Source organism: Sus scrofa, chromosome 12 (genome assembly GCF_054392235.1).
Source record: "Sus scrofa isolate SSC_HxYL_T2T_F1_AM1 chromosome 12, Sscrofa_HxYL_maternal_Yorkshire_Landrace_v2.0, whole genome shotgun sequence".
In the NCBI taxonomy this organism is placed as follows: Eukaryota; Metazoa; Chordata; class Mammalia; order Artiodactyla; family Suidae; genus Sus; species Sus scrofa.
Genome location: NC_139394.1, coordinates 1,603,013 through 1,736,062, shown reverse-complemented (window position 1 = coordinate 1,736,062; position 133,050 = coordinate 1,603,013). Strand labels below are relative to the sequence as shown.

Genomic DNA, 133,050 nt, shown 5'->3' with positions numbered 1-133,050 from the left:
TGCCATCCTGGAGGAGCTGGACGCGATCACTCAGGTAACAGGACCCCCACGACTGCGTGGTTCTCGGATAAAGGGACCCCCGGGAGGCCTCTGCTCCCTGGCCTCGGGCGGGCACTGGATCGGTGTCACTGGAGCACGCAGCTCTGGTTTTGCGGCTGGTTGTCTTTCCCGAAACGATCGGTGTTGGTCCGAGTTGAGGCCCCTTCTCCACGTCCGCCTGGCTGACGGCCGGGAGCGGCTGGCCTGGCGAGACCGTTTTTGCGGGTTGTCTACTGGCGCTGCGGGTGTCAGAGTGAACCAGGCTCCAGGACGGCAGGATGCCCACCCTCCAAGCCCCTAGGCCCCTCCTCCCCAGGGGGCCAGGCCCACGGCGTGCTGCCAGCACAGGGTAACCTCAGTGGAGGCGCCACTGCCGCCCCAACCCGTGTGGCTGCCTCTGTCAAGGTGTGCAGCCCAGGCTCTCAGTGGAACTGGGGGCGGGGAGCCCCTCAGCGTCCGGGTTGCTGGGAGCGGTCCCCTTCTGTGGCCACTGCGCCCCTGTGACGTGCGGCGCAGAGCCCCCAGGAGCTGAGGAGACGCACCCTGGGCTTCTGTGCTGGCGGAATCGCATCCCAGTTAAACCTGGCGGAGAGCAGCGCAGCGAGCGGGATGCTCACCTCCAGGAGAAGGCCCTGGGCTTCACCCCGCGTGTCTTGCAGGAACAGGTGGCGCTCCCGGAGGTTCCTTCAGAGCCCCTTCCTGAGACGATCCCAGGTACTCCTTATTCTGTCCTGGGGAGAGCAGTGGGTTCTAGAGCAAAGCCCGGGTCTGGCCACTGGGTCCGGCCGCTGGATCCTGCCCAGGCTGCCTGGCGAGGGCCGGGCCCTGCCTCCCCTGCCCGGTGGGCACTGGCTGGTGCCCAGGCGGAGTGTGGGGCCTCGCCCTGGGGTGGGGCCTGGGTTCCTGATGGGCTCAGGTCACCTTGTAAGAGCCGAGCCCTGAAGTCAGAGCAGGGACAGGGCCAGGCAGTTGTGCAGGTCCTGGGGACCAGCCGCCTCCACGTGTCCCTGGGACGCCTTGCTCAGCTGGCCGTCAGGGCTCCCCAACCCCGACTCTTCTTCATGATTCCTCCTGGTTCTGGTTCTTTTCTGCCCCCTCGCTGCCCTTGGCCTCCACCCCGGGGTGGGGGGTCGCAGCCTGAGTGCAGCTGCCTCCCGGAGCTGCGGCGGCCCCCTGGTCCTCATGGGCGGTGTCCGCCCGGGCGCCCTGCTCCGCGCCACAGCCACCTCTGTTTCCTCCACAGAGAAAGTCCCTGGCAAGGCCAGGCCCAGGCGGGCAGAGCCGGTGGCAGCCTCGTAATGCGGCCTCCTCCTGTGGGACGCGGGGACTCCCGAGAACGGCTCCGAGCGGGCTGGCAGGAGGCCGACGCCGGGCCAGGCCGGCCGGGCACCGACGGAGGCGCACGGCGCACACGGGCTCCCGGCAGGACGCTTCCGCGCAGCGATTCCCGGCGCTGCTGTCTTGCTTTGTTTCTGGATTAAATGGCAACGTTCAAACCCTCCAGGCCAGCGCAGCTTCCGAGGCTGTGGTTCCCCTGGGCTGCTGCGGCGGCCCGACGCCCCGGGGCTGGCCACTCCTCCCGTCCCGGGTCCGAGGGCCTGCATCCGGGCGGCGCTGTCTTCAGTGGGAGGCGCGTCAGACTTGGCCCCCGCCTTTCGCTGCTTCCTGCTGCTCCCGTTTGCTGGCGGGGCCGCGGGCTAAGGGCTGCCTGCCTGGGCCGGCGCCTCGACGCACCCGGCCTCCATGTGGATTTGGGGCAGGTGGGCCGGGAGGGGCGCGGTCCCGCCAGACGGACGACTCCAGGACCCCTGCCCACCTCGTCACCCCTGGGGCCGCGCACAGGGCCTCGGTGCTGCTGAGCACGGACCTTCCCGGAAGCCGGCGGTCCGGCAGCGGCTCCCCCGCCGAGTGGAAGCTGCGGAGGATGGAAGTGGCTCCCCGAGATCACGGTTCACTCTGACGTTAGACAATCTCACGGGGGTGTCATGCCCGCCAAGAAGACAAAGGGCACCCTCCTGGCCCCAGGCAGGCCAGCCCCGTATTAAAGTTGACGCCCGCACAGCTGCCGCCTCCTGGACTGGGACCTGTGGGAGGGCCTGGGCAGGTTAGTGTGGCTCCTCCCTCTGTCCCTGGAGCACAGCTCCTGAGCCCCAGGGGACCTCGGAGGCACCTCTCTGGCCGTCCCCCTTGGGGGCTGGGGCTTCGGGAGCCAGGAGGTCCTCGCCCTGCCTGGCCGGGGTGAGGGCAGGCCGGGGCTCCAGCCCCACTCGCTCCAGGCTCTGGCGGTCACGTCTGGCAGCTGCCCGCAGCGAGGGGCAGGGCGGTGCCCTGGCCCCACCTCCCTCGGAAGAGTGGCTGGCAGCCGGGAGGGCAGGCAGTTTGGGGCCTCCAGGGGGGCCTGGTATGGAGGTCTGGGCGGGAAGCCAGATGCCCCAGGGAATGAGTCGGCACCAACAAGGGGGAGAAGCGGGGGCCTCCGTGCCCTCTGCCCAGAGGACAGGGTGGCGCGGGTTCCTGGGCTTCTTCAGGCGGGGCTGGAAACCTGGGACTTGGTGAGGAGCGCCCCTACCAGGTGCAGTGCCCGCCTGAGCCAGGAGGGGGCTCCCTGCCACCCAATTTCGGGGATTCTGCAGGAGGAAACGGGCATTGCCAGGCCCCACCCACTTGAGTTTGGTGACACCCCGCTGCACCCACTTGAGTTTGGTGACACCCCGCTGTTGGTCCCCAGGACCTGGTGGGGCCCTGAGGGCAGTTCTGTTGAGGAGGGGAACAGGCCCGCCTCTCCTGCCCGTGAGTGACCTGTCCCTCTGCAGCCGTGGGTCTCAGGCCGGGAGAGGGTGCAGGGAGGGTACAGCCTCCAGACCCCCAGCAGGCTGGCACCCCCTTCCCTCTGCCTCCCCAGGACCCGGAGCGATGCACTGACTTGTCTTCCTGCCGGTTCCACCACGGGGGTTGCACGGTGGGCCGCTGGGCGCTGACCCCTCCCGGTGAGCGCAGGGAGAACCTGCCGTGGCCCTGCGGGACGGGAGCGTGATGGCAGCCAGGGCGAGGGCGCCTCATTGGGACAGGAGGTGGGGAGGGGCCTCGTCCTCCCGCCAGGGCCTCACATACCAGTCAGGCTGCCGCGTTCTTTGTGAAGATTCCTGCCGTGGACCCGGGAGGACCTGCACTGCCTCCTGGGCTTCCCCTGTGTGTGTGTGGGGGGGGGGGGAGCGCCCCTGCCAGGATGAGACTCTCCTCTGTCTGCTGAGCCCTGGTCTTAGATCCCCAACTGTGTGAGCCTGGCCAACTCCGACCTGGGGCCACAGGGCTCCGGACCACCACAAACCGGCTGCGCGCAAAGCTTGGGGGCCCAGAGGCCTGGAAGCGAGGGAGGCCTCAGTGAGCCACCTGTGCCTGTGGTGGGAGCAGCCTAAGAGGAGCCCCGGGGGCCATCTCACCGCAGAGCGGCATGCTTGGCACCCAGAAGGGACAGGCCAGGCAGTGGGGAGAAAGCCAGGCACCAGGACGGTTTGGCTGGAGGCGTTTGTCAGTGGTACAGGCAGCGGGGAAAGTTGGAAACCAGGGGTCGGGGACTGGGTGGGGACACAATGGGAGGCCTCTGGGACCTGTCCTGGCTGTACTGCGTGCCCTGCCTGGGCAGGTGCTTGCCCTCTCCCTCCCCTGCTGCTGCCCCCTGGGGTCTCCTGGTGACCCCTGCCTGCGTGCAGGGAGAACTTGGTGAGGTGTGGGGCGTTGTCATGACCACATGGGGGCTTCACCTTCCCAGGAGGGATCCAGATCCAGGTCGCTGGCCAGAGCCCCGGACTGAGGAGGAGACCCCTCCACCCCTTCCACCCCGGCAGGAGCTCAGCCACCGGGCCCGGGAGGAGCCGGCCTCCCCAGTGGGCCCCCGGGCCCCCCTCAGCCGGGACGGTGGCCACCTTGGCCAGGGCCTCACTTTTCAGCCACCTGCAGCCTCCTCGTGGACTGTGTCTGGGAGCTCAGGACGTGGGAGTGGTCCAGCCCCTGCTCCGTCAACTGTCCCTGGCCCCTCCCTGTCCCGCCGCCCAGCCCTCGCCGAGGCTGGGGCCGTGGCGTCCAGGGCTTCTCTCTCTCGCCCCCGGTGATCTTGCCGTGGGGAGTCTGAGGACTGGTCTCGGGGAAGGGGTGCCCTTGCCTGTACCTGAGGGGGGCATTCTAGGGCCGCGAGCCACGCCGTCCTCTGCTCTGGCTTTTGGGGTAAGTGACCCTCACGAAGCAAAGTTCTGGACCGAACTCAAAAGGACAGGAGCACAGGGGAGGGAGGGCCTCGGAAGCTGCCCTGGGACCCGCTGAGGGTGACGCTTCACTCGTTGCTGTGGTTTTCCTGGTGCAAGAACTAGTACCGGCTAGAACTCACACACCGTGCGGCTCACCCATTTGGAACGTGCAGCTCAGTCTTTCCATTATGGTCACAGGGTGTGCAGCCACCACCCCAGTGGGTCTTAGCCCTTGGGCGTGGGGAGTCCCTGTCCCTTTAGCCCCGCCCCCCTTTCCCTCCCCCCGCCCCTGGCAGCCCCGCATCTGCTCTGGGAGCTGCAGGTTGGAGTCACACACTGAAGGACATTTAGTCTGTCCTCTCTTGCTGGGCGTGGTGTTTTTGAGGTTCATCCGCCCTTAGCACGTGTTAGGCCTTCATTTCCCCCCCTACACTTTTTAGGGCCACACCTGCAGCATCTGGAGGTTCCCAGGCTAGGGGTCAAATCAGAGCTGCAGCTGCCAGCCTACACCACGGCCACAGCAATGCGGGATCCGAGCCACGTCTGTGGCCTACACCACAGCCACAGCAACACCAGATCCTTAACCCACTGAGCGAGGCCAGGGATCGAACCCACGACTTCATGGTCCTAGTCGGATTCGTTTCTGCCGCGCCACGACAGGAACTCCAGGCCTTCGTTCCCGTTTATGGTTGGATAATACTCCATCGCTTAGCGGGAACGCGCTTTTTCCGTTGGTCACCTGATGGACACTCCCACTGTTTCCGCTTTGGGGCTGTCGTGGCCAACGCTCCTGGAGCTTTTCCGTGCAGTGCACGTGTGTGTGCAGACGTGTTTGGATTTCTCTTGGGTATCAACCCAGGGGTGGTGTCCCTGGGTCACGTGGTGACTCGTGTGTGGCCGTTGAGGGGGCTGCTGCACGTTTCCTCGGCGGCCGTGCCCTCCAGTGTTCCGGGGCAGAGTGCCCATCCCACCTGGCACGGGCTCCTCCCTGTGGTCACTCTCCCTGCCTTAGGAGGAGTGCGGTGGTCGTGCTTTTGATCTGCATTCTCCTAGTAACCAATAAGCAGCCGCGTTTCACACACTGGGGGCCGTTTGTGCGTCTTCTTAGGAGAAGTGTCTGTGCAGCTCTTTTGTCCGTAGTCTAACTGGGTTTGTCTTCGTCTGATTGGGTTGCAGGAGTTCTCTACCTATTCTTGGTACTAGGCTCTGATCAGATAAGGTTTGCAAAAATTTTCTCCGCTCTATGGAGAAAATTTTCATGCTTTTAACAAACATCCTTTGAAACACAGGCATTTTTTAGTTTTGATGAAGTCCAGTTTACTTTTTTTTTTTTTTGTCTTTTTGCCATTTCTTGGGCCGCTTCTGCGGCATATGGAGGCTCCCAGGTTGGGGATTGAATCGGAGCTGTAGCTGCCAGCCTACACCACAGTCACAGCAACTCGGGATCTAAGCCGCATCTGCAACCTACACCACAGCTCACGGCAACGCCGGATCCTTAACCCGCTGAGCAAGGCCAGAGATCGAACCCGCAACCTCATGGTTCCTAGTCGGATTCGTGAACCACTGCGCCACGAAGGGAACTCCAAGTCCAGTTTACTTTTTATTTAGTTGCTGTGCTTTTGGTGATGCAGCTAAGACACCATTACCTAATCCAAGATCATGAATATTTATATCTGTGTTTTCTTTCTTTTTTTTTTTCCTCCCACACCTGCAGCACATGGAAGTTCTTGGGCTAGAGGTCGAATGAGAACTGCAGCTGCCGGCCCACGCCACAGCCACAGCCACAGCCACACCAGATCCTTAACCCACTGAGTGAGGCCAGGGGTTATATCCTTGCAGAAACTCTGTCAGGTCTTAATCTGCTGAGCCACAACAGGAACTCCTATGTCTGCTTTTTTTCTTTCTTTTTTTTTTTTTTTTGTCTTTTTCTTTTCTATGCCTACCTCACATGGAGGTTCCCAGGCTAGGGGTCCAGTCGGAGCTGTAGCCACCGGCCTACGCCAGAGCCACAGCAACGTGGGATCCGAGCTGCGTCTGCAACCTACACCACAACTCACGGCAACGCCAAATCCTTAACCCACTGAGCAAGGCCAGGGATCGAACCCACAACCTTATGGTTCCTAGTTGGATTCGTTCACCACTGCGCCACGACAGGAACTCCTCCTATGTCTTCTTTGGAGAGTTTTCTAGTGAGATGCTTACACTCAGGTTAATTTTTGTATGTGGTGTTAGGTGGGGGGTCAGACGTCATTCTTCTGCCTGTGGGGATCCATTTGTTCCAGTGCCCTTTGAAAAGACACTTATTTTCCCCACTGAATCCTTGGCACTTCTGTCAAATAGCAGTTGACTAAATCAGTTAATTTCTAGACTCTCAATTCTGTCCCACTTAGCTATCTATATATCCATCCTTATACCGTGTGTGTGTGTGTGTGTGTGACTGCGCTCACGGCATATAAAATTTCCCGGGCCAGGGATCAAACCTGTGTCACAGCAGAGACCTGAGCCGCTGCAGTGACAACACTGGATCCTTAACCTGCGGAGCCACCGGGGAGCTCCATACCCTTAGATGCTTATTGTAGCTTTGCAGTAAGTTTCAGAATCAGGAAGTGTGAATCCTCTGACTGTTCTTTTTCAAGACTGTGTTGGCTGTTCTGGGTCCCTTGAGTTTCCATATGCGTTTTATGATCAGCTGGTTACTTTCTGAAAAGAAGCCAGGTGAGATTTTGATGGAGGCTCTGTTGGATTCATAGACCACTTTCAGGAGAGCTGCCATCTTAGAAATGCTAAGTTTTATGATCTGTGAGCACAGGTGTCTTTTCTTTCTTTCTTTTTTTTTTTTTTTTTTTTTTTGGTTTTTTGGTTTGTTTGTTTGTTTGCTTTTTTAGGGCTGCACTCGCAGCATATGGAAGTTCTCAGGCTAGAGGTCAAATCAGAGCTGCAGCTGCGAGCCTACACCACAGCCACAGCCATGCCAGATCCAAGCTGCATCTTCACCCTTCACCAGAGCTCATGGCAACGCCGGATCCTTAACCCACTGAGTGAGGCCAGGGATCAAACCTGTGTCCTTATGGATGCTCGTCAGGTTTGTTTTTACTGCTGAGCCACAGCAGGCACTCCCTGATTTTTTTTTTAATTGAGTTGTATGAGCTATTTGCATATTTTGGAAATTAACCCGTCAGTCATATCATCTGCAAGTATTTTTTCCCATCCTGTAGGTTGTCTTTTTGTTTTGTTTGTGGTTTCCTTTGCTGTGCTAAGGCTTTTAAGTTTAATTAGGTCCCATTTGTTTATTTTTGCTTTTATTTCCATGACTCTAGGGGACAGATCCCCAAAGATATTGCTGCAATGTATGTTGAAGCGTTTTCTGCCTACGCTTTCCTTTAGGAGTTCTGTGGTCTCTAGGCTTGCATTTGGAGTTTATTTTTGTGTGTGATATTGGAGAGTGTTCTAATTTCACTCTTTCACACGTAGCCGTCCAGTTTCCAGCACCACTTATTGAAGAGACTGTCTTTTTCTCCCTTGCGTATTCTTGCCTCCTTTGTCTTAGATTAATTGACCGTAGGCGTGTGTGCTGATTTCTGGTCTGTCCTGTTCAGTTGATCTGTTTCTGTTTTTGTGCCAGTACCATACTGTTTTGATGACTATAGCTTTTTAAAAAGGGTCTAACTGGAGCTGCAGCTGCCGGCCCACGCCACAGCCACGGCCACGCCAGATCCAAGCCTCATCTGCGACCTACACCACCGCTCATGGTTAAGGATCCTTAACCCACTGAGTGAGGCCAGGGATCAAACCCGCATCCTCATGGATGCTACTCGGGTTCTTAACCTGCTGAGCCACAACGGGAACTCCTTGATAACTAGGTTCGTGGTATAGCCTGAGGTCAGGGAGCCTGATTCCTCCAGCTCTGCATTTCTTTCTCAAGATTGTTTTGGCTATTTGAGTTCTTTTGTGTTTCCATACAAATTCGAAAATTATGTGTTCTAGTTCTGCGAAAAATGCCATTTAATAGGGATTGCATTGAATCTGTAAATTGTCTCGGATAGCGCGGTCATCTTTAAATATTGATTCTTTCCATCCAAGAGCACGGCGAATCTTTCCATCTGTTTGTCCTCTTAGATTTCTTTCGTCAGCTTCTTAGAAGTTTTTGGAGCACAGGTAGGTCTTTTGCCTCCTTAGGTAGGTTTATTCCTGGGTATCTTCTTCTTTTCCATGCGATGGTAAATGGGATTGTTTCCCGAATTTCTCTGATATTTCACTGGTAGTGCATAGAAATGCAACAGATTTCTCGCTGTTAACTGGGTAGCCTGCAGCTTTACCCGATTCCGTGATGAGCCCTCGTAGTTTTGTTGGGGGCATCGTCAGGATTTCCCGTGTGTAGTATCGTGTCATCTGCACGCCGTGACATGTGTGCTTCTTGCTTTCCGACTTTGATTCCTTTCTTTTCTTTTTCCTCTCTAATTACTGTGGCCAGGACTTCCAGTGCCGTGCGGAATAGAACTGGTGGGAGCAGGCATCCTTGTCTTGTTCCTGTTCTTGGAGGAAATGCTTTCAGCTCTTCACCGTTGAGTGTGATGTTGGCTGTGAGTCTGTCACGTAGGCCTTTATTGTGTTGAGGTAGGTTCCCTCTCTGCCCACAAACACACTACTCCTGGCTTATGGGGCACACGACCAGCAGGGACCTTGGACGTGGTGACGCTTTGGGCCACGGGTAAAGCTGAATCCTCAAACAAAACGGAAATGCGTACGAGCCACTTGTGTGGAGTAACTGAATCATCTCCAGGTTATTTTTCTTCTGTTAAAGTGAGGAGGTCTGGCTCTGTTATTGTAGCCTAAGCCCACTTCAGCCCGTCTCTGTCACTGTTACAACTGAAACTCAAGTTCGTCTGTTTGTTGTTTTAAAAGCAGCTCCTAAGGCGTTCCCATCGTGGCTCAGTGGTTAACGAACTAGCATCCATGAGGTTGCAGGTTTGATCCCTGGCCTTGCTCAGTGGGTTAAGGATCCAGCCTTGCCGTGAGCTGTGGTGTAGGTCACAGACACAGCTCAGATCCTGCATTGCTGTGGCCGTGGTGTAGGCCGGCAGCTGTAGCTGCAAGTGGACCCCTAGCCTGGGAGCCTCCATATGCTGCTAGTGCATCCCTAAAAAGACCAAAAAAAAAAAAGAGAAAAGTAGCTCCTAAGGACTCTGCAAAGTGAACCGAAGCAGGTGGGTGTGGACGTGAGCCTAGACTTGCTGCTGTGACCCTCGTGGGGAGGCGTTCCCATTCTCGTTCCTCTTTGCCCTGAGTGGCCTCCACTGCAGGACCACACAGCAACACCAAACCAAAACGCTGGCAGAAGTCTTCTTTCTGGCAAGAAGACGGGCAGTATGGGCAGTGCAGGGGCCTAGAGTGCAGCCAGCTGGAGAAAGCACCCTGAACCCCGCCAAAGACGCAGCTCCGTCCTGGGCCCACCTCCGAGTTCCACGTTTGCAGGACAGACCCGAGCAGCACAGAAAGCCTTGACAGCTGAACTTGGACTGGAACCACCGGCCACGGGAGGCACGCGGGGCTAGTGGTCTGACCGAAACGGGTAGCTGGGCTGCTGAGACGGAAGGGCACGCTCCACAGGACTGTGACCCCCAGAGTCCACACGGCACAGCCCTCAAAAGGTTGAATTTACAACCCCACGTCATGCAGGGAGAGAGGCAACCAAGAGATGCCAGGTCGGAGATGACTGGGGCGGTGGAAAACACAGCATCCTGGAAGCAGCTCTTGTAACCGCGTCCCGTAAGGTCCAGCGCACCTGTAACAGGTGGAAAGCCGGAGCATCTCGGCTGGGGAGTAGGAACTGTCAACGAACCAGATGGAAACTTGAGAACCGGAAAAATAAAACGCCGCAATCGAAAAAAGGACCGAACAGGTCCAAGAGCAGAAAGGAGAGGAGTGAGGAATGACGCGGTGGCCGAGAAGACAGAGCAACGCAAAGGACCCACTTGGGAGCAGAGAGAGGAAACAGCGGCGGGGCTGAGCCTCAGGCGCTGGTGCCATGCTAGCAAAGTACTCGGGTGTCCCTAAAATCCTGGGAAAAGAAGAGAAGGAGATGACAGCAGAAAGAAAGCTTTTGCAGGAATATTGGGCGAAAACTTCCCTCCTTGGTGCAGAACCTCAATTTACAGATTCAGAAAGCTCGGCAGTCCTCACAGGGTAAACTCCAAGAAGGAACCTGCCTGGACACATCATCACTAAACGGCTGAAAATCAAAGGCGGAGCGGCCCACTGTAGCCGGCGGACGGTCCCGGGCCAGGGATCAGACCCTCGCTACAGCAGCCGCCTCTGCCACCGCTTTAGGGTCCTGAACCTACTGTGCGGCAGGGGAAAGCCACGAGGAAGAACCCTTGAAAGCTGCCAGATAAAAAAGAAACATTAGGGAGGTCCCGTCGTGGCGCAGTGGTTCACGAATCCGACTAGGAACCATGGGGCTGCGGGTTCGATCCCTGGCCTTGCTCAGCGGGTTAAGGATCCGGTGTTGCCGTGAGCTGTGGTGTAGGTCGCAGACGTGGCTCGGATCTGGCGTGGCTGTGACTGTGGCTGTGGCGTAGGCTGGCGGCTGCAGCTCCGATTTGACTCCTGGCCTGGGAACTTCCATATGCTGTGGGAGGGGCCCTAGAAATGGCAAAAAGACAAAAAAAAAAAAAAAAAAAAAAAAAAAAGAAAGAAAGAAACATGACCTGCAGAGGGACAACAATGGTAGTGACCACAGGTTTCTAGCTGGAAGCTGAGGAGCTTAGAAGATAGTGAAGCAGTGTCTTTAAAGTGGGAAAAATGGAACCGTTGACCCAGAGTTCAGTATGTGGCAAAAATATGCTTCCAGATTGAGGGGGAAATACATTCCTAGCTGAAGAAGAACTAAGAGAATTCACTGTGCAGACCTGTTTTAAAAGAAAGAATAAAAGAAAGTTTTCAGGAGTTCCCAAGGCAGTTCATTGGTAATGAAGCCAACTAGCATCCATGAGGATGTGGGTTCGACCCCTGGCCTCGCTCAGTGGGTTAAGGATCTGGCGTTGCTGTGAGCTGTGGTGTAGGTCGCAGACGTGGCTCAGAACTGGCGGTGTGGCTGTGGTGGAGGCCGGCGGCTACAGCTCTGATTCGACCCCTAGCCTGGGAACCTCCATATGCCGCAGGAGCGGCCCTAAAATTAAAAAGATAGGAAGACTTAATAGCAATTCTGCACCAGCTCTTAGAGAGAGATGAGAAGGGACCCCTTCTCTACTTGTTCTGTGAGGCCAGCGTTATTACCCTGATGCCCAAATCACAAGAAGCTGGAGACCAGCTTCCTTCACGAACGTAGAGGCAGACTCCTCAACAAAGTATTAGCCAGTTGAATCCAGCAATACATAAAAAGAGGTCTTTGGGGCTCCTGCTGTGGCATAATGGGATTGGTGGCTTCTCTGCAGCCCTGGGACACAGGTTCGATCCCTGGCCCAGAAATTCCATATGCCACAGGGTGGCCAAAAAAAGTTGGGGGGGAGTTCCCATCGTGGTGCAGTGGTTAATGAACTCAACTAGGAACCATGAAGTTGTGGGTTCGATCCCTGGCCTTGCTCAGTGGGTGAAGGATCCAGTGTTGCCATGAGCTGTGGTGTAGGTCACAGATGCGGCTGGGATCCCGCATTGCTGTGGCTGTGGTGTAGGCCGGTGGCTACAGCTCCGATTAAACCCCTAGCCTGGGAACCTCCATATGGCGCGGGAGCAGCCCTAGAAAAGGCAAAAAAAGACAAAAGGGGGGGGCTTTATCCCAGCATAAATCACATGGGGTTATCCTGGAAATGCAACCTTGGCCCAACCTTCATGTATTAGTCAATACATTTCACCATAGCAACAGACTAAAGAAAAAAACCTATGATATCAATAAATGCAGGAAAAGCATTTTTAAAACTCTTAGCAAACTAGGAATAAGAAGGAACTTCTCTAACTTTACAAAAGGCATTTACAAAGACCATGTGGCTAACACCACACTTCATGGTGAAAGGCTGAGTGCTTTTCCCCATAAGATTGGGAACAAGGGAGCTCCCCAGTGGCCTAGCAGGTTAAGGATACAGCATTGTCACTACTGCGATGCAGGTCTGATCCCTGGCCTGGGAACTTCCATATGCTGTGGGTGTGGCCAAAAAAAAAAAGATTGGAAGGAAGGACGAGGATTCCTGCCACTTCTCGGCAACATCACCCTGCCGTCCTAGTCAGTGTAATAAGCAAGAAAAAGAAACAGGAGTTCCCACCGTGGCTCAGTGGTTAACGAGTCTGACGAGCATCCATGAGGACGCAGGTTCCATCCCTGGCCTCGCTCAGTGGGGTTAAGGATCCAGCATTGCCGTGAGCTGTGGTGTAGGTCACAGACGGGGCTCGGATCCCCCATTGCTGTGGCTGTGGCGCAGGCCGGCGGCCACAGCTCGGATTTGACCCCTTGCCTGGGAACCTCCATATGCCGCGGGAGCAGCTCTAAAAAGCAAAAAAGGAAAAGGAAAGAAAATGCACACGTGTTGCTGAGGAAGAAACAAAACTCGCTTGTGAATGACAAGGCTACGTGTGCACAAAATCTCAAATGAATCCATTAGAAATCTGGGACTAGTCAGCGTATTTAGCAAGGTCACAGAATACTAGGTCATTGTAAAAATTCAGCATGTAATTCTGTTTACTAGCAATGAAGAACTGAAAACAAGTTAAAATTTTACTACTTTCAGGAGTTCCCATTGTGGCTCAGCAGTAACAAATCCAACTAGTATCCATGAGGATAAGGGTTCGATCCCTGACCTTGCTCAGTGTGTTAAGGATCTGGTGTTGCTGTGAGCTGTGGTGTAGGTCACCAATGAGGCTCGGATCTGGTATGGCTGTGGCTGTGTGTAGGCAGGCAGCTGAGCTCCGATTCAACCCCTAGCCTGGGAACCTCCATATGCCACAGATGCAGCCCTAAAAAGACAAAAAAAAAAAAAAAATACTGCTTTTTTTTTTTTTTTGGCCATTCCTGCAGCATGGGCAGTTCCCAGGCCAGGGATCAAACCCCAGCCACAGCAGTGACAACACCAGATCCCTACCCCGCTGAGCCACAAGGGAACTCCTGCAATTAAAATGTTCAACACGGGAAACAGACTCGCACCCCAAGCAGGTTGGAGTGGCGTGTGGCAGACAGGTGCTTCAGCCAAGAACTAGAGAAGCTGGAAAAACATAGAAGTCATCTCTTTAAAGGTACCAGAGTCCTGCAGAAGCACTGAAAACGAATGGGTTTAAGATCCCACAGGGCGCAGAAAGGTGAGCTGACCGTCTGCAGGCGGTGCCTGCCAAGCGTTGGGTTCTTGCTGAGTTTAGCGGCAAAACTGGAGATTTGAGGGCGTCTAATCATGATGAGAAGAGCGACTTGAGGGCAGATCTTTCCCTCAAGACTCTGACCAAGCACGGCGTGTGGATGCTGGTTAAAGAGCTGGGGTGGGGACCTCTGGAGGGTGGGAGTGTCCACTGTCCTTCGATGCTGAGGTCACAGGGACTCAGCAAGGGGGCTCCAGTGTTCGCCCCCGGTTTTCTGGTCTATATCCTGGAGGATCAGCTGCTGGAAAGAGAAGATGGACTTAAAAAACCTCAAGCCACCCCAAGTTCAGCTCCATCTGGTTGGGTTACGGTGGTCAGTCTCCTTACCATCTTCTGGAGGAGAAGGCACCAAACTTTTCCTTAAAGAGCCAGGTAGTAAATGCCTCCGGGGGTGTGGTCTCTGACTACTGACTCTGCTGCTGTAGGATGCCGTCTCCATGGAGATGCTATGTGGACAAACGGGCTTGGGTGCGTTACAATAAAACTTTATTTACAAAAAACACTTATCTGGCCCTCGGGTGTAGTGAACTGACCCCTGATCTGGCTCCCACCGTCTTTGGTACAGGACAGCAGCATACAATGAGAAGCCCAGATGACTGAAAACCAAGAGGAAAAACCCATCAGTGGCAACAGGTCCACAGATGCTCTGGGCATTGGGGTAGCAGGCAAGAACTCTGAAAGATTTATAACCAGGACATTTTTCTAAATATAGGAAACAGGAGTTCCCGTCGAGGCACAGCGGAAACAAATCTGACTAGGAACCATGAGGATGCAGGTTTGATCCCTGGCCCTGCTGAGTGGGTTAAGGATCCGGCACTGCCATGAGCTGTGGTGTAGGTGGCAGATGCGGCTCGGATCGCAAGTTGCTATGGCTGTGGTGTAGGCTGGCAGCGACAGCTCCAATTCGACCCCCAGCCTGGGAACCTCCATGTGCCACGGGTGTGGCCCTACAAAGACTAAATAAATATAGGAAACAGCAGAGAAGGGGGATTGAAAGATGGAGAATTGGAAGCTATGTAAACAAACATTTAAGAATCGGCAAAGCCAAGCTTCCCCCGCAGGCAGGTCTGAGCACAGTCACCTGGTCCTGGGTGAGTTGGGCTGCGTCTCGATAGTCCAGCTAACAAGTGAAGCTGCTTTTCTGGCCACAAGTGACCAGGGGACATGGTGCAGGAGTGACGGAGGCCCTGGAACTTGCAGGGGGTGGAGGTGGGGCAGCCTGTTGGGGCTGAGCCTGCCCTGCACAGGTCCCAGGCCCCTTCCTCGCCCCCTCCTGTGTGCTTGCTTGGCGGGTGATCTTGCGAGCAGTCTGGCGTGTGGGGGTCAAGGACAGGACCCCGCAGGTGTCCAGAATCACCCTCGTGGCCCTGAGGGAAGGGGGTGGCGCAAGGGTCTGGCCTTGGACGGGTTGGGTGGCACTGCAGCACCACAGGGGCCAGGTTGGGGCTGAGAGCCTCGTAGGGGCTGCAGTGTAGGGACCAGTTTGTGGGCCAGAGGGACATGGGGGTCAGGGGAGGGACTGTTGCTGGGGTCTGGGGGGAGGGGCAGGGAGAAGTGGAGAGACTGGAGAATTAGGAGCATAAGGCTGAAGGGGGAGGGAGGGGGCACAGGTGAAGGTGAGAAACTCACCCCAGGCCCTGATAGTGCAGGCAGAGAAGCCATGGGACGGGCCCTGGGACTGGGTCCCAAAGGGAGCCTGGAGGGGGGACCCTGGGTAGGAGCTTGGGTCCAAGGAGGGGGTCAGGGCAGGAGACACAAACTGGGGCTCCTGAGATTGGGGGGCTGAGCTGGGCAGGAGACACGAACTGACGACCCCTGAGATTAGGGGGGCTGAGCCAGGGGTGAACGATGGGTGGGCCTGCAGGCTCCGTGGTCCCGGGGAGGGGGGAGCAGGGGAGGCCAGCCTCTAGCCCCAGCCCCCCAGCCCTTCCAGAGTCTTGGTCGCCCCTTCCCCCTGGGAAATTCCCTCTGGGGCCTCAGTTTCCAAATCAGCAAGCCCAGGTCCCAGTCTAATCAGCCTGTGAGCCGCGGAGAGCCACCCAGCGGGCACCTGTTCCTGCTACTCTGGGGCCCTCGGCTGGGCCTCTCCTTGTGCTGTTTTGAAACTTTCACCGGCCGCTCGGGCCTTTCGTGGTTGGCCGCACTCCGTGGGCAAGTCAGACTCCAGCCCCTCAGATGAGCCGCCTGAGGCGGACCAGGGCTTTCCAGAGTTTCAAACGTCAGCCTGGAGGCCCAAGTGTGACCTGGGCCTTACGGTGCAGAGTCAGAGGGCAGAGGAGGGAGGTGTCGGGAGCCAGTAATTAGCGAGGGGTTGTTCAGATCCCCTTCCGCGGCCGGGGCACCTCAGTCAGGGGGGCTTTGCGAGACCACCAGAGAGTGGGAGGGGCTGGTGGGAAGACGTGGTGGTAGCAGCCCGGGGGCAGGGTGGCAGGGCTCCGTTTGATGGACCAGGTGGTCCTCGGGCCAGGCCTGGCTCAGGTGGCTCTGCAGGTTTCTAATACCCGCCTGCCTTTCAACAGAGCCCACCTCTGCTGGGGTCTCTCCCGAGCGCAGGGACCGGCCCGCCCGTGGGGCGTGGCCCCGGGAAGCCCCGCCCAGCCACGTGCTCGGCGCGAGGAGGCTGCGGTCCCGGCCCCTGGGCGGGTGGTCAGAGGCCTCGGGAGGTCGCCGAGCCGGCTCCTGGGCTCCGGGCCGCCAGCTGGCTGCACAGTCCCGCCGGGACCACGCAGGGTCTGGGCTCCCGCCCAAGACGTCTGCACGCAGCGGGTCGGGACTTCCGCTCCCTCCGCACGGCCAAGGGTGTGGCCGCGGGGCCTTCCCAGATCCCGGCTTCATCTTAAGGGCACAGGACTCGCTCAACTCCTAGGAGTAGTTTTGCGTTCTCGCAGCTTCCGGAACCCCGCCCGGCTGGAAGGGGCGGCTGAACGGGGTCCAGGGAGCCCCTCGTTCCTCTCGGAGCCGAGTTTTGGTCAGAAGCCTCTGAGCCCCAGGTGCCAGCGGTTAGGCCTCCACCGAGTCTCCCGTGCTCTCTGCCCCAGTGGAGTTCGGAGCCAAAGGTGTGGAACTCCACGGAAGTCTGGGTGCTTCTAAAAAGGGTGCTGTGTCTGTGAAAAGAGATTCAGTTAGGCTTTGGGGAATCCAAATGGAAACTGCAATGAGATGCCACATTGTACCCACTAAGGTACATCTTTTTTTTTTTTTTTTTTTTTTTCAACTTAAACAACTGGAATTTACTGTCTCAATTCTGGAGGCTGAGTCCATAGTCAGGGGCCAGCATGGTCTGGCTCTGGCAAGGGCCATCTTCCTAGCCTGCAGACGGCTGTCTTCTTGCTGTGTGCTCACTCGGCCTCTCCTTGGTGTGTCTTTGCAGAAAGAGAAAATTTTCTTTTATGGCCGCACCTGCAGCACGTGAAAGTTCCCTGGGCCACACCTGTGGCAACATCAGATCCTTTAACCCACTGCACTGGGCCTGGGATCAAACCCGACCTTCCACTGCAACCCCAGCCACTGCAGTCCGATCCTTAACCCACGGCACCACGATAGGAACTCTTAGTGGGTCTTTTTTTGTTTTTGTCTTTGTTTTGCTTTTTAGGGCCGCACCTGCAGCGTATGGAGGTTCCCAGGCTGCAAATCGGAGCTACAGCTGCCGGCCTCCACCACAGCCACAGCAACGTGGGATCTGAGCTGCATCTGCGAGCTACACCACAGCTCACGGTCATGCTGGATCCCTGACCCACTGAGTGGGGCCAGGGATCGAACCTGTATCCTCACAGATACTAGTCGGGTTCGTTTCTACTGCGCCGCAACGGGAACGCCTAGAAATTTTTTTAAGGTAGCAGATAATAAGGATGTGGAGGAGTGGGAACCATCGTGTGCTGCAGGCAGAAATCGAAATGAAGGAGCTGCTAGGAAAGACAGCTTGGTGGCTCCTCGAAAACACAACCTAAAACTGCCACGCGACCCCAGATTCTACTCCTGGGGTGAAGTGAAGAGGGGTGTGCAGACCCCAGCCTGTACCTGAGTGTTCCCAGCAGCACCACGCACAGTCACCAGGTAGCACCACTGGGAACACGTGAACAAAACCTGGGCATCCTGACGCTGGAAGGGGGCTCGGCCCTGAGAAGGATGAAAGCACCGGCCCCGACCACCCTGCAGACGCACTTCAGATGCTGCGCGAAGGGCGCTGGGCACAGAAGGTCACGCTCACGTGAGACGGCCACGGGGACAGAAAGCAGGTGGGTAGTTGCCAGGGGCTGGGGAGGGGGTGGGGCCCGTGTCCCTTCCGGTAGGGAGAGTTTCACAACTGGACTCAGTGGTCACGCAACTTGCGAGCATCCAGGTGCCCCTAAGGTGGACTGAGTTGGGCACTTGAAAATGGTTTGATGTGGGGGAGTTACTGTTGTGGCTCAGAAGGTTAAGAACCCAAGGAGTGGAGTTCCCACTGTGGCGCAGTGGGGTTGGCGGTGTCTCTGCAGCCCCGAGACACAGGTTCAATCCCCATCCAGGACAGTGGGTTAAAGGATCTGGAGTTGCCGCAGCTGTGGCGTAGGTCACAGATGCGGCTCACGTCCTGCGTGGCTGCGGCTGTGGTGGAGGCTGGCGGCTGCAGGTCCCTAGCCTGGGAACCTCCATATGCTGCAGGTGTGGCCCTAAAAAGAGAAAAAGCTGACTTTTGTTATGTGAATTTTATCTCGAGTCTTTAAAAAAAGATGGCATGTGTCCTTTGAAAATACACAAGGAGCAGTTTTCTCCTAGTGACCCCGGGGTGGAGGGAGGGTGGCCTCACGGCCCTGTCCGCGTCCCCGAAGGCTGACAATGGCTCTCGCTTTTCTTCCTCACTGCGCCCTGGCTGGCTGGGGTGCTGCTCTTCCTGTGTCTCTGAGAGCTCTGGTCCCCCAGAGCAGGTGCCCCAGAGCCTGCTGATGGTCCAGACTCAGGGGCAGGCACAAGACTTCCACCCTAGCCGGGGAAGCCTGGCCCTATCACCACCCGCTCTGTTCCTGCAGCCCAGTCCCGCGGCCTGTCCACCCTGCCCCCTCCCAGATCCTCTGCACGTGCCAAGTAGCCCACCTTCTCTGCGCCCAGGCCGCCCCTCTGCGCCTGCCACACGGCCCCGGCGCCTTCCTGGGCTGTCCACCAGGTGGCAGTGGAGGTCCCCCGATGTGGCGTCCCTGCCCACCCGCCCGCCGGCGCCCCGCGTCCTCCTTCTCCGCAGCCCAGGGGCCGGGATGCTGGGTCACTTGTCCGGGGCAGGGCCCCTGGTCAGCCCGGGCCGGCTGCATCCTCCGTCCTCTCCGCCCACTGGGATGCTGGGCTGGGAGCCCGAGGCTGGAGTCTGACAGCAAAGCACTGGGGGCCGTGGTCCTGCAGCCGCCGCCCCTTAGACCTGCCGCCCAAAGCCACCTCCTGGGCTTCCTGGGGCTGCAGGGCAGGGCCACCGGCTTCCCGGCAGGCGCCTGTGCCCAGCAGGCAGCTGGGCTCTGACTTTCCTGCAAGGCCTCCGGGGTTCTCCTGGTGGGAAACCTATAAGCCAAGGAATGAAGGAAGATCACAACGGAATCCAACACCACCCGCCCCGCCTGGGGCTCTGAAAACCGAGGCCTGAGTCGGCACCGCTGTTGGCGCCCACGGCGGCAGAGAAAGTCTGAAATTGGGGTGAGAATCAACAGCAGATTTCAGGGCCTGAGCTGCCAGATCCCGCAGGGGCCTCGTTTCTGCTGGCGACAGAGCACCGCTGCAAAGGTCACTTGGAGCCCGTGTCTGGCTGGGCTGGGGTTAAAGGTCACCTCCGGCCAGTTAAGTTGTGTTCCCTGGCGGAGGGAATCTCCTTTTTGTTTCGACAGCTGGGTAATAGCTACAGTTTTCCATAAGCTGCATCTCTACAAGGATGTCTCTTTTTTCAACTTTTGAGGGAAAAAACAAGAGCCTGTCGGGGGAGTGACATTCTCAAGCTTGACCTAAATTAATATCTCTCAAAATCCTATTACTTTCTGACGGGACGTGCCAGTGAAGAAACTTCCGACGGCTCCACACTGCCTGAGGACGGGAAGGCCCAGGCTGCAGTTTTCAATACCATCCAGACAACTGCCTGGTTCTGGACATGCTTGGTTCCCACCCCTGGCCTGCATCCCTGCAGCTGCCGTCAGTCCAGCCCAGTCTTCGCTGGGCCACTGCGGGGCCTCCTGGGGGGCCGGCCCAGCTGTCTAGGCGGTTCTGTGCTGGCTCAGGGGCTGCGTTCACTACAGACCTGGACGTGAGGCACCGCGTTCTCCAAAGACCCCAGCCCCTCTGCTCACAGGCTTCCTGCCACGTGCTGCAGGAGCTCGTGGGTGGGGACAGCTGGGGGACATGGCGTGGCCCCTTGGCCGGCTTGCCTTCTCACTGTCCAGGGACCTCACCGTTCTCCGGCATGGCCTGCGGTGAGCCGCAGGGGCAGGTGGGGGCTTGTTACGTGCGCTCAGAGGGCCAGGACTCACGTCTCCAGAGCGCCCGCCGCCACTCGGTGGGGTCCGTGGGTCACACTGTCTGTGGGACAGAGCCCCCTGCTGTCCAGCATCGGCCATCTGAAGGTGGCTGTCCCGCAGTGGCCTGGTGCCTGTCACCTAGTACACAGAGAGCCCCTCCGGGTGTCCTCGTTCCAAATACAAGAGAAACAGGAAGCCCTGAGGGTCAGGAAGCACAGAGGCGGGAGAGGAACCCCACTTGCCAGGTGAGAACTGTCTGTCCGGCCTCTTCCCCGGCCCTGGGCACATGTCTGGGCCCCCCTCTCCTGTGGACACCTGGCATGCTGGGCGGGGGATGCTCTCCTCTCCCTCCGAGAGCCGTGTGCCACCTCTCAGCCTTTGGGAGCCGAGAACACACAGGGGCTCTCCGGGTTCTGACCGTGTGGTCACTACACGACACTGCTCTGACTGAAAACCTCTGCCCGGCATCCAAATGTCACCGTGCCAGGCAGGGCTCTGTCCCATTGGCAAGGTGACCCACAAACCCACCCGAGTTGGCTTCAGAGCTCCCCCTTTGGAGACCAGGGGATCCTAGGTGGGGCTTTAGGATCTGCAGCAAGAAGACAAAGTCAAGATTTCAGGCCTGAAGACAAGATTTTAAAATCCGGCTTTAAATAAACACGGAATAAAAAAAGCGAGCGTGGAGCCTCCAGCAGCCGAAATTAGAAGCCGGCAGCCTGGGCAGGGGAGCCATCTGCACGCGCGGCAGGCGTCGGGGGCGCCTGGCACCAGCAGGCACCGCACGGAGGGGCTGCCCGCCTCCCGCCCCCCGGGAAGGACCCGCAAGGACACACCCAGGCTTGGGTTCCGAAGGTCCTCCAGGTGCAGCTTCCAGACAACGGGCTCCCTCCTCTCTGCTCCCGACACACGTTTCCGGTGACTTCCAGGGCCCCTGGCGCCACTGAAGAGGCAGAGTGAGGGGTAGACAGAGTCAAGGTTTCGGGGGTAAATGAAGAACCCTGTCTCCTCGGGGGCGAGTGACCACGGGCGCTGGCCTGGGGCAGCGCGGGGCCCGCTGCGCGTCGCCCATCCCTGGCCTCCACACCGAAGCGCCGACTTCTTTTGACAGAGGGCTGGCAGGAGGGCCGGCCCTGGCTTCCTTAACTTCCCCCTCCTGCACGAGAGCCCCTGCGGCGGCCCCTGAGACGGCGACGATGCCCCAGACAGGTGGGTGGCTGGGTGCCCGCCGCTGGCCTTCGGCCCCTCCCGCCCCCGCCTGGCCCGGACCTGCCTCTGAGCTCGGGCCCCAGCCTAGGCCGCCCCTTCCGACCCGGACCCCGCGCCTCACCTGGGCGGGTGCCGGGGGGCCTCATCACCTGCCCGAGTTATTTAAATCTGCATTTCCAGTTAATGTATTCCAACCAGCAAGTGGGTGACCGAGCTGGCAGACGCAAGATGACGCTGAGATGTAAGGAGAGGGAGAGACACCCGCATGCAGCTTGGAGACTCTTCTCGCCCCTGCGCTCCCCCCACGCTGCCTCCCACCGGCACCTGGAGTCACGCCGATGCCGCCTTATGTAAGAGGCCGGTTGCCGGGGAACCTCGCCCCGCCCAGCCCAGCCCCTCCACACCCCCTGGAAGCCCCTCCGGCCCCTCCCGGCCTGGCCGGCAGGGAAGCTTCAGGACCATCCTAGGCAGCCTCGCTAAGAGGGTTGAGCTGGACCAGGAAGGGCCCGTGGGAGGACACCCCGGCCCACACTCCACCGCCTCCTAGGACGGGGCCCCTCTCCAGCAGACCGCTCCTGCAGACAGACAGACGGATGGACAGAAGTCCCTTCCTCCCGGGGAGGGCCTGGGTCAGAGGTCCCTCTGAGGGCAGAGCGGTGCAGGGTGCAACCTGGCCGGTCTGAGGCTAATGTCTTCGTTGGGAGGAGAAAGCCCTTGAACCCTTGTTTGAGAGAAGAGCAAGTCTGAGTCTGGGGAAGAGAGAGGAGCGAGCCACACCCGGGCGGTGGGAGCGTGGCCCGCGGCCAGGCCCACGCCCCCCACACCCCCACGCCCGCCTCCTGCATGGGAGCCATGTGGCAGGTGGCAGAGGGGCCAGGACAGTCTGTGGGGACAGGGCAACTGCCCCACCTGCCGAACCCAGCGACCCCAGACCCCGGGGCGAGGCACAGGTCATCGGAAAGGCTTGTGCCAAGGTCAGGAGTGCCCCCCCTTGACAGACTTAAATTTTAGGACTATTTATTTACTTAAAATGTTTTTTCGGCCACACTCATGGCATATGGAGGCTCCAGGACCAGGGATCAAATCCAAGCCAGAGCGGCGACCTACGCCACAGCTGCAGCGCCGCCAGGTCCTTTACCCTCTGTGCCACAGCAGGAGCTCCACGGGACTGTTTGGATTTGCAGTTAGTGCAGCGTCAGGCTGCACCCAGCCCCCATCACTGATGCGCTCGCTGCAAGCGGCCCACCGGGGCGGACCCTCTGGTTGACTGAGTCCACACTTGATCCAGGCCTCCTTAGTCTTCACCTAGTGTCCCTGGACTGCCCCAGGACCCGCCCCAGACCCAAGTGGCATTGAGTCGGCACGTGTCCTCGGGCTCCTCTTGGCTGGAACGCCGACGTCCCCGGTCTGGGTGACCCTGACGGTGTCCCCGTGTGCCGGGCAGGGAAGTGCAGCCTGTCCCTCTGCTGGGATTCCTGACCTTTCTCCCACGATAAGCCCGGGGCGATGGGCACAGCATGGGGGCTACATACGGTCACCACAGCTCGCCTTGCTGAGGTGTGCCTGTCAGTGTGTCGCCTTTCCCCGTCACCTGTGGTCTCTGCCAGTCGCCGTGTGCAGCCCCCACAGCGAAGGACAGCTTCCCACAAGCTTCTCCGGGGGCGCCGGGCGTGCGCCAGACGGTCCCTTCTGGCCTCGGCACACAGACCCCAGGGCTCGCCACACGCCGTACGGGTTTTGGTGCTTTTCCCACCGTTTACACCTCGGCCTCCCATGACACCTGCACAGGTGACCTGCCCTGGGCCCACGGCTGCGCTGCTGGTGTCCCAGCGACGGGCCCCTGCGAGCGGCTCCCTGTGTGCCCACTCCCCTGGCAGCAGCAGGGCAGATGCAGGTCCGGACGGCCACCTCCCCTGCCTGCCGCGCCCCGGGCTTCCGGCCCAGGCACCCCCACGCGTTGCTGCTGACAAGGCTGACGGCGTGAAGCATGTGGGCTGAAGGCCCAAGCCCAGTACCCTGGACAATCTGAATAGTTCTGCCCAGTGACGCTGCCCGGGCCGGTGGCCCAGAGCACCTGGCCTGGAGGGAGGAGACAGGGAGGGCCAGAGAGGGTGGGGAAGATGAGACGGCATCCCCGCCTCCGTGCTCCCCTGCTCTGGAACTTTCTGGTGACCGATTCCAAGAGCTTTAATCCAGGAAGGAGGAAAGAGAGGCAGTTCTGATTGGGCGGTTCCTCAGCGAGACGGGGAGGCTGCGGGGCGGGGGGGGGGGAGACGGCGCCCGTGAGGGCACAGAATTTCCCTGTGATCTGACACACACGGCCACCGCCCCCAGGCCAGGCCCAGCAGACCCCAGGGGGCGCTGGTCAGAGAGAGAGAGGGTGACCGTCCCGCGAAGGTGTGCGGTCACCTCAGAAGGGGCTCCTCCCGTTAGCAAAGATTCACAAATCCTTGTGGCTGCCTTGCCAGGAGAACAGCTTGCTTGAAAGCAGAGGCTGTCATCCTGTAATTAAATCTGAGACCCCCCCTCCCTACGTGACGTTGAGATGAAGCCACTTACATAACGCGACTAAAAATAAGCTGATGAAGAGATGCTCGATTCTCTGTGCTTCCAGCCTTTTCCTCCGGCCCCCAGGCGGGGGGTCAGCGTCAGCAGCACCGCGCGGTCAGATGCTCGGCTCCGACCCTGCACGCGACAGGCCCCGTCGCTGGTGCGCGGGGCAGAGGGGCCTCGGCCTCAGAGCTGGGGCGCTGGGAGCACCACGGCTACACGCCGCCCTGGTCGCTCCGTCCGTGGAGGTGAGGACGGGCAGTCAGAGGCGACTCCAGGCCTCTGCTTTTTCTGTGACGCCTGACAGCTGCACCCCGCCACCCAAGTAATGCAGGAGGAATGCCCTGGTCTGGGCGAGGGCAGCGGGCCTGGGGTGCTGAGGACTGAGGGTCCTGGCCGGTGCCAGTCCTCCTGCTCGTCCCTGCAGAGGAGCGGGGAAGAGCCACTGCTCAAGGGGACTGTGGCTTCTCTCGCTGGTTTTGGAGGAGGCGCCCAACCCAAGTCCAGGCGACAGTTTCCCAGCTGAACTGACGGCCAGCCTCCAGGAAGATCACTCGACTCCGAGGCCCCGGGCAGACTCTCGGAGCCCAGGGGAGGAGGAAGGCGCTGGTGCTGGTAATGGTGCCGGGACAGGTGGGCCTCCTGACCCCGGGAGCGGGCGCCAGGGCCACCTCGGCATCCGGTCCGCCTGGCCCTGGGCGCTGCTCAGGTCCTAGGTCCTCGCTCGTGGGATTCGGCCCTGCCCAAACGCTGCTGCCATCCGAAGGGGCCCCCACCTAAGTAGGAAAGGCCTCAGAGGAGCCGGTGGCCGGCCCACGGTTCAGACCGCATCCTGGAAGCTGAAGGGCTGAGCATTTGGGCAGGCGGGCGGGCGGCTGAGGGGGGCCACGGGGCAGGGCTGGGACTTCCTCGCTGCAGGTCTCCAGGCCCAGGCGGTCTCTTCGCCAATCCCGCTCTGTACCTGCCATCAGCGCCGTGCGTTTTTCCAGGCTACTTGGCTCCATGAGCTCATTTTCACCTGCCACAGGTGCCCTGCGGAGGCTCTTCTGACCGCTGGCTTCCCCCCAGCTGTTCCCCTCCGGCCCAGCTGCCAGCTGGAGGGCACAGGCCGAGATGAGGCCGCAGAGCGATCAGCCCACCTGGATGGCGGTCTGGGCTGTGAGGTGTCTCCCGCCTCAGCGGCTACCAAACGTGAGCATCCCACTGGGCAGGAGGGGCGGTCACGGGCAGGATCTTGCGGGGCGGGGGCTCAGGGCCCCGCAGCTCTCATGGAGAGGCCCCTCCCCTCTCTGCTGTGTCCCGGCTGAGGCAGCGGACAGCCCAGCCCCGAGACCGCTGACTCCCCCACAGTGATGACGCCCACGTCGCCAGCCTCCACCTCCCTCTGGTAAGCAGCAGCTCTTCCCTGGTCCCACCCAGCTCCACGCTGGCCCCTGACCCCATTCAGGCCAGTGGACCTCAGTCCCAGGGCCGGAGGGACGAAGCGTGTGCTGCCGCTGGCTGGCCTGAAAAAGGCGCTGAAGAAGGAAGACTGGTCTGACTTCCGTCATGTGAGCCAACCACGCCCTCGTTGTAAGAGCCAGTTTGAGCTGACTCTCCGTCCCTTGCAACCAAAAGAATCTCGGAAATTACATACCCTGGGATCTACCTTAAAACACCACCAGCAACAGGGTGGAGGAAGCCGGGCTGACGGTGGAAAGAAAGTTAAAATGAGAGCGTCTGTAGAAACGAAAGCTCGAGGTTAAGGGAGACAACCGCTTCTAGAACACTGCTTCCATTTTTTTCGAATCCTTGTGAGGTAGCGTGTGGCCGGTTCAGGTCGACAGCCCTGCGGAGCAAACTGTCAGCCCCCAACTATCTGTGGGGTCCTCCGGCCGTCTTGGGTGTCCGAAGCTGAAGGCATGACGGTCCAGGGATGGGATGCTGGTGATGCTGGCGAAGAAGGTCAGATTCAACGAAAAGGAAACACTTAGAATGGATGGTTCACAATGTAAAGGAAAGAATCCCTCTAAATTAGTCTAATTCACGTAAATATTCCTCCAAGGGAGTTGTGCTGGGAACCCTGTGTGCCAACTTGGTCAGCTTCCTCAACAGAACCCTCCATGACTCGCCTCCAAAAACCTGGTACCTCTGATTTCTTCATCCATCTAGAGCGGCTCTCTCCCCCCCAGATTTTCCCACGCCACGGGGTCCTCCCTCTCCACGGAAACTCCCCCCAATGAGGGTCTTCTGCCCCCACGAGGGCCCTCTCTTTGCTTAACTGTCGGCCCTCAAACCTCTCCTCCTCATCCCCTCCCCTCCTCATCCGCCCCCTCCAGAATCTGCCCCCCCCACCTCCCCAGAGTCCTCTTCCGCAACCCAGGTCCCTCCCCTTCCCTCTCCAGCTCCAACCCCTCCCCAAGATGCACCCCTCCAGGGTCGTCCCCCCAGGGTCCACCCCTCTTCTGGGTTCGCCCCAGGATCCTTCCTTCTCCGGAGCCCGTCCTCCTCCCTCCTCAGAAGGGCTGGCCTGGGGGTCGCCGCTGCCCGGTGAACTTACCTCCAAAAGTGCCGGGACCCCGCCGGGTCCCCCGGGCAGCGCGCCGGCCTCTCACCATCCTTCGCCAAGCCCGCGCAGCAGGCGGCCAAACACCCAGGGACCCTACTCTCCTCAGCGCGAGCCCCCGACCCCTGCGCCTTCGGCCGCCTTCGGGGCAGCGACGCCCAAGAGCCCGCCGCGGGCACTCGGCACTTTGCGAAGTGCAGCCCCCACTCGCGTTTGCCACCGGCGTCCCCCCACCCAACGCCTTCTGCTGCCTTCTTCCTGCGCTACCCCGCCCCCGCCTCCCCGCCCCCAGCCCGGCTGTCGCCGGGGCCCCCCAGGCTGTTCCCAGGGCCCCAGCCCGCGGTGCGCCTCCGCCTCCTCCCCCGCGATCGACGGCGCCACGAGCCAATTACTGCCTGGCTCCGGCCCACGAGCTCCGCCCTTGTGTCCGCCCCCTTCCCCCGTCTCCGGAACGCACCAATGGAAAAAGCGTCGCGGGGGCGGGGCCTGCAGGTTGCCTAGCAGCAGCGGCTGGGCGGGGGCGGGTGGCCGGGGGCGGTGATCCGGGTGCGGCGGGGGCGGGCGCACGGGGGCGGGGCCTATAGGGGGCGGGGCCTGGACGGCTATAAAAGTAGCCGCCGGCGAGCAGCCGCGCTCTTGGTCCGGCTCCGCGCGTCTTTTACCCGCAGTCTTTGCTGCGTCCGCAGTCGCCGCCGCTCACGCTCCCGTTCCGGTCTGTGGTGCAGCCGGACCAGCACCATGTCGCTGTCTCGCTCGGAGGAGATGCACCGGCTCACGGAAAATGTCTACAAGGTGAGCCCCGCGCCCGCCCGGGGCGGACCCTGGGCCCACGGGGGTCTTCCCCGCACAGCCGCCGGGACCCGCCGCCGTTCCGGCATAGGATGGCGCGGGCGTCCTCGCCCCGAGAGCCCCGCGCGCCCCTCCGTGCGTTCTTCGCGCGCCCGGGGCCGGAGCCCTCGGACCTGAGTGGGGTGGGGGCGCAGGCGCCCGGCTGCGGCGTCCAGAGGCTCCTGGGGTCCCGGGCCGCGCGGCTGCTGGTCGCCTGGCGCGGTGGTGGCCCTGCCCGGCGCGGTTACGCAAGCCTTGGGCACTTTTTTTCTCAACAGGCTTTGCTTTTTCCCAACTCCTTTTCGGAGTCAGTGGACGTGGCCGGGTGGGAGGTCGCGCGCGGGCAGGTTGGATGGGTGGACAGATAATCCGTCATCTTATGTAACCGCGGAGGGAGAAGACTAATTGTGTAGGAGGCTGGCGCGCCTGCCTCTGCTACTGATGTGCGAGGAGTCGGCTCGCATCCCCTGGTGCGGAACGCGCGGGTGTGGGTCTGAGCTCCGCGCAGCCCGCAGGACCCCTCGCCGCCCCCGCCCGGCCGGTTTTGCGCCTTGGGGGCACGTTGGCAGGCACGCGGGCTGCCGTTTTTAGCATCCATTTTCTCGGTTTGGACCCCCGCCCCCACCCGCGCAGACCCAGGCTCTGGTGGCTCCGGGCTGTTCTGGGCGGCTTTTTCTTGCGGGAGATGCGTGCCCTGGCGGCCCACGCGGTCCCCTTACCGAGCTGTGCTCGATGCCAAAACTGTCTGGGGGTGAAGTGGCGGGCCGGGAGGCTCCGAGGTGGTGTTTACGCGGCGGCGTTGCTGGTTCATGGCGGCGGACTGGGGTTGCAGCGCGCTGGCCGAGCAACAGTTTCTAATTGTGTTAAACAACTACGGCTGTGCCGCCTTAGCCCGCGGCCTGCCAAGCCCTCTTGGCTTGCGCGGAGGGAGGCCTCTGGGGGGCCCATAGCTTTCAGCTGGAGTCCGGGGCGGCTGCAGTCAATCGCGGCTTCTAAGAAAGGTTTTAAAGTTGTTGCCGGGTCACCTGGAAGGCTCCTGAAGCCGGGTCGGGGTTGACCAAGTCAGTTCCGAAGCCGTGTTAGAGCTGCTGGTAAAGGGAGTGGAGACTGGCGAGGAAGCGGCGCCTGTAAGAGGAACAGCCTTTGGGGTTTTCATGTTTGTGTCACGTCGAGGTGGAGGCATGCGTTTTTGCTCGTGTTGCTCTGTAAGTGCTGTCAGGGGAGGGCGGTTTATTAAATTATTAGTCATTAGTTCCATTACCACTTGCTCATTTGTGCAGGGGGTGGAAGAGAAGTGCTGGTCTTGGTGTTTTTTCCCGTTTTTCCTGCTTCTGCACTGAAACCATTAAACAGGAACTTTTGTGGGGAGAATGAGGAGGGGGTGCGTGGCACGCTTTGCGGTGGGGAACCCCATGACTGGCCCTAATAAAACGCTCCTGAACGGGGCAGTCCGGCGCGCCGTTCCAGCTGAGCGGCTTCTGGATGGAGCCGGGATTTGTTTGCAGGCCTGAAGTTGAAATCTTGGCAGGGCGGTGGCAGCAACCTGATGGGATCTGCGTGCCTGGGGCCTTTCAGCCCCTCTGGAAGCAGAACAGAGGCTTCGGGCGTGCATTCAACAGGCTGGTCTGCGGTCTGTGCTGGCAGGTCAGCTGATGCCTGAGCTCCCATGGGAAGGCGTGGCACACACCGAGGACTTTCGGGTTGGACGTGTCGGGAAGTAGGTGCTGGGCGCCTGCACAGACCAGGCAGCTGGGGGTTGTGGGCGGTGCTCTTCTGCCTGATGTGGCCTGACGGAGGGCCTTCGGGCGCAGCGCTATACCTACCGTGGCTGGTCACTGGGGAGCTCAGGGTCCCCAGCAGGAAAAGAGCTGGTACTGGTTGGGGGACTTTGGCACAGCGATTGGGCAGGGACCAGCTGACAGCAGGCGCCGCAGGACACAGCTGAAGCCTCTGTGTGTAGACCCAGGCTAGTCTGGCCAGTCCTCTGTTCTGTCCAGGGGTGTTGCTGCCTCTGTGTCCAGATTGGTGACTTGTGGGAGAGTGGCTGGGATCTAGCCCTGCTCGGTGTCATTCTGAGCTGCAGCTCAGCTGTTTGCTTTGGCCCTGTGTCGCCTCAACTGCAGTCCTGAGTGGTGTTTGCCTTGGCAGAGAAGGCAGAGGCGGGGATGCTCGTCCTTGGCCTTGCTGATTAAAAACGCGAGAATAAAATGTCCAGTTTGAGTCCCTTCCCTGGAAGACTCTCCAGTGTAGGATTTAATTTCTCTTCCTGTGGCCTGGTTCCCATGGGAGCTGTGTCCTCGGGGAATTTTGTGGAAGACGAAGGGCCGAGAAATAGAATGGCTTTGAAACAGCCACTGAGAGGTCACCCTCGGACCCTGGGCAGGGGGATAGCAACCAACGCCCTCTGGGGGTGGCAGTGTGGGCAGCGTGGCCTGGAGGCCCTGAACCGTGGGCAGCCCTGGATAGTTGCTTGAGGCGAGGGACACAGTTGTGGGGGGAGGGTTCTGCTGCTCGAAATTAAACCCAAGTTGCAGCTCTCTTGGGGGTGGACGCCCAGTGTCCCCGTGTGCCGGGGAGGGGTTTTTCGCAGCTGACCTTAGCTCCCAGCTGCTGGGGAGGTGGGTGCTTTTCTCACAGTCGTGTATCCCAAGAGAAGCCCTGGCTTCAGGCCGCCCCATGACCTTGGAGGGTGGTGGCTCTGGCTCCTTTCTTAGGAACCGTGCCACAGGCCTCCATCCTGCCCCGAGGGTGCAGGAGAGGGGGGACAGCCTGAGGAGGAAGATGTCCTTAGGAAGACGGCAGGCACGGCTGCTCGGGGCGTTGTGGGCCCTGGGCCTTGGTCGGCACAGCCGGGCTCGTCACCAGAGGCCATCTGGCCGTCCTCACTCTGTGGCTGTCGGGAAGCTGGCCTGGCCATGCCGCAGCCACCCTGCGAAGGTGGCTGGTGTCAGCGGGTTTCTGCACTTGGGGTCTGTCAAGGTTGCCACGGCTGGTGTGAGGTGGTGGGCACCTGGGGAGGCCTTGCCTGCCCCCCCACCGCAGGTAGGTGTTGGGAGGAGCAGAGGGAAGCAAGAGGCCCCAAGTCCTCTGCCGCTGACCCCAGACCCCCTTCGCCCTCATCCTCTGCTGGGCAGTCCCACCAAACTCTTGGCCGCCTGAAGCCTGGCGCGTGGAGTGGACCGAGCTCCTCGGCTCCCAGCTGGGGCCGGGGAAGTGGGTGTTCTGCGGGGGCTTCCTGGGCAGGAGCTGCTTGCTGGGGGGCTCCCGGTGCTCTGCGTGTGTGTGTGTGCGCGCGTGTGCGTGCACTTATGCATGTGGGAGCATGAATGTGCACACGTGTGAGCGTGTGCAGGAGCCTGCTTGTGTGGACATGCGTGTGCGTGCTGGCGGTGCTTCATTCTGCCTGAGAGGTAATCTCGGGGTGCCCTGTTGGGGTAGCATCTGGGGATAAAGCATGGGGGCCGCTGTCTCCGCGGGGATTCGGAGTTTCCTGCCCCAGCTCGCGCTGCCTGAGGCTGTCCCTCCACCCCCGTGTGCCAGTGCTGCGTCTCCCCTGCCCTGGAGTAGCCAGGGCAGCCAGGGGAGGTTTTTGTCATGCTGATCTCTGAAGGACGGTCTCTGGTGCCCAGGTCACATCCCAGAGGTTGTGGGCTCCTCCGCCTGGGATTCCTGCTGCCGGCGGTGGCTTGGGGCCTCGGGGGTTCTGCAGAGTTCCTTGCTGGGCCGGGAGTGGTTTGCCTGCACTGCTGTCCCCGTGGGGCCAGCCTTGAGAATGTGTCCTTTGTTGGGGAGGCTGCTGGGCTCGTGGGCAGACTGTGTACTCGGGCCTCCAGGTGCTGGCATCAGGGCAAAGGGCTTGGGGGCAGCCTCCGGAGCCCGGCTCTTGTCGCCGCTTCATCTTTCACCCGAAGCTCCCAAGGGCCAGCGGGTCTGTCTCCCCTCGCACAGGTGATTCCTGCTGCTGGAGGTGGCGGGGGCTTCGGGGGAGGCCTGGCCACTGACCCCGTCCCCTCCTGAGCGTAGGCAGGTGGGCAGGGAGTCTGAGGCACGGCCAGCATTCCCCTCAGTTTACAGGTCTAGGTCCTGCTCAGGGGAGACCCACATAAGACCCGGGGTCGGGGGGGGTTCTCTCCCTGCTCAGCCTTGTGCGGCCCCCTTGGATAGGCGCTGTCAGGGCTGCTTTCCGCAGGCAGGCTCCTCTGCGCAGTGATTCTGTGGGGGTGTCCTGGACCGCTGGCACCCAGCCCCTTTCCCTGGCCCTCCGGTGCACGGGGCCAGGGCCCAGCCCACAAGGCACCCCTGGCCACTGCATCCCGGGGGTTGCCCATGAGGTCTCAGGTTGGGGAGGCTGTTTTCATTACAGTGTGGGCCTGTGCCCTCTGGACACAGGGCACAGGGATGGGGGGTGCCGTGGTGCTGCCTGCGGCTGTGGTAATTATAGGTGGTGTGGGCTGGGGGCCCCCTCTCCCCCGCAGCTCTGATTCATCCCCTGTCTGTGCGCGCTGCGCAGCTGCGAGATAACCTGCGGGGTGCCACGCGAGGAGTGCACGCGTGTCCCTACCACATACCCAGCGGCTCCCATCAGTGGGTTTGGGAGAAGGTTGAGACCCAGGCTCCTTATTGGAGAACACTCTTCTGTCCCCACCTGACGTCCTTTGTCACCAGGGGTGGTGATTTGGGTCCCACGTGGCCCCCGAGGTGGGGACCCCAGCCTGGCACTGTCGCGGGCACGAGGGTGCCTGTGCTCAGGAGTGGATGGGCCTCGCTTCTGGTTCTCGGGCTCCGGAGTGTGCACTGCCACGGCCGTCTCTGCCCTGGGTCTGGTCTCTTCGCTGTCGGCTCCACAAGCAGAGGCCCAGGACCCCCACGGTTCCGACGGCGGTGGCAGCCTCGTGTCCCCACGCAGAGTTCCTGGGCCAGGGTGTTAGCCCGAAGCCCCTGGTGCTGCCCTGTCCTGGGGGCCCAGGGGACGGCTGGTGGTGCGGGGGCAGGACGGAAGGGAGACCGCCCCGTCCCAAAGAGGTGGCTTTGGAAACTTCGTGGGCAGACGGGGACCCGCCCAGTGTGTGAGCGTCCGGTGGGCAGGCAGCGGCATCAGCAGGACGCCTTTCTGTCTGGGGGGGTGGGGGGCGTAGTCGCTGCTGGGCCCTGCGCTGCCCGGGCAGTCCTGTCTGGTCCTCCGCTTCAGGGGCACCATCTCGCTGTTTCTCCCCAGCCGTGGCCGTGCGGAGCCTTGCGCCCGTGCATGGCCAGGACCAAGGGATGGCCCGGGCTCCCTGTAGGCTCCCCTTGTGGCTCTGGTGCCTGTCTGGACCTGGCGGGCCGGTCTCGGTGTCCTGGCTGTGACGTGAGCGTCCCCAGGGCCCTTCTGCAGCCCCTGGAGCCCCGAGCGTGATCTCGCGCCCTGAGCGCAGGCGCCAGGGAGGCTGTGGACGATGAGGTGATCGGCCCCCGGTCGGAACAGAGCTGATCTTTCGCAATTGGGGTGTTTTCTAGGCACGGGAACAGTTCTCTTAGAATTATTTGAACAGGTGTTTTAAAAGTCGTGTATCAAGGGAGTTGCCTTCGTGGCTCAGTGGTTAACGAACCCGGCTAGGACTCACGAGGGTGTGGGTCCGATCCCCGGCCTCGCTCACTGGGCGGGGGATCTGCCCCTGCCGTGAGCTGTGGTGTAGGTTGCAGTTGAGGCCCGGATCGGGAGTGGCTGTGGTGTAGGCCGGCGGCTACAGCTCTGGTTCACCCCCTAGCCTGGGAACCTCCATGTGCCGTGGGTGCGGTCCTGAAAAGCGAAAAAAAAGACATTCATCTGTAGAGTTCTCCTGAAACCTTTTTGGGATCAGAGTTTGGCTCTTTGGAGCTTTGCTGCAGAGGCAGTCGTTGGGACTGGGCCGTCCCCGGCCCCACCTCTGGCTGTCCTGAGTATGGCTGTGGGTTTCCTTCCACACAGCCGGGGTCCCTGGTTTTTCTTAGTCACTCTGTGGTCTGTGGATGTGATGTGCCTGCTTGCTCCTGCCCAGCTGTGCCAGGGACAGTCACCAGGCAGGCCCGTGCCAGGTGGCAAGACACATCCTGGCTTCGGAAAGGGGCTGGGGATTTGCAGGTGTCTGTGCTCTGAAACAAACTGACGTCCTGAGGTGGAACGTTGGGTGCCGGGTCGGGGAGGGGCGTGTGCCCCCCCCCCCCAACCGGGAGCTAGAATCCCATCCGCTCCTTCCTTCCGGGGCCAGGCGTGTGCAGCGCTGACCTGCTGAGACGGAGCGGCCTTGCTGCTTCCACAGAGGTTGCTAGAAGGAGGGGGTGTGGTGAGGGCAGACCAGGGTTCCCTCTGCACCCACGGCCCCTGTGGGCCACCATCGGGCCAGTGGAGCCCCTCTGCTCTAGCTGACACCCTGGCAGCGGTGCTCTGCTGTCCACCCCTCCATTCACCCCTTCCCGCCCCCTCCCACAGAAGGCTTGTTCTTTGCAGCCCAGAGACCTTTGGCGTTCAGGCCACAGCCCGTCCTCGGGGATCCCGGACCCTGCTGGCCACAGGCCGGGGGGTGGCTGGGGTGACAGGCCACCAGGCAAGGAGGCCTGATTCTGGGGCGGGGGTCCTGAAGTCGGGGGCCAGAGCCCGGATGGTCTCAGATGCCTTCATTCCGGCTCTGCTCGGGCGAGGTGCGTGGCCACCTGGGCTTTGCAGGTGGCTAGTGGTGCGACTCGTGCGGAGCCTTCGACGACGTGCTCGGTCCAGGCCCCGCGCTGAGGGTGATGTGCGTGACTTCGCTGATCACTCAACCTGCTTCACGAGGGGCCTTGGGTGTCCCATTGTGGTGGGGGAGCTTCCGAGATAGGGAGCAGCCTGGCCGCCCCGTCATGGCTCCCGCGGAACCGGGCCCGCCTGAGCCCAGCCCATAGCTTCAAACCCGCTCTTCTGTTTGTCCATGCGGGAGTCCTGCGGGCAGCGGAGCCTTCTTAGCTTCTCTGCCCCTGTTTTGTCGTCGCTATTAGCTGGGACCGCACAGCTCCTCCTGGCCACAGGAGCACTGGGTAGGTGGTGGCCATGGGTGTTGCTATCAGGATGGAGAGTTCTTTGGGGAGCAGGCGGTGCGGGAAGCAGGAGGTGCGTGGCCAGGGCGAGGAGGCCCAGCGAGGCCCTGTTGCTGCCGTCCGATTTCCCGGGCGCCGAGTGGCCCTGCTCCCGCCAGCGTGCCAGTCTCTTGGGCCGGCTTGTGCCGCCTGATGGAGGGCCGCGGGAGGAGGCCACTGCAGAGAGTCCGTGGCCAGGTCCCTGCTTGCTCGTCGTGGTTTCTTGTCCAATGGGGAGCCCAGCCCTGTGAAAGGCGGGTCAGGACTCTCCCGGGGACGAGGACTGGTCAGCGGCCTGGGCACATTCTAGCCAGCCAGCGTCTCTAGACCATGAAGGAGCTGACGGCTGGGCCTTCACCGGCCACCCGGGGATTGGCCCAGTGACTGGGTCCGCTCGGCTGCCAGACAGCGCCCCAGGCCAGGGGCTTGAAAAACGGCCCTGCTGGGGGGCGGGCTCGGCGTCTGGGGTGGTTCCTGGAGGGTTCCCCTGGCGTGTCCTCACGGGGTTGTCCCAGTCTCAGAAGGACAGCGTCCCGTGGGCTTAGGTCCCGCCCGTGTGACGTCCCCCTTGCTTGTCACTGTGAAGGCCTCTCCCCGTAGCCACCTCTGTGGCGCCGCGGTTCCCTTTGGCACGGGAAGGTTTGGGGGCGAACTCAGGCCCCACCCCAAGGTGCGGTGGCCCAGAACGTGGGGGGTGGGGTTCCTGGGCGCAGCCGTCCGAGTTGCAGGAGCCCATGTGTTTCCAGGCCTGCGAGGGTTTCCTGGGAGCGCCGGGGTTCCACCGCGAGAGCTGCCCGGGGTGCCGGGCACCGGCCTGGGCTGACCCCAGACAGAAGGCAGCTGGCACGCACATGCCCTGGCAGGGCTGAGCCGTCGGGCGGGCCTGGCCGGGCCTGGCCCCTGAAGCGCCCGCTGCAGTGGGGATGGCCGGATGTGCCTCTGGAAAGGAAGGAAGTGGCCAGGCCGGTGGGGCCTGTGTCTGGCCCCTGCTGTCGCTCCTGGCGGAGCGGTTCATCCGGTTCCTGCAGGGGCGGCTCTCCCAGCAGGATAGACCTTGCCCCAGCCTGAACCCACTTGGGGCTGCCTGCCCCCAGACCCACTCGGGAGAGGTCAGTGGGGCTCGGGGCGCTAGAAGACTCGGGTCCCGGGGTAGAGCTGGGGTGGGAGGCGGGCGCCCAGTGCCCAAGGAATCGGAGGCATGGGGGGTCCTGGGAGCTTGGCTGCTCCTTCCCCACTGTGCGTGGTTTGTGTCCGAGCCTTGCGGTCCCAGGAGGCCCCCACTCATGGACCAGGGCTGGGAGCGTTGGCCAGAATTTGGACCTGCTGCTGGTGTCACCCAGCCTGTGGCTCAGAGCCCGCAGGGGTGATGGCAAGGGGCACCCCCCCCCCCGAGTCCCTCCTCCTGGAGGCCACTGTGCTCGGGTGTCACTCTGGGCGCTGTGCCAAAGACATGAGTTGTCACTTTATTTGAACCTGGACGGCTTCTTGGCCCTTCCCACCAGCTGGAACCCCCACTGGCTGCCCTCCAGGTCTCCTGGCTCCCAGAAGAGCCAATAGTACCCTTGCTGCCCACCCCACTCGGGGGCAGGGGCTCCTGGAGCAGCATGGGTGCCTTGGCTCCTGGTATTTGGTTTTGCTGTGCGTGCCCTCAGGCCAGCCTGGCCTCCCCAGGACCTGCCAGGGTCCTGACCCTCTGTCCCCTGAAGGCTGTGGGGCTGAGAAGGGCACGCCTGGGGGCGGGGGCCCCCTGGGGGACATGGGGAGGGGAGCTGACTGCCGTGCTGAGCTCTGCCTTTCCTGCAGCCCCTGCCGGCCTTCATTCTCCCAGTCTCACCTCTCAGGCCATTTCGTTCCGGAAGCTCTTGCGGCCACTTTCTCAAGTGTGAGCCCACTGTCGTCTCTGTGGCTCCAACCGGGAGAGCTCCATCCAGCTCAGGATCATCCGTCCCGGAAGCCCCCCCAGCCTGGACTCCCGGAGTTGGTTTTCTTCCTTTGAGAGTGGTCCCGGGACGGACGTCCCAGTCATTTTAGGGGGCAGAGGCGGGAGTCGTGTAAAGCTGCTCTGAGAAGCCGGACTTCCTGGCTCGGGAGTGTGGTCCCTCCTACCCTCCCTCTGCCCTGTCCCTCTTGTGGTGGGAGCGGGGCCCTCTGCCCGGGGCCGTGAGTAGGCTGTGCTCCTTGGAGGACCTGCCACCTTCCCCTGGCGGTGCCTGGACGTGGCGCCACGTTGGATGTGGGCTGCTGGCCCTGGAGCTGGTGCCTGCTCACCCTGTGCAGAGGTGGGCGTGTGGGCAGTTGGATGGGGGCCCTGGGGAGGCGGGAGGCTGTGTGTCTGGGGAGAGCGGATGAGGCAGGCGCCGGGCCATCCCTCCAATGGGTGGCTACCCTGACCTTGGCACTCACTGTTGCTCTGATGGAGTGTGGCCCCTGAGTTGCCCTGTGGCACTGGGACCTGTCCTGCCGGCCTTGACAGCCCATCCAGACAGAGGGACAAGCTGTGCTCTGCATTCGGAGCCGAGACTGGCTCCACCTGGACCCAGAGGGCAGCTCTCAGCTTCCCAGAGCCTCTCTTTGTCCATCTGTAAAGTGGACAGTGACGCGCACTCTCTGTCTGGTGGGGAGTTGGGGTGGTGTGGGGTGGGGGTGCAAGCACCCCTCCCAGGATGGCAGGTAGAGCCCGTGTGGGTGTCTTCCGAGTTTGTTCTTCTGGGGTTGAGTGTGTACAGAGGATGCAGGCTGGCCTGGCTATGCGTGCACGAGCACACACACACACACACACACACACACACACACACACACACGTGTGCACAGACACCCCACCCCGCCTTCGCTGGCGTGCATGAGGGTGTTGGAGGGGCAGGAGAAGGCACGTCACTTCCCTGTGCCAGCTCTGTTTGTGGCACCCTTGCCAGGAAAGTGCCGGAGGGGGGCTGTCGCCAGGAGCCAGGGCCCAGGGAGCGGCAGGGGTCCCAGGCGGGGCACAGCCAAGGCAGCCCCTTGGCAGAGCTTCTCCCAGAAACGTGTTGGTCTCTCGCCTCGTGACCCAAGTGGAAGATGTCCTCTGTCCTCACCAGCCAGACAGGGTCTCGCCACGCAGGCTGCCGGGGTGCCCCAAGCCCGCCGGGCAGGAAGACTGTGGAAAATGCAGGACACGGGGCCAGGGCAGAGGTTTGGCTTGAGGCCTGGATTCCTGGGACTGCAGGGGTGGCAGGGACGTCCAGCTTTGTGACATCTGGGCAAGAGGGCCACCGAGAACCGTGCCTGCCAGCATCTCTGGCAGAGACCCTTCCTGTCCCCGAGCCTCCTGGGCACGGGCGTGGGGGGAGCCCTCGCGGGCCCCTTGCTCCCCCAGCACCTCTTAAATCCTGAGCAGACCGAGGAACGAGTGAGCGCACGAGCTGGTGCTCGTGTGGGCCTTGGCCCGGGGCTCCTGCAGGGGGGCAGACACTGTCGCTGGGGGCACCAGCTGCCGCGTTCGGAGGGATTTGGGTGTCGTCTGCATAGCACAGGGGTTGACGTTTGGAAGAGGTGCTGGCTGTCGTCGGCGTCTGGTCTGTGTTCTGGCCGCAGGAAAGTGGTCTCGGGGTGCGGGGCTCCTCTGGGGCCCCTGAGTTTCAAGGCAGGTGTGAGGATGTCGCCGGGGTGCCAGTAGCACAGAGGGGTGCCAGCAGGAGGCCTCCCTCCCGGCCTTCGGCCTTCGCTGCTCGCCCTCCCATCAGGCTGGAAACGCGCTCCCTTCCCCTTGCAGAGTAAACGGGCCGCCTTCTTCTGTCCCCGCGTGTGCCGCAGGGGGACATCTGGGGGTTTGCCTCTAGGCTCCCTCCCAAGAACCCCATGGAAGTCGCCCCATCACGACTGTAACATACCGCGGGGCAGGTAGCGGCGTGCTGCCGACACGGTCGTCTTGGACATGGCTGGTCTCTGGGGGCCGTGTTCTGGGAGATCAGTGACCTACAGGTGTGTGGGGGACAGGAGCCCAGAGCTGGAGGGAAGGGCCCCCGGGACACCAGCCCCGCACCCAGCTTTTGCGCTTCTGCGCCACCTCAGGCAGGCCAGGCAGCACCTGGGTGACCGGGCCACACCCTGCGCAGGTGGCCCGCCAGCACCCCAGCACCCTGCCCCCTCACTCCCACATTCCTCGCATGTGAGCTCAGCCGCTGCACTGAGGAAGCGAAACCTGGCGTCTGTCCCCGTGTGTCCTTGGGCGGGTGTGGGCGGGCTGCCGCCGTGACCCGCCCCCCATTGGCCTGGGTGGCTGTCTGCCTGTTTCCTGCTGTCACTCAGGATGTTCGGGGCTGGAGGGAGGGAGCCGGGGAGCCTCCTCTTCTGCCGGGTGGGGGGCAGTCCTCAAGCTCGGTCCCCCAGTTCTGCTGTCACCGCCCCCTCCCCCCGCCAGGCCCTGACTCAGCCCTGTGCCCACGCTGCCGCGAGAGGCACACGGTAGACAGAAATCCTGTGCACACCGCGAGCGCACGCGCGCACACGCCTGGAGCGCCAGAGTCGGCCGAACCCGCCCTTCCTCCGTCTGCACCCGGCTTCGGTTCCCTTCCTTTGCACAGACACACGCACCCTCCGGTGGACGCCGGTCTGGGTGGCGTAGAGCCGCGCGGCTGAGAGCCCCCCTGCGCAGCCAGCCCCATGCTGGGTCTCCCCTGCGGCCCCCTCCCAACACCAGCCCCCCGCCTGCTGCCTGTAGTGACACCGGCAGCCTGATTCCTGGGCGCTGCTCGGGTTGCATCCAGAGCTGGGTTCCTGGACCGCTGACCTCTGCCCGCTCGGTCCAGCGTCGCAGTGGGGCCCTCGGCTCTGCCTTCACCTCTTCGGTTTCCCACCTTGGGCTCCTTGGGGCCTCCGGAGCAGCCAGGGGGATGTTCCTTTTGAAACCCAGTCGGGCTGCCCTCGGCGTCCTGTCCTCCTGTCCTTGGCTCCTGGCTCCTGCCCCTGATGGCGGCGGGCCCTGGCCTCGGGCCTCCGCACGCTGCTGCCTACAGCCCTCCGCTCTCGACGACAGGCCTCTCTTCCCCGTGTCCCCGTGTGCTGTCAGCTCCCCCGCCCTGAGGGAGCGGCGTCCTGCTGTCTTGTTCTCTGGGCGATGTGGGGCTGCCTTTCCTCTCAGGGCGGGACTTGGTCCCTCGGGGTCACTGCTGCGTCCCCGTGGGCCGCGGCCCTGGCGCAGCACGAGGCAGAGGAGCTCAGACACAGGTCACGGCAGCGGGCCCGGGGACGGATTTCCTTAGTGGTTCCCCGGTTCCCGCCGCCGGCCGGGGTTGGCAGCCGCCCGTCGGGCCACGTTACCCGGTCGAGCTCATATTTGGCTCTTGCGTGTGTGCCTGTTGTATGCCTTGTAATTAAAACATTGATCTGGCCTTCGCAGCGAAAATCTAATTTCTTCAGTCTAAGAACTGGTGCTGTTGGCACCGAGGCTCGAGTCCGTCGGACGAGCAGTTCCAGGCTGCTGGCTTATCCGTCGCGTGGTGTGTGCAGTCAGGCTGTGCGCGGCTCTCATCGGAGCTGCTGCTTGGTAATGGATGTGAGTGCGGATCGAGGTGGGGGGGCTCCAGGCGTGTTGAGCCTTTTGTGTGTAGCAGCGGGAGGGCCCCCTCGCCGACTCAGCCCCGCCAGCCGGTGGCGGCCGTCTGAGCGAGTGTGCCCAGCCGCCCCTGTTCTGCGCGTGCTCACTCGTTTGCTCTGCGAGGCTCCCGGGCAGCAGGTTCTGCTCTTAGCCCCATTGTGCAGATGCGAACGTTGCGGCTCAGGAAGGTTCTTCCTCGGGGACGGAGCTGGGGTTTGGACCCGGGGCCTGACCGTGGCGCCGTGGCCTGGACCCCGTGGGACGCCCGCGTGGTCTCCCCTCGCCGCCACACCTCACGCTGTGCTCTGCTCTCTCGCAGACCATCATGGAGCAGTTCAACCCCAGCCTGCGGAACTTCATTGCCATGGGGAAGAACTACGAGAAGGCGCTGGCAGGTGAGGCTGGCGGTCCTGGCCGCGGGCACTGAGGGTGTCGGGGGGGGCCCTGCTGGGGGGTCTCCAGAAGCCCAGCCTTGGCAGTGAGGGTACGGCTGCCGCAGCCCGAGGCCCGTGTCGCTGGGCGCGTCCCATCCCCTGGGCCGGGGTGGGGCTGCGCAGCTCAGCCCTGGTGGTCCCTTCCCTGAAGCATCGTCCTGGCCGCGGGCTTTCCCCGGGTGATGTAGTTTCTTTCCCAGCTGTGCATCCGTCAGGGCCCGGGCCTTGGACAGGAGGCTTAGATTTCCTTTCACCACCCTCCGCCCCCACCTGGACTCCCCAGGTTCTAGGGGCACCGAGGAGCCTGGGGTGTCTTGGCTCAACCCACAGGAGACATCACGCTGTCCCCAGGGTGCCCTTGGGCTCCCCAAGGCCAGACCCACGCCCACTGGGCTTTGCGTTCCTCTGCCTCGGGTTGGGGGCGGGGGGCCACCCGGCCCAGCGGCAGGTGCACACCAGCTGCTGGCCTCGGAGCACGTGGGTGCCTGATTGAAAACTACCTAAATAAAATTTGATAACGAGCCCAGTTTTAAGCCCCTAACTGGGTTCTGGAAAGAAACGGATGAGAAATTGTAATCCCGCCTCTGGCAGGCACTCTGGCGGCCCTGCCCGAGACACACTTGTTCCCCCCCCAGGCAGGGGAGGCGGCGCGTGTGCTGGGTGTGCGTGATGGCTGCGGGGGGCTGCGGGCCTTGCTGTCTCCTGGTGGGAGGTGTAACCCCCTTGCTCTCCTGCCCCAGGTGTGACGTATGCGGCCAAAGGCTATTTCGACGCCCTCGTGAAGATGGGCGAGCTGGCGAGCGAGAGCCAGGGCTCCAAAGAACTGGGTAAGGCCCCAGCGCAGCAGAGGGCCCCAAGGTCCTGGGGGTGTCACTGTCCCCAGGCAGATCTGGGACCCCCGTCCTGCGTCTCGTCCTTCTTTGGGGTCCAGTTTTCTCCGTCCAGGAAGGAGAGACTCCCCCAGATGAGTTGCCCTCAGGGCCGGGGGGGCTGTGGGGTGCACGGGTGCTGAAGCGGGGTGCGCCGCGTCCCCGGAGGAGTGCCGTCAGGGGTGAGGAGACCGGCGGGCCCACGATCACAGGCGTTGGTGGCAAAGCTTGAACGGCCGGGACGGGGGCGTGTCCCTGCTGTGGGCACCCGTGGGACAGGATGGGAACCCAGAGCTCGTGCGACCCGGTGCTGAGAGTGCGCTGGGGGCACACTTATCGCACGAGAGGGGGAGCCCCCAGGAGGGAGCGGGGGAGCTCCTGGGATGGGTGACCTGATGCGTTTTCTGTGTCTCGAGCGTCTCCAGTAGGAGCTCCCGTTATTTGTATAGTCGGCGCTCTCGGTGCGAAGGTGGGGAGGGCGGCCCAGGTTGTCGGCAGGTTTGGGGGCCTTCAGTTTCTCTGCCAGTTCTGGCTCCCAGAGGGCCCGTCTCAGTCGCTGCCTGTCCATCACGGGGCTTGTTTGGGGACACAGGGGCCCAGCTGGCCCTGCTGCCCTGGTCCCGGTCCCTGCCAGGGGTGTGCTGTGTTGGGACTGCTGCCCTGGCAGAGCAGTGGGGATGTTGCCGTGAGACCCATGTTAAAACGCGGCTGCCGTGCTGCCAGGTTCTGGAAGCTTCCTGGGCTGGGAGGGGAGCAGGGGCCAGCCTCCTCCCACAGCCTGCGTTCCACCCGCCTGGACCAGGCCTTTCCTCTGTGGCTCTGGAAGGAGCCCTCTGTCCTCTTGGACGCCGAGCTGACTGGTTCTGGGCAGCCTGTGAGGACGGGGAGGCTGGGTGCCCAGTGGTCAGGCCTGCAGGCTCAACCTGGCTGGAGACGTGTGGGCGGATGGAGCCTGGACTCTGTGATCAGCAGTGGCCGTGGCCCCGATGGCTCTGAGCTCAGAGGCCGTGCGTGTGGTCCTGGTCAGGGACAGTGGCCATTGTGTGACCCTGCGTATCTGCCCACAGCCCCTGTCTGGGAAAGGGGCACTTTCTTACTGTGGCGGCCGTGGGGGGATGTGTGCCTTCTCCCTGGGGTCACGCACACGTGTGGAAGGGGAGAGTCTGCCCACGGGAGATGGGGTCCCGTGCGGCCCCTCGTGCGTGTGCAACTCCGCGGTGGGATTCCAGAACTTCCCGGAGGTCGTGGCTCCTAGAAAGGCCATGGGTGCACAGGGCGCCGTGGGAGAGACACCTGCCCCTGCTGGGCGCTGTCAGGGCATGGCCTGAATCCGGGAGCCCCTGGCTTACTGGCGCGTCTTGAGGTCTCTCCAGGAGCTCCTGCCCACGGGCTCCGTCCCCCACTGGGAGCTCCTGCCCCGCGGGGTCTGTCCCCACTAGGGGCTCCTGCCGCGCGGGCCTGCGGAGGGAGCCCCTGTCTCCTGCGCTCACAGCGGGTCTGACCGTGGACCTGGCTTCTGCAGCCCAGCCCGCCTGCCCGTTTCTGAGGCCCCCAGCCGGGCCTTCTACAGTTCGGTCACCCTGACACTGCCCACCAGGGTCAGTGCGGCCCATGAGGTCCCCGGTTCCCCTCACTCTGTCCTCCTTGGCTGCAACTGGGTCTTCCACCGCTCGGACCAGCGATGTGCTGCAGCGGCCGTCGGAACTCAGGACGCTGCCTCCGGTTCCCCGGTTTACCCGGGTGTAGGGAAGGACGCTGGGGGCCTGCCGGAGGAAGGGGTGTGCGCACGGGCGACGTCTGGGCGCGTGCGGGTGCCGGAGCTTCCATCCACCGGCCAGAAGCTCCCCCAACCCCGTGGTTCAGGGATTCCCGGGATTGACCAGCTCTTAACTCCCCCCAGCCCCCTCCCCTCCCTGGAGGATGGGGTGGGCCAAGGCCTTCACCTCTGACCCCACCTGTCTGTCTGGTGACCAGCCCCCCCAGAACAAAGGCTGCTTCCGTCACCGGGCGATAACGAGGGGCTTAGGAGCTCTGGCCAGGACCTGGGGACACAGTCCGGTGTGCCTTTGTCACGTCGTCATCACAGGAGCCCCGCTCTGGAGTCGAGCTGTCTCTCTTGGTGACAGCTTTATTGAGACGCACAGGTCACCACTGAGAGTGCATAGTTCAGGGCTCCTCGTGCCTCCAGAGTCGTGCAGTCGTCCCCCCTGCCTGCTTCCCAGCGCCTGAGAGGAGACCCTGTGCCCCTCCCAGCGCCGGGAGGCCCCTGTCTGTTCTCTGTGTCCGAGTTGGGTTCAGAGGCTGGTTCGTGTCTGGCTTCAGTTGGCGTCGAGTGTCGGAGGTGCATCCAGGGGTGGCGGGTAGCGTGCGTCGGCTCCGTCCTCTTGGTGGCTGCGCGCTGTTCCGTGGTGCGGATTCGGCCCCCAGCTGATGAGCGTGCGGGTTGCGGCCCCACTTCGACTGGTTTCTGTGGTTTGCCTTGGAGGGGAACCAGGGGGGACTGCCAGGGCACACGGCCTGAGTCACATTTGTATCGAAGCAGCAGAGGCCTGATTTAAAAGTAAGTCCCCCTGCTGCCACCCCCTTGCCCACCCCCGTGCCCAAGGCCACTTGTCAGCCCTGCAGTGTCTGCCTGTGTTTGCTTCCATACGTTTAAGCAGGTGGGTTTGTGCTGTTTCTTCTTCTTCGTCTTTTTTTAAGTGGCTGTGCCTGTGGCTCGTGGAAGTTCCAGGGCCAGGGATTGAATCTGAGCTGCGGCTGCAGCAACGCCAGATCCTTTAACTCACTGTGCGGGGCCGGGGGTTGAATCCACGCCTGCCCAGCAACCCGAGCTCCAGGGGTTGGATTCTTAACTCACTGTGCCACAGCGGAAACTCCTGTTTCTTCTTTTTGAAGTTATTTAATGCATCTTATTCTCAAAGATCTGGATTTAGCATTTTTATTATGGCCCCTTGTCACACCTAGTAGGATGGTGACAACTTCTGCTTAAGTCGGCGTCGGGGATGTGCGCGTGCGGTGCTGGCGGGAGTCCTCAGCCCTGGGAGCCGTCTGGCCGAAGTGCGGCGGCCTGCACATCTGGCGGGGAAGCGTGACGGGGTGGCTGAGGGCACACCTGCCCAGGTAGCACGCAGCCCCGGGGCCCCTGCCTCTCTCTCCCTCTGGGCCCCCACGTCAGGCAGCCCCTGCCACAGCCTCCGCCTCGAGGGAGGCCCCGTGCCTTCGCCGGAGCTGGCGTAGCACCCTGGGCCGCGCCCTCTCCGCTCCGGTCCCTCTCATCTGGCGGTTGTGCTGAAAGTCATCCCCGCAGCTCCAGCCGCCTGCTTTCGTGCTGAGCGGGTTCTGCTGTGTGGACACGGCCCCGTCTGGACCCTCTTCCGTGGAGGGACTCCGGTTCCTTCCCGTTTGGGGCCTGTCCAGATCCGGGTTTCCCTGAGAGACGAGCGGCGTCGAGCGTTCTTGGTGTGCTGGTTGCTGTTTGTCTTCTTCTGGCGAAGCGTCTCTTCGGTCTTCGCTGCCTTCGCGGTTTCTCCGTAACGCCCGGGCCGCGAGAGGCCTCTGCACCCTCGGTAGACGTGCTCGGTCAGGTACATACGTTGCCCAGGTTTCTCCTGGTCTGGTTTGCCTCATGTTTTTTAAGTTTTTAAAACAAACATTTAATTTAATTTTATTTATTTTGGCCACACTCTTGGCACACGGAGGTTCTCGGGCCGGGGGTCAAACCCGCACCACCGCGGAGACTGCTGGGTCTTTAACCCACTGCACGGCAGTGGGAACGCCTGTTGAACTTGTTTTTTTGCTGCCTCTCAGCACATGGAGCTCCTGGGCCGGGGATCTGATCTGAAGCTACAGCCACCTACACTGCGGCTGCGGCTGCGGCTTCGCCGGGTCCTTAACCCGCTGTGCCAGTGATCAGCGCTGATCAGAGGCGGTGCCACACTGGTGCCTCCTGTTCAATTATAGTGAAATCAAGTTGATTGACTTTTTTTCTTGAACTGTAGTCCATGGGGTTTTGTGACTGTCCTGACAACTTTGTGTTCCCGAGTCGGTGACGGCCTCACCGCATCACGTGCCTGGTGTCGGTGTGTGTCATCAACTCAGCCCCAAACCTGAGCCTCGTCCAGGACCCCTCCCTGCCCACAGCCGGCCCCTTAATCTGGCGGCTTCTCCCGCTCTTGGAACTCTTGGAACTCGCTCCCTGCAGCCCCGCCCTGCCCGACCCCCGACCCCTGACCCCACCCCGGGCCGTGCACAGGACCCCTGTTCTCTGGCCTGGGGCCGTGTTTTCAGGGTCCAGGGTCCCATTTCACCCCCTTAGTTGGGGGGGCGTCTTTCCTTGTGGCGGTTCCTCAGCAGATCTCTGAGCCTGCGTCTGTCTGTCTGTCTGTCTGTCCGTCCGTGTGTGTCTCCTCCGTGGACTGGCGGCTTAGGCGGAGAGCCATCTTCCCTCGGGGCTGTAGGCATCACCCTTGTTCTCTGACCCCTGGCCTTGCCTCTTCAGTGCTGTTTGGGCTGATTTTTAAAAAATTTTATGGCCACACATGCAGCACATGGAAGGTTCCAGGCCAGAGATTGAATCTGAGCTACAGCTGCAACAACTCCAGATGCTTTAAATCTCTGCGCAGGGCTGGGGATCGAACCCATGCCTCCGCAGTGACTGGAGCCGCTGCAGTCGGATTCTTAACCCATTGCACCTTAGGAATGTCTGCTGATGGGGTTTTTTCTTAAATGGGTTTTTTTTCCCCCCTCCTCCTCCTCCTGGAAGCTTTCGAGAGCTTTGTCCTTGAGTGGATGTTGTGAAAGAAATTTCCAGACGTGGCTCCTGGGGGTGTGTGGGGGAGGGTCCGAGGAGGCCTGGAGAACAGAGCATCCTGGGTGAGCGTGGGGGGGCCTCCAGGGCCACTGAAGGGGTTAAATGTGACCCAATCCCGATGAGGACTGTGAGGGCACCGGGAGGGGCAGAGGGCAAGGGCCAGGGCCATCCAGAGTGCAAGGTGGACAGAAAGGGGCGGGGGCAGGGCAGGAGTGGGGTTCCAGCGGGGAGGGGGTGGGGGAGGAGGTCGGAGTGGGGTTCCAGCGGGGGAGGCCGCAGGGGAGCTGCCTGCTTGTTGAACCTGCACGGCGTTGCCTGTGTCCCCGGGGCTGGGTGCTGCCCTTCTCTGCTGTTGAACTTCGCCCACACGTGAGGAGCACGGGGCATCTCTGTCTGGTTCTCTCGTCCAGCTCTTCGGTTGTTCCCGGGGGCGGGGGTGCGTCCGCGGGGCCTTCCACGGGATGGGCCTCCACTCGGTTCTGGGGCGTTTCCGAGGCTGCTGCCCAGGGGCAGGAGTGGGCGAGTGGGCCCTGGCCCGGCTCCGAGGACTGAGTGAGGCTGAGCACGCCCCCCCCCCCTTCCTCTGCGCCCACTCTTGCTCTGTGCCGGGCCGCGTGATCCCCCAGGTGCCCAGGCAGCTGCTCTGGCCCACTTGGCTCTTGGAGGGAGGGAAACCAGAACCAGGACCGCATCTCAGACCCCTGCCGGCCGATTCCGCTTTGTCATCTCCTGGGGTGTCCTGGGTGCCCGCGCCCGAGGGGCGATGCGGTCTGGGGCTCGCTCCCCTCAGTCCGCCTGCCGGGACCTGCTCAGCAAGCCGGGGTCTTCCTTCTGGGTCCTTCTGGGGGGCTGCTCCTGCTCCCAGCTATGAGGCTCTGGGAGAAATGGCAGAAATTGCAGGTTTGGAGCCTTGCTCTTGGCTGGTGAGTAGAGGGTTTGGGGTTTGGTGTTTGGTGGTGCATTTTGGCCACTGTCCTCATGAAACGGTGTCACCGGGTCCCTTTCTAAGGAAACATTTTCTTCTGGGTCCCTCAGTTCCTTGGTCCCTGTAACTCTGCCTGTGGCCCCGGACACCCCCTGATCTTCTCTCCGGGGGCCAGTGGGACCCTGGGCGGGGGGGAGCCTGTGCTGATTCTGGCCACTTCTGGGTCTCGTTCACAGACAGGCCGTCGGGTCTGGTCTGCGGCCTGTGATTCTAGGTGTGCTGTGTTTGGAGGACAACGTTCCTTGGCCCCGGCTGCAGGGTTTCCACCCGTGTTCGGGTCCTCAGCAGCCTCACCTCCTTATCACTAAGCGAGCGTGAAGGCCGTCCGTCTCTCTGGGTGGGTCTTGCTTTAGTGTTTCTGGCTGTGCGGCTGAGCAGGTAGACTGCAAGCTACGTGCGGTCGTGTTTTCCTGATGAGCTGAGCTCCAGGAGGGGCCCTTCTCTGTCCCCAGGGATCCTGTGTTCAGTCTGTTGTGTTTCATGGAGTTTGGCTTTCTCTGCCCTTCCTGTCTGCAGCCCTGCCGAGTGTTTCGTGACTGACCGGTTTCTCCAGGGCAGAGAGTGCCCCCAGGGTGGGAGGGAAGAGGTGAGAGGTCCCTGCCGTCCTGGGGCAGACGCAGAGCCGCCCAGGGTGGGCGCCTCCCTGCGGGAGGTGGCCCGCAGGGAGCTCAGCTCACACGGGCGGAGTCCTGGGCCCAGGGCCGGGCTCCAGACCAGCCCTCATCCCCAGGCCCTGCACAGAGGGGCTTCCTGCCTGGGCGGGCCCTGTGACTCGGGGTCAGGGTTGTGGGACAGGCAGTGGCAGAGCTGCTGGCCGCTTCCTGTGTGATCCCTGCCTCATTAGGGCTCTTCCTGCCCTTTCTCCCCCACAGAGGGCGGGTGGCTCCTGCTCTGCTCCCTGGGCCGCGGCCTAGAGGACAAGACAGGATTCGGGCCCCCGCCCTCGCCTGATTGACTTGTCTGATCGCCGGCGGGGGTGGGTGGGTGGGGGTGTGTGTGTGTGTCCCGTCTCCCTGCCCCCCACATCCGACCTGGAGTGGGGGTCTTGGCAGCCCCCGCCCCCCACGTCGGCCGCACGCTCAGAGCTGGGCCCTAGGTCCCAGAACAGAGGCGTGCGCACCGTCTCCCGTCGGGAGCGCTGCAGCCGTTGCCCCTTTGTCCCCTCCCTGTGGAGAGCAGCGGCTGCTCTGCCTTTGGTCCTGCGGCGGGGAGGCGGCGGCTCCAGACCTCACAGAGGAGACGGGCTCTGATCCTCACTCGGCGTGGCCGCAGGTTGCTTTTGATGGGCGGGCTGCGTGGTCGGGGTGCGGGGCCGCCTGCCTTCCCCATCTCCTCGCCGCCCTCTCGTCCTGCCAGCAGCCACCCACACTTGTGGGCAACTTGTCTCCCGCCGGCCACCCTCCTGGCTCTGTTGGGCACGCTGGCGCCACCCTAGCAGATGGTCCCAGAGGGCGTCCTGTCTCTCTGATCTGCGTCCTTGGGGCGGCTGCTGGCTTCGCTCAGGGCCCTCTGTGCGTGCAGACCGATGCCTTCCTGCAGTTAGAGGGTCGAGGTCATGTGCTCCAAGGCCGTGGGCCGGTCCGGGGAGGGGAGGGGGCTTTGCTTCTCGGGCTCCCCCACTTCCTGGCTCAGCCGGAGGCCGAGCGGCGAGTGCCACGCGAGCAGGCAGGGGGCCCCTTTGCTGCCGGCTGGGGCCCATGTGCCCACCGAACGCCGCCCGAGATGCTGCGTGACGGGCACACGGCGGCGCGTGTTTATGCCATGCTCCAGCGCTGGCGCCAGGTCAGGCGCCCTCGTCCTGAGGTGGGGGCACAGTCCAGTCCTGGACACGGTCAGCTGTGCCATGTCATCCCCATCCCCCTCCCATTTCTCCCGCCGCCTTAGGCTTTAAGCCCGCGTCAGGGCAGGGCAGAAGGAGCAGGTGGAGGCTGCTGGTGCCCCGTCACTGCTCCCCGGCTGTCCCCGAGGGCCCCTCCCCTCTACCCCCCCCAGCCTCCGAGTGCTCAGTGGGCCTGCCCGGCCTTGGCTGTGGGGTGGCATGCATGCTGTCTGGCCAGTGGACAGGCTGGCTGTGGGGTGGCATGCATGCCGTCTGGCCAGTGGACAGGCTGGCTGCTGGGTCCTCCGTTGCGCCGTCACAGCCCCTGGAGAATGGGTCTGGCGCAGGGTCAGCCTGTGTTGTCCTGCTTGCGGATTTTCCCCCAGTGTTGGCTCCTGCGGGGGCCACCCCACACACGGCTCTGGTCTTTGTGCGAGGAGGCCGCGGTCCCGCCCCTCCTCTGAGGGCCGTGCTGCCGTCCGCGGCAGCCCCTGGGGAGCGGCCACCTGAGCCCGTCCTGCGGCTGCAGCCCAGTGCACAGGTACACGGTGCAGACGTGGGCAGGCGACTCAGGCAGTCTGTGCCGGAATCGCTCATGCGTGGTCCTGCCTGCTGCCCTTTGGCTGCGCAGGGGGCTAAGGGCACGTATGCTGTGGGGGCGCCCTAGACCTCCGGACGGCGGCGCTGTCTGACGTGAGGCCGACGTGGCAGGGGTACAAGCCTGCCCTGAGCCCTCTGCTTCCTCCCTGAGTGGCTGCATTTCTCCCTGGGCTTGTCCCCCGGGGCCTCTGGCCAGAGCCTCGCCCTGGCCGTTTTGTCCACTGGCTGCTTTGTTCGGCCCTTGCTGTCCCCTGAGGCCTCTGTTGTGCTCCCCACCTTTGAAGAGCCTGCTTGTTTGTGATCCGGGCGTGTGTGTGCTTGCAGGCGCCCTGGGCCTGTGCTTGGCCACCACCTGCCTGCACCCGCATGCATACCTGCCTGGGCCCTTGGGAGGCAGGAGGCCTGTGCTGGGCGCTGGCTCAGGCGGAGGTGGCCTCCCTGCACCTGAAACTGGCCCGGGCTTGGCTGCTGAGTCACCGGATTTAGGTGTGGCCTGGACACTCTTCTGCCGTTTGGCCGCCATCTGTGCCCGGCTGCCCAGTGGAGAGCAGAGGTGGGCAGTCCCACGGTGCCCATTTGGCTGCTGCAGGCTTTCCCACGTCGGCTTGTGCTCATAGGCACAGGGTGGCATGTCCCCGTGTGCAGCTCACTGAAGTGCAGGCCGTGTGCCCTCAGAGCCTTGGAGACCATTGGGTGGTTCTGAGATGGCACCACGGGCTGCCCCCCAGATTGGGGGCTGCCCATCTGGTTGGGGCTGCCCGCTTGGCTGGCTCCTGTGCTGTCTGTGAGGCCAGGAGGTTGTGGGCTGCATCACGGCCCTTCCTGCGGCAGGCAGAGCTGTCCCCATCTGGCCGGTGAGCCCGAGTGTGACAACAGCCGTCCCTGAAGGGGGGGGACCGTCTGTCTCACGCGCCGCCTGCTGTCAGACCCTGCGAGCAGGACCGGCCTTTCACTGCTAAGCCCGCCTGACAGACAGCGCTTGGCAGCCCTGATTAGACCCACACAGCGGGGGCCGCGTCGACGTCATGCCTCCCAGGGTCCTGACTCTGCCTCCACGTCGCCGACACCGCGGTTCCGTGATGACCACCGGCTTCCACGGCAGCCGGCCCCCCAGGCTGGCCCGGCGCAGGCTCCTTGTCTGCCTCCTGGCTTCCCCTCCCTCCCCAGCTGGTGACCCAGGCCCCCAGTGACAGCACACGGAGCGCAGGCAGGGCCGGGGTCCCGGGGACAGGGCCCACACTCTGCCGGCCCCTTCAGGCCACGTCCACCTTGACAGCGGACGGGTTTTGCAGTCTCTGCTCTCGTGTCCTGCTTTATGTGGACACCAGCAGGCCAAAGCCTTGGGGCTGCGCACAGGAGGGCAGGTGTGGGGGTCCCTTCGCAAGCCCCCTGGACTCGCAGGCCTATGTGAAGGGCTGGGGGCTCCGCCGTGTCCACTTCGGCCGCCCTGATGAGAGCTTTACGGGGCTGGCTCGAGCCTCTGTCGGGAGGGATTAAGAAGCACGTTAATTGGATCCGCCCGCTCTGGGGGCTCTGGCAATGGCAGGAGAGACGCCCAGTGTGTCTTCATGCTTCCTCAGCTTCTGAGGGCCACTCGGGGTGGGAACATCCCTGGGGAACGGTGGTGCGTGGCTGGCTCTCACCCGAGGATGGGCAGTGACCCCGAGAGGAGGGGAGGGGCCCGGGTTGTGGTCCCTGAGGCCTGGCTCCTGGCAGCACCTGGCCCAGGAGCGTTCCCGCAGAGAGGGTGTGTGTGGCCTGTCCCAGCACTGCAGCGGGAGGCTCACTGAGGTCTTTTTTTTTTTTTTTGCTTTTTAGGGTCACACCCGCAGCACATGGAAGTTCCCAGGCTAGGGTAGGGGTTGAATTTGGAGTTATAGCTGCCGGCCTGCACCACAGGCACAGCCACACGGGATCTGAGCCGTGTGTGTCACCTACACCACAGCTCACAGCAGTGCTGGATCCTTAACTCACTGAGGGAGGCCAGGGATGGAACCCGCATCCTCATGGATCCTGGTCAGGTTCGTTTCTGCTGCGCCGCGACAGGAAGGCCTTACTGAGGCCTTTTAAACCTCGTCCTGCGATGTCTGGCCGGTGAAAGCTCTCCCACTTCGGCCCGTCTGGCCTGGGAGCCTGGACAGCCCGAGGGCCCTGGGTCCAGTCCCATGAGCCCACTGTGTCTCCCCCAAATTCAGGCACCACCGGGAACGTGCTGTGTCCCCCGCCCGCCCAAGTGAGAGGGACACTTCGGGGCCCCTTCGTTTACCGTCCAGCCGGGAGCCGGTGGCCCGGGAGCGTCCCTCACATCATGGGCGTCTGGGGTGGGCACAGATCTCTGCCCGTCCTCAGCACTGGCAGGAGGACAGGTCGTCAGAGCCCCTCTGGACGCTCTGTCCGCAGAGACCTCGTTGTCTGCTGACTGGTCCCTTCCCAACAGCCTGTTCTGTTTGTGTCTCACGACTCAGAGCAAATTGATGCCCGAGAAACGGTCCCCAGAAGAGCCAGTGTCCAGTTGGGGGCACGAATGGGCAGGTTAACAGGGAGCCGCCCCTGTTCTGGGGCTCCCTGTGCCAGGTGAGGACCCGGGCGTGGCCTCATGGGGCTGCCGTGTCCGCCCCCCGCTGCCCAGGCTCAGCCCACGCTCGCCTCGTCCTCCTGTCAGCAAGCTCTCCCGAAGCAGCCCCGAGCCCCCGAGAATGTGTGGCTCGGCCGGCCGCGTCCAGACGCAGGCTTGGCTCCAGGAGGCCCAGGACAGCCTGAGCATCCGAGAGCCCAGCAGGCACGGGAAGGGGCACGGCCCGACTGGCACAGGGCGGGAAGGGGCTCAGGACAGGAAGGAGGCCAGCCTGGGTGGTCGGGCTGGGGGCTGGGGACCTCCTCCTCCTTGTCCCACGACCGGGTGCCCAAGCATCCTGCTGTGGACCCAGGTGGACACTGAGGGGCCATCTGGCCTCACTCTGCTTCAGAGCAGCAGTCAGGGAGGGCGCTGGCCACTGTCACCATGGCAACGGCCATCGGTTTTTCTCCTGATTGCCCCTCTGGCTGCCTGCCATTTTTGCCTTTTTTGTAGGCGGGAGAAGAACCCTGCTTCTCCCCGGGGGAGCTGGCGGCTTCAAGGCCAGCAGGGAGGACGGTGGGCTTGGCTGATCTGGAGGGGTCCCTCGGCGCTGAGCTGCACGTCCTGTCCTGGTGGCTCTCTCAGCATGACGCCCCAGCCCTCGGCTGTCTCTCTTCCTGGATCGAGAGCTCTCAGAGGCGCCTTTCCGCTCTGGAAGCCACCAGAACATCTGAGCAGTGTGGACATTTGCTCCAGGAGGCGACGGGCACTCCTAGCCGAGTTTGAGCAGCTGAGCCCTTGGTCACCAGCAGGAAACGGGGCCTCTGGCTCCTCCTGAAATGACAGATCCTCGAGAAACAACTGTTTGGTGCCTTTGGTGGCTGCTGGTGACCAAGAAGAGACGCTGAGACCCCTGGGCAGAGAGAGTGTGTCCTGCTTGCCAGGTTCAGGTCTGGCTCTGGGAAGACAGCGCTGGAGGCCTGGTCTCCATAGAAGGTCGGATGCCTCTGTGTCCCGAGCACTGTCTGGGGCTGCTGAGGAGTGTCCCGGTGGCGCTGCCTGGAGGAGGAGGAGGAGAAAGGCGACAACTCCTGCCCACCCTGCCCAGCCCTTGCGCCACAGAGAGACACAGGCGTGCGGGTGGACGTGCTGAGGAAGAGACTGGGCCTCGGGGCCCTGCCCGGGCCTGGCTTCGGTTTTTTGTTTTTGCTTTTTGTCTTTTTAGGGCTGCACTTGCGGCATATGGAGGTTCCCAGGCTTAGAGTCAATTCGGAGCTGCAGCCACCAGCCTACGCCAGAGCCACAGCAACTCAGGATCGGAGCTGCGTCTGCGACCTACACCACAGCTCACGGCAATGCTGGATCCTTAACCCACTGAGAGAGGCCAGGGATGGAACCTGTGTCCTCATGGGTACGAGTCAGATCTGTTTCCGCTGCACCAAGACAGGGACTCCCCAGGCCTGACTTTGGATGAAAGGGCGCCAGTGGTGCCCAGCCCTGGATCACAGTGGCTGGCGCCTCCTCAGCCGGGGCCCGGCCCCGCAGGACGACACGTGTGCGCAGGCCGGGGCTTTTCTTGTCTCGTGGGCCGGTCCCCGCAGCCCTCCGCCCGCTATCCTCCTGCGGTCAGGGTGGAGCTGCGCCCTGGTTCCTGGCTGGTACTGTCCCTGTGCTCTTTCTCTGGGGCGGGGACTGTTCTGTGTGCCTCACCAGCCCAGCCCCTAGTCAGGAGACATGTGGTCTTGGCGGTTTAATTCTGGTCTGAGACGCAAACATGAGGTGGTGAGGTTCGCCCAGGCCTGGAGCCCTCACTGTGGGTGCCTGGAAGGTTGGCACCTGTCACCCCCCAGGTGGCCCCCTGTGACGCCTTCCCCCGGCCGGTGGACTGGCGCCAGGGTGAGGGCTGGTCCCCGCCCTGGGCTTGGTCCCTGCTCTGCGACAGTGGGCTCCCCACCCCCGCACTTCCCACCCCTCCCGCAGCAGGGTGCCGCCACCAGTGCGCTCCCGAGCTTGAAACCGCCTTCCGTGCCCTCCCGCGCCCTGGGTCCCCAGCTTCCTCCCGTTTGAGTTAACGGAGTCTTAGAAGCTCCACGGAGTTGCGCTCTGGACGCTTGGTCTCGGAAGCCACGCTTGCTCCTGGGGGTCACGGCGCCCTGGGGGCCGGCCAGCCCTGCGGTCGGGCGTCTGGCCCCTTGCCCCTTCCTCCTGCCGTCGCTCTCCTCCGCTGGGGGTCAGCTCAGGCCGCTGGCCGTCTTCCTGGGAGCCGTGGCCAAGCCGGTCTCCGCGGGCCTGTGTTGCTTTGGCAGAGCTGTGTTCTTTTTTAAGCCTAAGTGAGTGTTAAGTCAAATCCTCCTGAAATGCTTGTCCGCACTCCTTTGGGGTCGGGAGTTCCACGTCTGGCTCAGGAGGGGCCGTCAGGCGGAGGCCGGGCCACCCTCGCCTCCCAGGCCAGGGTTGGGGGGCTGCCCAAATCTGCCAGGTGGGCCAGACCCTGGGGCCGCGTCCCCCGCTGGCCCCGTCCGGTCCCCGGCCCACAGACCCTCTCCGTGCTTGTCGTTTCCAGATTTGTAAGACCATGTGTTTTTTCTGGAAGGATAAAGGAAAGCCAAACAGCACCCCAGATCTTAAAAGTGTCAGCGTCGCAAAAGACGCGGCGCGAGCGAGCCCTTCTGGATTGGAGACCGTAGGCTCCGGCGCCACGGAGGGGAGAGAACTCTGGTGCCGCTGAACGTTGCTGCCTCGTGACCCAGACTAAGCCTGTTTGTGACGCGCGTTCCAGAGGCTCAGAGAGCGGTTCCCAGGAGCAGAACGCGGACTGCCCAGCGGGAGGGAGGCCTGAGGTCCAGGGCGGGGGAGCTCCCGGACGGCGTGGCAGGACCTCCCAGGGCTGGTGGCTGCTTGTCCGGGTCGGGGTGGCCGGGGGCCGGCGCCCACGAGGCCAAGCTCTCCGGGGCAGATGCCAACATGCTGGCCACGCCGCGACGCCCGCTCCTGTCTCGGTGGCTCAGCTGGAAGGCGTGTGCACGGCACGCGCACGTGTGTCAGCGCTGGGGAGCGTGTGGGTGTTGGCGGCTCTTGTGCAGCTTTCCGGAGGTTTGGGGGGCTGGGCGGGGAGGAGGGTGTTCTGTCTCCCCAGCCTCAGAGAGCAGCCATCAGGGCCCTGTGACCTCGGGGCCCTGTGTTGCTGGACCCCTCCAGCCACTCTAGGTGCCCTGGGGTCTGCTTGGCGCCTCGTTGAGCTCAGGTGGGGGCAGGGCGGCGCCTGTGCTGCAGGGCGGGCCTTCCTGCCGGACGCCTCCCCGGGGTCTCTGTGCCGCTGGCATCCTCTCGTCCCCCTCCTGCCTCTTCACCCGCCGTGGTCTTTCTGCCTGTCCCGGGAGAGCGTTTGGGCGCCACGGTCTCTTGGACCGGCACCTGCGCGGTGCGGGGATGAGGGTGAGCGCGCCCCGGGCTGTGAGCAGGTCGCCTTTATCTCTGTGACAGCTCAGCTCCTGGAGTCTGGGCCTTTTAAAGACCGGTCGCTGCCGTTTTCTCAGTCGTCTGGAATCCTTTATCTCTTCCCAGAGGCCCCAGTTTAGGGAAACGCTTGAGCGTCTTCCTTCTTCTCAGGCCTGGGTCCTGCGTCCCCAAACGTGTGTGCGAAGCGGCCGGAGGGCCCGCCGTCTCCTGCTCGTGCCGGCGGCTCTGTTCTGTCCACACAGGATCTTATCCTTCTCCGCGTCTGCTTAGGAGACGTGCCGTCACGGCGGGTGACCCGGCCTTGCCTGGAGCGCTGAGCGAGCCTGGGGGACCTCCGTGGGCCTGGTCCCCGCGTGGGCCCTCCCGACGGTCGAGCGCGTCGCCTCGCTCCCTCTGCCGGCGGCCCCGCGTCTGCCCTTTCCTCCCGTCGGCGGTGCCTTCGGTCCCCCGGTGCTGGTCGGCCCTGGCCCTTGGACGGAGGGTGTCCTGGGGTGGTGCACGTTGCTGACGGTCTGTCGGGAGCGTCTTTGTGTCCGTGGTGAGGCGAAATGCTCGGAGAAGAGAAGCAGGCCCACGGAGCCCTGTCTCTGGCTCACGACCCAAAGCTTTGGCAGAAGCCAGCTCCTGCTGGTGCTCCCTGAGGGGGCCCCCACCCTCCCGGCTCAGCTTGGAGGCGAGAGGGACACTGAGTCACCCAGACGTGCGGGCGAGGCGGCCCTCGTGGGATCCGTTCCCACGGGTGTCTGCGGCCTTGTCTTCCCGAGGATTCAGACGAGCCTGGAGCAGGGCCGGGCCCCTCGGGGGTGGTGCAGGCGCCTGGGGGGGCGCTGACCCGGTCCCCCCCAGCCCCGGGTCTGCTGGCCTGTGGACACCCGGGGATGCCCCGGAAATCACGTTGGGGAGGCGAAAAGCAGAGCAAACAGTTCAGATCTGTCTTCGAATAAGCCTGTCGTCGGGGAGAGCCGGTGGGCCTGGCGCCGCTGTAAGCGCCCGAAGCAGAAACGCCCAATGTCCACTGAGAGATGTCCGTGGACAACCGAAGAGGTCTGTTCCCCGGCCGTCATCCAGCCGTCCAGGGGCCGAAGCGCTGACACACGGCCAGGCCTGGAGCCTCAGACGTGCTTGGCGAGGAAGCCGGACACAGAGGGCCTGTGTCGTGTTAAGGGCCCCGCTGCTATGGAACGCCCCGGACAGGGAGACCCGTGGAGACAGGACGTGGATTCGCGGCCGCCTGGGGCTGGAGGGAGAGGGGAGCGACCGCTGATGGGGACGCTTCTCCTGGAATTCAAGGTGGTGGTTGCTTGACCTTGAGAGTGTCCTTGGGGACGGAGTGGCCTCTCGGGGGCACTCACAGGCCTGGGCTCCAGCCCTCCCTGTCCAGCCGCCCAACTCCAGCATTGTCTTGCCACCAGAAGGCGGGGCCAGCTCCTTCTGCCTGTTCCGAAGGCGAGGCCACCGCCCTAGGGGACAGTTCTCTCGAGCCTGGCTCTGGAGGCCCCCTGGCCTCTCCGCGGGGACGCGTGGCCCGTATCCTGGCAGAAGTACAGGGTGTGTGTGTGTGTGAGCAAGCGTGCCGGCCGCCCCAGCCCCTGCCTTCTGCTGGGGGAGGAGAGTCGCCAATGGCACTCCCCCCCCCACCCCCGTCTTAACCCCAGAGGCGCGGCATCCCCGTCCGAGAGCACCGGGCGTTGAAGGTCCTGAGCTGGGGGTGTGTGGCCGCCCCGTGGGGTGAGGAGGGGGTCGCCTCTTCTCGGCCGCACAGTCCCAGGTGCGCCCGGTCTCCTCCCCTGTCCCTGCCCCCACGGTCTGCCCCCTCCCCGGGGCCCGTGTGGCTGGGCAGCCCTCTCACCTGCTGCCCCTCTGTTGACACTCCTCGCGGGCGGTCCTTGCGGGGGGTGGTCTCTAGCGACTTACCCCACCCGTCTGCTGTTTGCTCTGGCGGGGCTGCTATTTTAAACCTGTGCTGTGGCCCAGCCTAGGCTTCCAGTGAGGCCTCCTCTTCTCACGGGTGGGGGTTGGGGGTGGGAAGGTGTCCTGGGGAGGGTGGGGGCCATGGGGGCCTAGGGCAGTGTCGCTACGTCATGCTGTCCTTTGAGCCCAGAGCAGGAGGGAGGCCCAGGGGACCCACAAACCAGAACCTTCTGGAACCCGCCCTGGGGGATCTGGAGGGGCTGAGATAAAGGGACAAGGGAGTGTCGGCCCTGGTGCCTGGTTCTGGGCACAGCCTCGTCCTCTGCAGCTGGCCCAGTGTGCCCCACAGCACCGCTGGGTCCAGTGCCTGGTGGTGGCACACTTACTCGCACCTCTGCTGTGCAGGTGTCATGCGTTGTGGCCTCCTGCACCTGCTTGTAAAATGCAGTTTGAAATCCCCCCCATGCAGCCCAGCTCCCTTGGCCACTGGCTTGCTGCTCAGAGCCCTGCGCCAGCTCCCTGCCATGCATGCCCAGGAGGGGGCACAGATGAGGCTTGAGGCCGGGGCTCCAGCGAGCAGAGCTGGGGTGGGGTCAGTGACCAGAACCCCTCAGAAGCCTCACGCAGTCTTCTTGGCAACAGGACTTCCGTTTCTAAAAGATCTGCTGTGTGCTGTCAGTGTTTTTCAAACATTCTTGAACTAGTTGTCCGAGGCCTTTTGAGGAAGTCCGTCCTTTCAGCTTCGTCTGGGTGTTAACATAATTCTGGGGCCTCGGGCGTGACCAGCAGCGTGAGCTCCTCTGCCGGCATTTGCTCTGAGTCTCATTCACGGACTCGGAGTTCTTGAGGGAACCCTTGGGGCCAGAGGGTGACGTGTGGGTCTGGATTTCCCGCGCACTGTGCCTGACGCGCAAGGCGGGGTGCCCGCCGTGCAGATCAGGTGGGAGCAGTGAGGGGCCGTGGCGGTGTCAGCCTCACCCCGAGTGGGAGTGGGGGCTGCGCCGGGCAGGCTGCTGGCAGCCTGGCCTTGTCGCCTGGGCTGCCTGCTTGTATCTGTCCTGGTGGGTCCCTTTCAGCCGAGGACAGGGACCAGGCTCCTTCATGCCCTGTTCTGTCCCCGTTGTCCTTGGCCGGTTCCCTGACTCAGTGACCCCCCCGCAGTCGGGATGGGTGGGAGTAGGGTCAAGGCCGGCAGAGGATGAGGCAGACCTGTCTTGCTGGGGCTGGTCAGCCTCCGCTCCCTCCTCCGCCACGGCCCCTCCCTGCCCCGCCGTGCCTGGCAGCACCTTCAGGTCCTGAGGTCGGGCTGCTGCTTGGAGCCGGAGTGGATGTGACTCCCAGGGCCTCCGGGCCCCCGATAGACGTGCCCCTCTGCCAGGCCCTGCCCTCGTCCGCAGCCCTTGTAGGCGTCATCACGTTGAACTGGGGGTTGAGCCCAGGAGCTCCGGGGGCTGCTTGTGCGCCTGCCCGTCCTCTCCCTGCAGCTCCTGGGCGGGCGTGGTCCTGGAGGCAGGCCCTGTGTGGCTGGCCCTGGTCCTTGTGGGCTACCTGGTCACAGCCGCGTGTCCACGGGGCACAGCAGCGCCCAGGGCCGCTGGGAGCGGGGGCGACTCGGGCTCACACGCGTCATCACGTGTGTACTCAGCACACCCACACACAGCACGGCCGCACACGCTCACACCCACGCCCTGTGCATCCACGCACCTGCTGCCCCCACCCACCTGCACAGACACTGCACTAGCGCCCACATGTTCACCCACACGCTCCCGCTTGCTCTCTGGCTCAGGCCCTGCTCCCTGCATCTGCCGGGGCCTCAGGCCGGGCCGGGGTGACTTCCCTTCTCCGCTGCGGCTGTGAGCAGCGTGGTGCTTTGGTGCAGGGCTGGGCCGTTTCTTCCCCTCAGCGGGGGTGAGGGCGGGGGGGGGGTGTCTGTGCGCCTCACACAGAGCCTGGGAAGGGTCTTGGCACCATTGGCACGGGGCGGGCTGGACAAAGCCTGGCTACGTGTGTCTGACCCCAAGCCCCAGTGGTCCTGCCAGTGTGCCCCCATCTCCCGATGTGGTGGCGCATCCCAGGTGACCCCCCCCCACCCCGCCCCGAAGCACTCTTGTGGTTTCCTCCTCTCTCAACTGAAATCCGCGTGTCTGGGACGGGGGCAGGCCTTCGGGAACCCAGCCCAGCAGCGCCCAGAGTGGGAACTCAGAACTCAGGCTGTGGGCGGGGGCGCCCCGTGGCTGGAGAGGCCACCCTCGCCGGGCCCTGCAGGGTGGAGACCAGCCCTGCGGCCGCTTAACAGCCCGCTGACCTTGGCCTGCCCCGAGGATTGGCGATTCCGTCCGTGAGGCACGGGGTCGCCGTCAGTGGTCGTCCCGCCCTGTGGTCATCGGAGGCAGCTGCGCTTCTGGAAGGGAGTGCGACCCTGGGGCCTTGGAGGGCAGGTAGCATCGTCCTCTGAGGCGGGGTCCTTGAGATTGTTCTGCTCTCCAGCTGGTTTCGAGGGGAACAGGGGTGCCTCTCCAAAGGATCCCTGGTCACGTGACCCCCGCGTGGCCTGGACGGGAGCAGAGGAGGCCATCGAGGTGTAGACAGTGCCCTGGGGACAGGGTCCGTCAGCAGGTGGCCGCCCCCGGGGACGGGGATGGGCCCTTCTCTGTGCCCACAGTGTGGGGTCAGCGCCCGCCTCTGGCAACGGCCGCTTAGCAAATATCTGCCTGTGGGACGAATGCAGCCTGGACTGCCCTTTCCAGACCCACCCTCTGCAGAGAAGGAAAATAGCCGTTTGTCTGCAGGGGTCTTTCATGGGCCTTGCGGGTGTGGGCGGCCGCCCTGAGGGTCTTTGGAAGCGGGCACCCTTGAAGGGGGTTCCTTTGCTCTGGCGTCATCTGGGTCTGGGGCGGGTGGGCTGGTGGAGCCTGGCAGCATGAGAGAGGGGAGCGCCTGTGTTCACGGGGGTCACCCGCAGCGAGCCCCCACCGCCACCACGAGCCTGTGCACTTGAGGTCTGGCATCCCCGCCGTTCTGGAATTTTCCATCTTCTCTTGGCCATGTCACCTGGAGGTGCACCCTTCCCCCTCCACCCGTGCCCCCCCGGCGCCCCCAGCTTGCTGGCCCCCGGACCAGGGTGCCCGTCCGGCCAAGGAGGGGGGTCGGGACAGTGGTTCCGCGCAGCTCACTCCCGCTGCTTTCTCTGCTGCCATCCGCCTCCAGGGGACGTGCTCTTCCAGATGGCCGAGGTCCACAGGCAGATTCAGAACCAGCTGGAGGAAATGGTGAGTGACGGGCCCAGGGCGGTCCCTGGAGGGATGGCAGTGCAGGTGGGCAGCCCCCTCAGAGGACGGGAGGAGCTGGGCGCGGGCTTCGGCCCTGCGTCCTCCGGTCAGACGCAGCAAGGCCGGGCCGTGCCCAGGACAGAGGTCACACACCGGGAAGGTGACCACTGTGGGGGCCGGGGATGTACTGACGGACCCAGGAGGAGAGGGCACGGCCAGATGGGGTCTCGTGGCCTAGCTGGCCAGGGGCTAGGCAGGGACACTGGGGGTGCGGGCCTGGGAAAGCACAGGCATATGCCCCACTTGTAGACCCTCCAGCCCCCCACCCGGCAGGTCAGAGGCTCAGGTCAGCTTGTGTCTGAAGTCACTGTGGTCCATGGGGAGGCAGAGCCTCCGTGCCTGTCGAGGGTCCAGCTTCAGTTTAGCACGTGGTCCTGGGGCTGCCTGGCTCCGTGGGGCCCACTGTCCTGCACGGTCGTGGATCGGAGGGCTTCTCTCTCACGTTGGGGTGCCCAGTGCCAGGTGCCACAGTCATGGTGGCTGCCTGCCTCCCCCGGCGGCCCCCACCCTGGGCCGCAGGTCAGAGCTCACCGCTGCTTTCTCTCCGTGTCCAGCTGAAGTCTTTTCACAACGAGCTGCTCACGCAGCTGGAGCAGAAGGTGGAGCTGGACTCCAGGTACCTGAGCGTAAGTAGCCCCGCCCCCGCCCTCTGGGTTACCTTGGGGGGTTGGGGGCCTGCTGCTGTGCTTGAACCCTCCCTCGGCCCGAAGGGTTTCCGGTTCCTGGGAGCTCCCCGTCCCGAGGGGTCCCTGCTGGCCCTCTCATGCACACGCCTGTGTGCGGCTAAGCGTCGTCAGCGGGCGGACCCTCAGTCTGGTGTCCCGTGACCCTGGTTCCACTGCCCTGGGCTTTCAGCCGCTTTCGATAAAGAGGACGGTGTGAGCGGCCCCCCAGGAGCCTGCCTGACCTCCTCTGACCTGTGCCGTTTCCCTGCCCTGTCGTCTCTGCACCATCCACCACGCGGGATGGGCACGGGGAGGCTGGGCTGGCTTTCCCAGCCTGGTCTTCATCCCTGGGGGGCGGGGCTGAGGTCCTTGGGGTGCCCCCATGGGGTTTGCAGCTGGGTGATTCCTGCTACCCTCCGGGCGAGAGGGATGTGCTGATCCACCCCAACTGCGTTTTGTCGTCTGATTTGCAGGCTGCGCTGAAGAAGTACCAGACGGAGCAAAGGAGCAAAGGGGATGCGCTGGACAAGTGCCAGGCCGAGCTGAAGAAGCTCCGCAAGAAGAGCCAGGGCAGCAAGAACCCGCAGAAGTACTCGGACAAGGAGCTGCAGGTGGGGCTCGGCCGCACCGCCGCGTACAGGACAGGGGTTCTTGCTGGAGGGGCCCGAGGGGGCTGGCAGCTCTGGTCTGGGTGTGGGACAGGAGCCTGCTTGTCTGTCCCCCTGGGCTCAGCGCGCTCAGATTCTCAGCCATTGAAAGCGCACAGTTGAGTGGCTTGAGTGCCACCCCTTCCGATGGCAGTGGGCAGGGCCAGGCTCCGCTCCGCCGTGGGGTGCACTGGGGCGGCAGCCTGCAGCCTGGGCGGGGGCGGAGGCTCTGCCAGAGGAGCAGAAACACGGAGGGGCTCTTCCCGCCTGTCCCCGGGGTCCCCGCCCTAGAGACCCCAGACTGTTGCCCTGACTCCAGGGTGGTTGCTCGCTCCAGAGCTGCTGGCAGGCAGACGCTGACTGGCTCAGCACACAGCAGCCCCGTGGTGTGTGGCAGCTGGCGTCGCAGGGTGCGGGAGGCAGCCCTGGTGGCCTGCGTTCTATGCGGAGGGGCGGGCAGGCATTTAGGACAGCGTGGCCCGTGATGGGCACGGCCCCGATGCCCCGATTCCCCAGAACCCTGCAGCCGGTTGACACAGATCAGGCCCGCAGACGCTGCCCTCCAGCCCCACGTCTCAGATACGGAGGGGAAACAGGACGGCCCCCTGGCTGCAGGTGCAGTGGTACCCTCTAGCTGAGGCCCTGCCTTTCCTGCCAGCTGTCAGGGCGGTGAGCCTGGGGCACCCCACGCCTCCACAACCCGCCACCTGGACGCCGCTGCCCGTGAGCCTCTCTGGAGCATGTGCCCGTGTGCACGCAGTGTAGCCAGGCAGGCCCCCTGCTCCCCGGCCTCTGTGCCCCTGTGTACGCGGGGCTCCTCGCTCAGACGTGGGCCTTAGAGTCACGGCGACGGCTCCTGCCTGACCCGCCCCTCCCCGTGTGGGGTGCGTCTCCTAGGACGCCCATGACCGGCCAGTGCTGCTGCGGGAGCCCCCTGTGTCCTCCTGGGGGCGGGGGCGGGGCTGTGAGGCGGCGGCGGCTGGAAACGCGCCCCCACCTGAGCCCGCGCGTGTCCGCTTTCCTGGTCTGTGGCCTTTGCTCTGAACGCCTTGCTCCCTGCCTGGGAGGGCGGTGGTCTCCGCAGCGGCCCGAGGGAAGCCCAGGGCTGGTTTGCGGCCTGGTGACAGGGACAAGGGGGGGCCGGCTCAGCCAGGGGTTCAGCCTCTTGTTCAGAGTGCTTTTTTTTTTTTTTTTTGGTAATAGCTTCGCCGAGAGAGAATTCACATGCTATTCAATTCAGCTGTTGAAAGCGCCCAGCTCAGGGGCTTTGAGAGCCTCTGCAGGCTCGTGTGGTTGTCACCACAGTCCGTTCCCAGGGTTTTCACCACCCGCAAAGGAAGCCGGTGCTGTAAGCAGGCCCTCCCGCCGTCACCCCGGCTGCGCGCCTGGGCTCGGGCCACAGGAAAGGCCTTTGGCGGCGGCTGCTTGCGCTCAGTGTGGTGTTTTCGAGGTTCAGCTCCCGTGAGATGCGTGTCGGTGCCTCACTCTGGGTTGTTGGTGCCTGTGTCTTGTCCCCCTTCTTGGCCACGTACTCAGAGGCCCCGTCCTGGGCTGCGGCCTCTGCCGGGACGAGCTGGCCCCGCACCGCCGCTGGTGCTCCTGCGACTGGGAGGCTGGGAGGTGACAGGCCGGCGCGTCGCTGCGTGTAGGTGGCTGTCGACGCCCACGCGGCACGGAGCCACACGGCCTGAGTCATCGTGACTCTGCTGCCTCGGGTTCCCGCCCCCCTCGCCTGCCACCCCCTCCACCCACTGCAGAATCTCTCTCCTGGAGGGGGGGGGCCCTGCCCGCTCAACGCCAGCCTGGGCAGGGCCCAGAGGGTGGGCTCGGCGCCCCCTGCCGTGCAGGCCCCGTCTCTCCGGACGGGCGGGTGGGGGCCCTGGCGGTGGGTCCCCCACGCGGTGAGGCCACCACATCCTCCTTGGTGCCCCGGGGCCTTGGAGACAGCGGTGCTGACTTTCCTGCCCAGGGCAAGGGTCAGCCCCCGCCCGAGGCTCCCCTCTGCCCCGTGTCCTCAGCGCGGCCCGGCTGCCCTGGCGGGGCTCCTGGTGGCCTCCTGTTTACCCCACGCGGCCCTGGCTGTCGGGTCGGGTTTGGTCATGGGAGCTCCACATCCGCTCCAAGCCCTGTTTCCCTGTTGGCGAGGCGGGTCCCCGCCTTCCCTGAGCAGGGACAGCACCAGGTCACCACCCCCCCGCCCTCTGTATCCTCTCGGTCCCCGCTTTGCGTCCACAGGCCCACTGTCCTCCTCCCCCATCCTTAGACGCCTGGGAGCTGCGCTGCCGGGCTTGGCCCAGGGGACCGTGACCCCCGGGGCGCTGGGGGCTGTGCTCCTCAGTGTCCCTCTCGGTGCCTGGCACAGGCTGGTCCCATGGTGACAGGCGGCACGGGCCGTTACACTGATTATCTTTCCAAGGTGGGAGGCAGAGGGACGGTCCTTGTGTTTCTCGTTCCTGAGGGGCAGGACCCGAGAGGCCAGGCCAGAGCGCCGTGGGCCCTCGCCCCATGTCTGTGCTGGGAGGTGGGTGCCCACTGTGTGCTGAGTCGGCGGAAGGCGCGCCAGCCGCCCCCAGAGGCCGTCTCTGGCCTGCCCGGCTGCCCTGTTGAGGTGTCCTGTGCTTGGGCTGCTTCTGGGTTTTGGCCCCTTTGCAGACCTGGCCGGGAGTCAGGGTCTGACACCTGCTCTGAGGCATGGCTGCTGGGGGCCCTTTGGTGTGGGCCCCCCCCCCCCGCCCCCCAGCAGCAGGCAGGTGAGCTGAGCTGGCCCCGCCCCCTCTGGAGGGGGTTCTGGCTTGGGGCGGGAAGCTCTGGCCGAGGATGCGGCTGGTTTGAGACACTCTTTCCTGAGGAAGAGCAGGACCGATTGTTAGAGCCGCTGACCCCCCAGCCCTCGCACGGGCCACCCAGGTAGCGAACTAGCCGCAGGGGCAGCTCCGTCCTTCCAGCCTCACCTGGACCGGTAGGACGTCTCTGCTGTTGGACCTGCTTGCTCCCAGCAGATGTGCTGCATGCGCAGTCAGCGGGTGGGGTGGGAACCCAGCTCGTTGGGGCCCCGGGGGAGGGGGGCAGTGACCCCAGGAGGCGGCTGAGACCTGAGCCATGAGCTCCGCGCTCTGATGCCCCCCCACTCCCTTGGAGCCTCTCGGAGTCCCCAGGGTCCCTTGCACCCCAGGGGTCTTCACAGGCAGCCAGCCCAGTGGGTAGCACAGGCAGGTGGAGGTGGCACTGGGGCTGACAGGGAGCCGCAGCTCCTCTGGGGGTGGTGGGACACCAGATGGCTGCCGCCCTGCAGCTCTGGTCTCCAGTGGGTTCAGGTGTGGGTGAGCTCAGAGCTCCCGTGCTGGGCGATCCCTGGGGCGGTCAGTGCGCCTTCTGGAGTCCCTGGCCCGCCTGCTCCCCTCCCCAACCTGAGCACGTGTAGGACCCTCGCCTGGGACAGTGGGTTGGGTGCTAGGCAAGGGCGACCCTTGGAGCAGCTGCACGCTTCCCCAAGGCCCCTCTGCTGCTGGCACGGCAGAGGCGCGTCCCCTCGCGCCAGCAGCCAGGCCAGCGGCTCAAGCTGCCGGGAGGATGGGCTGTGCCTGGCGGTCACTGTCCCGGGGTGGTGAGGGGCTCGGGTGGGCAGTGGAGCTGCTCCACCCTGCCCTCGGGAGGAGAGCCAGCATGCCTGTCTGTCCGCCAGTCTGTCGGCGGCCGGCCCCCGAGTGGGACTGGGTCAGAGCCGGCCGTTTTCAGGACCTGCTGATAATTGCGGCTGCTCTGGGATCTCCACCAAGAAAACTGGTTTTGATTATAGGTCAGGAACAGGCACTGAGAGGCCTTTGGGGCGCAAACTAGGACAGAGGGTTCTTTCTAGAAGCAGGGAGTGCGGCAAGTGCCAACCGCAGAGCCAAGGGCGCTCCCCACTCCTCTGGTCATGTTGCCAGGCCAGGTGCTGCCCGCTGTGCCCCTGGGTGCGGAGGGCACTGCAGGGAACAGTCGGTGGGGGACGTGCCGTAGCCCAGCAGGGTGTGGCCCTAGGCCTCCTCCAGCAACCTGGCTCTTTGGCCCGGGGGCACGCGGCCAGTGGCTGCCCCGCAGCCCCACCATCAGGGTTCTCAGCAGCGCTCAGGGGGATGGTGCTGGCCGCTGGCCCCCAGGGCTGGGTGTGGCCAGCGCGAGAGCGTCCCGGGTGGGGCTGGGCAGGCTCTGGGAGCCTGACCCCCGCAGACCCTGAGGGACTCTGGCGAGGACGTCTCCCACGCTGCTGGCCTGGGCCCCACCTGCATGCAGCGCAGCTCTGGTAAGGAGATGAGCAGACAGGAGCCCTCGTCCTCCGAGGGTCACGGAGGACACGGGAGGACCCAGCAGCTGCTTGCGCCTTTGGGATGCACAGGGTGTGCGGGAGGCAGGGCGTCCTTCCTGCCCCCGGTGTGGTTCTGAGCGCTGAGGGAGGGCCGCCAGGGCTGAGGCAGAGGTGAGAGCCGAGGAGGAGGAGGAGGCTGGAGGCCAGAGGCCGGTGGCTGGGCCTCGGCAGGGCCGGGGTCACCCACCAGGTGGGCCAAACCTGCTGCCCGGGCGCGGAGGACCAGGGCCCTGGAACATCCCTGCTGCCCAGCGCCTGGAGCTGCCGGGCCGGGCGGGCTCCTCATTGGAGGTCAAAGGCCTGAGGCCCCAGCACCCCCCGCCCAGGGCTGCGGTGACGAGGGGCTCAGAGCAGGGAGCCCCAGATCTGCCCTGACCCCTTCCCGGGCCCTCTGCGACGCGGTGCGGGCGTCGCCGGGGCCTGGCGCCGACCGAAGGAGGCGGTGCTGGGGCTTGTGCCCCTCACCGGGTCCCCTTGTTCCCGGAGGCGCATCCAGATCACGGTCTGAGGAAGGGGAGAGATGGCTTCTATTTAAAGGGTGTGTAATTAACAAGGCGAAAACCAAATAACGGTAATTTAGACCTTCAGCGAGGCTGACGGCAGAGGCTGGTGCCGTTACTGCCGGAGTTGACGGCCGTGGTTTAAGCCCTTGTGCGGCTGCTGTTCTCATTTTAAGACACTCTGGAGTGAAAGGCCCCTGTGGACACGGCGCCACTGCCTCCTGGCAGTGAGGGGCCTCCTGGAAACACCCGGGAGACGCCGGAGGCCGCTGATCCTCCTAGGGGCTCCATGTCCGGAGACGGTGTGGGGATGCCGGGTCCTCTGGGGGGCGCTCCCCGCCCCGGCCCCTCCCCCAGACAAAGCCGTGGGGCCCGGGCCATCTCCCTGGACAGCACCGTGGGAAGCCGGGGTATCGCCGTCAGGGCTGGGAGGGGAGGGCTTTCAAGGGCACCTCCAGGCACACCGAGAGGTAGCCACGTACAGACGCAGAAAGAAGCAGGCGAAGATGGTTTCAGTGGGTTTCGTTTGGCCCTGGAGTGATTTCACGACGTTGCTAGTGAGAGGCTTTGCCGAGTCTTTGAAAGTGGGAGTGGAGCTCCCGTCGTGGCGCAGTGGTAACGAGCCTGACTGGCATCCATGAAGACAAGGGGTTGATCCTTGGCCTTGCTCAGTGGGTTAAGGGTCCAGGGTTACCGTGAACTGTGGTGTAGGTTGCAGAAGCAGCTCGGATCTGGCGTTGCTGTGGCTGTGCTGTAGGCTGGCAGCTACAGCTCCGATTCAACCCCTGGCCTGGGAAGAACCTCCATATGCTGCAGATGCGGCCCTAAAACACACAGAAAAAGGAAATGGGATGGGAATCCTGCATTGTAAGAACTGTCGGGGTCCCGGGAGGCAGGCGCTTCTGCGTCGGGTGGCTCTGAGCTGGCTCAACCCCGGCTTCTAGACACAGAGACTGAGAGCAGGGGGTCGAGTTGGCAGGGGTCATCTAGCAAGGTGGGCACGGGCATCCAAGCTCCAACCCCTCCAGGGCCTGGCCAGCAGAGGGGACCACAGATCCGGATGGCACACTCCCTGGTGGCCCCCTGAGGCCTTGGCTCCGTGTGTTCCTGGGTTGGTCTGTGGGCCTCAAGCTTTTGTCAGCACGTCCAGTGGTCTGCTGAACCACGGCCACTGCCCCACTGCCCGTCACCTGTGGACCCCAGGCCAGCCTTCTTGTTCGTGGCCAGGCGGCTGGTCCACCAGACCAGGGAGAGGACACGGGGTGGGTCGGCAGGCTCCAGGGAAGCCCCTCTGCTGCCAGCAGTGCCTGGTGCCTGAATGCGGCTGTGAGCATCTGATTCTGGCCGTTCCTTCCTGGACAACCCAGCGAGTCAGGCCCCCTGCTCGTCTCCTTGGGGTCGTGATTACAGCCAAGGGCCAAGGATTCCACTGTCATTCGCGAGCTGCAGCGGTCTGGGGCGGCGTCGGGGTTTCGTTGGGGTTTTGAGAAACGTGGGAAAGCCACGCCGAGGAGCTGGTGCTTTCTGGAACGCCCCTCCCCCGCTCTGAGTCAGCGGCTCGCTCCCAGGGGAGGGGAGATGTGTGTTCTGATCACTTTTGTCTTCTCGGATTACAGGGCTGTGGAGCCCAGGGTGACTAAGTGGGAGCGCTCTGCGGGTCCTGCGCGCTTTCAGCCGGGTGTTTCTATAGCGCCCGCGTCGCCATGGCAGCGGGAACGGGAGGGGCAGGTGCCTGCCCGCCGCGGGACTGGCTGGGGCCACTTTCTGGGGCCTGTTGCCAGGTCCTCGTGGGGTCAGGCCCTTCCCGGGGAGCACGGACGTGCCTGCACTTTCGGGGGTGTCCCTGCCGCAGGCGGGGCGTGGGGGGCCCAGGCCCGCCCCGCGAAGGGGCGGCCTCTCTCCACAGGGAGGTGGCGTCCCTGGACGGGAGGGAGGTCAGGAGGGCCGGCGGATGCCCAGCGAGGGGCCGTGGAGGGGCATTGGCTTGCCCGGTCCGCCCGGGCCACGTGGTGTCCCTCCTGCCCGCTGCCCCGCCGTGCGCTCCCTGGGAGGTTCCCCACCTGGGACCCAAGTCGCTCCCGTCTGGGGGCCCCTCTGAGTAAATGGGAATCTTAAAATAAAGCTCCACGCTCTCTCCCTGGCCCCGAGGCCGCCAGGCAGCTAATGAGGCCAGCGCCCCGCGCCAGCCCGGCCCGGCTGCCCTGCCTCCCCCGCGGGAGCGGGAGCCTGGAAACCCAGAAAGCGCCTGCAGGACGGCGGGGACCCCGGGGGCCCGCGTCCCGGTTTGTGCCGCTGTCCTGGGGTAACCGCTCACGGAGCCGCCTTTCCTCCTTCGGGTCCCCGTGTAGGCAACAGTGCCGACCTCTCCTGGGTCCTCCTTCACGAGCGTCTGTGCAGGAGGGGCTCTCAGCCCCTTAGCTCCTCTCACCCGGCGTGGGGTCTCCAGCAGCCTCCAAGGAGGGCTGGATGCGGTGACACCAGGGCAGAGCTTTTCTGGGAACTTGCAGTGGCTTCTCCTGATGCTGCCCCTTAAGGGGCCCCCTAGGGCCCCAGCTGAGCCCCGGGGTGGGCTCTGTGCCCAGGGGTGGGCCGAGGGAGCAGTCTCTGTCCAGGCTTTGTCGAGGGCCGGCTGAAGCCTGGAGGGGTAGGACCCCCAAGAGCAGAGCAGGCACGGGGCCCTGGCGGTCAGTCTGGATCTGGGTGCTCAGGGGGCAGGCGAGGCTGCAGGAAGGTGCATGGCGCGCTCTTCCCAAATGGGATTCTCCAGGTTCTGCCCTGAGGGGGTTCTTGCCCCCAGGCCACCTGTCCTGGGCTTCCGGGTGTGAGCCGGCCCTTCAGCAGGTGACCCAGTGGCGTGGAGGCATCTGAGGGGGCCGTCCCCCCAACGGCATGGCGTCCCCCACTGTGCCCTCCACTGGCCCCCAGAGGCACCCCAAATCTGCAGGCTCGCTCCCCCGCTTCCTGGAGGAGCCACGACGCAGGGAAGGTTCTGCAGGGGCAGGAGGCGCTGGAGGCGCACGCGTTTCATAACCTGAAGAAGCGCGTTTGGTGCTGCTCGTGCCTGGGGGAGCAGAGGAGAGCCTGCCCGGGGGCCACCCTGCTCTGGGTTGGGGGGCGGCGGCGGCGGCGGTGAGGCCTGCTGTTTTAGGGCTGGGGTGGAGGGGTGGCCAGGGCGAGGCCCGTGTGGCTGTTCCCCCCGGCCCAGGGATAGGAGATGGGGGTTCGGTGTTGCAGGCACATGGTTCTCAGGGGAAATCGGGCCCAGTCCTGGTGAGGGCGCTGGGCAGACCTGCCGGTGGCGTGCTCCTTCCTGCTGGCAGAGCCAGTGCACTGGTGACAGCGCTGGGGACCGGCCCACACCCGGCAGGCGAGCTGAGCTGCTGTGCGGGAGGCGGCAGGAACAGCCTGCACTGCGCCCACCCCCTCCGCGCCGCCCACCCACGCTGAGTCAGAGCTGGCGGGGGAGGCGGCCCCCTCGCGGCCGGGGCCTGCCCTTGCCCGAGGCCCCGGGCAGCAGAGCGTGGGGGAAGGAACCGCGCACGGATGTGGAGGGGGCGCTGCAGTGCGGTGACCGCCACGGCTGCCCACGGTCTCGCAGGCACTTCTGCTAAGTCAGACTTTCTAAGCTGCTAAGTCAGAGCACGGACCTCAGCACCGAGTGGGGTCTCCTGAGCTCGCCTCCTCAGCAGCCCCCCCCCCGCCCCGGATGAGTCCTGCTGGAGCACATGGTGCCAGCTGAGCTGTCCTGGGCCACTCATGGTTAGGGTGGCTTTAGGTGGTCGGAGTCCTGCTTGCAGGAGGTGTCACGCCCCCGCCAGCCTCCCCAAGCAGTCTGCCAGCATGGTCCCCGTTGGTGGAGGCCAGGGGCCCTGGCACAGCGGGGCAGCCCTGTGGCCAGAGTCACAGGGCCAAGCCCCCTACCCGAGGGGGGCCTGGGGGCGCCTGCCCCTCCCCTGGGCTGCCAGGAGCTGGAGGTGACCTGGCGGTTCGCGGGCGCTGGCTCACCTGCCGCCCCCCCCCCCTCCCCCGCAGTACATCGATGCCATCAGCAACAAGCAGGGCGAGCTGGAGAGCTACGTGTCCGACGGCTACAAGACAGCTCTCACGGAGGAGAGGAGGAGGTTCTGCTTCCTGGTGGAGAAGCAGTGCGCCGTGGCCAAGAACTCCGCCGCCTACCACTCCAAGGTGGGTGCTGGCTCCGCGTGAGGCCGCGCCCTCGCTTCCCAGGGGCCCCGGGGCGTGTCCAGCCTGGAGCTGCAGGGCAGAACTGCCATGTGCCTGGAACGCCATGCGGTTCCGCTTCCCCAGGGGAGAGCTCTGGTAGCACGGTTACCGGGTCAAGGCTGCAGATGTTTGAAGAGTCCTGGTAGAAACTCCCAGGGGCTCTTGTGAGAGCACTTGCACAGACAGCTCACCTGAGGGTCTTCTCCAGGGCGAGCTCCTTGGGAGGGGGCTGCAGTGCCAAAGAGCCTCTGCAGAGGCCAGCTCAGCTTCTGGGGCCAGTGAGACCCAGAGGACAGGGCCCCCCTGCAGGGACCCCAGCTTCAGTGGGGCTTCAGTTCCCCACGGTCCACAGGCGGGAGCTGGGCGGGGTCCCATCTGTTTACTAGAACATTCCAGAGTCCTGAGAGCTCTGGTGTGGTTAGGCAGCTGAGCCGACCAGGGAGGCCCTGGTTTGCGTTCCTTTTCTGGGAAGGGTTCTTCGGGTCAGCAGGGTACAAGCACCTGGCACACGTCTGATCTGACTCCGCTTCTGGTCCCCAGGCCTGGGCTCCCAAGAGGCAGTTGCCTGCCGCCCGTGGGGAGGTGCCTGCCTGCCCAGACGTGCCCAAGGCCTACTGCCAGAGGTGCACACAGGGACAGGGATGAGACTTGAGTCCTCGGCGGGGGCGGGGCCACCTGGCCCAGTGTGGCTTTGCATGCAGGTCCTGAGCCAGGAGGGCTCATTGGCCAGAGCGCGGGCGCCCTCCACCTGCAGGCAGGCCATGCCTGCTGCAGCCGCTGTGTTCCAGCTGCACCGCCCACACGGCTCCGGCAGCCCTGCAGCGGACGTGGGCGCCCTCTGGCGGCGGCTGGCCCCGTGCCGGCCAAGGAGAGCACAGGCCTGTCTGTGCTGCAGGCTGCCGGAGAGTGGGAAAGCCCTCCTGCCCCAGGACCCAGCACCTCAGTCCCCTGGGGGGCTGATCGTGCTCTGCGAGACGGGACAGAGGACTTCTCAGGAAGCTGGGTGGACCCCAGCCCCCAGTAGGTTTTAAGAGACACGGGGCCTGGGCACCAAGGCGTGACGGCAGGACCCCCAGCTTGTCCCTAGCGCCAGGGCTGCCCCTGTGGGCCCAGGGTCCTGCTGCTCTGCTTCCTCTCCACCAGCCCAGGGCCGTCAGCAGCTCACTCAGCCAGGGCCCGGGCAGTAAACATTTTCGGTTTTGGCCATCGCACAGGGAAGCAGCCACAGGAGTGTGAACCAACAGACGTGGCTGTGTTCCAGCCAAGTCTCATTTACAGATGGGCAGCCTGCCCGCAGGTGGTGGTTTGCTGGCCCGGTCTAATCCAGCAGCAGGGGTGGGGGCCGAGGCCTGCTCCGAAGGGTCGTTTGTCTAGCACCCTTCAGTCTTCACGGGCAGGCGCCCCTCCCTGCCCCAGACCCAGGCCAGAAGGAGCGGGAAGAGACAGTGGGGGCTGGAGAGCCCTCTCCGAGGTCCTGGAGCGTGGTTGCCCCAGCTGGGGCCTGGGGTCTCTAATGGGACGTGAGGTTCCCACCTGCTGCAGGTAGGACAGCCCATTTGTGCCAGAGGGCCAGAAGGGAGCAGAGCACAGCTGCCTCCAGGCCCCAGATGTGCCCCTGCCATGGGCGCAGAGCCCCCAAGTCGGCTGCAGGGCACCTCAGGCTGGTGTCTCGCTTCTGGCTGCACCCCTGTCCTGGGATCCTCATCAGTCCTGTGGCTTCCTGGTCCCCCGCCAGGCCCTGGCGCTCTTCCAGCCAGCTGTGTCCTGGCCAGGCCCTGGTGCACACTGGAGGGACGGCTGGGTGGGGGCTGACGGTAGCTGGGCTGTGGGAGTGCTGTCTCTTCTGCACTGCCCCCTCTCCCTCCCGGCGAGGTTCCTGGCTCTCAGGTCTGCTGGGACAGTGCTTTCCCTACTGTCTCAGGTTTTTCCACAAGGAGCCTGCTGTCCTGAGGCTGACCATGTGGGCACCTGTCCATTTTGGCTCCCCGGGCCCCTGGGGAGGCCCCGCCGCAGTCAGGCTTTAGCTTGATCTGGTTGCTGGTCGTCCTTGGACGGCTGGGCTGGCTGCACTGCACCAGCTCGTCTAGGCCAGGGTCAGGGGCTTACAGGTAGCCTGTCGGGCTCTGCGAAGAGCAGCCCCAGCCAGGTGCGACCCCCGGGGTGGGCCTCCCAGTGCCAGGTGGGACCCAGGGGCTGCATCAATGAGGTTCAGCGGAGGCCCCAGCCTCATCCCGCCCCGTTCTGCTTCCTCCCCTTCAGGGCAAGGAGCTGTTGGCGCAGAAGCTGCCGCTGTGGCAGCAGGCCTGTGCGGACCCCAACAAGATTCCAGACCGCGCCGTGCAGCTGGTGCAGCAGGTGGCCAGCAGCAATGGCTCCATCCTCCCCAGCGGCCTGTCGGCCTCCAAGTCCAACCTGGTCATCTCAGACCCCATCCCGGGGGCCAAGCCCCTGCCAGTGCCCCCCGAGCTGGCCCCGTTTGTGGGGGTAAGTCCTCGCTCTGGAAAGCTTCGTGGAAATGCAGGGGGGGCCCCTTTGGCACCTGGTGGCTGGCAGGCGGGCGCCCCTGCTGGGGCGAGGGGTCCTCCACTGGCCATGCCCGTCTAGGCCCTCCCGCCGCCCCGCGCCCACGCCGCCTCTTCCCGACAGCGGCTGTCTGCCCAGGACAGTGCGCCCGTCCTGAACGGTGCGTCGGGCCCGGACAGCGAGGACTACAGCCCCTGGGCCGAGCGCAAGGCCGCCCAGCCCAAGTCCGCGTCTCCTCCGCAGTCGCAGAGCAAGCTGAGCGACTCCTACTCCAACACGCTTCCCGTGCGCAAGAGCGTGGCCCCCAAGAACAGCTACGCCGCCAGTAAGAGCCGCCCCCACCCGCGGTGCTGACGTCGGCCTGGGAGCGAGGGTCGGGAGGCGCGCGCCCCGCGGGCCCCATGCGCTCTCGTCCTGGCCTGGGGGCTGTGCCCTGTTAAGTGGACATGGTTGGGCCAGGGGTGCAGGGTGATAGGAGCAGGTGGACGGCACTGGGGGAGTGGGGATGGGGGCTTCGCTGGCCAGGGGCCCTTCTCCGCCCCCAGCTCCAGCCTGTCTTCCGTGGATGGCGGTTTGCCTCCCGCTGCCCCGCTGGAGGCCTCGGCCAGGAGGGTGTGCGATGAGCAGATGGGAAAGCTGAGGCTCTGGCCCAGGGAGTTGCCCCAGCCGACAGGGGTCCTGCCAGGGCTCAGGCCACGCGGCCCCGGAGGCCCGGCGATGGTCCAGCAGCCCGCCCGGGGCCGCCGAGCGCCTGGCCATGGGCCGGCCGAGCGGACGGGAGGCCGACCTTGCCCTCGCCGTCTCGGGGCAGGGGCAGCGGTCCCCTGACCCCTGCCCCCTGCCCTGTCATCCCCACAGCCGAGAACAAGACCCTGCCCCGCTCGAGCTCCATGGCGGCCGGCCTGGAGCGCAACGGCCGCATGCGGGTGAAGGCCATCTTCTCGCACGCGGCCGGGGACAACAGCACGCTGCTGAGCTTCAAGGAGGGCGACCTCATCACCCTGCTGGTGCCCGAGGCCCGTGACGGCTGGCACTACGGCGAGAGCGAGAAGACCAAGATGTGAGCAGCGGGGCGGCGGGCGCAGGGCCTCCCCGCCTGGTCCCCGGCACCCTGGCCCCCAGGCCATGACCCGCCGCGCGTCTCTCACTCCCACGTCCCTTGCCCTGGCCCTGCTGCTGGGCACGTGGCCTCCCCGTCAGCAGAGGCCGGTCTCCCACCTGAAGCCCGCTGCTCCCGCTCTCTGCGTGGTGTTCAGCCCTCGTGTCGGGCCTGGAAGCCGCGTGGCATCAGATGGGCTGTGCCCTGACCTCGTAACTTACTCCCTGTTGCCAAGAGACGGTGCCAGTGTCTGGCTCCTGCCCTGTCTGGGGGCTGCCACCCCCACCCACCACCACCACCACCACCACCACCACCTTGGTTTGCATCTGTTTGTCGGGAGGGAGAGACCCCCCCAGCTGTGGGTAGAGTTGTTGCCACGTGTCTGCTTTCGCCAGGAGGGGAGGCTGGGCTGAGCCTTGCTCTGGTGTCCTGGCAGCTATCACGCTGGGGCGCCAGCGGGACACCCGAGTTCCCTGCCACCCCACACCTACCTCCCTCTGGACAGCGTCTCGCATTGGTGCCGTGGCTCTGTGTGGCTGCGTGGGACCGAGGCCCTGCCCAGCTGGGCCAGGTGGCAGGAAACCAGTCCTGCTGGTGGAGGAAGTGGGAGCCGTCCCCAGGGTCCTGGCACCTGCCCCCACGCCCAGCCTCACTCCTGTCCAGGGCGGGATAGCCAGACCTGGATGTTTGTCCCAAGGGGGCCACCGTGCCCACTTGTGTCCCCTCCACGGATGGGCACAACCAGATCAGGGAACAGGTGGGACTTGGGACCAGATGGCGGTTGGCTGCCAGGCTGTAAGGCAGAGGGCTTGGGGCACCTGACTCTGGGGTCTGTCCTTCCAGGCGGGGCTGGTTTCCCTTCTCCTACACCCGGGTCCTGGACAGCGACGGCAGCGACAGGTTGCACATGAGGTGAGCATGCGGGAGAGGCCGGTGGCCAGAGGTCCTGGGGTGCAGGCGTGAGGAGCTGCTTTGAGGGAGCATCCGAGAGCCGGGGTGGGGGGCGGGGGTGTCACGGCAAGCTGTGGGGCGGGACGTGGCCTTGCGGCCATCTCCTGCAGGTGAGGTGCAGGGGGGACCCATGGGACCCCTCTCCCGGCGAAGCTTCACGGCCCCCTGGGTCCACACGGCCATGCCTGGGCCGCCGAGGGCAGCCTCTCGTTCGGCCCCCTGGTGCAGCCCAGGCTCACCCGCTGCATCGGTGCCCGCAGCCTGCAGCAGGGGAAGAGCAGCAGCACTGGCAACCTCCTGGACAAGGAGGACCTGGCCCTCCCGCCCCCCGACTACGGCTCGGCCTCCCGGGCCTTCCCTGCCCAGACGGCTGGCACCTTCAAGCAGAGGCCCTACAGTGTGGCGGTGCCCGCCTTCTCCCAGGTGAGCGCGGGCCACGGCGGGGCGGTCACGGGTGGGTGTGGGCGCCTGCACAGGGGGTCACCGGAGGGCACAGCCCCGCGTCCTCTGGTCTCAGGGCTCCAGAGAAGGCACCGTGGCCCGCTGTCCGCCCTCCCTCAGCCGGGGTGGCACTGGCCTCTGGACGCCGCCTCTCGGGAGGAGCCCTTTCCCAGAAAGCCGTGGGCTTCCACAGTCACGGGACCGAGTGCACGTGCCCGAGTGCCTTTGGTGCCAGATGGTCAGAGCAGAAGGTCGAGGCGTGGGTCCTTGGTGTGGGTTCCCCGTGGCCCCCTGGCGTGCACGGGAGCCTTGAGGTCAGGGCAGGGCTGGGCAGGGGTTGTGGATGGCGCTGCACAGCTCTGCGTGGAAAGCTCGTGGGGTTGGAGGGCCAGGCTTCTGGGACACTGGTCTGCTGTGGCCGTGTGCTGGGCAGGGCCTGGGGCTGGGGACAGGGCCCCAAGCAGGGGCGAGAGGGAGAGAACGCGTGGAAGAGAGCTCAGGTTTCTTGAGGACTCAGGCACTTGGGAGGGCGCCCGCGTTGGCAGCACGATGTCAGAGGTGAGCGAGGCAGGGCAGGGCAGGGCTCTGGGTGCGCGGTGGCCGATGCGCTCTGTCTGGCCGGCCCTGCCCAGCTGTGCCGAGCGGCCTCACCCACCCCTTCCCGCGCTGTGCCAGGTGCCGTGGGCTGAGGTGAGTGAGCACAGGGTGGGAGGCGCTGTCAGTGAGGGCCAAGGCCGGGCGGCGTGGCCGGGCCTTCGGCTGGAAGCTTGTGGCGAAGAAGAGCTGGAGCTGACAGCCAAGCCAGGCCTTCGGAACGTCGGCCGCAGGGAGGCGCGGGGGTCCCTGCTGAGCAGAGACCTGCGCCCGTTCCTCTGGATGCTGGGCTTTGGGTTTGGTTTTGATGTTGAGAGATTCAAGGGGGTGTCCCCAACACCCGTCGACGGCTCTGGGGCACTGGCTGCTTCAAGGCCAGGAAGTGACAGCTGGGACATAGGGGCTCGGGGGACACTTGGCCTAGGGGCTGGGCCAGGCTTGGTTGAGGCAGGCCTGTGGGTAACCGTGTACTGCAGCTGCCCTCCCCATGCCAGCCTGGGCTCCGCCCACCGGACCATCACCTGCCCCAACCCCCCCACCCTCGCTGGTCTCGGGCCCTGGGTTCCCCGGGAATCCCTGCCTGGCCATGCGACCTGCAGGGTCTAAAGACCGCAGGCATGCGTGTGGGCGGGGTCGTCGCGCTCTGTCTTGCGTGTGCCCAGCCGTGTGAGCTCACGTGATCCACAGTCCGCCCCTGGCTGGACAAGGAGAGTCTCGTGGATTTGGGAGGTCACCCCAAGTGGAGGGGGCTCCTCTTGTCCTTGCTGCGGGCAGCACCCCCCCCCGCCCCTGCGCTGCAGCCCCTGCCTCACCCCTGGGCCCCCACCTGACCTGTTTCTGCCTTTTCTCCCCAGGGTCTGGATGACTACGGGGCGCGGGCCGTGAGCAGGTAAGGGTGTGTCAGGCACGACCTGGGAGCTGTGTGGGCGGTGGGCAGCTGTCCCACAGGAGACTGGAGTGGGGTGCTCCGTGGGCGCCCGGCTGGAGACCGTGGGGCCTCCGCCCCGAGTCAGCGTGAGCAGGGCCCAGGGTGCCTGCTCGCTGTCTCTCCCCCGCCACGCATTTCCCTCAGTCCCCCTGGGCGTTTCCTCAGGGCAGGGACCCTGTCCCCAGGCAACAGCCCAGGTCCCCAGGTATCGCCGAGTGGGAGCGGCCTCTCCAGAGCCGCCTCCGTGCTCCCCGTGGGGGGTGGTGGCCGAGCCTGTGCCCGAGCCTGAGCCGGGGACCCACCGCAGCCACTGCCCCGCTCCCATCCTTTTCTGGTGGGGCCCCCTGGGCGGCCCACAGCCGTGGCAGGGACCCCCCCCCTCGCCCGGTCGTCTCAGGGCCCTGCTCTTTCTTCCTGGGGTCCAGACCGGTCCAGGCCTCGCAGGTGGTCAGGGCTGCTGCCTCCTGTGCCTGTGCCCTGGGCTCGGCTCCGGGGGCGACCCCCCACCCCCAGGGCCGGGCGGCTGCGGCAGGCGTGCGGCCAGCAGCTGTCCTGTCTTTGTTTCGCAGCGGCAGCGGCACGCTGGTGTCCACTGTGTGAGGACCCTGCTCCACGCCGCTGCTCCCGGGCGCTCCCGCCGCCCGCCCCGTCTGTCTCCATCCGTCTCCTCTGCTCGTTGGTCTCCTCCCGGGCCATGTGCTCTCCTCCTGCCCGCTCCCGCCTTTGGGTTGGTGACCCCAGACTCTGCGATCCCCCAGGGTCCATGGTGCTGCCCCCCCGCCTCCCCCCCCCCCGTGTTTACATGCCCCCCCACCCCTGTGTCCCGCCAGTGGGACCTGCCGCCGGGCAGTGCGGGCCGGGCATCCTCGCCGCTGCTCCCCGCCTGCCGTACTCATGACGCGCTGTCCCTTTGAAGGCTCGTCGCGAGCCAGGTCTACCGTTTGAAGAAAAAGAAAAATCTTAAAAAAACAAACAAAAAACACAAAAAGATGAAAAACAGGAAAAGGACTTTTTTTTTCCTGAAAAACAAAAACAGATCTGCATGGACTCCGGTGTACGTACTGTTATCTCTGCATCTGACCCCCCGCGCTCGCGGGCACCTGCGGGGGCGCCGAGAGGCTCGCGGCCGGGGCCGCGCCCGGGGCCTCCCGAGGAAGCTGGCGGCTCCTGTGAGGGAGGCCGGGCTCCTGGGGCTTCCTTGTCCGCCGGCGCCGTTGGGGGATGTCCAGACCAGGGCGCAGAGGGCACCGTGACCGTGACCGCTCGGCGCACAGGCGGGGCGGGGCCCAGCCGCCCTCGGACCTTCCAAAGACTCCAGAGCCCGCGCCCCGCGTTCTGGAGACTTTCCCCGGGCGGCCTGAGAGGGCGTCGTGGCCGGTCGGGGAAGGCGGCTCCGGCGCTCGGTCCCACGCCGGCCCTGCCCAGGCGCCCTCGTCGCTGTGTGTGTCTTGGTGACCTTCAGAAACAGACCCTCTGGACCGAGGGGCCACTGGTGTGGCCTTTTCACGCCCCGAGCCTGGGACGTGAGCGAGGGCCCTTCCCGCCGAGGAAGCCCGGAGGCTGTGGACGCGCCTTTCTCGGATGTGATTTAGCAAAACCTGCCACCCCTCCCGCGGACCAGGACGGGGCCAGTCGCGTGTGTGGGAGACGCGGCCGGCCCGGGTCTTACAGTCCAGGAAACGACGAAGCCAGAACATGGACCCGTGTAAAAGGACCTTCCGTGTTGTGCTCTGATTTCGCGAAAAGCTCTCAAATCCAGGGGATTCCGTGCTCAGCGGATGGAGGTTGACCCGGAACCGCAGACCTTGTATGAAGACGTGAAGTGCTGACACTACTTTTCCTGTTTCCTTTCCCTTTTTTTTTTTTTAATCTGAATTGTGCCCTGTACTGCAGTTGTTTGAATAAAAGTTTTATTTATTGCATCGAGTCGGGTGTGGTGTCTCCTTTCCGTCCCCTGCGGGCGTCCAGGCCGTGTGCAGAGCCTGGCCACCGAGCTCTGGTCGGGACGGCGCCAGCCCACACGGCTCTCCCTGGGGGCCCCGGGGCAGGCCCCCGCCCCGGGCAAGAGCCGTGTGGGCTGGATCTGGGGACACCCTGCCCGAGCCGACGTGGTCCTTGGCGCCTCCTCCTCGCAGCTGCTATCCTGGGGGCTCCTGGCAGCGTCCCCCGCTCCGTCCGGCCTCTGTGCCGCCAGACCTCACTCCCACCCCCTCTGCCTGCATCAACCAAGCCTTGTGTTTCCTTGCAGCGCCGATGTGGAAGTGGCCAGATTTTGAGCGGCCCTGACTAGAGTTAGTAAGTGACCCTGGTGGTGTTGTGTTGGTCCGTCTGTGCTCCCAGCAGCTCCAGAGACCCTCTGGCCTCGCCGGAGCCGGGTCCAGGGGTCTGCTGCGCCTGCCTCTGCTCTCAGCTCTGGGCCTCTGCTTCTCTGGACCGCTCTTCTGGCTCTGGGATTTCCTGTCTGGAAGCTGGCGGGGCTGGCCCGGCTCTCGGTCTGGGTTCCCTCCTGGCTCTGCCGGGTGCCGCGGCCACGATCGGGTGGAGCTTGGTGAGCTGCTGCGAGGCCGCTTCGGGCTCCTCTGGGTGAGGGCCCTGCAGACCTGTCCCGGGTGGGGCGTGGGTCTGAGCCCGGCCGGCTCCTGGGCTGGTGAGTATCACAGCCCCTCGGGGGCCGGGGAAGCCAGGGTGGGTCTGGGGACAGCACCACAGGCATGCCTCTGCCCTGACGTGGCTCCAAGGGGCTATGGCAGGCTTTTCCCGTCAGGCCCTGGTGACTGTCCCACCCCTACCCCCACCTGGTGATGGTCCCGTCCCTCCGCCCTCAGAAAGCAAGTGCCACCAGCCGGGGGACTGCCACCCCCTGCCCCGCTCCCAGCCTTGCTCGCAGAGACGTCTGCTGTGTGAAGCTGGCACACGGGCGCTTCACAAGGCGTGGGCAGCCGGCCGCTCCAGCAGGTGCTGGCGCCTCCCTCCCGCTGCCTCCCTCGCTCTCGAGCTGTAGAATGTTCTGGAAACTGGAGACTAGTGCTCCTGAAGTTGGGCGACAGGGAGGTGACTGGACCCGGGCTCCGTAGGCCTGGCCTGGGCCCCCCTCCCCCCCGCCACTGGCCCTCTGAGAGACTGGCACCGCCCCCACCCTGCTGTCCTTTTGGTCCCCTCAGAGCTGGAGGGGCCTGGCGTCCTCACCCCGGGAGGGCCTGAACGGCAGTGCTCAGGCAGGTGAGGGCAGAGCCCCGGGGCACAGTGGGCAGGGTCCGCTCAGCCTGGGGGCCTCCAGGCCGCCACAGGGTCTCGCTGTTCTGATGCCTCTGTGCAGGGGGAGGGTGTCTGGGTGGTGGAGAGGCGCCACTCAGGTTTGAGCTCACAGCCCTGAGACGGGGGCGAGAACACAGGGGACGAGAACACGTCAAGTCCCGAAGGGCTCTGGTCTGAAGCTGTGCGGGACTCAGAAGAGGAGCGTGTTGGGAGAGCTGGAGGCTGGCCGCGCCCCGCTGCTGCTCGGCCCTGCTCCCTGCCGGCCTCGTCCTCAGGACGATTCAGAAGAGGACCGGAGGCGATCCTCCCAGAAGCGTGGGGACAGACGTGTCCTGAGCCTGGACCAGAAGGCGGCTCGGCCGCGGGGTCCCCCTCCCGGGGGTCTGCAGAGGACCGGGCGGTGGGACGGCCCTTCTGGCGAGAGGCCCAGCCGGCACCTGCCTTCGCCACGCCAGGGAGTCAGGCCGGCCCCACCCGCGGGGGTGAAGCTGTCCCGAGAGCCACCGCTGGAGTCGCGCAGCAGCGAGGGGACAGAACCCGGTCCTGCCTTCCTCTGCCAGCGTGCCCGCACACCGATGTCTCCAGTCTGGGCCAAGTCAGCTCGTTCTGTGCCGGGGTGGTTCTGTGTGGACGGCCCAGCGTGACCCCTGGGGACGGGACAAACAGCCGTGGTCTCAGGCCGAGCCTCGTCCTGTCGGTCGTTCCAGCGTGGACCTCAGCCCTCCGCCCAGGTAGCTCCTGAGCCTGATCTCGCACCCAGCACTCCTGAGGCGGTGGGCACTTGAGGGGCTGCGCCCTTCCTCTGGTGCCGAGGGGTGGGCGTGCCCCACCCAGGGGGTCTCCGCCGGGCCTGCGGGGGCAGGAGGCAGGGGGGAGGTGGCTCCAGCTTCCTCAGAGCCCGTGGTGTGATGGCATCGGCTTCCCTGGTCACACTGCTTTCCGGGGACAGACGAAGGTGGGGGTCAGGGGTCAGGCACCCCCCGGGGAGAGGCTTCGGTCCAGGCGACAGCAGGGCTTTGCCACCGACCCTGACGGACAAAGCTGCCAGGTTTCTGGCCCCTAAGACCCTCGGCCCTGCGCGTGGCTGACGACAGCCGGGCCAAGGAGTCCGCCTCCAGAGCCGGAGTCCACTCGTGGCCGCCCCACACCCGTGTCCCAGGCGGACAGCGCGGAACCTCAGCTTCAGAAGCTCCCGGAGGCCCTGCCTGCGGCCAGCAGGGCCGAAGCGCATCTGGACAGACTGGAGCCACGAGGCCGAGCGAGGGCCTGAGGCCCCGCCGCCGCCAGGACTTTTGATGGGGCGGCGACGCCCGCGCAGCGGTGGACCGTGTGGGGCCTTGTCCTGGAGGCGCCGGGTTTATCCTGAAGGAAACAGTCCAAAGCCACGTGGCGCCTCCGAGACACCAAGTCCCCAGGCTCCCCCGGGGGCGCCGCCCCTGCTCTCCCCAGGACCTGGAAGGAGCGCCCACCCCCCTGCCCGGTTCTGGGGTCGCCCGGCTGTGCCCAGGTAACAGCTCCAGAGCCAAGCGCTGCACAGGAGCGCCACCCTGTCCGTCTAGCCCTCGTGTCCACATGCCATCTGTGCTGTCACCCAGGGCTGCCCGGCGTCCCCCGGCCTGCTCGCCTTTGCCGTCCGGCCCAGGTGGGGGTCGGGGGGTGGGGGAGGCCAGTGCCGGCCCCCTGCTGTGCTCGTCCTGTTCCATCTCAGCCCCTTGTCTGGCACGTCTTCCTGTCGTCCACTGCAGCGTGTAGGGCGGACAAGGCTCCTCTCCGGGAGCCGGTCGGTCCCCCTCCGGGGGCGGCGTCCACCCCTGCCAGCCTGGTGCTGCCCGCGCGCCTGTGCCTCGTGTCTGTTGTGTCAGCGTGGGGCGGGCCGAGGCCCCTGTGTGCTCCCGGCCACCGTCGGGGCCCCGGGCTGCATGGGCCGGGCTTGTGTGCTCTGCTGAGGGGGCGGTGTGTGTGTGTGTGTTGACAGCCGTGGCCTTGCAGACGCACAGCTGCTGCTCTTGGCAGATGGCGGGCACTTGCTCTCGTGGGCAGCCCGCTGATGTGGAGGGGGCTGTTCGGGGCTGCTTCAGGGCCAAGAGAACCGGCCTCCGAGCAGACATGCAGGCGCGGAGGGCCCCGCAGACGGCGCCCCTCCCCGGCTGTCCCCAGCAGCCTCCGCTGCCCACCGTGCTGAGCTTGGGGGCCGGGTGGGCACCACCTGCAGCCGTGGGCCGGCCTCACAGCGCCTGTTGCTAAAACTACTGAAACCGCCTTCTGTTTTCTCCTCAGAAATCCTTTCGCCAACATCCAACTGAAGCCGACGGTGACCAACGACAGGTCTGCCCCCCTCCTCAGCTGACGGCCACCTCTGCACCTGCTGCCCGTGGGCCCTCCCCCCCCCCCGACTGTACCCTGTTTCGTTACCACCTGCCTGGTCCCGTCTAGGGAATTCTCTCTTTCCAGAGCCTCTGCCCCACAGCGGTCTGGCCTGGGCTGGCCCCCAGCTGCTCCCACAGGGTCAGGAGGTGGCACCCAGGTCGTGGCCGAGGAGAGGGAGGGGGCTGGCCCCCAAGCCCAGCCTTTCCGATAAGGCCCATCAGATTGTGTGGGCCGGGGAGCCCCTGGGTGCAGGAAGGCCAGCCCGTTGGCTTGTAGCTGGAAGGGGAGCCCCCTTCGGGTCAATAAAGAGGCCGTCTGTGCCCAGGTCTGTCGGTCTGCAGGCAGGACACGGGCACAGGGAGGCAGGGCCTGTCCCCTCCTTTGGAGGGTGGGTTTATTACCAACACCTCCGGGCAGACCCTTGACCAGGGCTGCGGGGCCTCCGCCTCCTGCTAGCAGTCCGGGCTGACCCCCGCCCAGGCCCTGCCTCTCCCTAGGACAGCGCTCCTCCCTGTCCCCAGGGAGGCTCTTTGGAACTGTGGCCTCAGTCCCCGAGCTGGGTGCCACGGAGGGGGTTTTGTGCCAGGATTCCTGCCCTTGAAGTTTCCACATTTCAGCTTAAATACAAGATCTTATAAATCCGTGCTGTTTGATATTTGTGGTGGCCATGGTGGTGGCAGCAGCGTCCTTACCCAGCAAGAAGTCCCAGGCAGCACACGCTCCTCCCAGACCCTCCAGGAAGGGGCTCTAGAGCCTGAGCCACCTGCGCGCAGCCCAGGACCCGAAGCAGAGGGGCCGAGGCCCTGGAAGCAGGTCAGGTGGGGAGAGGCGGGGTCGTAGGTTACATTTGGGGTGGGGATGCACAGAAGCCCGAACGCCTCAAAACCCTCCTTGCCCCCCCGCTCCCCTAAGCCTGGTGCTGAGGGGCCGGGGCAGCCGCTGGAGATACCTGTGGGTCCCCTGCCCCATCCTTACCTCATCCCTAGGCAGGGCCAACTTCCGGGCCAGCAGAGAGGGGTGCAGGCCTCAGGCCCCCACCCGGGCACACTGGCGGCCCGGATCCCTGTCTCCCTCTGCCGAGGGGAGCCACAGCGGCTGGGGGAGGCGTGGCCTCCCTCCCGCACCCTCCCCTGTGGTCCGAAGGGACCGCTGGGACCCCTACCCCGGGCTTTAGCTGCAGACTCCAAAAGAAAACACACTTATTAGCATGAAGGCTTCTTTTTTTTCCTTAGCTTCGATTTCTCTTAAAAAACAAACAAAAAAGGAACAAGAAACTCATTGCACCAGCATCATAAGCCTCAAACTACTAAACAACAACAAAAAAAACCACCCCAAACAAGTCCCCACCCACACCCCCAAAGCAACAATAAACGTTTACATCTCTTTGGCAACACTAACTTAAAAGCAGCCCGCATCCATTTGCTCCACGATAGCGGTTACAAAAATACCCCTGTGCTGCCCCCCCACCCCTTCCCCCTGTCCCCATCCCTGCGCTAGGAAGCCCCTGACACTGACCGTGGGCTACAGCACCCACTTTCCTTGGGCAGCGGGGCCAGGCCGGGCGGTACCCTGCAGAGGACAGCTGCCTGCACCAGCCACCCGCGGGGAACCTCTGGACCAGGGCCGTGGCGGCAGGACTGCAGCCTGAAAGGCCCCCATCTCTGGCCTGCCCACGTTGGCTATTCGCAGGGTTCCAGCGGGACCCAGGCAGGAGCAGGCCCCAACCCCATGGGGAGAGAGAGCTTACAGGTCTAGCTGATTCAGTGAAGGAAAAGCAGCCTCAGACTTGGAGCTGGGGCCCGAGAGCCCAGGTCCTCTTCGTACTCTGAGAAAATCTTGAACTGGCAGAGAGGGGGACGGGGCCAGGGAGAGGCCGTGGCAATGGGCTTGTGCCTGCTCTCATGGGGGAGGACACAGCGGCCAGCAGTACACCTCAGGGACCAGCGGACAGGGCACGTGAGGTCTCCTGGCTTCAGAGGCCCAGCAGTCCGACAGCGGAGGCCAGGGCAGAGGGGCAGCTGCAGGGCGGGCGTGGCCCGGGTCTGGGCCAGAGGGCATCTTGTGGCTAGCAGCAAACCCGAGTGTCCGCAGCGATCCTGCCCCCAGCCCAGCGCTGTGCTGGTGGGCACAGCTGCTCCACCGTCCAGGCCAGCGGCGGGCCACTCTCTCCACCCTGCTCCTCCAGGGTGCTGTGGGGGGCACCGAAGTGCTGGAAGCTGCTGCTGACCGCTGCCAGGCCGAGGTCCCCGCCACTCTCGGTCAGTCCCGCTGCTGCTGGGAACCGGACCGGCAGGGGCTCCGAGGAGGTGCCGCCAGGGCCTCAAGCCTCTTTACAGCTGCCCCCAGCATCTGCTTCTGGGCCTGTCAAACAGGAGGTGCCACATGAGTGGGGAGACGCTGGGGACCCAGGGACTCCTGAGAGGGCCCTCCCCCAGGACTCCAGCCTGGCCTCGATCCCTGGCTTAGAGCCCCTGAGCAGCTAGGCCTGCAGCTGGCCTGCCTGCCTGTGGAGGTAGCGGCTGGACCATCAGCCTTGCCACCTATCACCAGGGCTGGGCCCAGGCCCAACGCCCAGCACGCACCCTCTGGGTGCTCCTCTCACCGGGAGAGAGACAGATCTGAGAGGACTGGCTGGCCAGTCACACACGGGTCTCCTGGTGACCTGCTTGTTCAGACACCTGCTGTGAGCACACTGTGACAGGGCGGCAGGCCCTTCCCTGGAGGCCACAGCCACAGGCTGAGGGCACAGGGGCGGGGCTGGGGCCAGAGGATGAGGTGGGCTTTCAGGGAAGCCCCCAGATTGGGGGTGGGCAGCTGGGCAGGGCTGTGTCCTCCTAGTCTGAAGCTGACAGGAGTGGAGGGAGGAGGAGGTGCCCGTCGGGGCCCCTGAGCCACCACCCCCTGCTCCTCTGGACAGGAGCCATCAGAGCTGAGAGGTGCTGGGGCAGGGGGCCCGGTCACTGGATGAGACAGACCTGCAGGGGCTGGGAAGGTTCTGGCAGGAGAGGTGGGTGGGGCACTCTGGCCAGCCTGGTGCCTTCTGAGGAGGGAGAAAAGCATGGGACAGGAGAACCAGACTGTCCAGTCTCAGCCCTGGGGCACTGCCTCTCCCCAGGGAGCTGAGGCCACACACCAAGGTGGCTACGACAGACGGGCCTGGCAGGACCTGATGTCTCCAAGCCTTTTTCCCCTTCTGAAAACTGAGTCTGTCCAGAAAACAAGAAATGAGTGCTGAGCCTCGCACCCAGTAGGTGCCCCCTCTGGCTGCCCTTGCCCCCGACGCAGTTCAGGGTCCCCTCCCACCAGCCCCACCGCAGCCTCACCTCCCACGGGCCGGGCGTCCGAGTCTGAGACGTGTGTGATGGAGAAGCGGGACGCAGGCGCTGGTGAGACGGTGAAGCGCGAGAAGGGCCCGGGCGCGGCCGGCGCCGGGGGCGCCGCGGGGACCGGCGGGGTGGGCTCCTGGGCCTGCGTCAGCGGGAGGCCGTGGTCCCACTCGAACCCTCCGCCTGCAAACGCCCGCGGTCAGTGGTCAGTCGCAGCCGCGGCCCCGCCCGGGGCGCGTGGCCCCGCCTCCATCAGGACCCGCCCCCCACCCTGTGGCCCCGCCCCCCGCTCACCTTGCGTGTCGGTGCCCTCGGGAGAGCGGTCTGCCCGCCGTGGCCGGCAGGGGGCGCTGGGGGAGCCCGGGCCGCCCGCCAGGAAGGCGGGGGGCGACTCCTTCGCACCGGGGAACGGCTCCCCGAGCTCCCGGGTAGGGCTTTCCTGGAGGGTCAGAGCAGCACGTGTCTCCCGCGGCTTCCCATCCCGCCGCGGACCCCCGTCCCCCGACGCAGAGCACACGGCGGCAGCCCACCTGGTCGAAGAGGTAGACGGTGACGTCGTCAAAGAAGGACACGGCTTTCTTCTTGCGCTCCAGGTCCTCGCAGAAGGCCTCAGACAGCAGGCTGGGCATCTTCAGCAGGCTGCGCAGGTTGCGCGCGCTCTGGCTTTCCGCCACCACCACTGGCACGGGCGTCGCCTCCTCCTCGCTCTCCTCGCTCGGCTCCTGGATGCTGTAGCAGCGCAGCTCCTCGTCCGACTCGTCGCTGTCCTCGCTCTCCTCCTCTTCCTCCTCCGGCCGGCGCTCCGGAGCCGAGGGGAGTTCCGGCAGGGCCAGGCAGAGTGGGGTTCTGGAGGCACCTGGGCCCCCGGTCCGTTCCTGCAGCCCTGGCCCCGACAGCAGTCCCAGGGCCTCCTGGGGCTCCGGGCCGTGGCTCTCCGAGTTGAGTGAGACCAGAGCCTGCAGGAAAATCTTAGAACGCCCAGGACCGGGCACTGGTGGCACCTGGGCTGGCTCTTGGGGCCAGGGAGGCTCCAGCCTGGGGCCTGTGGGGCAGGCGCTGGGCTCTGGAGACGCGTCCTCAGGCAGTGGCAGTGGCAGTGGGGGCGCCTCCCCGGGGCTGGCACCCTGTGCCCCCTGGGGCACCCCAGACTCAGGGGAGGGCTGCACAGGCTGCAGCCTGGGGCTTTTCGGGTCCTCCAGGTCAGGCCCTGGCCTGCGAGCTGGGCTACTTCCTGGCTTCTCCTCAGGGCCCAGGGTGGGCTCTGGCTCGGGGTCCAGGTCTGAGAAGTAGGCAGAGTCTCGGTAGGGGTTCTTCTCGCTGAGGCCGCCCAGGGAGGCCGGGAGCCGAGTCTCGGGCCCGGGGCTCTCCCCCTCCGAGGCCGGCTCCCCAAAGGCCTCAGGCTCGTGCGCCTCCTTGAGTACAAACTCGGGGGACTCGTAGTTCTCTGTGTCATAACCACTGTCCAGGGCTCGGGGCTGCCCGCCAGGGGTGCCAGCCGCTGACGGGCTGAAGCCCTCGCAGCCACCATCGCTGGCTGAGGACGGGATGTCCAGGGAGTCCAAGGAGTCCGGGGTCCCCCCCTGCTTCTGCAGGGGGCGGAAGGCTGCTGTCACGTCTGGCTTCTCAGCCTGGGGGCCGTCGCTGGACAAGTCCGTGCAGACACCAGAAGTGGCCTCTGTCGTGTCCTCCTCTTCACTGCCCGGTGCCTCCAGCTCAGGAGAGCCGCTGCCGCTGCCGCTGCCGCTGCCCAGGGTCTGGGCCGGTTCGGGGGCAGGCGCGTGGCTGCCTGTGGGCGTGGGTGAGGCGGGCAGGGTGGGCGGGGTGCTGGCCTCCTCGGCAGGAAGCAGGGCCCCCTCCTGGGATGGGGATGGGAGGGAGGGAAGGGGCAGCTGGAGTCTGGCAGGGCCCTCGGCCTCCTCGGCAAGCCTGGGTTCTGCCTGGGGGCTGTCGCCCCCACTTACAGCCGCCTCCGTCCAGGGGGGTGTGACCAGGCAGGGGGCAGGTGACAAGCCCTCGGCAGGGTACAGATGGGGGAGGCCAAGGCAGCCGCCCAGCTCCTGCCCAGGGGAGGCCCCCTTGGGCCCAGGGAGAGGCTTTCTGGGGTCCTCTGGGGTCAGGGGAGGGCCCAGCTCAGGGACAGCCCGTGGGGTCTGCTTCACGCCAGGGCAGCAGTCCAAGTAGCCGCCTGTGTGGTCCAGGTCCCAGGATTCCGGTGCTCGTCTGCCACTGTTGTTGTTGGCTGACACGTTGGAGCTCCAGTGTCTGTGCTGGGCGGCCCTGGGCACCTCGGCCTCCCCCAGCTCCTCCCCGCCTGGGGACGGTCGGGCCCCAGAGCTCCCCGACGGGGATGTGCCCAGCGGGTCCTCGAAGAAGGGTGGGCAGAAGGCCCCCACGCCCCAGGCGATATCCTCTGCTCCCGGCTCCTCCAGCATCAAGGTCTCCGGCGAGGGTGAGCGCGAGGCGCGGGCCAGGTCGCGGGCATGGCTCCTGCACGGATAGTAGTCACAGTGGCTCCAGGGGCCGTCGGCAGGTGGCACGTGGCCCAGCAGAGGCTCCATGGCCAGCGAGGCGCCTGCGCTGCCATCAGAGTCGTCGTCGTGGTCGCTGCCATCTGGGCGCAGGGCCGCTGCTCGGGTGCTGGGGGCACAGCCGGCGCAGTCGGGGTCGTGGCCCGAGGCAGGTGCTGGGTCTTCCAAGCGGATGAAGTACTCGCTGCCCACAGAGGGGCTGTGAGCGCTGAGCACGGGCACCACGCCGGGGGGTGCGCCTTCCAGGGCGCAGAGCTCCTGCAGGCGCCCGTCGCAGCCGGGACTCAGCGCACCCCCCGGTGGCGGGAAGGCCTCGGCCCCGCGGCCCGCTTCCCACTTGTACTCAAAGTTGAGGCCTCGGCTGGTCTCTGTCACTGTCAGCACGTCGTCGCCCTCCGAGTGGAAGCTCTCCCCGGCGAACTGCTCCAACAGTGGGAAAGAGGAGGCGGCGGCCAGCTCGCCCGGGCCCCCCAGTGCCAGGCCTGCCACCCCCAGCCCCGGGCCTGTGCCGCTCCCGCCGGGCCGCAGCGAGCGCCAGCGCCGCTCGAACTCCTCCTCTGCCTCGGTGGCACCCTTGGCGCACAGGTAGGACAGCAGCAGGTGCACCTCCTCGGCCGTGGGCCGCTGCTCCGGCTGCAGCCAGCAGAACTGCATCACCTCGTACCTGCGGGGACGCGTGCCCTGGGGCTCAGTTCCCAGCCCCACAGGTGGTGCCGCCCGCCAGGACCACAGCCCCCCAAGGAGTGAGCCAGGCCGCCCTCTGCTAGCTGAGGGGCTGAGACTCCCCCTCCTCCTCACGCTCGAAATCCCCCGGGGCAGCCGAGGGGCTCCCCGGAGGCGGGCTTGGGTTTGGGAGCCGCCACTGAGCTGGCACCTCTTCCCTACGTCGTCCTTGCCCGGCCAGCAGGTGGGTCTGTGTTTTGAGTGAAGAGGCCATTCCACTGTGGGCACGGGTGGGGCCCAGAGGTCACTGCTGGCCGGGGGGCACCAGGAGGAGCCGCGTATGCTCTGGGGACTCAGAGCAACCCCCCTCCACTTCGGCCTTCCCGCCCGCAGGGTCCTCACCAGCGGTCAGAGAGGGTCAGCTGCAGCTGGGGCTTGGGCAGCTTGAGCTGCTGCTCCCGGACGGCGTAGGCCAGCACCTGCCGGTCAGAGTGGTGGGGGTAGGGCTGCGCTCCCAGCTCAAAGAGCTCCCAGATGGTCACTCCCAGGGACCTGTAGGGGTGACAGCCATCAGAGGGCCGGTGTGGCCAGCCACGGCACAGCGCATGTGGTCTCGCAGCCGTGGGTGCCAAGGGGCAGCTCCCGTGATCACACCAGTGTCCGGGGACAACCCTGCCAAGGACAGCGCCTTCCTCCAGGAAACAGGCAGGACGTGCCACCTGGCCAGGCCCAAGCCTGTGCCCAGGCCGCCTAGACAAATAAAAGCCAGACTGGCCTCCCATGAAGCGAGTCCATGCGTTTGTTCATTCATTCCCTCGCCGTGCCAAAGCCCAGACATGGCCAGGTGCAGGAGCTCCTGGTCCTGCCAGGCACCTGCAGAGGCTGCAGGGAAGGATGCGCCAGGGCTGAGGGAGGGGCGATGCTGGGGCGGGGGGGTAAAACTGGGGAGGGCTGAGGCTTGGGGAGGGGGAAGGCTAGGAGAGGGAGGGCACACTGGAGGGAAGGGGGAGGCTGGGGCTGGGGCAGGGAGGGGGCACCCAGCCAGCATGAATGAACTGGGGGAACAGGCTGGGCGGCCCGTGCACGCGGGACTGGGAGAAGGCAACAGGGTGGTGGCTTCACGAGCTCCTGGGTCCCCAGGCTGTCCTGGGGGACTGGGGGCAGAAGGACCAGAGTCGATTTGGCAACAGAGAAGTCACAGTGGCCTTTCAGAGCCACCTAGGGCAGCCAGCGTGCAGCAGGGTGCATCGGTCAGGTGGGGGGATGAGGGTGGGGAACTGGGGTGTCTGCCACGGGGCACGGTTACCAGCTCTGGAGGCCCCGTGGGCCCTCGGCAGGGGGCTGGGCCATGGAGCCAGGCCTGAGGCGTCATCAGGGGCCGGGGAAGACTGAAGGGGAGCAGGCTCAAGGCCAGGGACAGGGGACCCTCACGGCCAAGCCTCTAGAGGCTGCAGTCACAGAGACCTCTGGCCCCCACAGCCCTGTCATGGGGACGGGTGTCACTTTGAGGCCCCGTGTCCCATCAGCTTGCCCGTGTGCTCTGAGCCTGACGTCCTCAGCCGTCGGCCAGTCGGGTCCTAGGAGGCCACGGGCCGCACCTGCCAGTGCAGCTGCCCTGAGCGGTGGCACCAGGCAGTGACAGGTGGCCCCAGAAGCGCCTCATGAGGGGCCGTGTCTGGCCACCTCCTGCTGAGCGACTGGAACTGGACAGACAAGCATGTGCTCACACGTGTGGCCTTGCTTTGAGTGGCCAGCCCGCATCCCTCCAACACAAGGGAGCCAGCGGGCGGGCCCCGGGCCCTGCGTCCTCAGTGGACACTCCCTCGGGCACCAGGCAGGGCGGCCGTGAGGGCTGACGGGCACGGCGGGTTTCTGGGGGCTCACCATACGTTGCTGGCCTTGGTCTGGTCCACCACCAGCAGGTTGCAGTGCACCTCGTCCACCAGCTCGGGCGCGATCCAGCGCAGCGGCACCCACAGCTGGTCAGCGGTCACAAAGTAGTCCTCCTGTCGCAGGCGGGACAGGGTCACCCTGCGGCCCGCGCGGCCGGCCCGGCCCCGCCCCGCCCCGCCCCGCCCCCTCACCCTGTATTTGCCGTGAGACAGGCCGTAGTCACCAATCTTCACCGTCAGGTCGGCCGTGAGCAGGCAGTTCCTCAGGGCCAGGTCACTGGGGGCGGGAGGGCAGGGTCAGTGGCCGCGCCGGGCAGGGGCGTCTGGGGAAGGGGGGCTGGGCCACCGGTCGCCGCCGAGCGCATCCTGGGCTCGGCCTGGTGGAGGGTGGGTGGAAAGGGGCAGCCGAGTGGCTGGCCGCCCTCCCGTGCCCAGAGCCCCGGCCCCGCCCGGCATCAGGCACTTTGAGGGCCCGAGTGGCTGCAAACGTTACAGCCCGAGGCCCGGAGCCAGCTAGAAGGCCCTGGGAGGAGGAGGCCGGGCTCACAGAAACGCCAGCCACTCCCCTGCATCTCCTCGGACTCGGACACCACTGACCCGTCCCTCAAGGGCAAGGCAGCCCGGGACACCGCAGTGTCTCCTCGCCCACCCCACTGCCACCCCCGGCTCCCCGGGGTCCTGCCCCACCCCGCCCACGCAGGGCCCCCCGGCAGGACGGGGCTGTGGAGTGCCTGCCTGCAGCACAGCTGGTCACCCCCCTCCACTGCCTTGGCTGCCGGTTCCCCCTCTGCCTCCCTGGTGGCCCCCAGGGTGTCTGGGGCTCGGGGGTCGGCACGGCCCGGCCACATGCTGCTGCGCCGGGGGCCACAGACGGGCGCTTGGGGCTGGGTGGGCGCGGCGGGCAGGTCGGGCGGCTGGCAGCTGCCCTCTTCAACAAAATCACTGATGCTGGAGTTGCGTGTGTCATCACTCAGCACCAGGATATTGTTGGGGAGGACGGCCCGTGCGCTGTCCGGGGCTGGCGGGGCCACATCCATCACCACCTCTTCCGGCGCGTCCCCCACGCTGGGCCCCAGCCCGGCCTTCTGACTCCAGGGGCCAGGGCGGGAAGCAGGGCAGAGCCCCCCACCCCCCGCCACCCCCGGGGCCTGAGGGAGACAGAAAAGAGCAGGGGCTGGCATAGGGCCACCAGGCAGCACCGACTGCCTTGGGGACTGTGTGCCTGCCCACGCCAGCTGGACTGTGGGCGAGGCCTGGCTTGACCATCCTGCAGAAGCAGGCTTCCAACTCCCGTCGGCCTGGTGTCTTTTATTTGACTGACTCCCTTCGTGCAGAGATCCCCAGAGGCTGAATTAGGACTAACCCGGTTAAGTGAGGACCCACCTCCTGCGGCCCCGAAGCAGGTGTAGGCCGTGCAGAGAGCGGGTGGGCCGCCCGCGCGCCCTCACCTGTGCACGTAGTTGTGGCGATGCAGGTGCAGAACGCCGCAGGCCACCTCGCAGGCCATGCGCTGCAGGGTCAGGGGGTCAGGCGCCATGGACTCTGCCACCCGACAGCTCCGCAGGTAGCCCTTGAGGTCCCCCTGCCAAGAAGGGCAGCATGGTCACCTGTCAGCCCACGGTGGGCCCACCAGCAAGGGCAGGTCCCAGCCCCTCGGTCCCCGGCAGAGCCCGCAGAGGTCAGCTCTCAGCGACAGGACCCCACCGGCAGCCCTTCAGGGCCGTGTCCCGAGAGCCCGGCCGCTCACAGCTGATGGGTGGCAGACAGGCCACCCAAGCACGGACGCCAGAGCCCATGACCAGAGGGTCTGTGGCAGCTCCCTGACCTGTGACACTGCTCGGCTCCAGGGAGGGCTCAGCTCACTGGGGACGCCCCAGGAGGTCGTGGCGGCCGCCAGGAGCCCGGAAATTTCACAGCGGGGACGCCAAGTCTGCGCCAGGGGCCCCTGTCGGCAAGCGACTCGTTGCTGGAGTTGGGGGGGGTGAAGGACCAAGGGCAGGCAGGTGAGGCCGTGGACACAGACCGGGGGTGGGGGGTGGGCATGAGCCTCCCACGGGGGCCTGGCTGCCTCTCAGGAGAACTGCCACCACGCCGGGCAGCACAGGCCAATGGGGAAGCAGCCGGGCCTCCCCAGGGTGCGGTGGAGCCCAGCACTCTGCCCCTCAGGCCGCCTCTGGGAGGTAGTGGCGCAGGGCCCCCCCAGACCCGGCTCTTTGTGAGGCCCATGCGCTGGGGGGAGGGGGCGGAGTCCCCAGCTCAGCAACAGCCCCTCGTCGGGGAGGCTGGGCCCACCTTGGAGAAGCCCAGGGCAGGGCTGGAGGGCCAGGGCGCGGGCCACTCACCATGGGGCAGAATTCCATCACCAACAGGTAGGGCGTCACCTCGGCGCACTGGGCCAGGCACTGGAGCAGGTTGCTGTGCTGCAGGGCCCTGCGGGAGCAGCAGAAGCCCCTGACTCTCCCCGGGCAGGAGGCCCAGGCGGGCCGGCGGGCGGCGCAGAGGCGCCTGGTGACCTGGGCCCCGTGGCCCAACCTCCCGCCGGCTGCCTGCCCCGCCCTCCGGGAGCCACCCACCTGTAGGGCTGCGCCTCCTCCAGGAACTGCACCTGCTCCTGCACGCTGGCGCTCGCTTTCAGCTCCTTCACCACCACCTGGGTGCTGCTGATCCCCGAGTTCACCTCCCCGAGGAACACCTGCGGGGCGGGTGTGGCCAGTGGGCGGCCTCCGCCCTCCCCGCGCTCCACCCCGGCCTCGCTCTTCCCCCCCACCAAAGCCCTTCTCTTTCCGTGCCTCCCTTGCTCATCTGCAAAATGGGTTCTGGACCCTCCCGGGGTGAGACTCTGCCTTGTCTGCCCCTCAGGTGTTCTTAGATCAGTGAGGAAGGTGGTCCTGCTGTCCCACCCAGGCTGCTGGCCCGAGAGAGGCCAGGACCAAGAGGCCGCGGCCCTCCCCTGCCCTCCCCCTCCAGCCCAATCAGAAGCGCCTCCCAGCAGGACCCCCGCATCTGCAGAGAAGGGGCTCCAGGACCTTGAGGTCCCCAGGGAGGGGCTCGGCAGGTGGGGCCTGGAGAGGGGACCCCAGGGCTGGGGAGGCTCCTAGGAGAAGGGCTCCACCTGCTAGGTGAGAGAGGGGACCATGGTGCCCGCTTCCATCCCCACCCCCACCGCCAGCCACTCACCTTCCCGAACCAGCCGTGGCCAATCTCCTCCAGGTACAAGAGGCTGTGCCGGCCCAGGTCCGTGGACTTGAGCAGCTGCACTGTAAGGGCGGCAGGGGGTGGGGGGCACTCAGAGACGCCCGCTCAGGCTGCCTCTTTGCCCCCGGCTCCCTCCCCCGGCCCCTTGAGGGGCTGCCTGCCTAGCCCATTCTGGGCGGCCGCCCTGAGCCCCCTGCCCCCTCTCAGCAGGGGCTGCCATCAGGAGCAGGCCTGCTGCCCAGGGGATGTTGCTCAGCGGGCCTGGGAAGCCTGTGCCCCAGGCGACAGGGACAAGCCAGGCAGGAGAAAGCAGAGCCTGGAGCTGGGACTGGCACACAGGCACTGCTGGGCGGGTGGCGTGGCTGGGGCGGAGGCCATGGGGAGGAGGGCAGCGGAGTGGCCCGTCCCCTCACCCCTGCCGCGGGCTGGCATTCCAGCACCAGGCGTGCCAAAGGCCCCTTTGTTGGGGGCTGCTTGGCACAGCCCCGTACGGCACACACTGAGCCCATTCTCCTGCAGGCCGGGCTGGGTGAGGTCAGCGGGGAGGAAGGGCCAGGGCTGCTGAGCCCACTCCCACCCCGTCGGTGCCCCAAGGGATTCCCCGAATTCTGCTCCCACGCCAACTGCCCAGAGGGCTCGGGGGGCAGGCTGAGCCTGGCAGCCAGCAGACCCTGAGGGTAAGAGGCTGCTCCCAGGGCCGGAAGCCTGAGTAGAATTTAGGGTAAGGTCTCCCCACGCAGGCTCAGTGGTCCTGACGGTGAACCTGGGGCAGCGATGGAGGTGGAGCACGCAGACGGCCAGCCAAGGGGGAAGATCTCCTGGAAGCTGCTGGAGGCCTGGTGGGCCAGCGCCAGGGGTCCTGGGGTCTGTGCCCACGAAGCCAGGCTGCAGGGCCCCGAGCCTGGGCCTGGCTGGGCCATCTTCCCCCAGGGCTTAGAAGGGTGGCACCTGCTGCCCAGGTTTTTAATCCTTGACTCCCCCCAGGTGGGCTGCCCTCCGAGCATCACCCCAAATCTCTCCCCCTCCCCTACAGAAGCAGAGTAGCCTACAGAGGACAGACCAGCACTAAAAAATAGAAAAAACGGGCAATCGTGGCTCTGTCCTGGGTCCCCAGCCCCCTTGTCCTCAGGGACAGTCCCTTCAGGGGTGTGGGAAGCTGGGTGGCAAAGATTCTTTGGGGTCCCAGATGCACGCACTGCTGGGACCTGGGGGGCAGGGGCCCCTGGGATGGCCCCTGCCCCACACCAGCTCCTAGGGTCCAGCAGCATCAGCACAGGCTCAGAGACTCCCATGGTCACCTTGGAAAGCCGGGGGGCCGCTTACAGAAGAGACCCCATCTCTTTTGCGGGGTGTTCCTTTGGGCCAGTCAATGGAGGGGCCCTGGGCCCTGCAATTCTTGCCTAACTGGTGAGGTCTCCTCCAGGAGACACTGGCGGACGAAGGCCCCCAAACCGTGACTCCTGGGAAGGCGGCATCCTGGCCAGAGCCCAGCAGAGCCCAGAGGACAAGCAGAGCCCGAACAGGCTCTGACACCGCCCTGGTGCTCCTGGAGGAGGCCCGAGGCCAGGGACCCCCCACCAGCCTCCAGACACAGCAGGGAGTTCTCTCAGGGCTGGCATCAGGCAGACCTGGGTTCAAAGCCCAGCTTGGCCATTGAGCTGTAACCTCCGGAGTTTAGGCCCCGGATCTGCCGCGTGGGTGGTCAGCCTGGTGGAGGCACCCCGGGACGGGGCAAATGGGAGATACGGAAAGGAAGCCACGGGAAGAGGCCCCACCTGTCCCCACCCCGGGGTCCTGGTCCTGAGTGAAAGGCCCATTCACAGCCCCGCCCACGCAGGGAGCCCCTCCCTGGCACGGAGGAGGGGCCGCGCCTGGGTCCAGCATCCCGAGGGCAACAGAGAAGCCCCACCTCCCAGCACATAGATGCCCATCCCAGGACCGGGGCAGCAACCCGTGCCAGCCCAGCAGCAGGCAGGCTCCCAGAGCCCCAGGTCCCTGCAGAAGGGGGCGCACGCCAGCCCCTTGCCTCCCGCCCCGGGAGCACTGACCCCGGGCTGCACCTGCGCCCCCCGGGGGCTCACTCACCTGAGCGCCCAGGCTGCTTGGCCATGGGCAGGGAGACCTCGGTGAGCGGGAGGACATACACGTCAGGCCCGTTGGGAGCCGCTGCCGCCGGGGAGCCCTGTGCCGAGAAGTCGGCCGCAAACTCTTCCCCCTCGGCATTCTCAAACTCCTGGGCCAAGCAGGGGACACGGTGAGCTCCAGGGCTCCCGAGACGGGGAGGGGCGGGGACGAGGGGTGCAGGCTGGCTCTGAAAGGCCCCTTTCTTCCCAGGGCCCAGCTCCCACCAGCACCCCTGCCAGCTGCCCCCTCCACCCGCCTCCTCACTCCTCAGGGCCGAAAACAGACCCCACGCCAAGCCACCCGCCTCCCCAGGGCCACCAGCTGCCCCAGGAAGGCGGGTTTTCCTCCCACAGGCAGAGCCTCAAGGGCGGAGGCCGTGAGCCCCAGAGCAGCCGCGTCTCCCCCGCCTCTGCCCACTCGCACCCACGCCCACCAGGCTCAGGTCTGGATGGGCAGCACAGGCCTCAGGTTGGCAGCGGATGCGGTGGGACTGGAAGCCAGCTGCCCCTGCCCATTGAGCCACCCCCCACCAGCAGCCTTCGGCCTGGGGGCCGCCCAGGCTCATCTGCCTGGGGTCATGGCTGGGGTTCCAGGACAGCAGCTTCCTCACAGCACCCCCTCCTGCCTCAGCAGTCAAGCCACTGAGTGCCCACCCCCTGCCCCACCGGGTAAAGCATTCCTGAGCGCCCACCCCGCCTTCAGCCCCAGGCCTGCAGGTCCCCTGGACCTTGACCCAGGTAGCCGGCAGCCGGCCACTCTCTGGGCTCCGTAGAGCTGGCTCAGTTGGTATTTTGAAGGGCGCTGCCACCCTGCCTGTCTCAGGAGGCCCCCTCCCCGATCGAGCACCTCCTGAGCGGAGGGCCAAGTCTCCCAGGAGTCCTGAGCCAGAGGCGGAGCCGCGGTAACCGTGCAGCGGGCCGGCCTGACCCCAACAGCCCACTGCCCAGGGCTCAGCTTCCACGGAGCTGCGGGCGGGCCGCCCCCGTGGGCAGGCAGCTGGAGCGGGAGCCAGGAGGCCTGGGTTCCTCCCCCTGCTGCTGTGATCAGCGGGCCCTGCTTTCTCGGAGCTCAGTTTCTTCAGCTGCAGTCGGGATGCCCCTGAGGGCCGGTCCTGGTCTGTACCCAGAGGGCACAGGGCCACTGGGGACAAGGCCTGCCGCGAGTCCCCTCCGCAGGGCCCAGGAGACCACCCTTGGGCCCCGGGACTGTCAGGACCACCCCCAGCCTGAATGCCAACCCCGCCTTGGGGTCTGCCCTGCCCCAGCCCGTTACCTGACGGTGCCACCCAGAGGCCCGCGGGACGGAGCCAGCAGAGCGGGCGATCAGGTAGGACAGCGTGAGCATTGCGGCCCAGCCCCTGCCCCCCCGACGGCCCCCGGCAGCAGCGGAGCCCAGCACCGGCCCGCCAGAGCCCAGGCGGGAGCCCGCTGTGCAGGCCGCCCTCCCACCCAGGCGAGCTGGTGCTGGAATGTTCCGGGCACCATGTTCCCAGGAGGTGAAGGGGGCAGGGGTAGGAGGGGCCGCGCTGGCCCTTGTGTGGGGCCTTGTTCTCCCAGCCCCCCGCGGAGGGGCTACTTATACCAGAGCCCAGGGCCCCACCCCGGGCTCCCGCCCCCACTGCGCCGCTCCGGCCCCTGGATGCTCCAGGAAGACGCCAGCAGGTCGGGGAGACGGGCCCGGCGCAAGGACACCCAAGCAGGGGCTCGGCGTGGACCCCAGGCTCTCAGCTCCCCGGGCCCCCGAGAGGATGGCCCGGCCATGAAAGGCGGCAAAGTCACCTTTGCAAAGACATGCGACAGATGCGCCGGGCAGGAGGGAGGGCACCGCTGCCCTAGAATAGGGTGAGGGCTGGGCTGTGGGTCGCTTGGCATGGCGACAAGGCCCAGGGCTCTGTGCCGGGCGGCCCCTCCCCTCCTGACCCTGCCGGCCCAGGAATCTGACCTCCGGCCCCGAGTGGGCAGCGGACGGCCACGGGCCCCGCTATGTGCTAGGTTGGCAGAACTGCCACGGGGCGGGGCGGGGGTGGGGGGGGCTGCGGCTGGGTCCTCAGCTCCAGCTCCTTCTCCGGGTCCTCCATGCTCGGAGCTGCAGCTGAAGGTGGGGGGCAGCCGAGAGCGCTGCCGGCCTGGGGAACGACCCTGGGAGCGGAGCCCCCGAGGCGGGTGGCCTCCATCGTTTCCCCAGGGGGCAGAAGACACCAAAGGGAGGCGACCCCAGCCAGAGAGGATCTCCGATGCCAGGAAGCATATCTGAGCAACCTTGGTTTCCCTTTGCTGATTCCGACGGGCGAGGGTTCGAGGACGCCGTGCGCATGGAGCCCGGGAGCCCCCCGCGTGGGCTCCGGACCCCTGTGGCCCCCTCGAGGCCCCTCCTCACCAGCATGGGGTGCTGGGCCCACAGAGGCCCGACGCCGAGCGTGAACAGCGTGAGGCCAGGCCCCCACAGGGGACCCCAAATGGGGGAGGCACTGGCTGGGAGGCCAGTGGGGACCCAGACCCGGGTCTCTGCGGTCCCCAGGGGGCCCGGCCTCTGGGATCGCATCCATAGCCCCCGAGGCCCCCAGCCCTCACCTTGAAGCCGATGCCGCCCTTCTTGCAGCACAGGCAGGCCAGCATGAGGGCAATGACGGTGAAGAGCCCGGAGAAGGACACGGCCACCACGGACAGGGAGGACGACCAGGAGAGCTCGCTGAGCGGGGCGCCGTCTGCAAGGGAGACAGCGCTCAGGGGCAGCCGGGCCGAACCCCGGGCTCCACAGCCCCCAGACTCATGGAGGGCTGAGCCTCTGCACCCTGAGCCTTGCTCTAAGCACCCCCCACCCTGGGAGGCAGCGCTGTTGGGCCCAAGCCAGGTGGACACCCAGGGCGGCCACGGGGGCCCAAGCCTGCCATCCACGGCCAGCCCCTGGGTGCTGCACTGACCTCACCAGGGGGCACGGGGCTGGCAGAGCAGCCGATGCCCACTTGGCTCCCACTTCTGGGGGCTCATGGACATCCCTCCGTGAGGTCAGGGTCTCAGGGCTGCGGGGACCCCCTCCCCCATCTCTCTCAGACTGGCTCGCCCCCCTCACCCCTCTGGAGCGTGCCCCAGGGCTGTCATTGTCGCCAAGGCGATGAGATGACACCAGTCAAGGCTGTGAGACCCCAGGGGGCTGGGATTGAGGGCTGGCAGCTGTCCCCTGGCCACATGCCAGGCTCCGGGCAGCAGGGGGCCAGGGCCAGGAGATAGAACACCCTCCAGCCTGAGGCTTGGGGACCCTGGCCCGAGAAAGCCAGCAGCAGAGGTCTCCAGCAGCCTGGTGTTCTCCAGTCGCTCTCTTGCAGAATGCCCACTGAGGCCCCCGGCGCTGCTTTTGTCCTGAGGACAGCAGCGCACCTTCCGCAGCACCTGTGGCCCCTGGACGTCTGTCACCCGAACCCTCGCCAGGTGGGGAACCCGTGATGTGAGGGCAGCACGAGGTGGCCCCTCGATGGGTAACATGGCCCCCAAATTAGGGCCCCGAGCTGCCCCACTCCCTGCCTGAGCCAGGGCTTGGGGGAGGCTGGGCCCAGCTGGTGGCTGCAGGATGCTGTGGTGGGGCCAGCCGGGTGTCCCCTACATGGAGGACAAGCTCAGCAGGCTGGCAACCCCACCCGGCCTGCCCTCCTGCCCCACCACTGCTCAGCACACACCCCCTCCCCAAGGACTTTCTGTCTCATTCCTGACACCCCCGCACAGGGTGGAGAGGCTGGCACCCGGCAGCTCAGTCACCCCAGAGGAGACCTCAGAACCTCGGCTGTGTCCCTGGGTCCCATGGGGCTGCGAGCAGCTGCCTCACAGGCCAGATTTCAGGCGTGTGCTTGTGGGCGTGCCTGTGCACACACCCCCACCCACGCGTAAGCCCCCACTGGGCTCTCCCACCCCAACCGCACACAGGCCCTTGGCCCCGGCATGTACTCGGCGGAGGGTGCCGAGCAGGCCTGGCTGCCGCAGCCCCCTGAAGCCAAAGCGCCCTCAAGGATGTGCCGTTGCCATGGTGACCCGTGGGCACTCAGCAGGCGCCCCTCCCGCCAGCCACCTCCCCAAGCAAGTGCTCCCCCAACTCCGTCTCCTGGCCAGTCCCGAAGCTGAAAGAAGGCCAGTCCTCGGGGCTGCACGGGCTGTTTGGGGGCAGGAAACCTCAGGAGGCCCAGCCTCAGCCCCCACCCTGGTCCCGGGGTGTGGCCGTCCCCTGGGTCCCCTCCAGGTCCCCCGGCAGGTCCCGGTCAATCAGCATCACGTGCTCCTCTCAGCAGCAGAGGAAGCGGGGCACTGAGTGGGCCTCCCCCACCCCCGACGCCCATGAGGGTGGCTCTGTGGGGGTGGGGAGATGACCAGACAGGTGGGTGGAGCCAGAAAGGGCCTCCCAGAGGCTGCAGACCTGACGTTTCAAACCTCCAAACCCCTCCCATTTCTGGAGCCTCCCCAAGGCTGCAAGTCGAAACCACAGCAGTGCCCCTGAGACTGGAGCAGGTGATAGGACTGTCACCGCAGGAGCTTTGCAGGTGAGGACCCAGGCCTGTGGGAGCCAGGAGGTGCTGTCGGCCACCAGGGGGACCGCGCCCCACCCTCCGGGCCCGGGGAGGGTCCTCCAGCATCGCCCCCAGAGCCCTGAGGCCGCCCAGGGGGCCCGCGCCCCCCACTGCCCACACGTAGGCTTCACTCACTCAGGTCCTGCACCCCGGCCACCCCCAGAGCTGCTGCAGCTCTTCTTGTTTTGTGACCACCTCAGCGAGAGGAGTGACCGCCCAGGACACTCTCTGGGTCGAGGCCCAGGGGACACCCAGAGCCCCACGGAGCCCGTAAGCAACATGCTGGAGCCGGAACACAGTTGGGGAGCAGCAAGGCAGAGGGGTCCTCTGGGGGTGGCGGTGCCCCCAGGTTGTCCTCAGCACCACCCCGCTGCCCATTGCTCCCACGCCTCCACACAGGGTGGACCTCAGGCTGTGTGCCAAGGCCAGCTGGCCAGGGGTGCCTGACGCCACGTGCCCAGTTTGGCAGGGCCCCCCCCTCCCCCGCTCCAGGACTGAGCAAGGCCAGGCCCGGCCACATGCCACCAGCCACCTCACCTCGCGCACCCGGACAGGTGAGCCCCAGGTTGCCCCAGCCTGCCCACTGCACGGGCCCCAGCCACCCCGTCCGCCCGTCCGTCCCCTGGCAGCGCACAGGTGAGCACAGGTAGGCCGGAAACGCGTCTATTGCCACATCTATCCCTGCTCCGTCCACTCAGAGGCCCGGCAGCAGTGACCCCCGAAACCATGCCCGCGGTGCCAGGCCGCTTCCAGAACACTCCCAGGCCCGCTTCAGCACAGCGTCGCGTGTGCCCGGGAAGACAAGGTCGCAGACGGCTCTGCTGTTTGTTTCAGAAACTCACTGGAAAACCCACTTAGACAAACCTCACGCCACGCAGCTCTTCATCACGGAGCGCCCAGCCACAGCTCTGCCCCCCGGCCTCGCCACCCACCTTCGCGTGACTATGGGGCCGAAGCGAGCCCAGCACGGAGGCCCCCTTCCAACCAGACCCTGAGCCCAGACACATCCGCCTGGCCCTCGGCCTGGGGTTCGCCCACACCGGCCCTCGGGAGGGCAGGCCGGCTGGGTCTGGGCTCCAGGGAGCCCACTGAGCTGTAACCAGGGCGTCACAAGCGCCGCTCGGCAGTGATGCACCGGTTGGTGGGTCCGCGCTGCCCACCAGGTGGCGCTCTCTGGCCGGCTCCTGTGCGAGGGCTCAGCCGGGAGAGCCTTCGCCAACACACCCGCAGGTGAGCAGAGGAGCAGAAAGGCCCAGCGCACACATCACCCCGCTAGCCCCCTCTGTGACCGCGAGGGGCTCCGGGACTGGGGCCTGGGCGCTGCAGGGTGAGGACCCAGGCACGAGGCTCCCTCCAGGTGGCCATGGAAGACCCTGGATGTGGGGGAGAGACACCCCGCTTATGGGGTGATGGCTGGCTCAGAGGGGCGCATGCAGCTCAGGAGACCGAGCGTGGGGCTGCTGTATCCTACCCCACGGCCTCGGCTGACACCCTGTGTGGCAGGAGGGTCCCCCGAGGGGCTGCCCCGCTGGCTGGCTGTGCCTGGCCCAGGACCCACCCCATGACACGGTCCCGAGACCCCATCCCTGCCCCAGACCCTGCCTGCAAAACAGAAGGGAGCGCGTGCAACCGAGCAGAGCCCTGTGGGGCTCCTGGGCACACAAGCCTCCCTGTGTCCCCCATTTCTTGTTCCTGGAAGTGGGCCTCATCCAGCCTCCAGGGCCATCCCTGCATTCCAAGGGGCAGGCGCAGACAGGTGCTGCTCAGGGAAGGGAGGGGGGCAGAGACCCGGGAGGGGCCGTCAAGCAGCAACAGTGCGGCCGTGGGGTGGGATCCTGGTTCCCTCTCAAGGGACACGCGTAATGACACAGGCACCTCACCCAGCTAAGGGAAAAGGTGTAGCCCTCATGCTCCTCTTAGAAACGAAAACTTTAAAAGCGAGCAGCTCAGAGTCCTCCCTGTCCTTCCCCCTGGCTCCATCGCCCTAAACACAATCACCCACAAGCTGACGATCAGGCACCCCAGCACACCTGCCTGGGAGCCAGAGGTGACAAGCTCCTGAAGTCTTGCAGGAACGTTCCCGGCCTGTTCTCACCTCTGCCTGATTTGCCCTTTTCTCCAGTCCTGTGACTCGGGGCAGGGACCCAGAAGACCCCTCACCATCAGGCCGAGACCGCCCGACGCCAGCTTTGAGGACTAAGACGCCCCCGAGCAAAGAAGGAGGCACGTCCGCCCTGTGCTGATTCCTGTGTGAAAACTGCCTTCTCCCTTTCCCGTCAGACTCGCTGTAACTCTTCCCAGTGCAGGCACGGTCTTGGAGGCATTAGCTTGCTGAGGCCTCCTCTGCCCGGCAAAGCCGTAAGAGCCAGCTTTTTCTGCCTCCATAACTCGGGCTCCTGGTCTCTATTCGGTACCAGTGGACAGAGGCCAAATTCTGGCAACACACCCACCGCACAAAGCACAGGGGCCGCCTTGGAAGGTCCTGGCAGGGGCAGCGGCTCCCAAGGCAGCGCAGGGTCAAGGTCGCTCCAGGAAGGAGGGTGCCAGGGACAGAGGGGAGGGAGGCTGCTAAGAGAAGAGAGATGCCCCCCTCCACCAAGGAGCCCCCTTGCAGGGCCACTCGCTGCTGAGACCTGGGCCTGCGGTCCTGCCCACAGGAGAGGGGCAACCTCGTGCCAGTATCAGGGGACTCCTGGTCGTGGTGGGAAGAGACCGCCTGCTCACCCTCCTCCCCAGGCTGGGCAGGGCAGGCGGCAGGGGGGCGCACCAGGCCGCCTGGGCTGGAAGCTCTGCCCCTCACCAGCTGTGGGACTCCGAGCCTCAGCTTCCCATTTGAAAATGGGGACACCTCACCCCGAGCATGCAAGAGGGGAACAGCACCCCGAGACGTCAGCCAGGCCTGGCATACACCTCAGGTCCCCCACCGGGCCCCACCCCTGCCCTCCCCCACTTCAGCCCAGCCCTGGGCAGGGGGGAGGGTGGGCTGAGAGGCGCCCCAGGCCTCCCACCGGCTGAGCTGATGGCGGGAGCGGGGGGCGGGGGAGGTACCAGAACAGGGTAGAGGCTGGTCCCCCCACGAGGCCACAGGGTGGCCACTCGCCACCGGCTCCACCCAGAGGAGCAGACACCACGACCATTTCCCGAGTGACTTGGGAGTGGCCGAGGGGGGCCCTGCAGCCCGAGCCCATGGCTGTATCCTGTCAGTGAGCCCCCCGCTCCTGCAACCTGCCTGCGTCGGGGCAGCACGTGGCCCCTAGGGCCCCCGGACCCCAGAGCCCCTTCAGGCCCCACTTGCCCAGTCGCCCTACTCACCCCAGCTGGGATGGGAGGAGGCCTCAGGGCCAGCGGGACCCCGAGCGCTGGAACGCTCTCCCTGAGGGTCCACTTCACATCCGGGCGGCCCTGGGCCGTGTGGACCTCGTTGGTCTGCGTCCAAGCCTCCGGCCTGGGCACTCGTGGGGGGCGGCCCTCATGGGGAGAAGCGAGGCCCCCACTCCTTCAGCTCGTGCCCGCCTCCTCCTGAACTGGGGGCCCCGACTTCCAGGGCCTCCAGGGTCTGCTCACGCCTCGTGTGCCCCTGGCGGGGTGAGCGGCTCAGTGCCTAGGGGCTCCAGGCCTCCCCAACCCCCAGCATCCTGCCGCCGCAGGACCCGGAGCTGCTCAAACTTCATCCAAGCCACCATGGCAGGGCCAGGCGGCCCCCATCTGAGCCGCCTTAAGCAGGGGCAGGTGGCCCTTAACTGGGCCGCCTTAAGCAGGGGCAGGTGGCCCTTAAATGGGCCGCCTTAAGCAGGGCCAGGCGGCCCTTAACTGGGCCGCCTTAAGCAGGGGCAGGTGGCCCTTAAATGGGCCGCCTTAAGCAGGGGCAGGTGGCCAGAGTGGCCCTTCCCTGGGAGGGGGTGGGTAGCACCTCCAATCTCGGGGCCACTCCAACCCCGCTCGGCCCCATGGGCCAGGTTCCTGCAAAGCAGCCACGGGTTACTTCACGCACCCCCTCCGCCCCCGCTGGGCTTGCTCCCTGCAAGGCACCCCTCTCCCCTTAGCTGGGCACCCACGGCCAGGGTCACCCTGCAGGCACACCACCTGCCTGTCTTCACCCACAGAAGCTCGGCTGAGGAAGCCGCAGACGGGGGCCTAGCGTCCCTGTCCCGAAACCCTCCCTGCCCTCCCCGTGGGCACAGCTGGGGCAGGGAGCCAGGACCCTGGGGACAGGTGGCACCGGCACAGGAAGAAGCAGGGCCTGTGGGTGGCCGAGAGCACAGGGTGACCCTGGGGCCAAACTGGGGGAGCAGGACCAGGCTCCCCGAGAGCAGCGGCCAGCCCACCTCGGACCAGCAGGGGTTGCGGTTCTGGAGGAGAGTCCTTCTGTCCTGCTTAGGCTTCTACCTGCATCAGGTGAATTCACACGGGAGGGGCCTGAGAGCTGGGCTCCCTGTTGGGAAAACAAGTTGGAAAAGCGAATGTGTCCATACAATGAAAACGCCACTACGGTAACAAGGCAGCGTGTGCGGAGCCCAGGGGCAAGGGCCCCATCTTCCCGCCCTGGGTTCAGTGACCCAGCAGGTGACAACCGCCCTCCAGTCCCGCAACACCCCCAACCATCCCAGCAGCAGGGGGACCAGAACCGCCTCCTCCCGCAGAGCGCCCGCCTCTGCAGTGCCCTCCTGTGGGGACCATGAGCAGTGCACCCGTTTTACTCAGACTTTTTTTTTTTTTTTTGTCTTTTTGTCCTTTTGCCATTTCTTGGGCTGCGTCCATGGCACATGGAGGTTCCCAGGCTAGGGGTCTAATTGGAGCTATAGCCGCCGGCCTACACCACAGCCACAGCAACGCAGGATCCGAGCCCCATCTGTGACCCATACCACAGCAACGCCAGAACCTTAACCCCCTGAGCAAGGCCAGGGATCGAACCCGCAAGGTCGTGGTTCCTAGTCGGATTCGTTAACCCCTGAGCCGCAACGGGAACTCCTACTCAGACTTTTGAGAATAATAATTCCATCCACTGCAGAAGCAACACAGCAAGCGAGACAGGCAAGCTCCCCACGGAGCCAGCAGGCCCACAGCCTCTGCTGGCTCAATCCTGCAGCCCAAAGGGGGCGTCCTCCTTGCCAGCGCTGTGGCTTGGGCACCCTTAGCATGGCCCAGCCGTCTCCAGGACTCAGCATCCTGTAAGCTGCACGGCCACACTTAGGAAGAGTAACTCGGGCTTCTCGGGCGCCCACCGTGTCCCCAGGGTCTCCTGTGGGTGCTTTCCCTGCCCGGAGGAGCAAGCGGGGCCTCAGAGACGCCCCCCGCCAGCCGGGCCTTGCAGCTCAGCTCTTGCCCCCACAGCCAGCTTCCCCCCTGGAAACACCCTTCCCTCCCCACCCCACCTCCTCCGGCCAGGTACGCGTGGGGACAGGGGTCGGACTGCAGGGTGTTTCGTGGTGACGGCCCCGCGAGCCGCAGCCAGACACTGTCTCCCAGGACAGGGGCAGCAGGTCCGCCAGCGGCCCCCAGCCGTGCACCCTTCCTGTCGTCCTGCTTTGTTTCTGGGTCCCACACGCCCTTTCAGCTCCCCCCTCCCGACCTTCTCCACCCCCCACCCCCAGACCACCTCAGGGAACTGCACCCTGGGGTAGGGGCCTCGGGGGAGACAGGTGGGCCTGGGGGCCCTCTTTCCAGACCCGCAGGGCTACAGCTGCATGTCCCCAGCCCCTCCATGCCTCCTGGACATCCCCCAGCCCCCACAAAACCTGCCAGGTGCTGGCTCTGGGACACTGTGCATGACTGTGCTGCCTGCCATGTGACAGGCCCTCTCCAGTCCTCCAGGACCAGCCCGACCCCGCTGGGGGAGGGGGGTGAGCAGGGTGGGTGGGGTCCCCGGTGGGCAGGGTCCCTCAGCAGGTGGAAGGCTGGGGCAGGAGGCTGCAGGGCCAGCACCTGCTGTCCTTGGGGCGGGGGGACACCGAGCAGAAGGCAGGGCCCCCGAGGCCCACCCTGGAGGCCTCAGGCCCTTCCTCAAGGGGCTCCTGTTGGGGCCCCTGGCCCTGCAGGTGACACAGATTCTGCTCTCCTCAAAGGGATGGGCTTCAGAAGCCACCAGAACCTTCGGCAAACTGCCCTCAATGCTGGTGCTCTGGTCCTGGCCTCGCCCGCCTCCAGAGAGCTCCGAGGGGCTGGAGGGAGGAGGGAACGGAGCAATTGGGGGTGCTGGGGGGGCGTGGCTCCGGACAGAACCAGGTGCCGAGCCCGGCTTCTCGTAAAAGGAATGTGACTTATTCTGCCAGTGGGTGGGGGTGAGGTCAGGTGGGGGAGGCCACGTGACCCCAGTGGCCCCCCAACTCCCCCACCCCCTCCCAGCCACCTGTCAACAAGACCTGTGACCTTAGAGTGGACAAAGCTCTAAACAAGAGAGAAACTTTAAAAAGGGCAGGAAGGAGTTCCCACTGTGACGCAACAGGATCAGCAGCATCTCTGCAGCCTCAGGACGCAGGTTCCAGCCTGATCCCCGGCGTAGTGGCTTAAGGATCCGGGGTTCGGGATTGCTGTGAGCTGTGGTGTAGGTCGCAGACGCAGCTCGGATCCTGCATGGCTGTGGCTGCGGTGGAGGCCGGCGGCTGCAGCTCCGATTCAACCCCTAGCCTGGGAGCCCCATAAGCCACAGGGCAGCCAAAAAAAAGGCGGGCGGCGGGCAGAGGTAGGGTCTTGTCTGCGTAGCTCGTCCTACGATCCCTAAAACCACACGGTGCTGCGGCAGAGATGGGCCAGCAGGCGAGGCGCGGAATGACGGCCCGGATCAGCCTTGGGCTCCGCGGAGGCCCCCACAGAAGCCCCGGGCTGAGGGGGGGGGGCGGGGGAGTCGGCTGTCTCCATAAGAGCCCCACGGGGACGGCAAACAGCACACCCCAGAGAGCGTGAGCCGTGATGCTATTACTTTGGGGCCCCGATCAGCAAACAGGTAAAAAGCACTTTGAGACTCAGACAGAAACAAGCACCCGGAACACGGTCAGGCCGCAAACCAGGAAACGCAATTTCTCTAACACACAGGAAGACGCGCAGCCTGCTCCTCATAAACGAAATGAAGTCGCACCCGACGTCGGCGTCTGAGAAGCGGGCGTCCGGCCGAGGCCGGGGCACCGGGACGAGCCGCCCAAGGCGCTCGGGGTGGAATCGCTTCTGGAAAGCGATGCGGAGACAGGCATGCAGGGTCCGGGAGCCCAGCCAGCGCCCTGGCCAAGTCGTTCCCGGTCTGGGAATTTAAACTGCGAACACCCGACGGCACACGGTCCAGAACGAAAACGAGGAGAGGTGAACGTTAGCACCGCAGCCCGGCACCCTTCCACGGAGATGCTGCGTGCAGGGAGGCTTAGGAGGATGAGAAACAGCCCAAACAGTAGCTATAAAAGGACGCAGTAAAAACAACGGCGGATCTGCGAAAGAAGCCATAGAGAGCGAATTTCAGAAGATGTTTTATTTATTTATTTGTCTTTTCAGAGTCGCACCCACGGCACAGGGAGGTTCCCAGGCTAGGGGTCCAATCGGAGCTACGGTCGCCCGCCTACACCACAGCCACAGCCACGCGGGATCCAGGCTGAGTCTTCGACCCACGTGACAGCTCACGGCAGTGGCGGATCCTTAACCCATTGAGTCGGGCCAGGGATTGAACCCGTGTCTTCATGGATACTGAGCTACAGTGGGAACTCCCAGAAGACGTTTTGAGGAAACAAGGAAATATCAACATGATGCCAGTTCTGGGCGCACAAGGAGATGGCTGGGCTCAAGGCAAATGCCTGTTATCTGACCTTGGGCTCAAGGGTTCGTGAGGGCTCTCAAATGTAAATGTTTCATGACCTGGGACGTATCTGTGTGCCCAAAGCCACCAAATCGCACACTTCAGACAGGCACCGTTTAGGAGTTCCCGCTGTGGCGCAACAGGACTGACAGCGCCCCTGCAGCACCAAGACTCGGGTTTGATCCCCGACCCAGCACAGTGGGTTGGGGATCTGGCGTTGCCACAGCTGTGGTGTGGGTCACAACTGCGGCTTAGATCTGATCCTTGGCTTGGGAACTCCATATGCCTCGGAGCGGCCACAAAAGAAAAAAAAAAAAGGCAGTTTAGTCTATTTCTGCTGCACCTGCGGCACATGGAGGTTCCCAGGCTCGGGGTCCAATCGGAGCTACAGCCGCCGGCCTACACCACAGCCACAGCCACGCCAGATCCGAGCCACGTCTTCAACCTACACCACGCTCATGGCAATGCTGGATCCTTAACCCACGGAGCAAGGCCAGGGATCGAACCCGAAACCTCATGATTCCCAGTCGGATTCGTTTCCACTGCGCCACGCCGGGAACCCCCAGTTTAGTCTGTTTCTATTATACCTTAGTAAGGTGGAAAACAAGGGGCAGGACGTAAAACTGTTTATAAATCCGAATCACAACCATGTCCCCAAAACCCCAACCTGGAAGAAACGACCTCAAAAACGCGGAAGCGGTTGTCGCGGGTGGGAGAATCCTGGGCGGGTCATACCTTCCCGTTGTCTGCGGTTTCCCTCTTCCTACAGCTAAGTGTGCCCTCCGTCTAGAACCAGACGTGTACAGTTCTATTTAATTATCACCCACACCTAATCCTGGGACTCCCATCTTTTTTTTTTTTTTTTTTTTTTTTTTGTCTTTTTGCCATTTTCTTGGGCCGCTCCCGCGGCATATGGAGGTTCCCAGGCTCGGGGTTGAATCGGAGCTGTAGCCGCCGGCCTACACCACAGCCACAGCAGTGCAGGATTCTTAACCCACTGAGCGAGGCCAGGGATTGAACCCACAACCTCATGGTTCCCAGTCAGATTCGTTCACCACGGAGCCACGACAGGAACGCCGGGACTCCCATCTTTAAAAGACCCCCATGGCTTCACTGTGCACAGAATAGAGCCCAGACCCGGCCCTGGCGTCCCCGGTTCTGGCCTCCCTCTCTGCCGCACCCCCCCCCCCCCAGCTCAAACCCTCTCCCCACCTCCAGCCCTGCCCAGGCCACTGGGCTCCATCCCACAGTCCGGACCCTGCCCCATCTCCTCGGGGTCTGTGGCTTCCAGCGGGTTCCTCGACAGGCCTGAAGCCATCTTCTAAAAGCACCACCCACAAGCGCCCTCCCAGCCTGCCCCCTGCCCTCCTGCCACCTGCTGGCCCTTCTCCCACCGAGCCTTTCTCCTCACCGTCCCCTCAGCCTGGCCAGGTCCCAAGGTCCCCAGGGATGAGACACAGGGCGCTCAGGAAGGGCTTCCAAGCAGCTCTCCAGCCTGAGTGTGGCCGTACAGCCCGGCCAATGTGCCCGACACCCCTGAACCCTACACCTAAAGTGGTTACTTTCATTCTGTGAGATTTCCACCTCGATTTTTGTTTTATTTATTTAGTTTTAGGGCCGCACCCGTGGCATATGGAGGTTCCCAGGCTGAGGGTCACATCGGAGCTACGGCTGCCTGCCTACAGCACAGCCACAGCAACGCAGGGTCCGAGCCCCGCCTGCGACCTACACCACAGCTCACGGCGAGGCCGGGTCCTTAACCCACTGAGCAAGGGCAGGAATCGAACCCGCAACCTCATGGTTCCCAGTCAGATTCGTTAACCACTGAGCCACGACGGGAACTCCCCACCTCAATTTTTAAAACATGAAGTGAGGGCGGGGGTCGAGACTGAGTCGGGTGTGCCAACGCTGCCTGGCCCCCACGGGTGGCCACCCCCAGTGTCCCCCTGGCTGGCTTGCTGCTTTCCCCCCCAGAGCCCCTTTTCTGCACCAGATGCACAGCCTGGCCCCTCACCCACCCCCTCGGGGAGCTGCCCACACCCCTGGGACAGAGGCCCCATCCACAACAGCCAGGACGCCCACATCACAGCCGGACACCGCAGGGAGCTCACTCCTCCACCGGCATCCCCGCCAGGGGCCGTGGGCCCTGGACACCACCCCAGCCGCCATCACACCGGAGAGCCAGGCCGGTCCCGACGGGGCCCAGCCACGCCCGGTCTGGCACTGGAAACTCACTGGACATCGGAGGTGGAGAGGCTCCATCCCTGCTGCTCAGGACAACACACAGGCCGGGACCCCGCGCACTCAGCACCCGTGCCCACCAGCCGCCAGAGCCACCCCCATCCTGGCCCCTGACTCGGCTCCCTGCCCCTGCAGGAAGGAGGCCTCGGATCCCCGGATGGGGTCATCCGCTCCCAGCACAGCTGAGCCCGCAGTCCTGGGTGTCCAGCCCCCACCCGTCTGCCCCACCTAGTAAGGCTCCGAGCCCAGCAGGCCCTCAGGGGCTGCTCCTGGGCTTCACACGAGCCCACGCGCCGCGGACCACAGAGGACACTGAACCCCCCTGCAGCCCCACTGGCCAGCGGCTCCACTGAGACCCCCAGGTGCCCCGGCCCCCCTGCCCGGTGCCCGCAGAGCCCACGGGGGCTCAGACTTGGGCTCATCAGCAGGCCTGGGGCGGGGCTGTGGCCGGGCATCTGAGGACAGACATCCTGGCTGCCCCCGAGCTCGCCCGGTGATGCAAACTGGATCTTGAGCAGGAGGGAGCTGTGTGAGCCGGGGGAGGGCGCCTCTGAGCGACACGGCCAGCAGGCAGGGGAGGGTCCATGTGCCCAGGCCGCCAGGGGCCTGTCGTCTGTACCTGACACCCCACCTTCCAGCCCCCCGCTGAAGTAAGTAGCCGTCCGAGGGCAGGTCCAGAGCTGAGGGGCCCGTGGGCATTTTCTTGGCAGAGGTTTGCCCAAGGGCTCCTGCGGGGGTGGCAGCCCTCTGGCCAGCGGAGGAGGGGAAGCCTCCCAGACGGAGGGAGGCCCCGCGCATCTGTCTGCTCACTCGTCCCCAGATGCAAGGACCCCCGGCGACTGAAATCTGGCCTCGCTGCTCAGACGCCGCCCCCCCCACCTCCCCTGGGAGGGCGAAGGTCACATCTGTGGGACGCCCCACCCCACGAGCTGGCCCTGCATGAGGCAGTCACGGATGGCCCCCAGTCTCTGCTGACCCCCCACCAGGCTCGCCTCTGGCCCTGACCACAGCCAAGCAGGAAACTGAGGCCCACCCTCCCCCCAGAAAGCGGCTCTGGGCAGGGGTGCGGCCAGACCCCAGCTCCGCAGCTGCCCAGGCTCCACCCCCCGCGGGTGAGAGGGGCCCGAGGGGCATCTGGGTTCCAAAGCTCCCCCGCCCCCCGAAGACTGGAGGTCCCAACACAGAGACACGTGCGGCGCCACCTGCCGCGCGGAGGGCGTGGGGGGGTGGGGCCAGCAGGGCATCGGGACAGCGCACCCCAAGGACTGAGGGGCTGGAAGGGGAAGGGGGCTGCCTCCTCCGCGGGAGAGAAGTTCAAGTGCCCGACGCTCGGGGGCTGCAGCCATTCTGCGCACTTAAGCGTCAACCCGAAGTGACAGACCAGACCAGGCGGAGTGTCCGCCAGGCGTTCGAACAAGCAGCCGGGAGGTACCAGCCCCACGGCCCCCGGAGCGTCAGGAACTGCAGGTCATCCAGAGCCGAAGAGGGCAGCCCACAGGCAGACGGGGGCCGGGGCCCGGGCACCCCCTGACCCCCGCCAAGGGCAGGGAGGGAGCACGCTCCCCCCACCACAGCCTCACACGGGCTGCCCCCTCCCGCACAGGCACCCCTCCTCCCTCCACACCTGCACTCAGACCCCTGCACCCGCACTCACACACGCAGACACAACCACTCTCGCCACACCCACTCACGTGCCCCTCTCTCACCAGGAGACGTGCTGTCTGTCACATGCGCCCCGAAGCCCACGCTGGCAGTTTGGGGCATGGACCCCCAGCCCAGTCCCCCTCGTCCCAGGGCCAGCGCTGGATGTAAACACACCCGCCGAGCAGCACAGCAATAAAAGGAAGTGCCATGGAGGCGTTCCCGCGTGGCGCAGTGGGACCGAATCTGACTCGCATCCATGAGGACACCGGTTCGATCCCTGGCCTCGCTCAGTGGGTTATGGATCCGGTGTTGCCGCGAGCTGTGGTGTAGGCCGGCAGCTGCAGCTCCGATTCGACCCCCAGCCTGGGAACTTCCCCATGCCACAGTGCGGCCCTAAAAAGACCAAAAAAGAAAAGAAAGTGCCACAGCCTCGGCACCAACAAGTGACGTTCCCTCCACTGGCAGGTGACAAGGCCAGCCTGGTCACCACCACCACCAGTGGCTCCTTGACTCTCTCCTGAGCACCCCGGGACCCACCCCCATGGCAGTCCTGGTGCAGGGCAGGGTGGGCACCCAAGTTGTCCTCAGCCCCGACTCCAGCACCAGCTGCTAAGGTGGGAGGGTGGCTCAAGCCCAGAACTTCCTGCCACCGTGGCCTCCCCATGTCTGCCTGGACCCCACTGGGGGGAGAGCCGGGAGGTGAGGTGAGCTGGGCAGTGGGGCAGCAGGGCAGGCCTGGGCCGGGAACAGCTTCTGCCGTGGGCAGGCATGTGTAAGCCCTGGCCCTGCCCATCCCAAGCAGGCCCCACCCGGGGGCTCCTCCAGGGCTGGGTGGCCCCAAGAGGGCGTGGGGCCGGCCCTGTGGGTCATCCATCCCCAGGGGCCAGAAACTGCCCCTTGGGGCTGCCTGCCTCATGCCAAAAGGATCCCAGGCGGCCTCCTGGGAGCAGCGAGAGGCCCTACCCCCCCGCGTGCTGGCGAGTGCTTGCCAACTGGCTCTGGAAAAAGCAAAGGAGGGGTTTCCACGTGGAGCCTTTCCCAGCTCCGGGGGGCAACGTCTCCCACCGCATCCACCTCCAGCTACCAGCCCGACGCCACCGAGCATGAGGGCAGGAAAGACTCACCCCAGCGGCGCCCACACACCCTGAACAGTGAGCCCCAAGCACGCCTCTGACCAAGGGTGGCCCCTGCTGACACGTTCCACTGCTCCAGAACGAATGCGTGTCACGCGCGGCAGGCCAGGGCCTGGCACCCAGGGACGACCCCAGAAGACGGCTCCAAGAGGCCAACCAGCCCCAGACAGGTACCCGCCGTCCCAGGCCCATCAGGCTGCCCCGCGGCGCTCCCAGGACGGCTACCGGGAGCCGGGTAGGATGCTGAGTGCTGGGCACGGCCGCGGCCTCCACGAAAGCAGCCCCAACCCAGGCCCATTCGCGGTGTGCCCACGGCGGAAACCCGACGGCCCTGCAGACAGAGGTAGGGGACCTCTGCAGATGGGATGCAGACAAGGGCTGCCGGCGGGGGGGCTTTCACAGAGAGATCGGAAGTGTTCTGGAATAGACTGGCGACGCTTCCGCGCGGGCACTAAAGCCACTGATTGTGCCTGAAGGTGGATGGGTCATGTGGCCCATGAATCACATCTCAATAGAGCCGTTAGGACGAGTGGGAGAGGTGGTGTCCAAACGCCCGGGGCAGAAGGCCGGGCCGTCGAGCCCACGGGGCGAGGTGGAACGTGTCAGCAGGAGCCACCTCGGACGGACGCAGGCGAGACCAGCCTGACGCGAGTCCTGCGTGTGTGCAGGGCCCCGTGTGTGTGCAGAGCCCCGTAAAAGCGCGACTCCTTCTTCCCAGGGAGGCGTGAGTCCAGGGCGGGCCTCACAGCCCGCGGACCCCAGGCTGCTCCACACAGACGGGAGCCAGTCACCGCATCCTTCTACACGTGACCGCCCCCCTGGCGCCCTCCCAGCCGGACCCAAGGCTGGACGCGCAGCCCCAGGGAGACCAGCGGCAGAGTCTGCGGGGCCCAGGGCAAAGTGGAAGCGTGAGGCCCTGGTCAAAGCATTAAGAACCTTAAGTCGGTGGGACCCTCCTCGAGCCCACGCCCTCCCCAGGAGGACCCCCATGTCACCAGCACCACCCTGCTGTCCAGCCCCGGGCACCTCGGCACGGGGGTGACCTCAGACTGCGGACGGACAGGCTGTGTGCCAAGACCATCTGGTCAGGGCTGCCTGATGCCACGTGCCCAGGCCAGTGGGTGGGTGGGAGCTGCAGTGACCTCCCTCAGGGGGGCACGGGAACACACCAGGGCCCCACCTCCCCTGCCAGGACTGAGCGAGGCCAGGCCCAGCCACATGCCACCAGCTGCCTCACCTCACACCCCCAGGCTGACAGACAGGTGAGCCCCAGGTTGCCCCAGCCCACTGGCGGCATGGGGCCCGCCCATCCTGTGCCCCACATCCCCTGGCAGAGCCAGAGCAGGGGCCTCACCAGGGAAAGACCTTGGCCACCCACCCCCAGCCCCAGGGCTGGCAGAGGGAGCCCCCGTCCTCCCAGAAACCCCTGCATACCCAGCTCTGAATGCCGTTCCCGCGTGGCCCCGACTGCGGGTCTAACCCCAGAGTCACGCTTAGCAGACCTCTGACCCTGGGGCACCCAAGCCTGGCAGAGGAAGGCAAGGGCCCGGCGTGGACACCTCCCTCCTGCGTCGGCCCAGACAGGCCGCCCGGGAGCTGGCTCCTGCCCGGCGTCGGCTGCCCTCATTTCCTCGGCCCGCTTCCTCTGCGGGGGCGGGAGGCCGCGGGCCTCGGGCCTGCTGGTGCAGGTTCCTCCGTGGGCGCCGGGGAGCGAGGCCCGGGAGCCTCCCTCACTGCGTCCAGTGCGCTCGCGTGTCCCCAGGTGTCTGCACATGTGCTGCTCGCTCTCCTCCGGGCGCACCTCCGGGGGGGCAGGGGTGCCCGTTTGCACAGCAGAGATGGGAGGCTCTTGTGAGGACAGAGGCAGGCTCGGCCCCAGACAAGTCCCCTGCGGGGCTCGGAGCCACCCTGCAGGAGCGTCCCGAGGCTGCCACAGACTGGGGGCTTAACGCACGGGGGTGTCCGACGTCCTGGGGGGCCTCGCTCCCTCCGGTCCACGACCCTTCTTGCCTCTCCCAGCTTTGAGAGGCCCCAGGCCCTCCTCAGCTTGTGGCCCCATCACCCCAGCTCGGCCCCCATCATCACGTCCAGGGGAACCCCTCCTCTCTCCCGAATCTCCCCTGCTCCCCCGAGGACCTGAGCCGTGCAATGAGGCGGCCCTGAGCCAGGATGACTTCATCTGGTCTCAGCGCCAAACACCTGCCTCCGGACAAGGTCCCGTCCTGAGGCTCCAGGCAGGCACCCGTCTGGGGGATGCGACTCCACCCGGGAGCCCTGGAGCTGGGGAGGGGGCGCGGGGTGCCCATCTCCCGATGGAGAATGGGCGGACAAGCTCAGGGCAGTGACTGCGGGTGGAGGGGCCAGGAGCAGCCCACCCTTGGGAAAAGGTGGCCGGGTGACAGTGGGGCAGGCTTTCAGGGCCAGCTTCCAGGAGGGACGGCTCCAGGCTCCCCAGGCCTCAGGGCACCGTGACTCCATGACTCAGCCCCCCCACTGAAATGAGGTCGGGGCGAGGCCGAAGGTCACGCGGAGGTGGGGGACGCCAGCCAGGAGATCACAGCACCTTCGGCCCAGCCCAGGCTGCTGTGCACATCGTTACACACCGGTGAGGGCGTCTTTGAGCATGCGTGCTTGTGTGTGTGTTCACGTGTGTGGGAGCCTGTGTGCGTGTGTGTGTAAAGCTGCACAGGTGTGTGTGGGAGAAACAGCTCGTCTGAGAGAAGGGCACAGCCTAACTTCCTGGAGAATGTGCCAGAATGCAAAGAAATCGGCCAGGACGGGCAGTGACCTTCCTCCTGCCTGAGCTGGCCCGTGCCCTCCAGACCCACCCGAGCCCAGCAGCTTCCCCCGGGGCTAGTCTCCCTTGGGCAAAGGCTGGGGAGGGGACACTGGGCAGAAGGCTGGCTCTTGAGCCCCTGGAGCCTGAGCCAGTCTGGGAGGGCCTGGTCCAAGAGCTTGGGGAGCATCTGTCTTCAGCCAGGCCCTGTGGGCAGCAGACCAGGCGGGGCGGGCACCACTGCCAGGGCACATCCATCAGCCAGGGTGTGGGACCCCAGGGCCACACGAGCCCATTCCTGGGTCCCTCCAGCCCTCAGGTGCCTGAATGCACCCATCCACGCAGCCCAGACCATGCCCGGCCAGACGCCCTCCTGTGCTCTGTCCCTACCACAACCTGCGACCTTCAACCCACGGTCCTGGTGTGCCCGGCCCCGAGCCAGTGCCAGTGCGCCCGCTCACAGCCGGGGCCAGACACAGGGCCAGGACGTGCCTGAGAGGCTGGGGCCCTGGTGGGGGCCGCCTTGTCTCCCACAAGCCTACCCAGCTTCCAGGTCCCTCCAGCTGGTCCGCAGTGACCCCACCCCCGAGTCAGCCTCAACGGCACTGCCTGGGGACCAGCTGCAGCCAGCGCTCCAGTAACCTGCCTGTGACCCTCAGGGTGGGCCCACAGTGATTCCCGCCTACAGACCAAGAAACTGAGTCCCAGAGAGGGTCACGGGACTGAGGGGGTGCTGGCCCACTCTGCCCCAGGCGTCCTCACCAGCTCCCTGCCCCCGGGCTCCGACTGAGGCCTGCGCCTGTTGGCACCGGCTGAGGTCCTGGGCCACAGCTGGCCGCCCGAAGCTGGAGAGGGTGAGAAATAAGAGCGGCCCCCAGCCTCAGAGCACTGCCCTTGAGGCCACACCTCCCCCCTCCCCTGCCCGGCCAGCTGCTCCTGATTCCCACGTGGCATATGCACTGTCCCCCACCCACCACCGTCACTCCTCAGTTACTGGCTTCCATGCCCGGCCCCCCGTCTCTCGTCTCTCCAGAGCGAAGTTTCACCTGCAAAGGGCTGAGTCTCAGAGAGGCTGAGTGACTGGCCCAAGGCCACACAGCGCTGAGGTCACAGGGCTGTGACTGCCCAGAAATCCCCCACGGTCTCCCCCATCCCAGGGAAGAGCTGGAGCCCCGAGGAGGCGGCCCTTCCAAATGCCAGCAGACATCAGCTGTGGCGACCACAGCGCACACTCAGGCCTGGCCCTTGCCAGTGGCCTGCCCTGCCCGTATCTTATGGGTGGTAGGTGACCCAAGCAGCCAGCACTGGGTTTAAACGAGGCCCCCCGGCTGCAACCACGCCCAGAGCAGGCCCGTCTGTCCGCCTGTCGGTGCTGAATGACCACAGAAACGAACTCCCAGTGAGCCAAGAACACAAGCGCATCCTCCTCTGAGTTTGGGGGACCCCAAGCGGGGTCCCTCCCAGATAGACGCAAACCTCAAAAAGAACCGTCTCTCCCCATTTGGGGAGGTAGGAGTCACTACCCCATTTTACGGATGAGAAAACTGAGGATCTGGGAGGCAAGGTTGGACAAGGGGTCTCCAAGGGGTGGGAGCCGGGCTCGGGAGGCTGTGCATTTAGCAGAAGGGCAGAGGACCCCAACTCTCCTCCTCCACCACAACGCCCACACGGGGGCCGACAGCCCAACCGGCCCAGGAGGGCCCCTCCCACACGGGGCACACCTCTCCCCTTCACTCCGCCTGCAAAGGGGAGACCCCCCCCGCCCCACCCCACCCCCTCCCCTGATGTCTTCCGCCCTCATGAGTCCTTAAACGGACGCGTTATAATCACACGGATCGCAGCTGTTTACCAAACGCTGGCAAGAGGCGCAGATCCCAGCTGCTCCTCTGAGACAGGGGAAGGGTCTCGGTCGGGCAGGGGCACAGGGGGGTGTGAGGGTACATGAACCCACACAGCATGACTCTGGGCCACGGCGAGTGCAGGAGGGAGGGCATGGGGGAGGGCGTCCCCGGTCCCTGGGTCTGTCCTGGCACACACTCCATCATGCCAGCAGTGCCAAGGCTGGACCCTGGCCCCCCAGCAGCCATGAGGCCTGGAAAACCAGCCCAAAGCTACGTGGACACCCAGCGCTAAAGATTATCCAGGCCTGGGACTGCTCAGCAGGGAACCTCCACCCACCCCACCTGCAACCACCACCCTCAGGGCCCAGCCAGGGTTGTTCACTGCCAGATTCCGGGCCGTCCACTGGTGACACCATGTTCTCCAAGCCCTGGGAGTCGCCTTGGGAAGTCATTTCCGAATGAGTGACACCCATACCCCAAGCCCAGCAGACACACCTGCTGTCAGCTCCCCTCCCCCAGGAGCAAATGCCTTCAGATGGGGCCGTGCCCGGGGGACCTGTGCATCACTGCACGAGCCGGGCCCTGCTCCAGGGAGGGGACCCAGGAGAGCCCGTCACGTGCTCGCTCGGCTTTGTTGTGGCTGCACTGCCCTGTGCCAGAGGCCAGTGACATGTGGGTGGGACTCTGGGAACTCTGGGCCCTACGGTGGCTCCAGCAGGGGTGTCTCTCCCATTCAGGCCCAGGAGGGGGCGGTAGGGGGCTGGTGAAGGCAGAGGGAGGAAAGCCTACCACCTCCAGGGGACAGATGCAGGCTCCAGCTGCCCCAGGCCCCTCCTGCCCACCCCGCTGCCCACTACTGCCAGGAGATCAGGCAGCCTTGGGAAGCAGACTGCCAGGGCCACCAGCTTGGCAGGGTAAGAGGCCTGCCCCCAGGTCCCCTGCAGCCAGCTTGATAGCGCCACCTTGGCATCCCCTGCCGTCCAGGGGGGGCCTGGGAACCCACCCAGACCTATCCCTTCTGAGTCTCTGCTCAGTAGGCTCTGTCTGTGGGCCGACCACTGCTCCCACCACCCCAAGCAGGAGGCTGGGTGGCCTGGCAGGGCTCCCCAGAGCCAGCTCCCAGCCTGGGAAGGAGCCTCCCAGGCTAAGACAGTGGCCCAGCAAGGGGCCATGGTGGCCTGGGCCTGGGGCGGGGGACACTCCCACACCTCCCTGGGGCCCTTAGTCTTGGCCACCTCCTCCCTGGGGCCAGCGCAGGTCCTCCTGCTCCAGTTACCTGAGCCAGAAGCTTCCACAGAGGCACCGGCAGCGCCTCCACTGCCCACCCCCGTTGCTGGAGGCCTCAGCGTGCAGGTGCCAGCCCCAAGGCCTGCCCACCTCCACGGATCTGGGCCTCTAGGGGGTCCTGCTGGAAAGCCGTTCCTTCTGCGGCTCCGTTCAGAGGGGGGAAAGGGTTAATTTTCATGCAAAATGGGAAAGCGGCGCCTGGGGAAGCATCGTGTCCGCAGTCGGGCAGGTTAGGGGCAGCCGCAGCGGGCAGAGGGCTGGCAAGGGGCGCGGCCAGGGGACTCACCCGGGTCGAAGTGCGAGCTGAAGGCGAAGCTGGGGTTGAAGAAGGACGACGACATGGCCAGGGCCAGCAGCGCGGCTTGGCATCCCCGGCAGGCGCTGCGCTCAGGACGCCCGCGGCCCCGGCCCGCGCCGCGCCATCACCCGAGCGGCCGCCGCAGGTGCGAACGCGCCTTGGCCGCCGCGCCCGCCGAGCGCCCACAGCTGCAGCCGCGGGGCCGGCGGGGTGCGGGTGCGGGTGCGGGTGCGGGCGGCGGCGACGGGCGAGGCGCCTCCCCCGGCCGGCCGCGGCGCCGCGGGGCTCCCGGGCTGGTGCAGTCCGAAAACACCGGCGGGAGCGCGCGCGGGGGGGGGTGCTCTCTGCCCAGCTTGGGGGGGGGCACGGAGACGCGCGGAGGGGGGACCTGCAGGCTGGGGCGACTCGGAGACGTGGGGGGCACGGAGGCAAGGGGGGACACAGACGCAGGATGGGAGATCCAGAGACGCGGGGGTGGCAGGGAAGGGGGGCACGGAGACTGGGGGGGGCGCTGGGAGGCGGAAGGTGCTGGGAGACGCAGGGAGGGGGATACTGAGGCGCGGGTGGGGGCAAAGGGACGCAGGACGGGGGAGCAGAGGGCTGGGAGCACGGAGGATGGGGGAGGGGAGCTCGGAGGCGAAAGGTGCACGGGGCGGGGGCACGGAGACTTGGCGAAGGGGCACCTGGAGGCGCGGGGGTGGGCAGAGAGGCGTGGGGGGAGGAGCGGGAAGGCGGGGGCACGGGCGGCGCGCGCGGGGTGGGCACGGTGGCACGCAGGAGCAATACGAAAGCGCGGGCGGGGTGGCCGGGAAGCTCGGGCCCTGGCGCACTGGGGTCGGGCCCGGCACGCGGCCTGCACACGCCGGCTTCCGAGGCAGCTTGGGTCCAGCCCCGCGCCCTCTGGGCGGCGCCGGCGCAGCCTGGGGTGGGGGGGTGCTATTTTTGCACAAACCGCCCGCGCCTGTGCCACGCTGCGACAACCGTGGAGAAGGAGCGGCCGCCCCCGCCCGGGAGGGAACAGCGCTGGGCGTTTAGGGCGGGCGCGGCGGCGCCGGGCACCGAGGGACCGTCCCCTCCCCGCCGGCCGTGCGCCCTGCCGCGCCATCTTGCACGGACACCGCGGCTGCAGGAGGGCAGGAGGGCAGGCATCGGCCAGGGTGCTGGGGTCCGGGGACCCGCCCCTTCGCACCCCCTGGGAGCCGAGAGAGCGCCACCGTGTAGCCTGGATTTGAGTTTTATGTAACTTGGGTCGCTCACTCTACATGCATCCATTCATTCTCCAGCCAGATGAGCAAAGCGGCTTGGCTGACCCAGCTGGAGGGCAGAGGGTTGTGGAGGCAGAAGGAGAGGCCGGAAAGACTTAGGGGGGAGCAAGGGTCACCTGCAGAGGGCGAGAGATCCCGTGCGGCCCAGCGGGCTAAGAATCCCACTGCAGCGTCTTGGGTCGCTCCCGAGGTTTGCTTAGATCCCCAGCCGTGCGCGGTGGATGAAAAGATCCCGCCTTGCGGCAGCTGCCCTATAGGACACAGCTGTGGCTCAGATGCAGTCCTTGGCTGGGGAACTTCCCCATGCCCTGGATGCGGCCATAAACTTAAAAAAGAAAAAGAAATGTAGAGGGGTGGGCAGAGACAGAAAGTCTGGTGAGGCCCCAGGGGAGGGTGCCAGGACACAGCTTTCTTTTTTTGTTGTTTTTCTTTGTTTGTGTTTTGCTTTTGAGGGCCTCACCTGCGGCATATGGAGGTTCCCAGGCTAGGGGTTGAATCAGAGCTGCAGCTGCCGGCCTACACCACAGCCACAGCAACGCCAGATCCAAACCACATCTGTGACCTACGCCACAGCCACAGCAACGCCGGATCCTTAACCCACTGAGCGAGGCCAGGGATCGAACCCCCAACCTCATGGTTCCTAGTCGGATTTGTTTCTGCTGCGCCACAATGGGTACCCCATGGACACATCTTTCTTTCTTTTTTTTCTTTTCTTTTTTTTCCTTTTCTAGGGCGGCTCCCGCGGCATATGGAGGTTCCTGGGCTAGGGGTCTAATTGGAGCCGTAGCCACCAGCCTATGCCAGAGCCACGGCAACGCGGGATCCGAGCCGAATCTGCAACCTACACCACAGCTCACGGCAACGCCAGATCCTCAACCCACTGAGCGAGGCCAGGGATTGAACCCGCAACCTCATGGTTCCCAGTCGGATTCGTTAACCACTGCGCCACAACGGGAACTCCGTGGACACACCTTTCTTAATCTAGGGTCACCCTCTGTGTAGAAAGTCCCCCAAGGGCAAAGGAAGGGGCCTCTTCCCTGTCAGACCTTCGAGGTCCCCTGCTGTGGGCAGCCCCAACCACCTCAGGCCTGTGCAGGAGCAGGCGGCATCCAGAACCTTCCTACTGGCTCTGATGGTGTGGCCTCTAAGCAGCTTTGCCCCACGGGGGGGCGTGGCCAGCAGAGGGCCTGGCCTGTGGGAGGGGCTTGGATTCCGGAGCCTAGGGGGCAGCGGCAGACACCAGCTGCAAGCGTGGCACCCGCATGAGGGGGCTGGATCCACAGTGGAGGCTCTCCTCCCCACGGAGGAGGAGAGCCCAGCCTCGCTGCCCCCGCACCGTGGGGCCTGCCCACCAAGAAGGTGTCCAGACACCTGGACAGGGATGCAGCGGGGGACCTCCCTGGGGACAAGGGGGCGGAAATGACCCGTGGCCCAGAGTTGTCCCCGTCCAGACTCTGCACCACCATGGCTGGCCTCAGGGATCAGATCAGAAGGCCCAGAGGGAAGACCTTTGTGACACGAGTTTGCCTAGGGACACACAGGTGTGTGCACACACTAGCACCCAGCAGGCCAGGCCTCGGGGCCATTAGGGTGGCAGCTCTTACCCACGGCCCAGGTGGGCAGGAGGAGCCCACCCAGGCCTCCACATCCAGCACTGTCACTCCACGTGACCTTGGGGATGCCCTGGAGTGGAGCGCTGCCGTCCCCACAGGGTGACCCTTGAACTGGAGAGGCCCGAGCCCCCCATTCGTCCGTCCCTCTGGCCGGCGCTTCCCAGCTCTCATGGCCGTGGGGCGGGGGGCAGTGGGGGGCAGGAGGGCGGCGCTGGGGTCGAGGGGGCCTGTCTGCACACTTCCCCTGAGTCCAAGACCTCCAGGCCAACCGAATGGACCAGACAGAGTGCTGGGCCCTGGGAAGGGCAGAGCTGAGAGGCTCCGTGTCTGGGACCCTCGCCTCAGCCTCAGGACCACACACACACACACACACACCCCCCTTCTGCAAAAAGACAGGGAAGGTAGAAAGCTGAGCCGGGCAAAGCCTCAACCGCGTGACTCGTCCGCGCCTGGGCTGTGTGCAGGGGTGAAGGTAGGCACGGGGGACCAGTGCGCAGCCTGCCCCATGCTTCCTGGGGGGGCTACTGCCCATCCCAGACTAGCAAGAGGCCCCTAGAGATATGCCCCCTGCAGGGCAGCCTGGGGGCAGGCAGGATGCCCAGAGCCCTCCACAGGCCATGCTGGGGCCAGGCCTGACGGTGGCAGGGGCTGGGGCACCCCACCTCGAGTGACCACTGCCCCGGGTGCACCTCTGCCCTCAGAGGCCAGGCCCGCGGGGCTGCCGCTCCGCTGCTTCTCTGCTGTGACAGGGAACGCGCCCCCGGGTGATGGAGCCCGAGGCCGCGGGCAGGAGCCTCCAGTGGCCGGAGGGGTCCAGGAGAGCCGAGCCGGAGCAGTAGGGGTGGGCACCTCCCCTAGAAGCAGCTGACCCCCGAGGGGGCCGGGCCTAGAGGGAGAGGGTGGGGGCCAGACCAGGGCTCGTGTGAGGTGAGGAAGGCACCACGGGGCACCAGACACGGAGCAGTGACACCCGCCGACACGACGGGGGGTCCACAAAGTGGGCTGTGAAGCACTGACTCGCCCCGCATGGTGGGTGACCTCGGGACCAGCGCTCGGAGAGAAGCTGAGGGGCGAGCCAGAGGGGGCCACTTACCAGGACGCAGACTGTTCAAATCCACGGGCGCAGAAGGTAGCTTGGCCGCTGTCAGAGGCCCGAGGAGGGCAAAGGGGACACAGAGCCTCTTTAGGGGATGACGAAAATGTTCTGGAATTTTATAGAGGTGACGGTTGCCCAACCCCGTGAAGAGACTGTGCACACGCCGAAGTGAGCTTCGCAGCCTATGGGCTGCATCTGAATGAAGCTGTCAAGGAGCTCCCTCACGGTGCACTGGGGTTAAGGATCCGCCTTTGTCACTGCTGCGGCTCTGGTTACTGCTGTGGCCAGGGTTTGACCCCTGGCCCAGGAATTTCCGCAGGCCTCAGGCAAGACCAAAAAAACCCAAACCCAAACCAAAAAAACCCCCTGTCAGGGTTCCCGTCCTGGTGCAGTGGTTAACGAATCCAACTGGGAACCATGAGGCTGCAGGTTCGATCCCTGGCCTCGCTCAGTGGGTTAAGGATCCGGCGTTGCCGTGAGCTGTGGTGTAGGTCGCAGAGAGGCTCAGATCCTGCATTGCTGTGGTTCCGGTGGAGGCCAGCAGCTGTAGCTCCAATTCGACCCCTAGCCCAGGAACCTCCATATGCCGCGGGTGTGGCCCTAAAAAAGAAAACAACAGGAAAAACAAAAACAAAAAAAAAAAACCAACCCTGTTGAATAATAACTTTGGTGATCAAAGTAACTATTTTAATGCCATGTCCTAAAGCATCAAAACTAACGAGCAAAATGCGTGGTCAGCAACAGACGATTTTGAATCAAGGCAGGAGCAGAAACAGTGCTGAGCCCCCCGAGCCTGAGGCCGTGGGAGCTCAGGGCTGCTCACCCCTTAAATCCCCAGCCCAGGGGGCCCCTGGCCCACCTGGAGGGCGCAGCCCCTGGGAGCCCCTCCAGGAACTTCCAGGCCCCCAGGGAGTGAGGCGGGAAGCCGCGGACGTGAGAGTGTCCTGGGGCGGCCATGACAAATGACCGCAAAAACGGGGCTTCAAGCAGAAACAGGTTCTCCCCAGTCTGGAGCCGGACGTCCCAGCTGAAGGCCACGGGGCCAGGCGCCTCCAAAGGTCAGAGGAGCCCCTTCCTACCCCCTCTGGCTCCTGGAGGCCCAGGTGCTCCTTGGCCCCTGGCGGCATCACCCGGCCTCTGCCTCTGTCCCTCCGCCTCCTGTGGCCTTTCTCTTGTCTCTGTCCCTCTTATCAGGAGCCAGTCACTGGTTAGGGCCTGTCCCGATCTGGGGGGGCCTGGTCTTCAGGGTCACGTCAAGGTACCGGGACCAGGACCTTTTGTGGTTAAAGGACACAGGGGCAGGGCCAGGGCGACGGCCAGCTCCTAGAGTCCCTCCTCTGAGAAGAACCCGCGTCAGCAGGTCTGCCCGAAAGGCCGCCCTGGATTCGGCCCACAGACCCAGTGTTGGGGACCCCAGAGCCCTGGCCCCAGGGACACCCCGCCTGCTGGGACCTCACCCCCAGTGGCTTCCCCCGCCCACCTCTTCCTGCTGCAGAGGGGATGGTCCCGGCCTGGGGGGAAGGGGAACAGGCGCCCCTTGTGATTGCTTTACCCCCCCCACGGGGGGCGTGGGAGGGGGCCGTCGCCAAGGGGAAAGGCCGGCCCCACCCGCACTTGCCCAGAGACAGCCCCCCACCCCAGGGGAACCTCTCTCCCGCAGGCCGCCCGCGTGGCTGTGCTCTGCGAGGCGGGGGTGGGTGCGAGGGGTCCCGGCCTTTGCCCAGGGACCTGGGGAGGCAAGTGCGGCTGCGCTGGTACCTGGCCCCCTGGAGATGCCGCCTGGTCCGGTCAGGGGGACACACCAGCGTCTGAGGAGGCTGCGGCTTGAGGAGCTTGGTCCTCGTAAAACGGCTCCCTGGCAAAGGAGGCCGGCTCCTCTTCTGTGTTCAGGACGCGCATGGGGCAGGGCTGGCTTCCAGCAGGAGGGGCTGGGAGCAGCCCCCGTGCCCCCTGCCGAAGCTGTTCCAGGCGGGTGGGGGAGGGGAGGCAGTGCCTGTCCCACCAGGGCCCGGGAGACCCAAGGGGCAGCGCCTGCCGGGCCTGGGCACAGGGCTGTGAGCTGATCCCCCTGGCTCCGTGAGGCCTGCTCAGCCCAGAGCGGGGCGGGTAAGCCGGGTCAGGGCTTCAGGAGAGGAGGGGCAGCCGGACAGAAACGAAGCGGGAGGGGCTGCCCGGGGGACTGGCCATCTGTCAGCTCCGGGCAGGTGCCAGCCCAGGGACCCGCCCACCCGCTCCTCATCGTCGTCTCACGTCCTGGGCAGGGTGGGCACGGACAGAGCCTTCCGGAAGACGGCGGCAGCACCCCACCGGAGGCCGGGCGGAGGGGGTGCTCAGATAACGTAAGAGAAACCATTTTCCGTGAACAATTCAGCAGCGCTTGGTGCATTCACCATGGAGCGCAACCATCACCTTTATCTGGTTCCAGAACGCTCTAAAGGCAAACCCCGCGCCCACTGGGAACCCCCCATTGCCCCCAGCCCCCACCCATCTGCTTTCTGTCTCCACGGACTGGACTCGGCTGGACATTTTCTGCAAATGGCATCACAGACCCTGCGGTCGGCTGTGACCGGCTCTTTTCACGCCGCGCGGGGCTGTCAGGGCTCATCTGCGCTGTAGCGACCCGGCGCCTCCTTCCTTTCACGCGGATCGCATCCGCTGGGTGGACAGCCCTGGGGGCCGATGTCCGTGCTGCCCGCTGGGGGCCGTGGGGCACCTGGCGGGAGGCGTTAGGGTAACTCTCTCGGAGGAGAACGTGGCAGGACCGGGGACCCCCCCCCCGTCCCCGTCCTCCCACTCGGGTCTCCCACAACGTCTCTCGTGACAAAAGCACAGCTCCGGGTTCAGCAGCAGGTGGCCAGTCAAGGAAGTTACTAGAACAACCTCGGCTCACGGGCCTCACACCGAGCTGTTTAACGTCACAGCCGTGCAGGGTCTCGGCAACATGTGACAAGACTTCTCGCAGGGAAAGCAGCTGTCCGGGCCACACGAGCGTCACATGAAGTGACAGGGGCAGAAACCCCGGGGGACGGTGCTGGTGGAGGGCTGGGAAGGGGCCGAACCTCTGCACATGAAACACGGAGGCTTGGAAAGCAAATGGACGGTGGCGGGGCCGCGGCCGGGAGAGGTTCTCGGAGATGTGTCCCTCCCTGGTCCCCACTGTCACCCTGGTGACTGCCTCGTGAGGGCCCTACCCAGGGAGAGAGGCCAGCCCTGCCCAGGGTCCCTGTCCCCCGACCCGCAGGAGCCACCCTGCCTGACAGAGGCCTCCCTCTCCTCCCCTCGCCCTGAAGGCCCGTCCCCAGGTGGCTCCCGGCCCCCCGCAGCGGCCCAGGGACAGAGGCCAGCTGCCCAGCCTGGCTGCTCACCCAAGGAGGCCCAATCATCCAGAGTCTTCTGTTGCTGCCTCGGACACACGGGCCGTCTCGGGTTGGGGGATGGCCACCCCATCTCAGCCCCGTGAAGTCAGCAGGCAGGGTGGGACCTCCTGTGACAGAGAGAAGGTCCACTCACTCCCCAATGCCATCACGCTCCCCACCCCCACCCCGGGCCCAGGCGGCCAGGCGCTGCTGATGGTCACTCTGCCCGGCTCAGTGTGGACACGCCAAGAGCCATCGAGCCCCTGGGGGTGGCCAGTGCCAGGCTGGAGTGGCCAGGAGGGACAGGGGGACAGCGCACAGCTGCAGCCCCAAGCTGTAAACAGGCTGAGCGGCTGCAGGTATAAAAGCTGGAGTCCCGGCAGGCTCTCAGTGCCGCCAGCCTGACTGCCTCCCCAGAGCCCTCGAGGGGAGCCAGGAGGTGAGCCCTGCTAGGGAGGGTGGTGTGGGTGCCCAGCTGGGCTGGAGCAGCCAGAGCGGCATGGTCGGAGTTTGGGGCCCCGTCTTCCAGGGGGTGAGGGGTGGCCCTGGGTGCAGGCGACCCCTGGGAGGTCTGGGGGAGGTAGAAAAGGAGCAAAGGAGAGGGGCCCCCCCAGCGGCTGGTCTGCACATGGGCCCGTGGGCATGAGGGGCCTGCGTGGCCCTCAGCACAGCTGTGAGCTGGGGTCGGAGAGGGACTGAGACCCACTCCTGACCCCAGGACTCCCGGAGCGGAGGGGGCGCAGGGTGGGCGGGCCTGGCAGAACAGAAGCCCCAGGACCCTCAGATCCCCGAACCTGACAGGCGCGCCCAGGTCTGGCCCCGCTCCCGACGGGCCCCCTCCCCATGGCCTCATCGCCCCTTCCCACCTCCCTCCAGCCACGAAGCCTCTGAATTGAAGACCCCCCCGGCAGGTGCTAGAAGCAGACCACAGCCCCCAGGAGGGCCGCGCGGGCAGTCCAGAGTGGTCTGGGGTCCAGGAAGTTCCCAGCACTGCTGAGGATATGCGGGGGGGGGGTCCTCGCCAGCTCTGGCTGTGGAGGCCAGCAAGGTGGGAGGGGCGAGGGCCTTTTCAGGGGGAAGGACCGAGGGGACAGGGCCCTCCCAGGTGCTGGGAGCACCCGAGGGCGCTGGGCCGGGGGCTCTGTGCGGTGCCTTGCAGCCCCTTCCCCACCAGCCTCCCCGGTTCCCGCCCAGGCCCTGGATCAGGCGCTATAAATACAGCCACTGTGGCGGCGGGAGGCCGGGACCCTGACTCCCCGCTGTCTCCTCTGGTCTCCGGATCCCCTGCCTTGGTTGGGGTGTGGGGGCCCCCCAAGAGCAGCGGAGCGGGAGAAGAACAGCCCAGCCCACACCGCCCGCAGCGCTCTGCAGTCAGCACGTCAACCCCAGGCTGGGCCAGAACCTCCTCCATAAAAGGGGTGACTCCGGCCCCCGCAGGGCCCTGCGTGGCAGGCGAGGCCTCCCTTCCCTCCGGAGCAGAGCCTGAGATTCCAGGTGGGGAGGTGAACCAGGGTCTCAGCTCAGGACGCGGGGTTGGGGGTGGTCTGCGCTCTGGGCCTCTGAGGCCTTTGGTCCCAGCAGACCCCCCCACCCCACCTCCCGGGCTGGCTGCAGGAGCCGCCTTCACGGCGACACCAGGAGGACCCAGCTCCAGGCCCACACAGGCTCCAAGGACCCTTCCCCACCTTCTCCTTCCGTCTGGGCTCCTTGCATAAGCCTTCTGGGACAGGGGGGCAAGGGGCAGACGTGCCCCCCCTTCCCCCAGCAGATCCACCCCCTCCACACGCCCCACCCCCACAGGCTGGAGTTGCACCTTTGATCCGAGGCGTCTCTCCTGGGAGGAAAGCAGAGGCTTCCTCCAGCCGCTGCCAGGCCGGCTGGCGCCCTGTAGGCCAATGGGCTGCCTCTCCTGGCGGCGGGAGCAGGTTCCAGAAGGCTCTGCCACCACGTGAACTTCGGAGAGGGCCAAGGAGCCTCTGAAATAGCTGCTCTGCCACCAGCCCCAGAACCCAACCTGCCCTGGGGACGGCAACCCGAGAGCTCTGGGGTCACAAGGGGCTGCCCTGGGGCACAGGACAGCCCGGCCCCGCCCTGGCCCCTCGGCCTGCGCCCCGACCTCACCTGCCCAGCAGAAATTTACTCTTTCAGGGCCTGTCTCTGCTGGGAAGTGGGTAACCCCTCAAGGGGGCAGGCCACCAAGAGACGGGGCTCAGACGCCTCTTGGGATCTGGCGCTGCGCAGCGTCCAGGCAGGGTGCCATCTCCCGCCCAGCATCCTGCCGATGGCTCCCCGTGCCCGCAGGGCCAGGATGGACGACAATTTCTCCTCCCAGATGAAGGAGATGGTGTTGGCCACGGGCGCGTCCCTGTCGGACAAGGACACAGACCTGCTGCCCGCCGATGCGAGGCACCATGGTACCGCCGGGCCGCCCACTGTGGACGAGACCTGTGCACACACGAGCCCCCGGGCTGGGGGAGGGCACAGGGCCCGGCAGCCCCCGCCCTGTGACAGGAGTCTCCCTCTGGGCCCAGGCCCCGCCGGCCAGGCCGCCCGGCCCGAGCACGGAGGCCTGGGTGACACGGCCAGTCCCCCCCAGTTTCCCTCCGCTGCGTCAAGTTCTTGGAGTACATGCAGAAGTTCCGGGCCTCGGGGCAGCTGGAGAGCGTCATCCGGAAGGCGTTCCAGACGCTGGACAAGGACAAGAGCGGCTTCAACGAGTGGAACGAGATCAAGTAACGGCAGCAGCCGGGGAGGGGGGTCCTGGGCCCTGGGCATCCCCACCAGCCTCCAACGGGCCAGGCCGGAAAGGGCCCGGCTCCGTTTCCCCAACTGTCACGTGGGGAGCAAGCACCTCGTAAGCGGTCGGGTGCCGGCCAGGTGCTCCCCCAGCTCTGACCCGAGCCCACCCCCGGCCCCAGGTACACCCTGTCTGCCATCCCCAGTGCCGGGTCCATTGCCCCCCTGACGGACGAGGAGGCTGAGGCCGTCACCCAGGTGGCCGACACGGATGGGGACGGGAGAATCGACTTCGAAGGTGGGGCAGCCCTGATGCGAGGGGCCGGGGGCCCCTCCGGACCTTCCTGCCCCTCCCTGTCCCTCGTCCTCGGGCAGTTTGCACCCCGGCCAGCGCCTGTCTCAGGGTGGGGCTGACCAGGCTCCCCACAGCCAGGCGTGGACCCCCTCCCCCTAAACTCACAGCCCCCTCTGGTTGCCATCATCCCACCCCCCCATGAGGAGGCGGAGCCTCAGGGATGCTGAGCGGGGTGGGGTGTTTCACTGGACCTAGGGAGCTGCTGGAGGTTTCTGAGCAGAGGAGACTCCCAAGCCAGCTTTGGGGGAGCACATTAGATGGGGGGGTTCCAAAACGGGGCCAGAGGGAGGTTTGAGGCAGGGACCAGGGCCTGAGGAGCTGCAGAGAGGGACCAGGAAGGAAGGAGTTGGGGTGGGCGGAGAGATGCGACCCCGGGGAACGGGTGTGAGTTGAGCAGGGGGCAGGGGCAGGGCAGGCGTTGCCCAGGAGGGGTTGCCCTGCGTTTGCAGGGTGGTAGCCCCTCCCTGAGGCTCCCCACGGCTGCCTGATCATCTTCCTGCTGCCCAGCCACCCCAGCTGCTGACCCCAAGCCTGGAGGGTGGCCCTAGGAACAGGAGAGCAGGGCTCAGAGCCCCAGACCAACTGGCCTGCTGACACCCCTGCCAGCTGGGGGCCGTCCTCACCCTCCACTTCCTGCCTGCAAATACCAGGAAAGCTTGCCTTGCAGGTGGACTCAAGACTTCCCACGGGGGCAGCTGGGCCAGGGAGACCATTTAGGACGCAGCCTCTCAGCGCCTCAGTTTCCCCACTGGAGGTGGGGCGATCACAGGAGAACCAGCTCCGAGACTCTGAGGGGAGCCCCTGGGGGTTCATCGTGAGACCCACAGGCGCAGGCGCAGGCACAGGACAGTTCGAGCAGCCAAGCTCTGGTGTTTCCTGCCGCCCTGCCTGCAGCGCTCAGGAGGGCGGAATGCAGGGCCCCCGGTACCATGGGGTCTCCCATTGTAAGGGAGGCTCCCCTGCAAGGCTGCGGGCCAAAGGCCAGGGGGGTTACTTACTAGAAATCTGTCTCCTGCTCTAGAATTTTCCGAATTGATCAAAAAGGAGAAAATTCCAAAGAAGAAGTAGCACCACACTCAGCCCCAGCCAATGAGCGTCCCCCAAGAGGTGCCACGGGATACACGCATGCCCCGTGGAGAAGGCCATGGGGTGGACGCAGCTTGTGCCAGGAAAATGGAAGAAAAACAGCATTAAATGACCTGCAGCCCAAGTGTCTGTCAGGGGTGTGCCGCCTCAGCCGGGATGGGGGCAGGGTTGTGGGTGTCTGGGGGACAGCTGGGGGGCAGGGCAACATGGGGGCGGCGGGGGGGGAATGGGATGGGGGGTGCTGGGTACATCCAGCCTCTGCCCGTCCCGTTCCTCCCTTGCTGGGGGCCCCCTCGGAGGGCAGGCCCTCTCCAGTCCTGCCCTCCCAGCCCGGAGCTCTCTGGGCCCAGACCACCCCCCTCCCCAGCCTCCCGTGGGCTCTGCCCCAAGCTCCTTGCCGGGCCGGGTCTGAGGCTCCTCGCCAGGCTGGGTCCAAGGCCACCGGAGTCCAGGGCAGCTGTGCAGGCACAGCACAGGGTCAGCTGTGGCTCCCGGGTGCCGCCCGGTGGGGAGTGGCCTGGTCGGGCCCTGCGCCCTGCACTCCGCTGCTGACCGCCTCCTCCTCTCTCTGAAGCCCCTCCCCTTCTTCCCAGGCTCTTCCTGCGATGCCCTCCCACCCCACCCGGCCCGCAGCCTCTGCTCCACCTGCACTGGCCCACCTGGTGGGTTCCCTTCACACAGTTTCAGCACCTGCTCCCAGCCGGACCTCTCTCCCCCACTCCAGAACCCTAAACCCCAGGCCCTGTTTCACGGGACAGTCTTCCCCCTCCGGACCTCCCATCCCTTAGAGCGGCGTTGTTCCTGCTGCTCTGGTGGGAGCCCTGCGCTTACCATTGGGGGGGTGGGTGTGCTCCCCCCTCGGGACTCGTTGCCGGGTGAGCACCGGCCCCATCCCCGCCCATGAACCCACGTGGGCAGGAAGGTTCCCTCCTGCAGCTGCCCTGGGACTGCAGGCCCCGGGGGAGGGAGGGGCCAAAGGGGGACAGATCACCCCAGGGTGAAGGCAGCGCCCCCAGGAGCCCCGCCCTGGGCCATGGCAGGAGTTGGAGTGAACTGCTATAGCGTCTGCTTGTAGCAGCAGCTCAGGGGAGCCCAGCTCACAGGTCCCCTC

The 133,050-nt window shown here is 65.2% G+C and overlaps 4 protein-coding genes, 3 long non-coding RNA genes and 1 other non-coding gene across 32 annotated transcripts in view; 4 read left to right on the top strand and 4 right to left on the bottom strand.

Annotated features, from left to right (window-relative positions):
* The window catches only part of CHMP6 (charged multivesicular body protein 6), a 6,494-nt gene extending 4,394 nt beyond the window's left edge, over positions 1-2,100 (top strand). Inside the window, exons 6-8 of the mRNA XM_021066499.2 lie at positions 1-34; positions 699-753; positions 1,283-2,100. The exon at positions 1-34 is cut by the window's left edge and continues 47 nt beyond it. Of these exons, the coding sequence (XP_020922158.1) occupies positions 1-34; positions 699-753; positions 1,283-1,338 (145 nt within the window). The 3' untranslated portion in view covers positions 1,339-2,100. The remainder of the gene's footprint in view (positions 35-698; positions 754-1,282) is intronic.
* An 18,594-nt stretch (positions 2,101-20,694) lies between these two features.
* Positions 20,695-26,663, bottom strand: LOC146397971 (uncharacterized). Of its 2 annotated transcripts, XR_014820569.1 has the most exons (3): positions 26,376-26,663; positions 23,846-25,768; positions 20,695-21,020 (listed from the first exon to the last, which is right to left on the bottom strand). It is a non-coding gene; the product is annotated as an uncharacterized LOC146397971 (long non-coding RNA). The 2 variants fall into 2 exon arrangements; XR_014820568.1 differs by lacking the exon at positions 20,695-21,020 and having other exon boundaries at positions 22,287-25,768.
* Positions 26,664-27,013: 350 nt separating this feature from the next.
* BAIAP2 (BAR/IMD domain containing adaptor protein 2) lies at positions 27,014-90,459 on the top strand. 18 transcript variants are annotated; one of them, XR_014820545.1, is made up of 16 exons: positions 27,014-27,173; positions 40,169-40,244; positions 41,024-41,110; positions 60,501-60,562; positions 61,177-61,248; positions 61,761-61,898; positions 70,812-70,964; positions 73,263-73,487; positions 73,650-73,851; positions 74,385-74,586; positions 75,469-75,537; positions 75,837-75,999; positions 77,466-77,500; positions 79,788-79,834; positions 83,072-83,119; positions 87,081-90,459. XR_014820545.1 is itself a non-coding variant. In XM_084983325.1 (15 exons), exons 1-15 carry the CDS (start codon positions 27,120-27,122, stop codon positions 83,999-84,001), a joined length of 1,623 nt encoding a protein of 540 aa, XP_084839451.1. In that variant the 5' UTR covers positions 27,014-27,119; the 3' UTR covers positions 84,002-84,558. The 18 variants fall into 18 exon arrangements, 11 of the variants coding, with proteins under 11 accessions (XP_084839451.1, XP_084839448.1, XP_020922149.1 ...); XR_014820547.1 differs by lacking the exon at positions 87,081-90,459 and adding an exon at positions 83,845-83,979 and having other exon boundaries at positions 73,770-73,851; XR_014820546.1 differs by lacking the exon at positions 87,081-90,459 and adding an exon at positions 83,845-83,974.
* On the bottom strand, positions 84,361-120,720 carry AATK (apoptosis associated tyrosine kinase). Of its 5 annotated transcripts, XM_084983218.1 has the most exons (16): positions 120,421-120,618; positions 105,764-105,870; positions 99,460-99,593; positions 96,851-96,998; positions 94,748-94,827; positions 94,144-94,262; positions 93,913-94,000; positions 93,396-93,536; positions 93,019-93,152; positions 91,763-91,847; positions 91,563-91,684; positions 90,081-90,230; positions 87,018-89,679; positions 86,782-86,926; positions 86,485-86,670; positions 84,361-85,522 (listed from the first exon to the last, which is right to left on the bottom strand). In XM_084983218.1, the coding sequence occupies exons 3-16, from the start codon at positions 99,502-99,504 to the stop codon at positions 85,482-85,484; spliced, it is 4,146 nt and encodes a 1,381-aa protein (XP_084839344.1). In that variant the 5' UTR covers positions 99,505-99,593; positions 105,764-105,870; positions 120,421-120,618; the 3' UTR covers positions 84,361-85,481. The 5 variants fall into 5 exon arrangements, with proteins under 5 accessions (XP_084839344.1, XP_084839340.1, XP_084839341.1 ...); XM_084983214.1 differs by lacking the exon at positions 105,764-105,870 and having other exon boundaries at positions 120,421-120,720; XM_084983215.1 differs by lacking the exon at positions 105,764-105,870 and having other exon boundaries at positions 93,396-93,515; positions 120,421-120,720.
* MIR338 (microRNA mir-338) lies at positions 92,492-92,570 on the bottom strand. The gene has a single exon (NR_049172.1). It is a non-coding gene; the product is annotated as a microRNA mir-338 (primary transcript).
* Positions 97,960-103,825, top strand: LOC102158172 (uncharacterized). 2 transcript variants are annotated; one of them, XR_014820588.1, is made up of 6 exons: positions 97,960-100,314; positions 100,606-101,411; positions 101,578-101,708; positions 101,838-101,992; positions 102,137-102,668; positions 103,561-103,825. It is a non-coding gene; the product is annotated as an uncharacterized LOC102158172 (long non-coding RNA). The 2 variants fall into 2 exon arrangements; XR_014820587.1 differs by having other exon boundaries at positions 98,013-100,314; positions 102,273-102,668.
* A 6,045-nt stretch (positions 120,721-126,765) lies between the features above and the next one.
* On the bottom strand, positions 126,766-132,466 carry LOC106505374 (uncharacterized). Of its 2 annotated transcripts, XR_014820584.1 has the most exons (4): positions 132,338-132,400; positions 131,852-132,012; positions 127,772-130,450; positions 126,766-127,119 (listed from the first exon to the last, which is right to left on the bottom strand). It is a non-coding gene; the product is annotated as an uncharacterized LOC106505374 (long non-coding RNA). The 2 variants fall into 2 exon arrangements; XR_014820583.1 differs by lacking the exon at positions 131,852-132,012 and having other exon boundaries at positions 126,981-127,119; positions 127,772-127,890; positions 132,338-132,466.
* On the top strand, positions 130,044-132,048 carry PVALEF (parvalbumin like EF-hand containing). The gene is made up of 4 exons (XM_084983366.1): positions 130,044-130,176; positions 130,359-130,494; positions 130,681-130,796; positions 131,875-132,048. Exons 1-4 carry the CDS (start codon positions 130,044-130,046, stop codon positions 131,919-131,921), a joined length of 432 nt encoding a protein of 143 aa, XP_084839492.1. The 3' UTR covers positions 131,922-132,048.
* Positions 132,467-133,050: the final 584 nt, after the last annotated feature.

Bases quoted from the DNA above. Each gene is read 5' to 3' on its own strand.
- BAIAP2 (XM_084983320.1), top strand. From the start codon at position 35,201: ATGGCCGGATGTGCCTCTGGAAAGGAAGGAAGTGGCCAGGCCGGTGGG. The intron at 60,563-61,176 runs GTGAGTGACGGG...CTCCGTGTCCAG, and splicing joins AGAACCAGCTGGAGGAAATG to CTGAAGTCTTTTCACAACGA. The intron at 76,000-77,465 runs GTGAGCGCGGGC...TTTTCTCCCCAG, and splicing joins CGGTGCCCGCCTTCTCCCAG to GGTCTGGATGACTACGGGGC.
- AATK (XM_084983214.1), bottom strand. From the start codon at position 120,475: ATGTCGTCGTCCTTCTTCAACCCCAGCTTCGCCTTCAGCTCGCACTTC. The intron at 94,828-96,850 runs GTGAGTGAGCCC...CCGCCCTTACAG, and splicing joins CAAGCAGCCTGGGCGCTCAG to TGCAGCTGCTCAAGTCCACG. The intron at 90,231-91,562 runs GTGAGCCCCCAG...TCACCCCTACAG, and splicing joins ACCAAGGCCAGCAACGTATG to GTCCCTGGGAGTGACCATCT.
- PVALEF (XM_084983366.1), top strand. From the start codon at position 130,044: ATGGCTCCCCGTGCCCGCAGGGCCAGGATGGACGACAATTTCTCCTCC. The intron at 130,177-130,358 runs GTACCGCCGGGC...AGTCCCCCCCAG, and splicing joins CGCCGATGCGAGGCACCATG to TTTCCCTCCGCTGCGTCAAG. The intron at 130,495-130,680 runs GTAACGGCAGCA...CCCCGGCCCCAG, and splicing joins AACGAGTGGAACGAGATCAA to GTACACCCTGTCTGCCATCC.